This window comes from Dendrobates tinctorius, unplaced genomic scaffold, assembly GCF_039654945.1.
Source record: "Dendrobates tinctorius isolate UK_male_01 unplaced genomic scaffold, ASM3965494v1 ptg000046l, whole genome shotgun sequence".
Classification (NCBI taxonomy): Eukaryota; Metazoa; Chordata; class Amphibia; order Anura; family Dendrobatidae; genus Dendrobates; species Dendrobates tinctorius.
Window position 1 is genome coordinate 63807840 of NW_027361714.1, and position 144179 is coordinate 63952018.

The 144179-nt window shown below is 44.8% G+C and overlaps 1 protein-coding gene across 2 annotated transcripts; it reads left to right on the top strand.

Annotated features, from left to right (window-relative positions):
- Nucleotides 1-2038: 2038 nt before the first annotated feature.
- LOC141089500 (amine sulfotransferase-like) lies at nt 2039-110829 on the top strand. 2 transcript variants are annotated; one of them, XM_073575956.1, is made up of 8 exons: nt 2052-2181; nt 5029-5130; nt 44778-44946; nt 50644-50852; nt 70986-71112; nt 88840-88934; nt 108695-108875; nt 110676-110829. In XM_073575956.1, exons 3-8 carry the CDS (start codon nt 44778-44780, stop codon nt 110804-110806), a joined length of 912 nt encoding a protein of 303 aa, XP_073432057.1. In that variant the 5' UTR covers nt 2052-2181; nt 5029-5130; the 3' UTR covers nt 110807-110829. The 2 variants fall into 2 exon arrangements, with proteins under 2 accessions (XP_073432056.1, XP_073432057.1); XM_073575955.1 differs by lacking the exon at nt 5029-5130 and having other exon boundaries at nt 2039-2181.
- The last annotated feature ends 33350 nt before the right edge of the window (nt 110830-144179 follow it).

Sequence of the window (144179 nt, forward strand, 5' to 3'; positions counted from 1 at the left end):
TACAAACAATTTTTTGAAATGTGAAGACTCCACGATGGGTCTTCATCTGGTGGTTTGCTTGTGGTGGAAGGTGTGTCAGATGCCTTTTATACTGTTTTTGCTGTGAAAATTGATGCCACTTTAGTGGTGTTAGCTTTATGAAATGTGGAAAATCAAAGTTGCGTCTCCATCTGTTGAATTGCTTGTAGTAGATGATGTGTCAGAGGCATAAAATACTGTTTCTACTCTGTGCAAAATGATGCCACTTTAGTAGTGTGTGACAATCATTTTTTGAAATGTGGAGACTCCAAGTTGGCTGTAGTAGAAGATGTGTCAGAGGCCTATTATACTGATTCTACTCTGTGCAAATTAATACCACTTTAGTGGTGCGTGACAATTATTTTTTTGAAATGTGGAATAAAAGAAAATTGAGGTGTTGAGTGAGGTATCAGGTCTCCCAGCTAAAAAGGCTTACACTGCTCCCTTAACCACCAGGTCTTCATTGAAACTTCAGTTCCAAGCTGTAAATGCTTGGTCAGACCCTGATACCTCATGCATGGGCCGTGGCTGACTGCTTCTATGCCATTATAAAAGGTTCTACTGAGAGTCAATTGATCAGTCAACAACCTGTGTTATTTTCTACCAATAGTACTGTATGAAAATGATATTTGTGGCTGGAATAATAAAAAAAAAAAAATTAGAGTTGTTGCATGAGGTATCAGGACTACCAGCTATGAAGACTTATACTGCTCCCTCAACTACCAGGTCCTCTTTGAAATTTAAATTCCAAGTTGTAAATGCTGGCTCAGACCCTGTCTTATGCATGGCCCATGCCTGACTGCTGCGCCATTATAAAATTTCTACTGTGAATCAATTGATGCCACTTTTTATAGTGTCTGCCCCTAATTTGAGCTTTTGGAGCAGCTTTTTCCCCCCTGAAATTGTTATCTAAGCATTTGATTTAGCCTCCCATTGAATTCAATGAGGTTTGGATACGTTCAACTAACTGTTCGGCGACCTGTTCCTTGAACATCAGTCCGTTCGCCGAATCCGAATTGAACCGTTGAAAGGTTCGCTCATCTCTAAGCTGCAGTGGCTCTGACATTTCAGGGTAATTTTTCAGGAAGTTCTGCACCACCAAATTCAACACATGCATCTAACGAGAGATGTGCGCCAAACCAGCCAGGCCTAGAGCTGATACAAGATTTCAGCTGTTATCGCACACCACCAAGCAGAGCTTGAGGTTCAGCAGTAGTAACCACTCTTCGATCTGTTGTTTGATCCCCATCCACAGCTCCTGCTTGGTGTGGGATTTTTCTCACAAACAGATGAGTTTCAAAACAAACTGGTGTCTTTTCCCCCTGGCTGTGCTGAAGGTGGTCTTACAGGTATTACGCTGTACGAATGAGGAGGTGGTGGAGGAAGCAGAGCAGAAGGAGGAGGTAACATAGGCAGAAAACATCCAGCAATCCTCTGTGGTAGTAGGACATGCGCCAAAAAGCTTTCTGCCTCAAGCCCGGCCGCCAGTACATTTGCCCAGTGGGCAGTTGAGGAGCTATAATGCCCCTGCCCATGCTTACTGGTCCACATATCAGTGGACCTTGCCACTGATGGCATTGAGCAGTGCACACCTGATTTTGTCTGCAAAATGTTCGTGCATTGCAAGAATTGGAAAAGGAGCGGTGACTGGGAACCACGTACGGAGGAACAGCCACTGCCATAAGTTTTTTTAAAAATGTAAGTCTCTACCAGCTGGAACAGCAACATTTCAAATTGCTGTCACTGAGGACCCGGCCTTGTGGGTGAGTAGGAGAGTACTTCCTCTTTCTCTCCAGTGTGTGGGGGATGGACAGCTGAACACTTCCATGGGACGGTGCGATTATGCTCAGTGACACTCCTCTTGGTGGTGCTGTTACATCCTCTCCTTGCAGGGAGCCAGGTCTCCCTGTTGCTAGAGAGTGGGAGGAAGCAGTGATGCGTCATTCGTGAACGATCTGGCTCTTTGATGTGAATGAGGGAGCCAGCTCACCACTGGGAGCAGAGCCAATTGGTTTTTTTCCACTGCTGTTTGCTTAGCTTCTTCCTGCCTGACGCGGGCTGGGAGGAGTCGAGGAGTGAGTGCACACATGATCTGTGATTTGACAATTTGCAGTCACAGAGACTGGACAGTGGTGGATGTCCGGCAGGAGCAGAGGCACTGAGGTGAGGCACTGGAAATGATCTTAGGTTAATAAAAGGATGAAGATTTCTACTTCTCATTAATTTCTGTAGTTACTGCTGCTCTACAGTGGGAAAGTAATAATATAAATCTGAGGCAGAGTAATACTGTGGACAGATCCAGGTATATATAAAATAGTATAATAAGTCAGCCTCAAACACATGTCCTCTAACTGACATGACCAAGCTTTTAACCCCTTAAGAGTGCAATCATGGAATGCTACCTTTTTTTTTTTTTATTTCTTTAAATTTCTGGTCTTTTATTTTTCTCTTCGCCTTCTTCTAAGAGCTGTAAGTTTGACTTTGTCAGCGGGGAAAAAAAATGCATGGCCTTGCGTTTTTCTTATTTTATTAGGGTGAAAAAATTGAGAAATTCATAACAAAAAAAATTTACTTGAGTTTCAATTTTCCAAAACATCTGGGACATATCTAAATATTGTTGGGGTACATATGATGCTTTGATTGCTTCTTAATGCATTTTTTTGTGGCATTGTGACCAATACCCCACAATTCTGGCAAATAATTTTTTTCTTTTATAGTTTTTACAGATCATGTTAATTTTAGATTTAAATAGATTGTACTTTTGTGGACATGTTTATAATTAAAAAAAAAAATTGCACTTCTTTATTAGGGCTCTTTCACATGTCGGTATCTCCGCTACATGTGGTGACAGTTTCCACACGTACCAGAGACACTGACACACACAGACCCATTGAAATGAATGAGTCTGCGCACGTCGGTGTGTTTCCATGGACCGTGTGTTTTGGATGACAGCACGGATCACACGGACCCATTCAATTCAATGAGTCAGTGTGACACGTACCTTAAACGGATGCCATCCGTGCAACATGTATCAGAGCCTGGGAATCAGTGTACAGTTTGCTCTGTTCCCAAGTGCTGAATGCTGCCCTCATGGTTCCCAGCACCAGCAGGGGATAATGGTGAGTAGTAGTCTGCTCCCACTCTCTCCACCTGTGAAAAGAAGGATAAAATAAAAAAATCCTTATACTCACCTGTCCTAAATGTCCCCCACTGTAATCCTTGCCACCGATCATGCATAGGAGTCGGAGAGAATGACGCCTGCAGCGAGCGGGCCTGGGATCTCTGCTGTGCTTATCGAGTGGTGTCCTATCACTTATTGAGGTACAGGGCCCACTCGCTGCAGGCGTCATTCTCCTCCGCTCCTCTTCATGAACGGTCAAGAGCATTACAGGGAGGGGAGGATTAGGACAGGTGAGTACATGGATTTTTTTTTTATTCTTAATATACAGTTGGGCACTGCAGGAGCTGACACTACTCTCATCATGGTGCTGATCTCAGCAACCCCCAGCCTCTGCGGCAAGGTTGGGATACTACCAGGCCAAAAAATAGGTTCAGTATCCCAGGTGTCCTTGTTCCAAGTCAATATATATCCAGTTAAAGGATGATGACACTAAAGAACATCAGAACAACTTGAAAGTCTTATATAGAAATTTCTTTGCAAACCACAGCTAGTCACTAAATCAAAATAGTAAGTCCTAAATAGCATGAATATAGAGACAATTGCATGAAGGCTAAAAGATGCACATAATTACCTTCTCCTACTGTATCCTCACCCATCCCTGTTGACTGTGAGCCCTCGCGGGCAGGGTCCCCTCTCCTTATGTACTTGTGTGTTCCTTATCTTACACATGTTTATTATACTTGTCTATATTTCCCCTTTTCACATGTAAAGCGCCATGGAATAAATGGCGCTATATAAATGCATAATAATAATCATTACCCAGAGTCCGAACCGCTACAATGTACCCCTTGACGCGTGTTTCGGTGTCTTCTTCAGGAGCTTACAGTCTGAGCAAATGGCAGTGCTAAAAAGCCTTCTCTAGACACCTGTACAGGTGTATAATATGGCCCAGGCTTTATAGTTAAGGGACTAGAGTGATAAAAGTGGGAAAAGTAGCACTATGTGCAAGAAGAGCCTTTTTTAGCCAAAAAGAGCCGGCTCTTTTTGGTGAGCGAAGCCAAGTGAGCCGAATTTTAAGGGGATAAGATTTGTTGGATGCAGTGACGAGCCGGAGACAGAAAAGGGGTTAACAGGATTTACTAGAACAGGTTATTATCATACAAGGAATACTCCACGCAGGGAAAGGAGATCAGAACGGCAACAACAGGATTTGCACACAAACACAATATTTGATAAAAAGATGTACAAAAAAGATAACTTATCACTTGCAGTTCTTGTTGGGGAAAGGCTGGAATATCTCCCGCCGATGTCGTAGATTGTGGACAATGTCTCTGGCTCTGTTACGGAGGAACGAAAAGCACTGTCTCCCGACTATGCCGATGGATTCAGTCCCACTTGAATTGAGTGCGCTGGAACATAGAAAGAGTCCTTTATGTGGATTATCTGGAATGGCGCTGAACATGAACCATGTGCACGCTCGCAGGCCGCGGCAGCGAATGATCCTCTGGAATAGTCTCTAGTAACCGAGCAAGTCAGATTGTCTGCCACTGAGGGCGGGAAGGAGCCGTCCAGCAAGGTAGAGTCCGAAGATAGCTCAGTAGGGATACAGTCAGTTTGCAAGTCAGAACGTTGGGGGATGGATGATGTGGAGTTGGCAGTCGGAGCAGAGGGGAGGGAGTCAACCTTCTCCTTGTTCTTCTGTCCCCTTTCCGCCAAATCTCTCGTTCCTCGCTCAGTACCTTCTATCTCCCCCACATCCCCTGCTGTCCTGTGCAAAGTTCCTCCCCTCCCAGAAGAACCTTCAGCCGGCAACAGTGGTGACAGTCCCGATAGTTCCGGCCCCGAAGTGCACCGGAAACCGCTGACTCTCTCGGCTCATGTTCTTACAGGATCACCAAAAGGAGCTGGACTGCCCATCACTAGGAGGAAGAGGCTGAGACTGCAGCAGAAAAGTGAGCAGGAGGAGCCTCAGATCTTTCCTGGTTTTTCAGGTGTGTACTACACTGCAGCTCGTGCTTTGCATTCAGATGCCTCATCATGCAGGTGATGCTCAGGTTAAAGTGAATCTGTTAGCAGATTTTGTTATGTAAGCTGCAGACAGCATGCTGCAGGGGATAAAACACAGATTTCAGCAATCACTGCCCCATTCAGCACTGCCTCCTTGTGCAAACTCCAGGGTATTGTTTCCCTTCAATGATTGTTTTAGCACCAGGAGCTTATCATTGCTGTGACTCCTTCTGGTCTGGCAACTCTCCTGTGCCAGGCAGCTCAGGGTCTATGGACATTGTACTGTATATACATAGCCTGGTGTGGGCAGGGTCAGTTTTTCAGCTCTGCTTTATTGCAAAATCTAAAAGCTCTAATTGTGTCAGAATGGCAGTAATCTAATCGGTAATCCATGAGATAACACTTTGGATTCAGCTTCTCTTTTATGCCTAGCTTCATTCTCTGACAGTACAGCTTGCAAACAACCCATGTCTTGTTGTCAGCACAGTTTGCACCCTTTTCCTTCTTTTTCTGTGCAGCTCTGTTATTGTGACAACCTCCTCTGAATTGTGCATGTCGCTCAGATGGCCTTGTAGAGGTGTTATAGTGTGCACTCTGTCAGATGCAAGGTGCTGGTCAAGTTGCCCCAGTACAAGGTAGTAAAACTTCACTGCACACTCTTGTGTTTAGGTGATCCACAAATTTATTGGAATCAAGTCTGTTTAACAAGGGAGGAAATATTATAATGCAAAGCAACTATATAAACTTAGTAGACATTTCAACCCATCCTTGGTCTCAATCATTATGTTGTTGCAAAAGAAAAAACAGTGCATGAGATTTAGTGATGAGCGAGCATACTCGGTAATGCTTGTTACTCGCCCGAGCATCCCTGTACCCGTGTTACTCGGCGAGCGCCGAGTATTTCCGGGTCTCCGCCCTGCATGTTTGGTGCTCTTTAGATCGCCAATCAACATGCAGGGATTGTCTGCCATGCACTGTGATGTTGCAACCATCTTGGTTGTGGTATTACAGTGATTGGCTGGCCGCATAGCTGGGTACTCGGCGGGAACTCAGGTCTCCACCCAGCATTTTTGTCAGTCTTTAGAGGCCCAATCACCATGCAGGTATTGTCTGACAGGCACTTTTTGTGGTCTTGCAGTGATAGGCTGGCCGCACAGCATCATCAGGGGTATAAGAGACCAGACACTATCCTGCACGTCGCATTCAGCTCCAGATTCAGACAGTGTAGAGATAGTTGCTGCCAAGATAGGGTCAGATTTGTGGGTTTATAAGTTAGTGTGGGTATACCATCATAGAATACACAAATCCAGCTGAACCAACAGTCCTTCTAAGGACTAATTACGGGGTATATAGAATGCAATGCTAGGTAAGCAGGGGAGTGTATGTAGCTATATACATATCAGTGCAAGGCATGCATGCACTGTATGTGGGTATATACAGGGTGGGCCATGTATATGGATACACCTAAATAAAATGGGAATGGTTGGTGATATCAACTTCCTGTTTGTGGCACATTAGTATATGGGAGGGGGAAAACTTTTCAGGATGGGTGGTGACCATGGCGGACATTTTGAAGTTGGCCATTTGTGATCCAACTTTTTTTTTTTTTTTTTCCAGTCGGAAGAGGGTCATGTGACATCAAACTTATTGATAATTTCACAAGAAAAACAATGGTGTGCTTGGTTTCAACGTAACTATTCTTTCATGAGTTATTTATAAGTTGCAAAATTGATGATATTAGCGGCGCTTGTATATAGATGCTGAGTCAGCTGCAAGTACCAAAATACCCCTACCACAGTGGAGTTATAATCAGATGAATAAATAAATAAGATAGTACTTGCGCTATGAGACAAACACCAAAAACATTATTGATTAATTATAATAACTGCAATGATTCAGTAGAAGCCTTGTTTAATCTGAACGAGATGAGGCATAATCTTCCAAAAGGGTCAATATACTAAAGAATAAAAGATAAAAGGTATAAATTCTGCCAGGTACGTATGTGCAAAAAAAAGAAAAAGGGGAGTAAATCAGTGACCTTTTGTGCAAGTATGCAATAGTATTAATACTCTGGATTGTGCAAGCAAGCAAAATAATTAACAAATAAAAACGCTGATATGCAGAGAGAGGACCTGCAGCACAGAAGACATATGATTACTAACAATAGCGTCAGAAAAGAGCAGGGTGCTCAGTGATGTCAAGACTCTGCCCTTAAAGGTAATTAACACTGTCCACTAAGAGTGCTAGAGGTGCTTTGAGCAAACAAAAAATTACTGATGCTATGCCGTTCACAAATAGTAGTAGTGGCCCATCAAATAAGTGCTGGGGGTGTTCAGGACAATGTCCGGTACCTGCACAAAAGCAAAAGGTCACTGATTTACTCCCTTTTTTTTTGCATACGTACCTGGCAGAATTTATACCTTTTATCTTTTATTCTTTAGTTTTTATATTGACCCTTTAGGAAGATTTATGCCTCATCTTGTTCAGCTTAAACAAGGCTTCTACTGAATCATTGCAGGTATTTATTATAATTAATCAGTAATGTTTTTGGTGTTTGTCTCATAGCGCCAGTACTATCTTATTTATTTAGTTATTTATAAGTTTCTCTTTGTTTACAGCCATTGACATGTCGCAGAGGTTAACATGTGAGGAGCGGATAGAAATTGTGTTGATGTCTGGGGAACGCAGTACCCGGGTCATTGCAGCAGATTTCAGTGCAAGACACCCTATGCAAGAAAACTGTCACCATTCCCATTTTATTTAGGTGTATCCATATAAATGGCCCACCCAAAAAAGTTTGCCTCATCACTGAACATAATGTTCTGTGTAAACTGAGGATCCTGTTCCAATTTTTGTTTTGCCGATTCTGCAAATTCAGCTCGCCGATCTGGCATCAGTCGAACATCCCTTCACCAGATATTAGCTACTCACAAATGGCAACCTTACAAAATCCAGCTGCTGTAGCATCTCAACGAGGATGACCCAGATCGGCGCACTGAATTTGCAGAATGGGCAAAACAAAAATTGGAGCAGGGATTCAAATGCTGTCTGCTGCTGCTGCTGCCAATTACATATATTGACCATATATACCTAGCCCCAGGTATCAGTGGCCAGGAATAATTTTTTTTGCATCTTAATCCTGATTATTTTATTCCAAAGCAATCCAGAGCTCCCTTTTTTCTCCATTTGCTTGTTGACACTGCAGAATACAGCCAGATCATTTTCAAAGTACATCGTTAAAATCCAGCTATATTAAATGGGTTTGACCGTCCCAGCCATCACATCTGAGTGACGGAGATCAGGAAAAAAAAACCTTTTACATAAAGGCCCTGTGTGCGCCATCCATGCTGAGTGTCGTGCCGTCGCGGCCACTGTGCACGCGTCACGACAAGTGCCGCCACAGCTGCCATGCGCGCATCATCAACAGGGGCCGCTGCGGCCTCTGTGCACGCTTTAGGGAGGGTCGGCGCGCGGCCTTGTCAGCGCGTGCACACGAGACAGGGCACACTGACCAGCTTCTTCAAAGGTTTTAACCCCTTTCTGCCATATGACGTACTATCCCATACTTGTGTCCTGGGACTTAATTCCCAAGGATGGGATAGTACGTCATAGCGATCAATGGCGCTCCCTGGGAGGAGCGCAGCTGATCGCGGCTGCGTGTCAGCTGATTATCACAGCTGACACCCGGCACTATGTGTCAGGGGCAGTCACGGACCGCCCCCGGCACATTAACCCCTGGCACACTGCGATTAAACATGATCGCAGTGTATTGGGGGCATAGGAGAGAAGCTCGCAGGGAGGGGGCTCCCTCTGTGCTTCCCTGCGACCCTCGGAGCGACGTGATGTCCTGCGGAAAGGCTGCTTCCACAGTGCTGAGGGCAGGCACGAGGAAGCCTGCAGCAGCGCCTGTCAGATCGCTGATAAAAAATCGCATTGCATTCGTCCCAATGTTATTCTATGAGGCAGCTCACATCATGCGATTTTTGATCGGATCCGATCCTTGGACCGAGACAATCACAGCATGCTGCGATTGTCGCAGATTTTCGGATCGGATTCGACAATGCAAGTCTATGGGGGCGTGAAAAAATTGGATTGAAAATGGACCAGATATGTGAGTTGCGATAAAATCGCACCAAAAGCCGGCATTTTTTTTCCAAAATACAGTAATATCACAGTGTCCGGTTAAATAAAGTAACGAATTAATAGATCTTGACACATTAAATAAATAAATATATATATATATATATATATATATATATATATATTTTATACATGTCATAGAGACACATTTATATATATATTTCAAATTCATACAGTTCTTAATTGCAGAATAGCCGCTGAAACATTAGCCGGCTTTTGTATAACATTCTCCTGCCCGACATGAAATGACACATGGTTTACATATAGTTAACCATTTCATTTCATGGTTTTTTTTATGTCTATCACTATTAATTATATGAGGGCTTGTGGGTAAAATTTTGGAGTTGTAGGGGTTCATTTAAGGGGTTAATTCATTGTATTAAATTACGGGGACTCCCTGCAGCCTCAGTGACGTCAGCACTGTACTGCAAAAAATGAGCTGCCATACAGCATCATCAGCGAAAAAATAAAAAAGTTATAGCTCGCAGAATAAAGCGATGCAAAAATAATTTTTTATATAAAATTGTTTTCATTGCATAAAAGTGCCAAAACTTAAAAAAATTATATAAATGAGGTATCGCTGTGATCGTACTGACCCGAAGACTAAAACCACTTCAATTTTACCACACGCAGAACGGTAAAAACGCCCTACCCCCCCAAAAGAAATTCATGAAATGCTGCTTTTTCTTCATTCTGAGTCTCAAAAATCAGAATAAAAAGCGATCAAAAAATGTCATGTGCCCGAAAATGGCACCAATAAAAACGTCAACTCGTCCCACAAAAAATAAGACCTCACATGACTCACTGGGTCAAAATACAGAAAAATTATAGCTCTCAAAATGTGAGGATGCAAAAACTATTTTTACAAACCTAAAAACCCGCTTAAAATAGTAACTCAAACCCCCCTTTATCAACCCCTTAGTTAGGGAAAAATAATAAAATGTATTTATTTCCATTTTCCCATTAGGGTTAGGGCTAGGGATTGAGCTAGGGTTAGGGCTAGAGTAAGGCTGTGTGCACACGATGCGGATTCTGCTGCGGATTTCTCCGCGCAGATTTGGCTAAATCCGTAGGTAAATCCGCAGGTCAAATGACCTTTGTTTTACATGCATATTTAGTGCGGATTAGCCTGTGGTCTTCGCCTGCGTTTTGACACTTGGTAATGGAGCAGGTGTCAAACCGCTGCGGATTCCGCACAAAGAAGTGACATGCTGCGGATTTAAAACCGCAGCAAATCCGCACGGAAAAATCTGCAGCATGTGCACTGCATTTTTCATTTGCCATTGAATATAAAGATACTGTACAATGCAGTAGAAACTGCTGTGGATCCGCAGGGCCAAATCCGCTGCGGATCCGCAACAGAAACCGCAACGTGTGCACACACTCTTAGGGTTAGGGCTAGGGTTAAGGGTGTGTTGGGGTTAGGGTTGAAGTTAGAATTGGGGGTTTCCATTGTTTGGGCACATCAGGGGCTCTCCAAACGCACCATGGTGTCTGATCTCAATTCCAGCCAATTCTGCGTTGAAAAGTCAAACGATGCTCCTTCCCTTCCAAGCTCTGCCATGCGCCCAAACAATGGTTTACCCCCACATATGGGGTATCAACCTACTCAGCACAAATTGCGCAACAAATTTTGTTGTCAAATTTCTCCTGTTACCTTTAGGAAAATAAGAAATTGGGGGCAAAAATATCATTTTTGTGGAAAAAAATTATTTTTTTTTTATTTTTATGGCTCTACGTTATAAACTTCTGTGAAGCACTTGGGGGTTCAAAGTGCTCACCACACATCTAGATAAGTTCCTTGGGGTGTATAGTTTCCAAAATGTGGTCACTTGTGGGGGGTTTCCACAGTTTAGGCACATCAGGGGCTCTCCAAAGGCAACATGACACCGACAGACCATTCCATCAAAGTCTGCATTCCAAAAAGTCACTACTTCCCTTCCGAGCCCCTACGTGTGCCCATACAGTAGCTTTCTCCCACATATGGGGTATCAGCTTACTCAGGAAAAATTGGACAACAACTTTTGGGGTCCAATTTCTCCTCTTACCCTAGGTAAAATGAAAAAATTGGGGACTAAAAGATCATGTTTGTGGATTTTTTTATTTTCACGCCTGGGCGTTATAAACTTCTATGAAGCACTTGGGGGTTCAGAGTTCTCACCACACATCTAGATAAGTTCATTGGGGGTCTAGTTTCCAAAATGGTGTCATTTGTGGGGGTCTCCACTGTTTTGGCACATCAGGGGCTTTCCAAACGTGACATGGCGTCCGATCTCAATTCCAGCCAAAAAAGTCAAATGGCGCTGCTTCCCTTTAGAGCTCTGCTATGTGCCCAAATAGTTGTTTACCCCCACATATGGGGTATCAATCAGCATGCTCAGGACAAAGTGCACAATTACTTTTGGTGTCCTGTTACCCTTGGGAAAATAAAAATTTTGGGTGAAAAGATCATGTTTGTGGAAAAAATATGATTTTTTTATTTTCATGCCCGGGCGCTATAAACTTCTGTGAAGCCCTTGGGGGTTTAAAGTGCTCACCACACATCTAGATAAGTTCCTTGGGTGATCTAGTTTCCAAAATGGGGTCAGTTGTGGGGGGTTTCCACTGTTTAGGCACATCAGGGACTCTCCAAACGTGACATGGTGTTCGATCTGAATTCCAGCAAATTTTGCGTTGAAAAAGTCAAACGGCGCTCCTTCCCTTCTGAGCTCTGCCATACGCCGAAACAGTGGTTCCCCCCACATATCAGGTATCAGCATACTCAGGACAAATTACACAATAACTTTTGATGTCCAATTTCTTCTGTTACCCTTGGTAAAATAAAAAAAATTGGACCTGAAGTAATTTTTTTGTGAAAAAAAGTTAAATGTTCATTTTTTTTAAAACATTCAAAAAATTCTTGTGAAGCACCTCAAGGGTTGATAAACTTCTTGAACGTGGTTTTGAGCACCTTGAGGGGTGGAGTTTTTAGAATGGTGTCACTTTTGAGTATTTTCTATCATATAACAACAAAAAAAAATGTTGGTTCCCAAATTATGCTGATGTAAAGTAAACATGTGGGAAATGTTACTTATTAAATTTTTTGTGTGCCATATCTCTGTGATTTAAAGGCATAAAAATTCAAAGTTGGAAAATTGTGAAATTTTATGTGAATGAAATTTTACCACTATCATGAAGTACAATATGTCACGAGAAAACAAAGTCAGAATCACTGAGATCCATGGAATCATTCCAGAGTTATTACCTTATAAAGGGACAGTGGTCAGAATTGTAAAAATTGGCCTGGTCATTAACGTGCAAACCACCGTTGGGGGGTTAAGGGGTTAAAGGACCCGTGGCGAATTTGCAATTGAGAGCCGCCGGCCCACCGGGCGAATACCCTCCTGGGCAGATTATCAATCCGGGCCTGAACATACTTCTTCCATTTTCACAGAGAGTACTTTCTCTCTGCAATGCCATTTTGTTCTGGGTTGTATGGAATGGTAGTCTGGAACATGATTTCATCCTTTTTCAAAATGGTTTGCACCTTACCACTTGTATATTCAGTTCCATTATCTGCACACAGGGATTTGGCATTTTTCCAAATTTGTTAAACACAACAGAAAGATATTCTTCAAGTTTCTGTGGATCTTCATCCTTACTGTGAAGCAGGTAGGTGGCTGTATATTTGGGGTATTCATCAATAAATGTGAGAAAAATATCTCTACTTGCTAGGAGTTGGAACACTCATTGAACCGTATACATTTGTATGTATCAGATCCAGTGGCTGTGCAGATCTAGTGATGCTTATTTTAGGAAAGGATTTTCTGCACATTTTCCCTTTAAGACAGCTGGTGCACTTCATCATTTGACTACACTGGTTGATTTCAATACCATTTGCAAGTTGAGCTAGCTTTCTTACTGCTTCTGGGTCTCTGTGCCCAAAACGTCTGTGCCATACATGGATGCAGTACTTATGTAGATCTTATCTAGCACAGTACATTCTTTCTTTGCATTTTAGTTGATAAAGTTCATCTTGGATTCTTCCTTCTGCAAGAGTCTGACCCTTCTTTGAGATGATGCAGCTGTTATCTTTAAAAGTAACTACATTCCCCTTTTGCGTGAGCTCTTTTACTATCAAAAGTTTGCTTTCAAGGCTGGGAACATAGAGAGCATCTTTTACTGGGCTCCTTCTGCTTTGTGCTGAGGAAACTGGACAGTGGAGGTAGCAGACTCCTACTCCTTCTGGTTATATAGTGACCATTAGCTAAGATGACCTTTTCTGACTTGCTTTCATTATGGTCAGTGAAGAAATCGCTATTTGTCATATGGCTGCTTGCACCAGAATCTATACACTATACATGCTTTGCAGATGGGCCTGTACTGGCATTAACTGCAGCTTCAGCACATGCAGAAACTTCCTTTACAGCTGTTTTAACCCTTTGATGACTGTTCTGCTTTTTAAACTGACTCATTCTTGCTTTCCAAATTCTGCAGTCTGCTTTAAGGTGGCCGGGCTTTTTACAAACAAAACATTCATGAGTTTCTCTTAGATTGCTCTTATATTTAGGGAAATCCTGTGTCTTTTAATGCTGTTTCTGCTCTGGATTCATTACCGCTGCATACATGCTGTGCTTTTCTCTTGAATTCATTCACAAGTTTGCCTTTAACATACTCTAGTGTCAGGTCATCATCTGGGCGTGCATCTACTGTAGAGCAGTCATGAGTCTGTCATAACTATCTGGAAGACCACTTAATAGAAGTGCAGCAACATGAAAATCTTTAATTTCTTCTCCAATACCCCTGAGACGCTCCACAATCACTATGGTGTTTCTTATATAGTCCTGCATATTCTGTCCATCACTTAGCTTAGACTGATACAGAATTCTCATGAGATAAAGCTTATTGCTGAGATTTGATCTTTCATGCACTTTCTGTAACTCATCTCACATCTCCTTTGCAGTTGCACACTTGCATATATGCACAATCTGATTATCATCTACATTGAGCGAGATTGTGCTTTCTGATCCTTCTCTAGCCAATCATTTGGTAGTTGATGAGGCACTTGTTCCTGAGTTTATTTCCACATACCTTCTCTTATGAGCAGCATCTTCACCTTGAATTTCCAGGACTGGTAGTTCTATTTAGTGAGGCTTGGCACTTAGAACTTGACAGGATTGCTGCTAGTAGACATCTTCTCTGTTACTCTGTGCTGCTTTTGTTTTGGGCTTCTGTTGCTGTGCTACTCTGGGGTTCTGTGTCACTCTGGGCCCATAACCTTTTGGCAGCGGATTATTCAGGATACTCTCCAAGCGTGTGACAACAAAGCTTCTTTATTCAGAAACTAACAGGAACAATATATGATAAGCTTAATAGATTGGGAATAAATAATTTGTGTCTATCTGTGCAGCATCTACAGAAGGCTGCTTCTCTCATGCACAGACACAGGAAAAACAGGAAAGAGTCACATGCTATGCCTGTGTGAGCCTCTGGGAGTTTTTTTTTTACTTTATAAACAGCATACAAATCTAGCATCTAAGTACTCAGACAGGAATGGAGTTGTTGCACCAAACATATTCCAACACTCAGTGGGAGCTCGGGTCCCCACCCTGCATGTTTAGCACTATTTAGAGCGCCAATCAACATGCAGGAATTGCCTGCCACACACTGTAATGCCACAGCCATGTTGGTTGTGGCAGTACAGTGATTGGCTGGCTCACAGCATCATCAAGTATATATCGGACCTGGCGCCGCCCTACTCGTCACAGTCAGCTCTGGACTTATGCAGTGTAGGGAGAGTTGCTGCAGAGATGGGGACAGATTTGGTGGTGTATAATTGTTAGTGTGGGTATGCCATATTGAATGCACAAATCCATCTAAACCAACAGTCCTTCTAAGAACTAATTACGGTGTATAAAGATATCAGTGGTAGGTAGGCTAGGCAGGCATTGTATGTGGCATACTTCACTGCATACAGCAAGAGGGTCCATTCCATTACTGTCTGCTACTGCTTATTACAGATGCCTGCCATGTATACATAACCCCAGGTATCAATAGCCAGCCTGGGCTACTGTCAAATTTTGTTGAAGTATCTTATACAAATTATTGACACCAGTTTCCTGGGAAAAAATTAGTTACCTAAAGGACAGCTATTTTAAACAGGAATTTGGCAATCACAGGGATCACATCTGAGTGTGCAGAAAATTCTGCCCTTTCTGGGCTACTGTTAAATTTTGTTGGAGTCTCTTATGCACATTATTAAAAAGTAAAAACTTGGCACTCAACTTATGTCTTAGTGTGGTAATTTTATTTTTGCAGTCTGTAAAGAAACGTTTCGGTCCAACATGTGGAAGATATAGGTTTAGGGTATAAAGTAGTTGCCAGTACTATGGGAGAAAGGCAAAAAAGGAGACTTTTGAGTTTGCTTCATAGTATATGGCTCGTCTATATAGGGTAAAATATAGGAAAAAAAGAGAAAAAAAGGAAAAAAAAAACATGGGTAAATTACCTGTGTTGGATAGTATTGGGCAATAAATAAATTGTGCCGCTTATATGTGTGTTGGAGCTGTGTTAGAAATAAATGGTTAATAATTAATGCAGGCAACCAATTGAATGTGTGTATAAAAGGGTATAGGTGAACATACCATCAAAACCCCTTCAAAAGCTGAGGTGTAGTTGTGGCTGGGGAGAAGAAATTTAGATAAAGATTTAACTACAGAAGCGTATATGTGAGACCTAAAAAATTATAGGCAGTGAAAATTAGGGCTTACCAGTAGTGGTCAGTGGGTTCCCCCAATGTGTAACGCGGTATTCACCACTTGTTAGCGTTAGTCTGAAGCGCTACATGTGAGTTTTAAATAAGGGAAAGGCGGGTTCTGTTGACCGGATGTGACTTAACCGGAAGTCTCATCACCATAAGTTCCACTTCAAGGAGATAGTGTTTTATAGTGTTCCACATACCGGAAGTAACATTGTTTGCGTTCACTGATTGTGGGTTAAGGAAATTAAATGTTAAGATAATATTCTGAGATATGGGATCAAAAAAAGGTAGTAAGCACTATGTGAAGTGTCATAAATCCTTTCTTTAACAATTCAGACACATTAATTCCTGCATTGAAGCATGGATTTATGTATTTTTACATCAATTAAAGAATTTGCTCCTAAGACCTTGTGGGGGCATCAAAACACATTACTAGACCCCAATTAGAGGACAATAAAACTTTCACTCCTTATCTATGAACTGGTCCAATATTTATGTTTATCCCTCTCCCATAATGATAGTTCTGCTTCACGTCACTTGTCTTATCTATTGCATTTTTTCTGTGCTGTGTTGTGCATAAATATGTGATTCTTCAGATTTTGTATTAGTCAATGCCTGATGAAGAGACCTGAGTAGTCTCGAAAGCTTGCAATTTGTTACCATCTTTTCAGTTAGGCCGGTTTCACATTAGCGCATTTTCAGCGCGCGCACGGCCGGGGGTAGCTCCGCCCCCGAGCCGGCTCTCTGCCCGGCGTGCCCGCCCCTTGCTTGTAGCGCCGCCTACTAGCAGACAGCGGCGCCTGCGATCGGCGCACCCTATCTTTAGCATAGGGTGCGCAGATCGTGCGCAGGCCGTGCGCTAGTTGCGCTTTGACCTGTGCTGCGCACTTTTGACGGTGCGCCGTGCGCGCCAAAATCAAACTTTTCGGATTTTGGCGCGCACGGCGCACCGTCAAAAGTGCGCAGCGCAGGTCAAAGCGCAACTAGCGCACGGCCTGCGCACGATCTGCGCACCCTATGCTAAAGATAGGGTGCGCCGATCGCAGGCGCCGCTGTCCGCTAGTAGGCGGCGCTACAAGCAAGGGGCGGGCACGCCGGGCAGAGAGCCGGCTCGGGGGCGGAGCTACCCCCGGCCGTGCGCACGCTGAAAATGCGCTAATGTGAAACCAGCCTTAGCCATTAAAAGGTATCATCTACTTAGGACTCTTAATTCTGAATATTCTTCTATCTACTGGCTAAGAGGAAGGAAGAAGCTGAGATAGAGTAAAGACCAAGGAAAGAACAGTCAAATAGGTTGGTGGTGGATAGGTCCAGGATTATGGATCAAAGGGAGGGTTTGCCAGAAGGAATCAATATAATCAACTCTGTAATAAACAAACTATATTAATATCCATGAATACATCACAACCTTGCAATACTATACATTAGTGAATCGTAATATTAATAAGAGAATGCAGGATATATCTTAAAAGTCCAGACCATGTATATCTTACAAGGTGTACAATGAAACACTATACAAATTATTGGCACGAGTTTGCTGAAAAGAAAAAGTTACCTACAAGGCATTTATTTTAAATAGGGGTTTGGCCGTCACAGCGATCACATCTGAGTGCACAAAAAATTCTGCCATTTCTGGGCTACTGTCAAATTTTGTTTAATTGTCTTATACAAGTTATTGACACCAGTTTGCTGAAAAAGAATAGTTACCTACAGGCCAGCTATTTTAAACTGGGTTAGGCCATCACAGTGATCATATCTGAGTGTGCAGAAAATTCTGTCATTTCTGAGCTACTGTCAAATTTTCTTGGAGTGTCTTATAGAAGTTATTGACTCCAGTTTGCTGAAAAAAAAATAGTTACCTACAGGGCATTTATTTGACTCATGGGTTTGGCCATCACAGGGTTCACATCTGAGTGCGCTGAAAATTCTTCTATTTCTGGACTACTGTCAAATTTTGTTGGAGTGTGTCTTATACAAGTTATTAATACCAGTTTTCTGAAAAAAATAGTTGTGGACAGCTCTGAAAGAGCAGGCAGATCTGTGGCTGACACCACTGAACCTACAGCCAGGCATGGTCGTGTGTGACAATGGCCGGAACCTGGTGGCGGCTTTGAGGCGAGGCGAGCTCACACAACAGCTCCTCATGGTTCAGCTGTTCCTCAAAACCTACCCGGAGCTGCTGGATCTGCTTGTCAAAGTACGCCGCCTGTGTCCCCATTTTAGAAAGTCATCTACAGCTTCAGCCGCCCTTACTGTGCTTCAGCAGCATTTGCAGCTTCCAGCTCACCGACTGGTGTGTGATGTCCCCACGCATTGGAACTCTACACTGCATATGTTGGAAAGGATTTGTGAGCAGAAGAGGGCAATTATTGACTATGAGCATCAACAAGGCAGTTGGTATTAAGTTCCGATTCCACACATGAAAATAATAATCTTTATTTTTATATAGAGCTAACATATTCCGCAGCGCTTTACAGTTTGCACACATTATCATCACTGTCCCCGATGGGGCTCACAATCGAAATTCCCTATCAGTATGTCTTTGTGTCTTTGGAAACCCACGCAAGCACGTGGAGAACATACAAACTCCTTGCAGATGTTGTCCTTGGTGGGATTCGAACCCAGGACTCCAGTGCTGCAAGGCACATATGTACCATCCTACAAAACTTTGAGTACTCCACCAAGAAGGTGAGCATCGATGAAGCCATAATTAGGTTACCATCCCACTTCTCTGCATTCTAAAAAACTCTGCTCACAATGAAAGAGGATTCATTGCAGCCGGAGCATGATGAGATGGAGCAAGGAACCATACTGGGTGATTACACACAGCCCAGCCTCATGTTATCCCAACATGGATTGGTTGACAATGAGGAAGAGGAGGAGAAAGTGCAGGAGCTACTTTCATGCTCTATAGACGGTACTACAATCACAACTGTCATACCGTCTGTTCAGCATGGATGGCCTGAGCACAGGGAGGAGGAGGACAGAGTGGTCAGTTGTCCTGTTGGTGAGGATAGGGAAGTCTTGCCTGTTGGCAATCTGGCATGCATGGCAGACTTTATGTTGCAATGTCTTCCCTGTGACCCTCACATTATCAAAATTTTCAGTGACTCTCATTACTGGTTGGGTGACACTTCTAGATCCACGCTACAAGGAGAACTTTCAATCTCTTCTTCCAGAGGCAGATAGGTGTACTAAAATTTTGCAGTACCGGAGGGCCATTGTTGCGGAATGATTAAAAAAATTCCCATCTGAAAACGCTGGCGGCAGATGTAAAAATTCTTTGGACAACCAAGTAGTAGAGGGGAGAGAGATACAACTACAATCCAGCAAAGGCAGAGGTAAACTGGCAAAGTTCTGGGAGAGTTTTCTCTGACCTTCCCATCACCCTGGCCCAGAGGCGTGGGTACTCTCACGAGTGCAAAGTTTGGGAAGATGCTGAGGGAGTACCTTGTTGACCATACCAACTTCCTCCATGATTCCTCTGTGCCTTTTAATTACTGGGTATCCAAGCTGGACATGTGGCATGAACTGGCTCTCTACGCCATGGAGTTCCTGGCATGCCCTTAATAAATAAATAATCTTTATTTTTATATAGCGCTAACATATTCCGCAGCGCTTTACAGTTTGCACACATTTTCATCACTGTCCCCGATGGGGCTCACAATCTGAATTCCATATCAGTATGTCTTTGGAGTGTGGGAGGAAACCCACGCAAACACGGGGAGAACATACAAACTCCTTGCAGATGTGGTCCTTGGTGGGATTCGAACCCAGGACCCCAGCGCTGCAAGGCTGCAGTGCTAACCACTGAGCCACCGTGCTGCCCTTCTACTAGCATTTTGTCAGAGCGGGTTTTTAGTGCCACTGGTGGAATTATAACTGATAAGCGCATCCGCCTGTCAACTGAAAATGCTGACAGGCTAACTCTTATAAAAATGAACAAGGGCTGGATTGGCCCAGACTTCTCTACATCACCAAATGATAACAGTGAAACATAACCTTCAATATGTCTTTTTTGGGAGGTGTATTCCCATGTAAATCTTCACATCCACACAAAGGTATACACTGTATATGCCATGATGCAACAGCCAACTTATTTTTTAAAAGGGTTGTTTTTATGCCCTTTAAAAAAATAAAGGTTAGCATGGTATGTTGATGTGTACCCCCTAGGGAAAAATATTTTTCAACCCGTACACTAATGTATGGGCATTATAAGTATAGGAGACCCACTCCTTTAAACTGGGAAAACATTTTTCAAAGGCTATCCTCCATGTCTCGTCCGACACCAGCAATAGATCACCCTGGTGAACGTGTTCGGTGATGCAACAGCCAATAAACTTTTTTGCAAGGGTCTTTATGATGGGAATTACAAGTATAAGAGACCCGCTTCTTTAAACTGGGGATAACATTTTTCAGAGGCCATCCTCTACATTTCTTCCTTGGGGGATTGGAGTGAGTGCAAATTTTGGGCTGACCTTGTATTCACTTCATGGGCAAACTTTAGGTGACTTTAAAAAATCAGAATAATGGGTTCAAAGGCTTATTGGGGTGCATGTAACTTTGGTGCAGGGCAGGCCATGCATTCAATGCATAAACAAACAGTATGGGAGTGCCAAATTAATAATGTGAACTTGGTTTTCATGTGGCCATTCAGTACATGGTTTCAAAGGCTTATTGGGGTGCGTGTAACTTTGGTGCAGGGCAGGCCTTGCATTCAAAGCAAAGCAAACAGCATGGGAGTACTGCCAAATGAATACTTGGAACTTTGGTTGTATGTGGTCGTCCATGACGTCTGTTTAATGGGTTGTTGGAGTGCGTCCAAATTTTGGGCAGCCCTGCCATTCACTGCATATGCAATAACAGTATAAGGGAACCACTGTTTAATAATGGGAACAGCAATGCATAACCGGCTTATGGATCTCTAAGAAAAATGAGGGCCAACTGCTGGCCCTATAAAAATAGACTTTGTGACTTTGTGTCCCTCCTTCATAAATGAAACAGGATGTGTCTTATGATGTGTCACACACCACATGGCCAAATAAGGTTGTAAAATGTTAAAATGTGATTTCCCAGTGAATGCATTTGCATTGGTTGAAAGCAATGGTATAGTTGAAAAACGCATCAAAAACGCTACGTGTGAACATAACCCAAGTGGTGGAGGAACATTTTTGTTTTGGGTTATTTGTTTTGTCATTACCCTGTAAAGGATGTTCCTTAACATATTTCCCAGGAAAATCCATTTTGGTTTTGTTTTTGAATGTTTTAGTGTGCGCCTGTAAAAGTGGCATAATACTCTGGCAACATTGTTCACAGCTGTGACCTGGGAGTCAAAAATGCTTCCAGGGGTATTCCTCATGATGATCCCATGTCATTTGAGCACTGTTCCCATTGATTTCAGACATTTTTTACCCGAAAAGGACCCCCGGGGGGAGATCGCTGCAAAAATGCTTGGTTTTCCCATAGACTTACATTGGGCTCGTTTCTCGGGTCCAGCACCCGAGCTTTCCAATTTGCATTTTAGTGCTCGCCCATCACTAATGCTGATATTCGTTGGCAACTCTAAGTACTCCATCTTTTTGCTCGAGTGGGGTCTCTCCAGTGCCTATGTCAAGTTCATGCAAGTTAGTACACCTGTCTGCCTCTGGAACAAGAGATTGAAAGTTCTCCTTGTAGCGTGGGTCTAAAAGTGTCACTGCCCAGTAATGACTGTTACTCAATATTTTTACAATGCGAGGGTCATGGGAAAGACTGCGCAACATAAAGTCAGCCATGCATGCCAGACTGATAACAGGCAAGCCTTCCATGTCCTCATCAACAGGACAACTGACCAAGGTGTCCTCCTCCCCCTCTTCCTTGCTGTCCTCAGGCTATCCATGCTGAACAGATGGTATGACAGTTGTGCTTGTAGTACAGTGTATAGCTCATAAAAGTAGCTCCTGTTCTTCCTCCTCCTCCTCTTCCTCATTGTCAACCAATCCACATTGGGATGACATGAGACTGGGTTGTGTGTAATCACCCTGTATGGTTCCTTGATCCATGTCCTCGTGCTCTGCCTTCAATGCATTCTCTTTCATTGTGAGCAGAGAGCTGTTCAGAATGCACATGAGCGGGATGGTGATGCTAATTATAGCGTCATCGCCGCTCCCCATCTTGGTAGATTCCTCAAAGTTTTGGAGGATGTTACATAGGTCTGACATCCATATCCACTCCTGAGGTCTTACGTGTGGAATCAAACCGGAGTGACGACAGCCTTGTTGGTTCTGGTATTCAACAACTGCCCTCTTCTACTCACAAATCCTTTCCAACATATTCAGTTCCAGGGCATGGGTACATCACACACCAGTCGGTGAGCCGGAATCTGCAATTGCTGCTGAAGCATGGCAAGGGTGGCTGTAGCTGACTATCTAAAATGGGCACACAGGGAGCGTACTTTCACCAGCACCTCCGGTTAGCTTTTTAGAAAACGTTGAACAACGAGATTAAGCACATGGGCCAGGCATGGTACATGTTATGAATGGGTCACCAAGGAGAAAAAAGCAAAACAAGCTAAGTCACAGAAAACCAGAGAGGTTGGTAACTATGCAGATTGATCTCTGATCGTAACAACACATCTAGCAGCAGCCGTGGAGCGTACCTACGATGTTCCTAGACGCTTCGTCACAGCCGGAGGACTAAATAAGCCTGAAGCATGAAAAGGGGAAAACTAACTGCCCCAGAGCAGACCCCAAAGGAAAGACAGCCCCCACACATGTATTGATGGTGAAACAAGATGAAAGCACAAACACAGGCAGGAAAATAGGCTGAACAAACGATGGGGCCCAAACTAACTAGAAAGGAAAGGAAAGACACTGTCTGCAATCTGCAAAAAAACCTACAAAAATAATGTCCAACACTTCTGATAGCAAAATTAACCCTGAAGTCACTAGACTTCTCCCAGTATATCAGCACTCTGAAATATTCTGAGACAGAGCAAAAAGAGGCCAATCTAGTAAGGGACAAAAAGTAAATTGGCAAATACAGATAAATAAGAGTGGAAATTCAGCGCAGCCCCAGCCGGGGCTGGCTGACCACACAAAAAACTGAATAGACCAACAAAATCAAGTGTGAACATTAGCAGAAAAACTTAGCTTTAGATGACTGGAACAAAGCTGAAAACCAACACCTGACAAGCCAGAAGGAATCACCAGCACCTGAATAGGGCGTCGGCTGTCTTAAATCCAGTCTGAGATTCCTGAGGTCCAATCATCATCCTCATTATCAGGTGGCAGATCTCTACTGATTAAATCAGCCTCACTACCTCCTGTTACCACCAGAGGGAGTGTGGAAGGAGAACTCACAACTGGTGGACCAGAGAATGAACTCACAACAGGTACATGTGTCAGTTTGCCTTGCCTCAGAGCCTCCACCAGGTTCCTGCCAATGTCACACACAACCATGCCTGGCTGGACATTCAGCGGTGTCAGCCAAACATCGGCCTGCTCTTTCAGAGCTGTCAACAACTTTTCAGCATTGTGTGGTTTGTCACCTAAGTAAATTAGCTTCAGCACAGCCTGGTGCCTCTTGGCTTTGGCAGTGCTGCAGTGCTTCCAGCTTGCAACTTATGTGCTCATTTCGGAGATGGAGGCTGAAGAGGATGAGGGGGTGCAGGAGCTATACACTGTGGGGGCAACCCTGATTAACATAAGGCCTGCAATCCTTGGTGTCGGGAGGATGTATTCCATCCCAAGGTCTGACTGGGTCCCGGCTTCCACTATGTTAACCCAGTGTGCCATCAGAGAGATGTACCGTCCCTGGCCACAAGCACTTGTCCACATGTCCGTGGTTAGGTGTACTTTCCCAGTAACTGCATTGTTGAGGGCACGGGTAATGTTGTGGGACACATGCTTGTGTAATGCCGGGACGGCACAGCTGGAGAAATAGTGGCGGCTGGGGACCGAGTACCTTGGGACGTCCGCCGCCATCAGGTTGTGGACAGCTTCCATCTCCACGAGCCTAAAAGGCAGGATTCTGAGAGCAAGCAGACAAGAAATGTCAATTTAGTACTGTGGCCTGTGGGGCGTTGGCTGCATATTTCCGCTTACATTCCAATGACTGGGGTATGGACAACTGAAGGCTGCGCTGGGACAAAGACGTGGACGTGCTTGATGATGGTGCTATTTGACTGTGAGCAACGGCAGGTGCAGGGCAGGAGGCATCTTTGCATGCACCGTGGACAGGGGATTGTCTTGCACACACAACAGTGAAAGAAGCAGTGGTGTCCCCTGCAGACACTGTTCCTGGAGCCTGAGGTTGGGCCCACAAAGTCGAGTGCTTTGCTGCCATGTGCCTGATCATGCTGATCGTGGTAAGTCTGGTAGTTTTGCTACCCCGCTGATGCTGGCATGACAGGTGTTGCAAATGGCCTGTTTGGGGTTATCGGCAGAGTCTTTAAAAAATAACCAGACTCAGGAAGACCTAACAGTTGGACTGGCAATTTTCGACATGTTGATGTTGCGGGGAACGGTTGCCCACCTTCTGTCTGCAGCCACCACACTGCTTCTTCCTGCCTGAAGGGGTGCTACGCCTCCCTACCCCTATGTGCTGCTGTCCTCACTCTACATGTCCTCCTGCCAGGTTAGGTCATTTACTATATCATCCACCACCTCATCTTCTACTTCCGCACCCTGGTCCTCCTCCTGACTTTCCGGAAATTGTGTCTCATCATCGTCCACCTCTTGTGACCGTGGCTGCTCAAATATTTGGGCATTGCTACATGGAATATCATCTTGCCCCGCTTTAAGTGGACCATGCGAGAGGCATAAATCTACAAATGGAAAACTGATCAGCTCTTTGGAGTGTCCGAGTGTGTGATCAGTTGTATCAGGGCACTCAGCATGGTGGGAGGAAGGAGGATCAGGGTGAGGAATATGTGGTCTAGATTCACGGCTACTCTGACTTGACCGTGTGGAAGACAGGGTGCTCGTGGTGGTGGATAAGTAACTGGAAGTATTATCCGCTATCCTACCAACAGCCTTTTTACACTGCTCGGGCTTCAATACTGCTGTCATCATGTGGTCCCTTAGGACTTCGGACACTAAGGTCCAGCTAGAAGGTGTGGGTGTTTTTGGTGGCCCAATTTTAGCTTGCTCACGCCCTCAGCATGCACCATCACCATCCCGTCCACTTCACCGTTCCTTGCCACGCGCCTTGCCCATTGTAAATGGACTAGTATATTATACACGTTCACTACAAAATGATTGAATTAGGAGCGAACTTGTATGTGTTACATTTGCGGGAAAACCACGCTTTAACCTATCTGGACTGTAGTTAAAAATGTTTTTTTTGCTTATCAAATTGGTGTACCAGACTGCAAAAACACAAGAATATGTAGGCCTAAAATGGCCAAAATTTTTGCACAGATAAATGAGGCCTGTTACTGAGACACCTCACTGCCAAATATGTGGCCTGTATTTTTTTCTTTTTTATGTTAAATAGTGCTGTATATAACTAGAGTGACACACAGGAAAACACTGGAATACCAGCCTGAAATGGCCAAACTTGGAGCACGCAGATATACTAGCTGCACGGAGATACCACACTGACAAATATGTTGTCTGTATTTTTTTTCTTTTTTATGCTAAAAATAGAGCTGTATATAACTAGAGCGACATACAGGAAAACACTGGAATACCAGCCTGAAATGGCCAAACTTGAAGCACGCAGATATATGAGCCGGCTTGGAGATACCGCATTGACAAATATGTGGCCTGTTTTTTTGAAAAAATGCAAAAAAGTGCTGCATATAACTAGAGTGACAGATAGCAAAAAAAATGGAATACTGGCCTAAAATGCCCAAATTTTTAGCACATGGACGGATGAGGCGTGCCACAGATATACCACACTGTAAAATATGTGGCCTGTATGTATTTTTTTTTTTTTTTTTTGGATCCAGCAAAATGGTGTCAAGAAATTATGTAAGACTCAAAAAAATTCTATTCTACAGCACCAAATAAAAATGAAATATTTCTCTGCGCACTCAAAAGTGATTTTTGGGACCCCTGTAAAATTGCTGGATTTTCACGCTGTGCTAGGAAAAGGATTTGGCTGTATTGGGCAGTGTCAAAAAGCAAATGGAGAAAAAAAAATGTCTCTGGATTACTTTGCAATAAAAAGAGCTCTATTAACCAGGCCAAAAATTTTTCCTAGCCAATTAGACCTGGGGCTAGGTATATACAGTCAATATATGCTATAGGTGGCAGCAGCAGTAGCAGACAGTAAGGGAATGGACCTTCTTGATGTATGCAATGATCTATATATACACACAGTGCCTGCAGACCTTGCACTGATATGTATAGAGCAACGTACAATCCCCTGCCTACCTATCACTGCAACCTATATACTCCGGAATAAGACCTTAGAAGGACTGTGGGTTTAGCTGGATTTGAGTACTTTAGGATGGTAGACCCCACACTGACTAATAAATCCCCAATTCTGACCCTATCTCGGCAGCAGCTCTCCCTACAGTATCTAAATCCAGAGCTGAATGTGCTGAGCAGGGCAGTGTCCGGTTTCTTTTACCCCTGATGATGCTGTGCGGCCTACCAATCACTGCAAGACCACAGCAAAGTTGGCTGCGGCATATCTGTGCCTTGCAGACAATCCCTGTATGGTGATTGGGTCTCTAAAGACCGTCAAAAATACTGGATGGAGACCCAAGCTCCCACCGAGTAATCCCGGAAATGCTCCCATGCTCGCCGAGTACCGTTATACTCAGGCGAGTAACGAGCAGTGGCGAGCACGTTCGCTCATTACTAGTGGTGTAGTACAAGTTCTTAACAGCAGTAAAGACTGACACTTTCTGAGGTAATTTTCTATTTAACTTCCCACAATATCAGCAACATTTATTTACTTAGTCTTCAATAAATATAAGGCACAGAGGATTCATCCAGTTCGTAACTCCAAATTCTTGTTTTGTTCTCATACAGTATGGTGTATGACTGAGGGTTGTTCTGCTGAGAGGGTATGATGTATCCTACTGGGGCCAAGCTTTCTGTCAGGAGAAGAGTCTTTCCTTTTCAAATTACACACACACAGGAAACTCCACAATACAATGTTTGCACAGTAACTACCTCTAGGCAGAAGATGATGATGGTGGTAGTAGTGGGTGCATTTGAGCCTCAGTCATGAAGCAGCCGTAAGAATTTGAAACAGAAGTCTTTTTACTGAAGGTAATGGGGCAAATTATTATTTACAAACAGCAGTAACTGAGGTACGGGATTACACTCACGGTTGATGATTGCTGTGTACCTGCAGAAAGGCAGATCTTAAAACCTCTGGCTTTATTAAGTCTGAATATTTCTTTTTCAGCACTGTGCTCTGATCCTGCCCTGAGGTAATTCTTCCTCCTAGAGGTGCCATGGTAGTCATCCTCATATGAAGACTATTAACTCCCCTTATTGTGTTTAGTCCTCTTTTTAAGCAAAGCAGGCAGGGAGAAGGTAGGTAATTCCTTCACCTACAAAGTGGCTTCCTCTTCTCAAGATGTCTGACCACCAATTGCCACTTCAAAATAAAACGATTCCCCAGGACTTGGCTCCTCCCCCTTTTATGTGACTGTAGAAATTCATTCCTTGGCTGATTGTCCTGAGGCATTTTTCCAAAACCTGCATATTCAAACAAAGCTGGGTCACCTGATCAAGCCTGCGAGGAGATGATTAACCATTTTTGTGCTACCTGTCAGCAAGTCTCACATTGTATTTGAAATGCACAGTCTACATAAAAATTCACAGCATTTATACGAAAACACACTATATATCCGGTATCCTATAGAAAAGGCAACTTGGTGGGATACCACATAAGTAAGCATCTTTTCGTCTTTGCCTCTGTCCCTTAGATCAATATTCACACTGGTACGTCCTACGTAGACCCTTTCTACAAACCCATTTAAATGAAACGTATAATATCTACAATGGGTACGGAAAGTATTCTGACCCCGTTAAATTTTCACTTTTTGCTTCATTGCAGGAATTTGGTAAATTCAAAAAAGTTCATTTTTTTCTCATTAATGTACTCTACAAATCATCTTGACTGAAAAAAAACAAATGTAGAAATTTTTGCAAATTTATTAAAAAAGAAAAACTGAAATATCACATCGTCATAAGTATTCAGACCCTTTGCTCAGTATCGAGTAGAAGCACCCTTTTGAGCTAGTACAGCCATGAGTCTTCTTGGGAATGATGCAACAAGTTTTTCACACCTGGATTTGGGGACCCTCTGCTATTCTTCCTTGCAGATCCTCTCCAGTTCCACAGGTAGGATGGTGAGCTTTGGTGGACAGCCATTTTCAGGTATCTCCAGAGATGCTCAATTGGGTTTAGGTCAGGGCTCTGGCTGGGCAAGTCAAGAATGGTCACAAAGTTGTTCTGAAGCCACTCCTTTGTTATTTTAGCTGTGTGCTTAGGGTCATTGTCTTGTTGGAAGGTGAACTTTTGGCCAAGTCTGAGGTCCAGAGCACTCTGGAAGAGGTTTTCATCCAGGATATCTCTGTGTTTGGCTGCATTCATGTTTCCTTCAATTGCAACCAGTCGCCCTGTCCCTGTAGCTGAAAAACACCCCCATAGCATGATGCTGCCACCACCATGTTTCACAGTTGGGATTGTATTGGGCAGGTGATCAGCAGTACCTGGTTTTCTCGACACATACCGCTTAGAATTATCACCAAAAAGTTCTATCTTCATCTTATCAGACCAGAGAATCTTATTTTCTCATAGTCTGGGAGTCCTTCATGTTTTTTTTTTTTTAAGCAAACTCTATGCGGGCTTTCATATGTCTTGCACGGAGGAGAGGCTTCCGTTGGGTCACTCTACCATAAAGGCTTAACTGGTAGAGAGCTGCAGTGATAGTTGACTTTGTGCAACTTTCTCCTGCATCTGTGGAGCTCAGCCAAAGTGATCTTGGGGTTCTTCTTTAACTCTCTCACCAATGCTCTTCTCCCATGATTGCTCAGTTTGGCTGGAAGGCCAGGTCTAGGAAGACTTCTGGTGATCCCAAACTTCTTCCATTTAAGGATTATGGAGGCCACTGTGCTCTTAGGAACCTTGTTTGCTGCAGAAATTCTTTTGTAATCTTGGCCAGATCTGTGCTTTGCCGTAATTCAGTCTCTGAGCTGATTGGCGAGTTCCTTTGACCTCATAATTCTCATTTGGCCTGACATGCACTGTGAGCTGTGAGGTCTCATATAGACAGGTGTGTGCCTTTCCACATCAAGTCCTATCAGTTTAATTAAGCAAAGCTGGACTCCAATGAAGGAGTAGAACCATCCCAAGAAGGATCACCAGGAAATGGACAGCTTGTGACTTAAAGGTGAGTGTCTGAGCAAAGGGTCTGAATACTTATGACCATGTGATATTTCAGATTTTTTTTTTTATAAATTTGCAAAAATGTCTACATCTGTTTTTTCAGTCAAGATGGGGAGTAGAGTGTACATTAATGAGAAAAAAAATGAACATATTTGAATTTACCAAATGGCTGCAATGAAACAGAGTGAACATTTTAAAGGGGTTGAAATACTTTCCGTACCCGCTTTATATGTCTCTTTACACACATTCTCTACCCATGGTGCTCAGTAGGACCATACATATTTACATGTACATATTTAAATTATTTTTTACATTTTTTTCTATAACTTCATTTTTTTTCTGCATATAACTACCGTATATACTCGAGTATAAGCCGACCCGAGTATAAGCCGACCCCCATAATTTTGCCACAAAAAACTGGGAAAACTTATTGACTCGAGTATAAGCCTAGGGTGGGAAATGCTCCATAGATTATTCCCCCATATGGTGTTCCCAGAAGAAGCTCCAGATTATTCCCCCATATGCTGACCCCATAAGAAGCTCCATAGATTGTTCCCCTATATGCTGACCCCAGAAGAAGCTCCATAGATTGTTCCCCCATATGCTGCCCCCATGCTGCTGCTGCATGTAAAAATTAAAAAAATGACATACTCACCTCTCCGTCGCTGGGTGTCAGATACTCACCTGTCCTGCGTCCATGGCTGCTCACCGCTATCTGCCACGTCATCAGTCAGTGATGTTCAGACTGCAGGGGGCGCGGCGCGCACTAACACATCACCGCTCCCTCTGCTGTCTGAAGTCACTGACCAATGACAGACAGCAGCAAGCACCATGGACGCAGGACAGGTGAGTATCGCTATACGTACCCGTCCTGATGCTGTGTCTTGAGCGCCCAGCTTCTCCCCGTGCTCTCTCTTCCTGCCTTCAGTGGTCACGTGGTGCCGCTCATTAAAACTCATGAATATGCGCATATTCATGAGTTTTAATGAGCAGCACCACGTGACCGCTGAAGGCAGGAAGAGAGAGCACGGGTAGAAGCTGGGGGCTCAAGACACAGCGTCAGGACGGGTAAGTATGACCTGACACCTCCGACCCCCTTTGTATATGACTCGAATATAAGACGAGAGGGGGACTTTCAGCCCAATTTTTTGGGCTGAAAATCTCAGCTTATATTCGAGTATATACGGTAGTTCTACATACACCATCATATCTCTTTTTTCACTCTTGTCAGCATGCACATATCACCTGGTACTTGTTTATTTTGTTTTTTTCACGTTAGCATATTGTGTATTAAGGTTCCATGATTATTACTCTCATGCATTGTTTTTTGTTTTTTGCGGGATGGGTCGAAACATCTACTAATATTATACAGCTCTGGCAAAAAGAGACCACTTTAAATGTTCAGTTTGTCTGATTTTTCTCTTTATAGGTATATTTTTGAGTAAAATGTACATTGTTCTTTTAGTCTATAAACTACTGACAACATGTCTCCAAATTTCCAAGCAATATATTTTGTTTTTTTTTTCTGAAAGGAAAAATGGTCAAAATTTAAAAAAAAAACAAAAAAAACCCAGTGCTTTCAGAACTCAAATAATGCAAAGAAAACAAGTTCATAATCATTTAGAAAGAATATTAATGTTTTCACTCAGGAAGTGTTCAGAAATCAATATTTTGTGGAATAACCATGATTTTTAAAAACAGCTTTCATGCGTCTTGGCATGCTTGCCACCAGTCTTTCACACTGGTCCTGGTGCAAAAATTTAAGCATTTCTTCTTTGTTTGATGGCTTGTGACTATCCATCTTCCTCTTGATTACATCCCCTGGCACAAAATTATGGAATCACCTGCCTTTGAGGATGTTCATTCAGTTGTAATTTTTCCGCTATGCTTGGTTTAAAAAAGTAAACATTACTGACTATCACATTTTTTGTTCTTGATTTCTTTTAGTGTTTCTTAAAGCCAGAAAGTTGCCATTTGAAATAACTTTAGTTTTGTGCCATGTCTATGATTTGCTTTTTTTCTACAAAATTAAACAGCTGAATGAACATCATCCAAGTCCGGTGATTCCATAATTTTTGCCAGGGGTTGTACATTCCAGAGGTTTTCAATGGGGTTCAGGTCTGGAGAATGGGCTGCCCATGACAGGGTTTTGATGTGGTGGTCTCTTATTTTTTGCCAGAGCTGTATAGTCGCTTTGCATTATAATTTTTCATCCCTTCTAACATGGACTTGATTCCATCAAATTTGTACATCACTTAAACCCAAGAGAGTGCAAAATTTTATTCGGATGGCCTGACTCCCAGTGGGGTGTAGTATCTCATGCTCCGATCATCTTCCAATTAATCCTTTCCCCTTCCCTCCTTACTAGTCTGCACAGTGCAAAAGCTACAGCACTTGTCACCTGAGTTTCGTCATTATCGGAGATGTGCTGCAATAGTCTGCTGACCGTGTGCACTAGCCCGCCAACATACTCATCCTCTAGCTAAACAAGTGGTTAAGCATCAATGCACTAAATCTCTTCCATTTGTGTGGCATGGCCAAGTGGATGGCCCTCAGAAGCATAGCCAGCGGAGTCATGAAAAAGCAGAAGTGACAGCTGCATGACTGATTTGCAGGGCTGTGCAATGGAAGACAAATGCCTCAGGTGCAAACTGTGCTCCTTCAGCAGGGGACCAGGTGGGAAACAAAGTGAAGGAACGGGGAGCACTCTCAGACATCCAGTCTAAAATCACCTCTACTTGTTCTGGCCTCGCCATTCGTCCTGGGGTATTCCGGCCAATGAAATTATGCAGAACGTCCTGTCGTCTGCATGCATCAGAGGAAGGTGTTTCATTTGTGTGCGCAGCAGGAACAGATCAAACAAATCCTCTCCCTGCAGCAGCTACACCACCAGCAGCAACAAGGCCATTTCCCTTATTTGATGCTCTACACTTTTTTGGGGTCCAAAGAATGAGGAGAGTATTGCACAGTCTGTATATAATGAGATTAGCCAGCAGGTAATCACACTGTCTGAATTCAGAGTACCCCCAAATTGGATATCTTGCAGAGTACCCCAACAGAGGCTGATTTGCAGATTACCTCAACAGAGACTATTTTGCAGAAGACCCCCACAGAGACTGTTTTGCAGAGGACCCCATAGAGGCTGTTTTGCAGAGTAACCCTACAGAGTCTGTTTTGCTGAGTACCCCCACAGAGGCTGTTTATCAGAGTACCGCAACATAGACTGCTTTGCTGATTACCCCCATGGAGGATATTTTGCGGAGTCCCCAACAGAGGCTGTTTTACAGACCACCCCCATAGAGGCTGCTTTGCAGAGTAACCCCCGCAGAGGCTGTTTTGCTGAATACTCCCTCAGAGGCTGTTTTACAAAGTACTAGTGATGGGCGAGCACTCAATTGCTCGGGTGCTTGTTGCTCGGGTCGAGCAAATTGGAATGCTCAGGTGCTCGACCCGCGCAACAAGCCCAATGTAAGTGTTTGGGAAACTTGAGCATTTTTCCAGCGGCCCCCAAGGCAGTCTGCAGAGGGATTAGAAATTGCGGAAATCGATGGGAACAGTGCTCAAATGACATGGGAATATCATGGTGGGGAGGACCCCTGGAAGCATTTCTGACTACTAGGTCACTGCTGTGAACAATATTGTCAGAGTCTTACGCCACTTTTACAGACTGACAATAAAATATGCAAAAACAAAGCCAAAATGGATTTTCCTGGGAAATATGTTAACTAACATCCTTTCTAGGGTAATGATTTGTATATAAGGCGAAATAAATAACCAAGAACAAAAATGCTTCTCCACACCTTGGGCTATGTTCACATGTAGCGTTTTTTTTTTGCGTTTTTGGACTTTAGCATTGCTTTCAACCAAAACAAATGCATTCACTGGGAAATGTAATTTTAACATTTAGCAACCTTATTTGGACATGTGGTATGTGACACATCAGACACATCCTGTTTCATTTATGAAGGAGGGGCTCTGAAAGTCACAAAGCCTATTTTTATAGGGCCATCAGGCAGCCTTTACTATTCTTAAAGCGCCAGCAGTCAGCCATCACTATTCTTAGAGAGCCATCAGCCGGCTATGCTTTGTTGTTACCATTATTAAACAGTGGGTCTCCTATACTGTTATTGCATATGCAGTGTCAGGGCTACCCAAAATTTGGAAGCTCCCCAATACCCCTTTGAAGAGACGTGCAGGGGGGCCTCCTGAAAACAATGTTCCCATTATTAGGAAGTGGGTCTCCATACTGTTTGCTTATGCAGTCAATGCAAGGGCTGCCAAAAATTTGGAGGCACTCCAATGGCCCTTTTGAAGAGATGTAGTGGAGGGCCTCATGAAAAAATGTTCCCATTATTAGGAAGTGGGTCTCCATACTGTTTGCCTATGCATTGGATGCAAGGGCTGCCAAAAATTTGGAGGCACTCCAATGCCCCTTGGAGAAGACGTGGAGGAGGGCCTCATAAAAAAAAGTTCCTATTAAAAAGGAGCGGGTCTCCTATACTTGTAATGCCCATGCACTAAGTGTATGAGCTGACAAACATTTACCCCTGGGGGGTGTACATGAACATACTGTATACCAATTTTTTTTTATGGGCATCATAAATACCCTTTAAAAAAATATGTGGGTGTTGCTTCACGGACCACGGTCACCCTGGTGATATGGTGGTGGAGGATGAGGAGAAGGAGGTGGACAACAGCAAATAGCCAAAATCAGGAAGCATATACCATGTGTAGATGTGAAGAGGTGCATTTTCATTTGACAGGCGGATGTGCTTATCAGTTATAATTCCACCAGCGGCACAAAATACCCGCTCTGACAAAACGCTAGCGACAGGGCAGGCCATCACTTCCAAGGCGTAGAGAGCCAGTTCATGCCACGTGTCCAGCTTGGATACCCAATAATTATAAGACACAGAGGAATCACGGAGGATGTTGGCACGGTCAACAAGGTACTCCCTCAGCATCTTTCCAACCTTTGCACTCCTTGTGAGAGTACCCCGCGCCTCAGGGCCTGTGCAATGTGAGGGTCTGAGAAAACTCTCCCAGAACTTTGACAGTGTTCCCCTGCCTCTGCTGGATTGGAGTTGTGTCTCTCTTGCCTGTACTTCTTGGTTGTCCAATGAACTGTGATCTCTGCCACCAGCATTTTCAGATGTGAATTTTTTGAATAATTCTGCAACGAGGGCCTTCTGGTACTGTCCCATTGTAGTAGACCTGTCCACCTCAGGAATAACTATATAATTAACAATATAATTAAACCTGAGGCTCATGAGAATATTGTTGATTTTGCAAGTTTATTAGAACAGTCAGTCACACTCAGGAATAAGAGATAGAAAGTTATCCTTGTAGCATTGGTCTAGAAGTGTCACCAACCAGTAATTACTGCCAAAATTTTGAGAATGCGAGGGTCACGGGAAAGGCAGCGTAACAAACTCAGCCAGGCGTGCCAGATTGCTACCAGGCAAGACTTCCGTGTCCTCACCAAGAGGACGATTGACCATGCTCTCCTCTTCCTCCTCCTCCCTGTCCTCAAGTTATCCATGCCGAGCAGAAAATATGACAGTTGTGCAGGTTGTACCGTGTATAGCGCATTAAACTAGCTCATGTTCTTCCTCCTTCTCCTCTTCCTCATTGTCACCCAATCCATGTTGAGATGAGATGAGGCTAGGCTGTGTGTAATCACCCTGTATGGTTCCTTGCTCCATCTCATCGTGCTTCACCTGCAATGCATCCTCTTTGATTGTGAGCAGCGAGCATTTCAGAACACAGAGAAGTGGGATGGTAATGCTAATTATGGCGTCATCGCCGCTCACCATCTTGGTGGACTCTTAAAAAGTTTTGGAGGATATGTCTGAGATCCATGTCCACCCCTGAGGTCTTATGAGTGAAGTCTGAACTGACGGCATTGTTGATGCTGGTAGTCAACAACTGCACTCTTCTGCTCACCAATCTTTTCCAAATCTGCAGTGTAGAGTTCAAATGCGTGGGTCATCACCCAACAGTCATTGAGCCGTAAGATGCAAATGCTGTTGAAGCATGACAAGGGCAGAGGAAGCTGTAGCTGACTTTCTAAAATAGACACAGATTGCTTTCTTTCACAAGCAGATCCACAGAACACCTGAACCACGAAGTTAACCACATGGGCCAGGCATGGTACGTCTGAGCTCGCCTCGCCTCAGAGCTGCCACCAGGTTCTGGCCATTGTCACACCCGACCATGGCTGGCTGTAGGTTCAGCGGTGTCAGCCACAGATCTGCCTCCTCTTTCAGGGCTGTCTACAACTCTTCAGCAATGTGTGGTTTGTCACCTAAGCATATTAGCTTTAGCACAGCCTGTTGACGCTTTCCTGAGGCAGTGCTGCAGTGCTTCCAGCTTGTGACTGATGTGGTCATTTCAGAGATGGAGGTTGAAGAGGAGGAGCAAGAGGAGGATAATGAAGTGCAGGAGCTGTAGACTGTGGGGACAACCCTGATTGATGTAGGTCCCGCAATCCTCGGCCTCAGGAGGATGTGTTCTATCCCAAGGTCCAACTGTGTCCCGGCTTCCACTATGTTAGCCCAGTGTGCCGTCAGCAAGATGTACCGTCCCTGCCTCCAAGCACTTGTCCACGTGTCCGTGGTTAGGTGGACTTTCCCAGTAACTGCATTGTTGAGGGCATGGCTAATGTTGTGGGACACGTGCTTGTGTTATGTGGGGACGGCACAGCTGGAGAAATAGTGGCGGCTGGGGACTGAGTTCCGAGGGACGACCTCTGCCATCAGGTTGCGGAAAGCTTCTGTCTCCATAAGCCTAAAGGCAACATTTCGAGCACAAGCAGTCGCGAAATGTGGGAATTTAGTAGTGTGGCCTGTGGGGCTTTGGCTACGTATTTGCGCTTGCATTTGAAGGACTGGAGTATGGAAAACAACGCTACGCTGGGACAAAGACGTGGACGTGCTTGTTGATGGTGCTAGTTGAGTGTTTGCAATGACAGGTGCAATGCAGGAGGCATCTTTGCATGCACCATGTACATGGGATTGGCTTGCACGCACAACCCGCAGACAATGTTCGTGGACCCTTGGGTTCGGCCCACAAAGTCTGGTGCTTTGCTGCCATGTGCCTGATGTTTCTGGTTGTGGTCAGGCTGGTAGTTTTGCTACCCCTGCTGATGCTGGCCTGGCAGGTGGTGCAAATGGCCTTTTTGGAGTTATCGGCAGAGTCTTTAAAAAACAACCAGACTAGGGAAGACATAACAGTTGTACTTATTACTTCCGTCATTTTGGTGTTATGGGGAACTGTTGCCTGCCTTCTGTCTGCGGCCACCACACTGCTTCTACCTACCTGTTGGAGTGCTACACCTCCCTCCCCCTGTGTGCTGCTGTCCTCGCTCTGCATGTCCTCCTGCCAGGTTGAGTCAGTTACTATATCATCCACCACCTAGTCTTCCACTTCCGCACCCTGGTCCTCCTCCTGACTATGTGGAAATTGTGTCTCATCATCGTCCACATCTTGTGACACTTTCCCACCGTCGCTCAAATATTTGGGTGTCGCTACATGCGATCTCCTCTTGTCCCGCTTCAAGTGGACTGGGCAAGAAGCCCAAATCTATAAATAGAAAAGTGAACAGCTCTTCAGAGTGTTCAAGTGTGGGATTGGTTGTCTCTTGGCACTCGGCATGGTGGGAGGAAGGAGGATCATGGTGCGGAATATGCGGCCCAAACTCACGGCTACTGAGACTTGACCATGTGGAAGACATGGATGGTTGTAGTGGCAAAGTGACTGGAAGAATTATCCACTATCCAACCAACAACCTTTTCACACTGCTCTGCGTTCAATAATGGTGTGCTGCGGTGCCCTAGTAATTCGGACAGGAATATCAGGCGAGAAGATGTGGGTGTTTGTTGTGGCACAATTTCAGCTTGCCCACGGCCTCGGCCTCTGCATGCACCTTCACCATCACGTCCAGTTCCCCGTCCCTTGCCACGCACCTTGCCCATTTTAAATGTAGGATAATATTTTTCACGTTCACTACAAATGGCTGAATTTGGAGCAAACTTATATGTGATCCGTGTGACAAACAAACCACAGTTAGAAATAGCTGGCCTGTAGGTAACTATTTTTGCCAGCAAACTGGTGTCAATAAATTTGATAACACACTGCAACAAAATTTAAAGGGAGGCCAGAAATGGCAGAATTTTGAGCGCACTTTTTATCTCTGATCCGTGTGATGGACAAACCACAGTTTGAAATAGCTGACTGGTTAAAAATTTATTCTTGGCCCCGATACCTGGGGTTATGTCTAGAAATATCTGTAATAGCAAGAGCAGACAGAACTGGAATTGACCCTCTTGCTATATGCACTGCAGTCTGCCACATACACTGCCTGCCTGCCTAGCACTGATATCTATGCAGCTTTATTAGTCCTCAGAAGGACTGTTAGTTGCGATGGATATGTATATTATATATGGTATACCCACACTAAGTAAGAAGCAAATCTCTCCCTAGCTCAGCAGCAACTCTCCCTACACTTCCTTATTCCAGAGCAGACTGTGACAAGCATGGCTGTTCCAGGTCTGATATAGACCTGATGACGATGTGCGGCCAGCCAATCACTGTAATGATGCTTACCTGCCCAGGCCTCCAAACAAATGCACTAACAGGGTGCAGTGGACCTGATTAAAGATGGCAGCAAACCAGGTGCAGCAATACCAATGAAACAATCACTTTCAACCTATCAATCCACGGAGAGGGTGATTGTTTGGTATATTAGTGCAGGGATCTCCAACTCCAGTCCTCAAGGCCCACCAACAGATCATGTTTTCAGGATTTCCTTTGTATTGCACAGGTGATAATTGCTTCACCTGTGCAATACAAAGGAAATCCTGAAAATATGATCTGTTGGTGGGACTTTAGGACTGGAGTTGGGGAACACTATATTAGTGCACAAAAGATAATAATCTGCATGTGGCATTTTTCTGTGATTTTTTTTTTTTTTTTTTTTAAATTTTGGAGGGATTTCTAAGTCCTCTTTTTGTGTCGGTGAGCTCTGTTTTGGATGTTTAGTGATAGGACTCGCAAACGTGGGGACCCTTGATGTGTGTTGTGAGCTTCCATATTTTGACCTTAATTTCAACTAATACCTCACATATATTGATATGGTTTTTTGCACTTTATTTAGCTATTTTTTAGAGTGCAGTTGGGTCTAGATGGCTCTGTAAACTGTTGTCTCTGTTCACACAGGATACATTTTGGTTAGCACTGGGCAGCCCGCTTGATCTAAAAGTATGGGTGTTACTAATAGGCTGTAAGCCAGATGCTCTGCATCACCTGTATGTTAATAATGCAGCATACAGACTCTTATCTTTTGTGCGTTAATATACAAAACAATCACCCCCTCCATGGATTGGTAGGTTGAGAGTGATTGTTTCATCGGTATAGCTGCACCTGTGTTGCTGCCATCTTTAATCGGTTCCACTGCATTTGTTTGGAGGCCTGGGCAGGTAAGCATCTCTTCCTTTTCTCTGTGATTTTTAAATTTTTTTGGGGATCTCTAAGTCCTCTTTTTGTGTTGTGACTGAGTTCAATCACTGTAATGCCACAACCAATATGGCTGCGGCATTACAGTGTGTGGAAGACAATCCCTGCATGTTCATTGGCTTTCTAAAGAGCGGCAAACATGCAGAGCAGGGACCCGAGCTCCCGCTGAGCAACCCCGGAAATACTCGGTGAGCTCCGAGCTCTGTCACCCTTGACTAAAAGAAATTGTTTACCTTAACCTCTTTGTGACCACTCATGGTAGATATATGTCGGAGCTTGCTGGGTTCTGTGCAACGCCGACATTTATGAATGGTGGGTGGTCTTGCTGCGCTTAGGACCCCCACGGTCCTGCAAGCGCTGCGATTCCTGTGCACAGCGGTTGCTCTGACAAGTGACATCATCGGGATCTGATTAGATCAGGTCCCAATGATTTCAAACCTTTGCTATCTTCTAGATGTCGCAATTGCAGGATTTAGAAGATAGCAATAGGAGACCCCTGCTATACTAACCTCTCCGACACCCTCCGTGATGAGATCTGATCACATCACGGGGGCTCCCGCGTTGTCCCGTGAGCCGGAGGTCACGGGATGACTTCTGGGTCTGCTAGCTTTGGTGGCTTGTAAGGCTCAGCCTGCAGCTGAGTCTAACAAGCAATATGACAGTGTAACACTGATAGGTCTCATATAATGCAATCATGTGTATTGCATTGTATGAGACCTGTGATCAGACAAATAGAAATTGAAGTCCCATACAGGGACTAAGTAAAAAAGTAAAAAAAAAAAAAAATGGTGAAAAAAAGTTTAAAAAAAAATCACAAAATAAAAACAAGAAAAAAAAAATAAAACAATGAATAAATATACTGTATATATGTAAAAACAAAAAAGTACACATATTTGGTATCACCGCATCTGGAACGAGACAACCTATAAAGCGGTCACATTTGTTAACTTCTTCAGTGCACACCGTAAAAAAAAAACTAGCAAAAACCTTTTTCATCACGTTGCCAAACAAAAAGTCGAATAAAACACGATGAAAAAGTCAAATCAAAATGGTAGCAATGAAAACGTCATCTTGTCCCGCAAAAAATAAGCTGCCATGCAGCACAAAAATAAAAAAGTTATATCTCTCAGGATAAAGCGATGCAAAAACAATTGTTTTTTCTATAAAATAGCTTTTATTGTGAAAAACCGGCAAAACACAAAAAAAATATTAATGTGGTATCACTGTAATCCTACTAACCCATAGAATAAAGCAGCCTTACCAATTTTACCACACGCTGAACGGTATAAAAAAAAAATTCATGAATTCCTGGTCTTTGATCATTCTGTCTCCCAAAAATCGTAATAGAAAGTAATCAAAAAATGTAATGTGCCCGAAAATGGTACCCATAAAAACGACAGCTCGACCCGCAAAAATCAAGACCTCACAGGACTCTGTCGGCAGAAATATGGAAAAAATTATAGCTCTCAAAATATAGTGATGCAGAAACTCTTTTAGTGTGTGACAGCAGACAAACAAAAACCCGATATAAATCTGGTACCGCATCAAACCAATGAATAAAGTCGCCTAATCACTTATACTGCACGAGGAGCGGCGGAAAAAAATAAATAAAACCAATTCTTCACCTGCTGTGGATTTTTTTTCATTCTGCCTCCCAAAGATCACAGTAAGGCCGGAGTCACACTAGCGAATAAAACGGACGAATGCATTGCGATAAAAAATCGCATTGCATTCGAACCCATGTTATTCTATGGGGCAGCTCCCATCATGCGATTTTTTTATCGCATCCGATCCTCTGACCGAGACAATCGCAGCATGATGCGATTGTCACCGATTTTCGGATCGGATTCGACAATGCAAGTCTATGGGGGCGACAAAAAATGGGACTAAAAACGGACCCGATGTGTGAGTTGCGATTAAATCGCACTCGGTGTCCTTTAGCAAAAGCCGGCAATTCTTTATTCCAATACAGTAAAATCACAGAGACCCGTTAAAAAAAGAAAGAATGAATAGATCTAGACATATATATATATATATATATATATATATATATATATATATATATATATTTTATACATGTCATAGAGACACATTTATACATATATTTCTAAGTCATACAGTTCATCAAAGCATAGCCACAGAAACATTTGCCGGCTTTTGGATATTTATTCTCCTGCCCGACATGAAATGACACATGGTTTACATATAGTTAACCATTTAATTTCATGTTTTTTTTGTTATGTCTATCACTATTAATTAGATGAGTGCTTGTGGGTAACATTATGGAGTTGTAGGGGTTAATTTAAGGGGTTAATTCGTTGTATTAAATTACGGGGACTCCCTGCAGCCTCAGTGACGTCAGCAGGAGTCCCCGTAATTTAATACAACGAATTAAACCATTAAATTAACCCCTACAACTCCATAATTTTACCCACAAACACTCATCTAATTAATGGTGATAAACCTAACAAAAAAACATGAAATGAAATGGTTAACTATATGTAAACCATGTGTCATTTCATGTCGGGCAGGAGAATAAATATCCAAAAGCCGGTAAATGTTTCTGCGGCTATTCTGCTTTGATGAACTGTATGAATTAGAAATATATGTATAAATGTGTCTCTATGACATGTATAAAATATATATATATATATATATATATATATATATATATATATATGTGTGTCTATATCTATTAATTCGTTTGTGTGGGGAAACCTGTCATTGGGCTCCATTAAATGTCCATTTTGCTATCCTGCGAGAAAATCTCGCCAGACGGATGTCAAAAGGATGCTTACATGCGATTAAAATTGCATCAATGAAGAAAAATCGCATCAAAAACGCATCACTGGTTAAGATAACTTTGTGCGATTTCGGACCGTTAAAATGGGACCGATTTTTTTATTCTTTGTGTGTGACTCCAGCCTAAGGCTAGGCTCGGTGCACATTTATCCTGCGCACTGTGCTGAGCGCTTACACAGGGGCTTCAGTGTAAATCTCTGAAATACGTGATTCAGACGAAACCCCAGGCGGAAGATTCCCTATAATGAGGCAGATGGAGGCACTGTGGATGCCATAAGACCTGTGATCCCTTGGTGTCCGTCTTTTTAGTCACATATAAAAGCGCGGTCAGCCTATTTTGTGCACCTCAGTCCAGCGTAACTCTGCTGCCTCATGATAGTGAATGGATCCCTTGGGGGTTTCATGTGAATCACTTCACTCAGAGATTTAGATGGAAGCCCCAAACTAAGTACTTAGCATAGAGCACCAGATAACTGTGACCCCAAACATTATGTAAAATGTTCCCAATAAAAGTTTCAACTCATTCTACAAAAAAACCACGTCCTCACTAAGGTTCATAATATTTTAATGGAAATATAGGGGATTTCCACATTACTGCTAGTACAAAGGCTCTGGAAAAGCATTATGGCCAAAAATTGAATTATTTTTTCTTCACTGCCCAATGGTATAAAATTCTGTGACACACTTGTGGTATCAATATGATCACTGTACCCCTAGATGAACTCACTGAGAGGTGTATTTTGTAAAATGGGGTCACTTATGGTGGTTTCTGCTGTTCTGGCACCTCAGGGGCTCTGCCAATAAGACATGGCACCCTCATGCCAATGCAGCAAAACCTGCACTGTAATATGGTGCCCTATCCCTTTTGAGCTTTGCACTGTGCCTCAAAAGTAGTTTTCAACCACTTATAGGGTATTGATGTGCTCAGGAGAAATTGCACAACAAATTGTATGGAACAATTTCTTCTGTTACCCTTATGAAAATGCAAAATATGGAGCTAAAAAAGATTTGGGAAAAATTAGATTTTTCTATTTCCACGGCTCTACGCTATAAACTTCTGTGAAGCACCTGTGGGTTCAAGGTGCTCAATACACAGCTAGATAAGTTCCATGAGGGGTCTAGTTTCCAAAATGGTGTCACTTGTGGGGGGTTTCCACTGTTTAGGCACATCATGGGCTCTTCAAACGTGACATGGCATCCGCTAATTGTTCTATCAAATTTTGCACTCAAAAAGTCAAATGGCACTTGTTCCCTTCCAAGCCCTACCGTGTGCCCAAACACTAGTATTCCCCCAAATATTGGGCATTGGCGTACTCAGCAGAAATTGCTCAACAAAATGTATGGTCAATTTTCTCCTGTTTCCCTTGAGAAAGTAAAAAAGATTAGGTCTAAATAAAACATTTTGTGAAAAAAAAGTAAATGTTTATTTTTTTTCCTTCCACGTTCCAAAAATTCCTGTGAAGCACCTGAAGGGTCAATAAACTTGAATCTTGAATGTGGTTTTGAGAACCTTGAGGGGTGCAGTTTTTAGAATGGTGTCATTTTTGTTTATTTGTTTATTTTCTGTCATATAGGCCCCTCAAAGTCACTTCAAAAGTGATGTGATCCCTAAAATATGGTTTTGCAAATTTTGATGTTATAATGAGGAATTGCTGGTAAAATTTTAACCCTTATAGCTTCCTAACAAAAAAATATGTTTCCAAAATTGTGCTAATGTAAAGTAGACATGTGGGAAATGTTATTTATTAACTATTTTGTGTGATATGACTCTCTAATTTAAGGGCATAAAAATTAAAAGTTTAAAAATTGCAAAAATTTCAAAAGTTTCGCCAAATTTCCATTTTTCTCACAAATAAACGCAAGTCATATCGAAGAAATTTTACCACTGTCATAAAGTGCAATATGTCTCGAGAAAATATTCTCAGAATCACCAGGATTCGTTGAAGTGTTCCAGAGTTATTATCTCATAAATTGACACTGGTCAGAATTGAAAAAATTGGCCCAGGCACAAAAGCAAAAGCAAGCTCTGGCGCGAAAAGGTTAAAATGTAATTTTAAATTTTAGATGATTAATAATATATCTTCCTGCAATGAGTCTGCGATTTGAGAATTAAGGGGCAGAACACTATCAAATTGTTCCAAAAAGTTTAAGGGTATGTGCACACGGTGCGGATTCTTCTGCAGTTCTGCCGCAGATTTGGCCCTGCAGAACTGCAAGTGATGTACAGTACCATTTAAAGCTTTGTAAAACAAAAAACGCTGTGCACATGCTGCAGATTTTTCCGCACACATTTGATGCGAATTTAAAACTGCAGCATGTCACTTCTTTTGTGCAGTTCTGCTGCAGTTTTACATCTGCTCCATTATAGAAATCCGCAGGTGTAAAACTGCAGGGGAAATCCGCACAAAAACTGCAGTAAATCTGCAGTAAATCCACAGGTAAAACGCAGGTCATTTTACCTGCAGATTTAGCAAAATCTGCGCGGAAAATTCCACAGCAGAATCCGCAACGTGTGCACATAGCCTAAAGGTTAAATCAGTCATTTATAAATAAGCATAACCTACTGAGCTCAAGAATTTAATTGCTTCCATCTGAACAGAGAAAGACATTTGCCTATAAGGTAATATAATTTGGATCGTTATTATAATTATTATTTTAATTACTATTACCTTTAGGGTATGTTTCCATGGGCCGTAATGGCAGCACTTTGGACGCAGCTCCGCCCAAAGCGCTACCGACTTTTGTACGTGTGGTGATTCCGCATGTGTTCTTTGAACACATGCGGAATCACCGCATCCTATACATAGACTGTGTAATTTATCTTGCTGAGACTGAGCGTCTCCACAGGATAAATAGGCATGCTGTAGTCTGTAAAGATGGACCGCATGTCCGGTTACCCAGGGAAGCCACCTGCATCTTTGAACGCATAGTGGAGATGGTATTTCATGAAATCCCCTCCACTATGCTGTAACATATGGACGCTGCAGATTGGATGCTGCGGCTGTACGCAGCGTCCAATCCTCAGCGTTTCCTAGCCATGGAAACATACTCTTACAGAGAAATGCATATTAAAGATATATTTTTTTATCTGTAGATGGCTACAATGGACCAAGATGCACTTCATGAAGCCTTGAATGCTATATCCTTTAAACATAAAGGCATGTACTTTGAGACCAATATTACATCACGTGAAGTCATAGATGATATCGAGCATATGGAAATTAGGGATGGTGATGTGTTTCTAGTCACTTACCCAAAGTCAGGTATGACATTGTTTGATATTTTTTTCCAATGATGGTGTAAGAAAAGTTTAATTTTATTGGCATAGTTTGGTAATGATAATCATTTACAAAGTGTATATTCATAGCAGAAAGCTGAAGATAAATTAACCCCTTAATGCCATAAGACATACTATCCCATCCATGTGCCCTGGGACTTAATTCCCAGGGACGGGATAGTACGTCACAGTGATCAGCGGCGACCACGTGGTGAGCGCCGCTGATCGCGGCCGGGTGTCAGCTGATTATCACAGCTGACACCCGGCACAATGTGTCAGGGGCGGTCACAGACCGCCCCGACACATTAACCCCTTGAACACCGCGATCAAACACGATCGCGGTGTACCCGGGGGTTAAAGGAAAGCATTGGCAGGGAGGGGGCTCCCTCCGTGCTTCCCTAAGCCCCCCACCGCAGCGCAATGTGCAGCGCTGCTGCGGGGGTCTCTTTCCCTGCAGGTCCCCGGATCCAAGATGGCGAATGGGGGCCTGTAGGGAGCTGACTTCCTCAGTGCCTGCAAAGCGCAGGCATGAGGAAGTCTGCGTCTATGCCTGTGACAGATCACTGATCTGTCACAGTGATCTGTGATGTGACAAATCAGCGATCTGTCACAGGACAGTGATGTCCCACCTGGGACAATATAATAACGTTAAAAAAAGTGTAAAAATATTTTTTTAAAAATCGCTAAATAAATTAGAAAAAAAAAAAATACTGTATTCCCCAATAAATTCATTTTTTGGAAATAAAGAAAAAAACAGTAAAAGTACACATATTGGTATCGACACGTCCGTAACGACCTGCCCTATAAAACTGTCCCAATAGTTAACCCCTTTAGCAAACCTCTTAAAAAATAAAAATAAAAAACGAAGCAAAAAATGATTTATTATCATACCGCCGAACAAAAAGTGCAATAACGCGCGATCAAAAAGATGCATATACAGTGGGGAAAAAAAGTATTTAGTCAGTCAGCAATAGTGCAAGTTCCACCACTTAAAAAGATGAGAGGCGTCTGTAATTTACATCATAGGTAGACCTCAACTATGGGAGACAAACTGAGAAAAAAAATCCAGAAAATCACATTGTCTGTTTTTTTTTCATTTTATTTGCATATTATGGTGGAAAATAAGTATTTGGTCAGAAACTAGCAATCAAGATTTCTGGCTCTCACAGACCTGTAACTTCTTCTTTAAGAGTCTCCTCTTTCCTCCACTCATTACCTGTAGTAATGGCACCTGTTTAAACTTGTTATCAGTATAAAAAGACACCTGTGCACACCCTCAAACAGTCTGACTCCAAACTCCGCTATGGTGAAGACCAAAGAGCTGTCAAAGGACACCAGAAACAAAATTGTAGCCCTGCACCAGGCTGGGAAGACTGAATCTGCAATAGCCAACCAGCTTGGAGTGAAGAAATCAACTGTGGGAGCAATAATTAGAAAATGGAAGACATACAAGACCACTGATAATCTCCCTCGATCTGGTGCTCCACGCAAAATCCCACCCCGTGGGGTCAGAATGATCACAAGAACGGTGAGCAAAAATCCCAGAACCACGCGGGGGGACCTAGTGAATGAACTGCAGAGAGCTGGGACCAATGTAACAAGGCCTACCATAAGTAACACACTACGCCACCATGGACTCAGATCCTGCAGTGCCAGACGTGTCCCACTGCTTAAGCCTGTACATGTCCGGGCCCGTCTGAAGTTTGCTAGAGAGCATGTATCGTGAGATTTTGAGTGCAAACCTCCTTCCATCAGCAAGGGCATTGAAGATGAAACGTGGCTGGGTCTTTCAACATGACAATGATCCAAAGCACACCGCCAGGGCAATGAAGGAGTGGCTTCGTAAGAAGCATTTCAAGGTCCTGGAGTGGCCTAACCAGTCTCCAGATCTCAACCCTATAGAAAACCTTTGGAGGGAGTTGAAAGTCCGTGTTGCCAAGCGAAAAGCCAAAAACATCACTGCTCTAGAGGAGATCTGCATGGAGGAATGGGCCAACATACCAACAACAGTGTGTGGCAACCTTGTGAAGACTTACAGAAAACATTTGACCTCTGTCATTGCCAACATAGGATATATCACAAAGTATTGAGATGAAATTTTGTTTCTGACCAAATACTTATTTTCCACCATAATATGCAAATAAAATGAAAAAAAACAGACAATGTGATTTTCTGGATTTTTTTTTCTCAGTTTGTCTCCCATAGTTGAGGTCTACCTATGATGTAAATTACAGACGCCTCTCATCTTTTTAAGTGGTGGAACTTGCACTATTGCTGACTGACTAAATACTTTTTTTCCCCACTGTAAATATCCATGGTACCGCTGAAAACGTCATCTTGTCCTGCAAAAAACGAGCCATCATACAGCGTCATCAGAGAAAAAAAAAGTTATAGCTCGAAGAATAAAGGGATGCAAAAATAATTATTTTTTATATAAAAGTTTTCATTGCATAAAACCGCCAAAACATAAAAAAAGACATAAATGAGGTATCGCTGTAACCGTACTGACCCGAAGAATAAAAGCGCTTTATCAATTTTACCGCATGCGGAACAGTGTAAACGCACTCCCCAAAAGAAATTCATGAAACGCTGGTTTTTGTTCATTCTGTGTCCCAAATATCGGAATAAAAAGCGATCAAAAAATGTCACGTGCCCGAAAATGGTACCAATAAAAATGTCAACTCATCCCGCAAAAAATAAGACCTCACATGACTCGGTGAGTCAAAATATGGAAAAATTATAGCTCTCAATATGTGGTGATGCAAAAACTATTTTTACAATAAAAAGCGTCTTTTAGCGTGTGACAGCTGCCAAATATAAAAACCGTCATAAATAGTAAATCAAACCCCCGTTATCACCCCCTTAGGTTAGGGAAAAATAATAAAATTAAAAGAAAATGTATTTATTTCCATTTTCCCATTAGGGTTAGGGCTAGGGTTAGGGCTGAGATTAGGGTTAGGGCTAGGGTTAGGGCTGAGATTAGGGTTAGGGGTGTGTTGGGGTTAGCGTTGGAGTTAGAATTGGGGGTTTCCACTGTTTGGGCACATCAGGTGCTCTCCAAATGCAACATGACGTCGGATCTCAATTCCAGCCAATTCTGCGTTGAAAAAGTCAAATGGTGCTCCTTCCCTTCCAAGCTCTGCCATGCGCCCAAACAGTGTTTTACCCCCACATATAGGATATCAGCCTACTCAGGACAAATTGCAAAACAACTTTTGGGGTCCAATTTCTCCTGTTACCCTTAGGAAAATAAAAAATTGGGGGCAAAAATATCATTTTTGTGGAAAAAAATGATTTTTTTTATTTTCTCGCCCGGGTGTTATAAACTTCTGTGAATCACTTGGGGGTTCAAAGTGCTCACCACACATCTAGATAAGTTCCGTGGGGGGGTCTAGTTTGCAAAATGGGGTCACTCGTCGGGAGTTTCAATAGTTTAGGTACATCAGGGGCTCTCCAAACGCACATGACACCCGCAGACCATTCCATCAAAGTCTGCATTCCAAAACGTCACTACTTCCCTTCCGAGCCCCGACGTGTGCCCATACAGTAGTTTTCTCCCACATATGAGGTATCAGCGTACTCAGGACAAATTGGACAACAACTTTTGGGGTCCAATTTCTCCTGGTAACCTTGGGAAAATAAAACAATTGGTGACTAAAAGATCATGTTTGTGGAAAAAATACGATTTTTTTATTTTCACGCCCAGGCATTATAAACTTCTGTGAAGCACTGGGGGTTTCAAAGTTCTCACCACACATCTAAATAAGTTCCTTGGGGGGTCTAGTTTCCAAAATGGTGTCATTTGTGGGGGGTTTCCTCTGTTTTGGTACATCAGGGGTTTTCCAATCGTGACATGGTGTCCGATCTCAATTCCAGCCAAAAACGTCAAATGGCGCTGCTTCCCTTCCGAGCTCTGCCATGCGCCCAAATAGTGGTTTACCCCCACATGTGGGGTATCAGCGTACTCAGGACGAATTATACAATAACTTTTAGGGTCCTGTTACCCTTGGGAAAATAAAAATTGAGGGTGAAAAGATCATTTTTTTGGAAAAAATATGATTTTTTAATTGTACGGTCGTACGTTATAAACTTCTGTGAAGCCCTTGTGGGTTCAAAGTTCTCACCACATATCTAGATAAGTTCCTTGGGGGGTCTAGTTTCCAAAATGGGGTCACTTGTGGGGGGCTTCCACTGTTTAGGTACATCAGGGGCTCTCCAAACGCGACATGGCGTCCGATCTGAATTCCAGCCGATTTTGCATTGAAAAAGTCAAACGGCGCTCCTTCCCTTCTGAGCTCTGCCATGCGCCGAAACAGTGGTTCCCCCCCACATATCAGGTATCAGCGTACTCAGGACAAATGGCACAATAACTTTGGCAGTTCAATTTCTCCTGTTACCCTTGGGAAAATAAAAAAAATTGAACCTGAATTATTTTTTTTTTATGAAAAAAAGTTAAATGTTCATTTTTTTTTTAAATATTCAAAAAATTCCTGTGACGCACCTAAAGGGTTAATAAACTTCTTGAATGTGGTTTTGTGCACCTTAAGGGGTGCAGTTTTTAGAATGGTGTCACTTTTGCGTGTTTTCTATCATATAGACCCCGCAAAGTGGCTTCAAATGTGATGTGGTCCGTAAAAATAAAATGGTGTTGCAAAAATGAGAAATCGCTGGTCAATTTTTAACCCTTATAACTTCCTAACAAAAAAAATTTTGGTTCCAAAATTGTGCTGATGTAAACATGTGGGAAATATTACTTATCAAGTTTTTTGTGTGCTGTATCTCTGTGATTTAAGGGCATAAAAATTCAAAGTTGGAAATTTTCACCAAATTTCTGTTTTTTTCACAAATAAACGCAAGTTATTTGTTTTCAAACCAATTTTATTGAGAGTTTTACAATATGTCACGAGAAAACATTGTCAGAATCACCGGGATCCATGGAAGCGTTTCAGAGTTATTACCTCATAAAGGGACAGTGGTCAGAATTGTAAAAATTGGCCTGGTCATGAACGTGCAAACCACCCTTGGGGCTTAAGGGGTTAAAAACACGCGCGGATCGCACACGGAGAGCACACGGACAGCATCCGTGTGCGGTACGTGTTCACACGGACCCATTGACTTGTATGGGTCCGTGTGATCCGTGCTGTTGCACAAAAACGGACATGTCAGCGTGTTTTGCACACGGACACACGGTCTGTGAAAACACACTGACATCTGCATAGACACATTCATTCGAATGTGTCTACGTGTGTCAGTGTCTCCGGTACGTGAGAAAACTGTCACTACACGTACCGGAGACACTGACGTGTGAAATGGCCTGAGTGTCAGGGTTATTTTTTTATAGATAATCTATAATATATCAGGATAACCCACTAGCGTAACTTAGCTAGTTGTAGCATGCCTTCACAGGTCTTGCCACATTCCAGCCTGCATTAATTCATCTGCCATATTGCCTCACATGCTGTAACCTTATGCATGGCTGATCCCTGCTCTGAGCATTACATAACACTGCTGAATGCAGTTCTAACACATGACCTTGTCATATAGCGTAGGCCAAGGATGACCACGGGTCACAGAAGGTGCGTCCAAGTGCACATTATAGCAGTGTATCTTCATAGTAGAAAGCTGAGGAGAAATTAATATATTTTACATGTTAAAATGTTAATTAATACATGTTATTTGGCAGGCACAATTTGGACACAGCAAATTCTAAGCCTAATATTTAATGAAGGCCATCGAAATGGAACAGATCAGATTGAAAACTTAGAAAGAGTTCCATGGATTGAGTATAAGCATCAGAGCATTGACTTCAACAGCCGTCCATCTCCTCGTCTCTTCTCGTCTCACCTGCCTTATTATCTAATGCCAAAAGATCTGAGGTTCAGGATGGGAAAAGTAAATCACATAAGTATTCTTTTATAATATTTATCATATTGAATCTTTTATAGATGATTTTACAATATTGGTGTCTGGAGAAGTTTTAGTGCAAAAAAAGACATTAAAATTATCTCCCAGAATATTCCTTTTATTTTAGTGACACTTACCCACCAGCAAACAGACAGGACATGTCCATAAAATGTGTGCATGGAAAATATACGTCAGGCAGCAAACAAAATGCTGAGCGCAATTATTTTTCCTAGGGCAGCTTATTCTCTTATAAATCAGGAGCAAATACAAAGAAGGGTTTTGGGATTGGGTTTTGCTGTACAGTATTTCTAATTTTTGCTATGGTCACACTATCAGTATTTGGTCAGTATTTCACACCAGTATATGTAAGCCAAAACCAGGAGCGGGTAATAAATACAGAGATGGTGACGTGTTTCTATTATACTTTTCTTCTGTTTGTTCTGGTTTTGACTTCCAGATACTAATAATGATGCAAAATACTGATAGTGTGACCATAGACTTTTGTACAGAGTCTTAGGTAGAACAACAGACACAGTAACCACAGGATAACTTTGTATGGTAGTTCTTCCAACAGATAGTATAAAGGGCCATTTTTCCATGTGTCGATGTGAGTGTTTGTATGGGTAGATATGCATGTGCTTTTTTTTTTGCATAAACTGTACGGAGTAGTTTATGTGTTTGTAAATGTATGTGTCCAGGAGCTTGTTGTGCATGTTCTGGATGTACTGTGTGTGTAATAAATGTAGCAACTGTAATTATATTGTTGTTCGTGTATCTGGTGTGCATATATGTGTGAGTATACTGTATGTGCACTAAGTGCACCCCTTAATATTCAGTATAATTAAAATGGCACTTTTTTTCCTGCAGGTTGATACAGTAATGAGAGTAATGAGAATACCAAATTTATTTATTTATTTTTGTTTTACTGCTTTTGCTAAAAAAAGCCACACAAAAATATTTTGGTCACCATATTTTGATACCTATTAGTGATGAGCGAATACATTCGGCACTATTCATTACTCGCACAAATAGTACGCTATTCGGGCTATTCATTACTCCGACTAGGGCAAAACAAGTCGGAGTTTCGACCGAAACCAGACCACAATGCAAGTCAATGGGGAATAAAAGTCGGCATTGAGCGGATGACATTCATCCACTCAATGCCGACTTTTATTCCCCATTGACTTGCATTGGGGTCGGGTTTCTGACGAAACTCCGCCTTTTTTTTGCCCTAGTCGGACCAGTTCCATCCGACTCAAATTTTGTTTCATGAAGCCCGATCCGACCAAAGTCGCTCAACTCTACTCGGGAGTAGAGATGAGCGACTTTGCTTTTTTTAGGGTCGAGTCGAACGAAATCGGCCGACTATCGTGAAAAGTCAAAGGTCCGACTGAAACACGAAACCCAATGCAAGTCAATGGGGAAGCAAAGTCGGCAGGGAGTGGAGGACAGTAAACACACCTACATGCCGGACCGCTTTTTTATAGTGCGCAAAATCTCTCTCTCCCCGAATGCTGCATATGTCATCTCGTTGCCCACAGTGTACGTCCTTGCTCAGTGGCTGAAAAAAGTCCGACTTTGGCGCTCGGGTCGGCAACCGCATGGCTGACCTCACGATATGGTCGGGTTTTGCTTGGCGAAACCTGACTTTAGTGAAAGTCGTCGACTTTTGAATTTGACCGACCCGTTTCGCTCAACTCTACTCGGGAGTAATTTGGTATTCGCCTTGGTATATTCGAGTGATCTGCCCAGCATGTTTGGCACTTTATTTGCAGCCACTAAACATGCTGGCCTGGCTTGCCAATCACAGTAATGACGGCGCCATCTTTGATGTGGCATTACTGTGGTTGGCTGGCCTTACAGCGTCTTAGGTGATATTTAATGGCTGCCAGCTCCATCTTGTGCACATCACAGCTGGAAACAGCGTAGGGAGAGCTTAGTGTGAGCGTAGGGAGATTGATAGGAAGTTAGGGACAGTGATAGGAGGTTACAGTGAGCGTTATATAAAAGCTTTTTTAAGAGCTGAAGATTGTGAAGATTAGTTCTTTGTTAGGTGGAGATACCGTAGCATAGGGAGAGATTTAATAGGAGGGAGAGTAAAGGGGGTTTTACACTAAGCAATATCGCTAGCAATATCGCTAAAACGTCACTGGTTTTGTGACGTTATAGCGATATTGCTAGCGATATCGCTATGTGTGATACTTACCAACGACCGGCTCCCCCGCTGTCCATCGCTGATCGCGCGAGAATGTCCGGCTCCATTTCTCGTCGGGCGCTTCCTGCTGAGACTTCCTGCTGTGACGTCCAGCGACGCGTGGAGGCGGGCGGGAGGACGTCTGGATCGCTGTGTGTGAATGGTAAGTATCGTGCGCTGCGTCGCTGCTGCATCGCTGTGAGATCTTTCTGTATGAAAGCTCACTAGCGATCATTTAGCGATGCACCAGCGATCCTGACCGGGTCGGATCGCTGGTTGGATCGCTGGTGCATCGCTAAATGTAAAAGGGCCTTAAAAGGCAGGCACCTGAGTGTTATCACATCATCATTGCAAGTATATGCTGCAGTTCTCTGCTATTTTCCATTGTGTTTTATAGTTTAGTATTAGGAACAGACGGTGGGATTAGGGCGAAGTAGGGAGGGTTTCATCCACTACCATAATATAAAAATCAGCTCTTTTTAGAGGCAAATAATATTAGTTAGTACCAGCATATACAAAACCAATTTTTTTTAGCTACATATTATTCCTGTGCAGCAGCTTTTAAAATTACTTTGTTTACAGCTAAATAATATTCCTCAGTGCCAGCATATAGTGACATCCATTTTAAAAGCTAATTGCTAAATAATATTCCTCATCTATTGCTTAATAGCTAATATTTATGTAGCAGTTGTGCAAAAGGTGCAAAACCTGTTGCGCTATGTAACGTCACCATTTACCAGTAATTTCCCCTGAGTCTGCTGTTGGTGTGTCACATAAAGGAGATCTAAACAATCAAAAAAAATTCTATTTGTAAAATAAATATCGTATTTTTATCTAGCAGTTGTGCGACTGGTGCAATCCGTGCCAAGATAAGCAAACGTCACAATTTAGCAGTGGCAATAATTTTTATTAGTAGGCTGTTGCAGTCAGAAAGGCGATATAAAAAAACAACAAATTGCCTTGGTTTAATAAATAGCATAATTTTATCTAGCAGTTGTGTGACTGGCGCAATCTGGGCAGAGATAAATAAAAGTCACAATGTAATAGTGGCAATAATTTTCGTTAGTCTGCTGTTGTAGTATGTCAGCAAGGTGATCTGAAAATAAAAATAGTTTTCCATTGGTTTAATAAATAGCGTAAACTTTATTTAGTCTTTGTGCGACTCTCGCAATCTGGGCAGAGATAAACAAATGTCACAATTTAGCAGTGGAAATAATTTTCATTAGTCCACTGTTGCAGTGTGTCAGCGAGGCAATCTAAAAATAGTTTTCTATTGGTTTAATAAATAGCGTATCTTTATCTAGCAGTTGTGCTGAGATATGCAAACGTGACAATTTACCTCCAATTTTCGTGAGTCTGCTGTTGCCGTGTGTAATAAAGCTGATATCTTAAAATAAAAATGACACACATGGCTAGATACAGTGAATTTGCACATGACACCTATGTGAGGGTTATGATAAATAAAGCCAGGAAACGTTTTTTTTTCATATGCATTACACATTCAATATGAGAAATGGTGAAATTAAGGGATGTGGATGTGGTGGTGTGCACCAAGGCTGTGATCTCATTCTAGCTTCCTGTCAAACCCAGACAAGTGTGAAGATGTTGTGGATTGGATGGCAGACAAAGGCTCCAGTGTGTTGACAAGCAGCACCACGAAGTCTTCAATCCAGTCTCAGTAGCCAAGAAGCTGGGACTCTGAATCCTCAACCTGTTCCTCCTTCCTCCCCCATCAAGAGTCCCAGGAGACATATGACCTCAATGCTGGCTTCTCCGAGTAACTGTTTACGTTCCCTTGTACTTATTCAGGCCTCTCAACATGCACCATTGAAAAGGGTCATGAGGGGGTGGAATTCAGTGATGCCCAAACATTTGAGCACCCTCATGCAGGAGAAAGCCACGTTGGGGAAGGTCAATTCATATCTAAAGAGGTAGAGGATAATCATGATTCACAATTGTTATCAGGTCTACCTAAAATTGCAAATTAGAAGGAGGATCAGATTGATGAATTATAAGACGACGTGGTCAACGATGAGGCCACTGATCCAACCTGACATGGTAGCAGAGAGGGATGGATCCGTAACACGAAAACAGGCAAGAAGACGTAGTGGTTTGACAAGAGGGAGAACTGGGTCAACTGTTCCACAGAGCCCTCCCACTCAGCTAGATAACAGGCCAAGGGTGTGTTGTTCCCCTGTATGGCAGTTTTTTTTTCTGAAAGTCTGGCACACGAAGCTAAAAAGAGGCAAGAACACTGCCAACCTGAGCACCACCAGCATGCAAAAGCACATGACAGCCAAGTACCCCAGTAGGTGGATGGAACGTGTGGGTACAAAATATGTGTCCGATGGTGAAACCACTGCCCCTTCCCCTGTGTTACAGCCTTCCCAGTCTGCTATCCATGAAGTAGGTGCTGATGCCTCCTGCCCACAACCTGCAGTTGCACAGAGACATCAGTCAGCAACCACGTCCAGTTAGAAGTACCAGTGCAGTGTTCATTTGTCCCTTCCCCAGACATTTAACAAAAAGCTGAAATATCCAGCCACCCACCCACAGGCCCAAACGCTAACCACCCACATTGCCAGATTGCTAGCCCTGGAAATGTTGCAAACCACCCTTGGGGCTTAAGGGGTTAAAAACACGCGCGGATCGCACACGGAGAGCACACGGACAGCATCCGTGTGCGGTACGTGTTCACACGGACCCATTGACTTGTATGGGTCCGTGTGATCCGTGCTGTTGCACAAAAACGGACATGTCAGCGTGTTTTGCACACGGACACACGGTCTGTGAAAACACACTGACATCTGCATAGACACATTCATTCGAATGTGTCTACATGTGTCAGTGTCTCCGGTACGTGAGAAAACTGTCACTACACGTACCGGAGACACTGACGTGTGAAACTGCCCTGAGTGTCAGGGTTATTTTTTTTATAGATAATCTATAATATATCAGGATAACCCACTAGCGTAACTTAGCTAGTTGTAGCATGCCTTCACAGGTCTTGCCACATTCCAGCCTGCATTAATTCATCTGCCATATTGCCTCACATGCTGTAACCTTATGCATGGCTGATCCCTGCTCTGCTTGCTTACCCACCAGCAAACAGACAGGACATGACCATAAAATGTGTGCATGGAAAATATACGTCAGGCAGCAAACAAAATGCTGAGCGCAATTATTTTTCCTAGGGCAGCTTATTCTCTTATAAATCAGGAGCAAATACAAAGAAGGGTTTTGGGATTGGGTTTTGCTGTACAGTATTTCTAATTTTTGCTATGGTCACACTATCAGTATTTGGTCAATATTTCACACCAGTATATGTAAGCCAAAACCAGGAGCGGGTAATAAATACAGAGATGGTGACGTGTTTCTATTATACTTTTCTTCTGTTTGTTCTGGTTTTGACTTCCAGATACTAATAATGATGCAAAATACTGATAGTGTGACCATAGACTTTTGTACAGAGTCTTAGGTAGAACAACAGACACAGTAACCACAGGATAACTTTGTATGGTAGTTCTTCCAACAGATAGTATAAAGGGCCATTTTTCCATGTGTCGATGTGAGTGTTTGTATGGGTAGATATGCATGTGCTTTTTTTTTTGCATAAACTGTACGGAGTAGTTTATGTGTTTGTAAATGTATGTGTCCAGGAGCTTGTTGTGCATGTTCTGGATGTACTGTGTGTAATAAATGTAGCAACTGTAATTATATTGTTGTTCGTGTATCTGGTGTGCATATATGTGTGAGTATACTGTATGTGCACTAAGTGCACCCCTTAATATTCAGTATAATTAAAATGGCACTTTTTTTCCTGCAGGTTGATACAGTAATGAGAGTAATGAGAATACCAAATTTATTTATTTATTTTTGTTTTACTGCTTTTGCTAAAAAAAGCCACACAAAAATATTTTGGTCACCATATTTTGATACCTATTAGTGATGAGCGAATACATTCGGCACTATTCATTACTCGCACAAATAGTACGCTATTCGGGCTATTCATTACTCCGACTAGGGCAAAACAAGTCGGAGTTTCGACCGAAACCAGACCACAATGCAAGTCAATGGGGAATAAAAGTCGGCATTGAGCGGATGACATTCATCCACTCAATGCCGACTTTTATTCCCCATTGACTTGCATTGGGGTCGGGTTTCTGACGAAACTCCGCCTTTTTTTTGCCCTAGTCGGACCAGTTCCATCCGACTCAAATTTTGTTTCATGAAGCCCGATCCGACCAAAGTCGCTCAACTCTACTCGGGAGTAGAGATGAGCGACTTTGCTTTTTTTAGGGTCGAGTCGAACGAAATCGGCCGACTATCGTGAAAAGTCAAAGGTCCGACTGAAACACGAAACCCAATGCAAGTCAATGGGGAAGCAAAGTCGGCAGGGAGTGGAGGACAGTAAACACACCTACATGCCGGACCGCTTTTTTATAGTGCGCAAAATCTCTCTCTCCCCGAATGCTGCATATGTCATCTCGTTGCCCACAGTGTACGTCCTTGCTCAGTGGCTGAAAAAAGTCCGACTTTGGCGCTCGGGTCGGCAACCGCATGGCTGACCTCACGATATGGTCGGGTTTTGCTTGGCGAAACCTGACTTTAGTGAAAGTCGTCGACTTTTGAATTTGACCGACCCGTTTCGCTCAACTCTACTCGGGAGTAATTTGGTATTCGCCTTGGTATATTCGAGTGATCTGCCCAGCATGTTTGGCACTTTATTTGCAGCCACTAAACATGCTGGCCTGGCTTGCCAATCACAGTAATGACGGCGCCATCTTTGATGTGGCATTACTGTGGTTGGCTGGCCTTACAGCGTCTTAGGTGATATTTAATGGCTGCCAGCTCCATCTTGTGCACATCACAGCTGGAAACAGCGTAGGGAGAGCTTAGTGTGAGCGTAGGGAGATTGATAGGAAGTTAGGGACAGTGATAGGAGGTTACAGTGAGCGTTATATAAAAGCTTTTTTAAGAGCTGAAGATTGTGAAGATTAGTTCTTTGTTAGGTGGAGATACCGTAGCATAGGGAGAGATTTAATAGGAGGGAGAGTAAAGGGGGTTTTACACTAAGCAATATCGCTAGCAATATCGCTAAAACGTCACTGGTTTTGTGACGTTATAGCGATATTGCTAGCGATATCGCTATGTGTGATACTTACCAACGACCGGCTCCCCCGCTGTCCATCGCTGATCGCGCGAGAATGTCCGGCTCCATTTCTCGTCGGGCGCTTCCTGCTGAGACTTCCTGCTGTGACGTCCAGCGACGCGTGGAGGCGGGCGGGAGGACGTCTGGATCGCTGTGTGTGAATGGTAAGTATCGTGCGCTGCGTCGCTGCTGCATCGCTGTGAGATCTTTCTGTATGAAAGCTCACTAGCGATCATTTAGCGATGCACCAGCGATCCTGACCGGGTCGGATCGCTGGTTGGATCGCTGGTGCATTCCTAAATGTAAAAGGGCCTTAAAAGGCAGGCACCTGAGTGTTATCACATCATCATTGCAAGTATATGCTGCAGTTCTCTGCTATTTTCCATTGTGTTGTATAGTTTAGTATTAGGAACAGACGGTGGGATTAGGGGGAAGTAGGGAGGGTTTCATCCACTACCATAATATAAAAATCAGCTCTTTTTAGAGGCAAATAATATTAGTTAGTACCAGCATATACAAAACCAATTTTTTTTAGCTACATATTATTCCTGTGCAGCAGCTTTTAAAATTACTTTGTTTACAGCTAAATAATATTCCTCAGTGCCAGCATATAGTGACATCCATTTTAAAAGCTAATTGCTAAATAATATTCCTCATCTATTGCTTAATAGCTAATATTTATGTAGCAGTTGTGCAAAAGGTGCAAAACCTGTTGCGCTATGTAACGTCACCATTTACCAGTAATTTCCCCTGAGTCTGCTGTTGGTGTGTCACATAAAGGAGATCTAAACAATCAAAAAAAATTCTATTTGTAAAATAAATATCGTATTTTTATCTAGCAGTTGTGCGACTGGTGCAATCCGTGCCAAGATAAGCAAACGTCACAATTTAGCAGTGGCAATAATTTTTATTAGTAGGCTGTTGCAGTCAGAAAGGCGATATAAAAAAACAACAAATTGCCTTGGTTTAATAAATAGCATAATTTTATCTAGCAGTTGTGTGACTGGCGCAATCTGGGCAGAGATAAATAAAAGTCACAATGTAATAGTGGCAATAATTTTCGTTAGTCTGCTGTTGTAGTATGTCAGCAAGGTGATCTGAAAATAAAAATAGTTTTCCATTGGTTTAATAAATAGCGTAAACTTTATTTAGTCTTTGTGCGACTCTCGCAATCTGGGCAGAGATAAACAAATGTCACAATTTAGCAGTGGAAATAATTTTCATTAGTCCACTGTTGCAGTGTGTCAGCGAGGCAATCTAAAAATAGTTTTCTATTGGTTTAATAAATAGCGTATCTTTATCTAGCAGTTGTGCTGAGATATGCAAACGTGACAATTTACCTCCAATTTTCGTGAGTCTGCTGTTGCCGTGTGTAATAAAGCTGATATCTTAAAATAAAAATGACACACATGGCTAGATACAGTGAATTTGCACATGACACCTATGTGAGGGTTATGATAAATAAAGCCAGGAAACGTTTTTTTTTCATATGCATTACACATTCAATATGAGAAATGGTGAAATTAAGGGATGTGGATGTGGTGGTGTGCACCAAGGCTGTGATCTCATTCTAGCTTCCTGTCAAACCCAGACAAGTGTGAAGATGTTGTGGATTGGATGGCAGACAAAGGCTCCAGTGTGTTGACAAGCAGCACCACGAAGTCTTCAATCCAGTCTCAGTAGCCAAGAAGCTGGGACTCTGAATCCTCAACCTGTTCCTCCTTCCTCCTCCCATCAAGAGTCCCAGGAGACATATGACCTCAATGCTGGCTTCTCCGAGTAACTGTTTACGTTCCCTTGTACTTATTCAGGCCTCTCAACATGCACCATTGAAAAGGGTCATGAGGGGGTGGAATTCAGTGATGCCCAAACATTTGAGCACCCTCATGCAGGAGAAAGCCACGTTGGGGAAGGTCAATTCATATCTAAAGAGGTAGAGGATAATCATGATTCACAATTGTTATCAGGTCTACCTAAAATTGCAAATTAGAAGGAGGATCAGATTGATGAATTATAAGACGACGTGGTCAACGATGAGGCCACTGATCCAACCTGACATGGTAGCAGAGAGGGATGGATCCGTAACACGAAAACAGGCAAGAAGACGTAGTGGTTTGACAAGAGGGAGAACTGGGTCAACTGTTCCACAGAGCCCTCCCACTCAGCTAGATAACAGGCCAAGGGTGTGTTGTTCCCCTGTATGGCAGTTTTTTTTTCTGAAAGTCTGGCACACGAAGCTAAAAAGAGGCAAGAACACTGCCAACCTGAGCACCACCAGCATGCAAAAGCACATGACAGCCAAGTACCCCAGTAGGTGGATGGAACGTGTGAGTACAAAATATGTGTCCGATGGTGAAACCATTGCCCCTTCCCCTGTGTTACAGCCTTCCCAGTCTGCTATCCATGAAGTAGGTGCTGATGCCTCCTGCCCACAACCTGCAGTTGCACAGAGACATCAGTCAGCAACCACGTCCAGTTAGAAGTACCAGTGCAGTGTTCATTTGTCCCTTCCCCAGACATTTAACAAAAAGCTGAAATATCCAGCCACCCACCCACAGGCCCAAACGCTAACCACCCACATTGCCAGATTGCTAGCCCTGGAAATGTTGCCATTTCGACTTGTGGAAGCTGAGTCTTTCCGTGACCTCTTGGCGGTGTCAGCAGCACGGTGCCCGATTCCCAGTCAACACTATTTTTCCTGGTGTGCCATCCCCATATTCAATAAGCACATGCTACACAATATCAGCTGTGCTCTGGCCAACACAGTAACAGGGAAGGTCCACCTAACCGCAGACTCGTGGACAAGTTCTTATGGACAGGGACAGGGATAAAAAATCAAATTGCACTCTGACCAATGTTATTCAGTGAGTTACATCTCATCTGCAATTTGTTTTCTCAGCTGAGAAAAATCGCAGCATTCTGTGATCTGCAACGTATCTCGGATGAGGCAAGTCAATGAATGCAAGAAAAAAAAAATCGCACAGCACTCGGACCATTCGATTGCGGTCCTAATTTTACACACCGGTGTCCTTTGCGGTGTAAAGTAAAACCACACTGTGTCCTTTGCGGTGTACAGTAAAATCACACTGACAAGCTAGAATAGAATATATATATATATATATATATATATGCGTGTGTGTGTTTTTATATTGCATAGAGAGATAGATATAAGAAAAGCCAGTAATACATCTACCTGGTGTGTGTGTGTGTGTGTGTGTGTATATATATATATATATATTTATATTTATTGTAGGGTTGTGACTCACTCAGGTGCAGCAGGAGACAATCAGGAGACAGGTTCTTCCAAAGTTCATGAGGTTTATTTCTGTCATAAACCATAAAACAGCGTGTCACCAAAAATAGCCTCTAGCTTAGGCAAACAAAACATAAACGTTCGTGGTTGCAGACTCAGACCGCGAGTTTCAGCACATGCTGGGAGGTGTAGTCCTCCCCACATACAGCTCCCTGGTTCAGGAGCAGGTCACATTATAAGGCTGTAGCCACACCCACGTTCCCAGCAGCTGACTGGTCACATGACACTGACCTCACCACAGGTCCTTCAAACAAAAACAATAACAATATCTAGTATGCTTTACTTATGCCTTACATTATGGAGATAAGCCATTTATGAGACACATCTCCCATCAATTACACGACCCTTAGCCCTGCCACATACCTCCCCCCTCTCCCTAAAGCCGTGGGGCTTGGCACTTTCACCTACCAGGCATGGGATTCTGGAGAGGGCATCGGCATTCCCATGTAGCTTCCCTGCCCTATGCTCTACATGGAAGCTGAAGTCTTGTAAGGCTAAGAACCAGTGGGTGACCCTAGCATTCTTGCCCTTGGTTTCCCTCATCCACCTGAGTGGGGCATGGTTGGATATTAACCTAAACTTCTGTCCCACCAGGTAGTACCGTAATGTGTCCACTGCCCATTTTATGGCCAAACACTCCTTCTCTACAACTGACTAATTTCTCTCACAAGAAGTCAACTTCCTGCTCAAGTAGAGAACAGGATGCTCCTCCCCACGTATCTCTTGGGAAAGGACAGCTCCTACCCTGACATCTGAGGTATCTGTCTGGAGGACAAATTCACGTTTAAAGTCTGGGGACACCAAAACGGGTTGCTTACAAAGAGCTCCCTTCATTTCTTGGAAGGCTGACTCTGCTTCTTCGGACCAGCTGACCATCACTGACTTTGTCCCTTTAAGCAGATCAGTTAGAGGTGCAGCCATTGTGGCGAAGTTTGGGATGAACCTCCTGTAATATCCCACAATCCCCAGGAAGGCTTTACCTTGCTTCTTTGACAGAGGTCTCGGCCATGTTTGAATTGCCTCCACTTTATTGACTTGGGGTTTGATCTTGCCACGCCCCACTACATATCCGAGGTACTTGGCTTCTTCTCTCCCCAAGGCACACTTCTTCGGGTTTATTGTAAACCCCGCCTCTTAGAGCGTCAAACACTGCTTGGACCTTTTCCAGGTGAGTCTCCCAGTCAGGGGTAAAGATGACGATATCATCCAGGTATGTGGCAGCGTATAGCTTATGAGGTGCAAGGATTCTATCCATCGCCCTCTGGAAGGTTGCTGGAGCTCCCTTTAGGCCAAACGGCATCCGGACATACTGGAAGCACCCGCCTGGTGTGAAGAATGCCGTCTTCTCCTTGGCTTCCTGTGCCATGGGGATCTGCCAATATCCCTTGGTCAGATCCAAAGTGGTTATGTACCTGGCAGGTCCAAGTCTCTCGATGAGCTCATCAACGTGTGGCATGGGATAAGCGTCGAACTTGGAGACGTCATTCAGCTTCCGCTAATCATTGCAGAACCTCCATTCACCATCAGGTTTTGGGACCAGGACAATCGGGCTCGACCAGCCGCTCTTGGATTCCTCAATGACCCCGAGCTTCAACATACGCTACACCTCCTTGGAGATTACCTCTCGCCGGGCCTCAGGAATACGATATGGTTTCACGTTCACCCGCATATGTGGCTCGGTCAGAATTTCATGCTCGACCACCTTCGTGCACCCTGGCAACTCTGAGAACAGGTCGCTGTTTTTCTGGAGTAACTCCCGGCACTGCTGCTTCTGGGCCTTTGATAGAGTCTCCGCTATGGTAACGGCTCCAACCTCCCCTTCTAGGTTGCCCAGCAAGCACGGAGTTACCGCTGGCTCTCTATCTTGCCACGGCTTGATAAGGTTAACATGGTAAACCTGGTATGGCTTCCGTCTTCCGGGTTGATGGATCTTGTAGTTTACGTCTGCCCGCATTCTCCACCAATTGTAGGGTTGTGACTCACTCAGGTGCAGCGGGAGACAATCAGGAGACAGGTTCTTCCAAAGTTCATGAGGTTTATTTCTGTCATAAACCATAAAACAGCGTGTCACCAAAAATAGCCTCTAGCTTAGGCAAACAAAACATAAACGTTCGTGGTTGCAGACTCAGACCACGAGTCTCGGCACATGCTGGGAGGTGTAGTCCTCCCCACATACAGCTCCCTGGTTCAGGAGCAGGTCACATTATAAGGCTGTAGCCACACCCACGTTCCCAGCAGCTGACTGGTCACATGACTGTGACCTCACCACAGGTCCTTCAACCAAATACAATAACAATATCTAGTATGCTTTACTTATGCCTTACATTATGGAGATAAGCCATTTATGAGACACATATCTCCCATCAATTACACGACCCTTAGCCCTGCCACAGTATATATATATATATATATATATATATATATATATATTAGATAGACAGAAGAAAAGCTGGCAATTTGTGTGCGCGTACAGTAAAATCGCACAGGTTAGAATAGAATAGATAGAATTTTTTAAGATTTTTTTTTTCAACATGAAGTCCACTTTGGCTCATACAATGACGAATGGTGTGATCTGACACTGATGCTCCTTGAGCTTGAAATTCACCTTCAATCTGCTTAGAAGTTATCATTCATATTATCTGTCTCTTTGATTTGTCATTCCTCCTTAACTACGGCCAGCATCCGCACGTTCTTGTCCCGATGCCAGTGTCGTCCACTGATTCCAGGGTGGCAGACTGGGCAGTGGAGGCTCGGGACATTTGGGACTGCACTCAGGATGCCATTCGGGCCTCTAAGGAGAGAATGAGGGCGTCCGCCGACACGCACCGGCGTCCCGCTCCGACTTTTGCCCCTGGCGACTTAGTGTAGCTCTCTGCCCGTAATTTCAGGCTGCTGGTCGAATCCACTAAGTTTGGGCCGCGCTACATTGGTCTCTTTAATGTCCTCGAGCAGATCAGTTCTGTGGTCTATCGGCTGGCCCTTCCCCCACACTTTGCTATCTCTGACACCTTCCATGTGGCCCTTCTTAAGCCGGTCCACATGTCTCAGGTCTCCGAGTCATCTGCCGGAACATCATACCTGTCCTCAGACGAGTTTGCGGTTAATGCCATTGTGGGATGCAGGGTGGTATGTGGAAAAAAGTTTTATTTGGTGGACTGGAAGGGTCATGGTCCAGAAGCTCAGACCAGAGAGCCAGTGGAGAACATCCACGCTCCGTTCCTCATTGCGGCATTTGAGCATGGCCAGGCTCAGAGGGGAGGGGGCCCTAGGAGGTGGGGTAATGTTAGGCGTCGGGTTCCTGTCGCTGCACAGCAGGAATCCCGAGCCTTGCATTCGGCAGTCTCCCATTCCTCTCCTGCCGCAGAGGAGAGTGCTCAGCAGACTCATCGATCCAGGCACTCTGCTCAGACCAGCTCAGTAGGTGTGGTTGCTGCTGCTAAATCTGGTCCAGTTATAGCAACGCATGCTGGTCAGCAATGAGTTACTCCAGGGACTAAGTCCTCCATTCGGTCCACTGAGCATGCCTGTGGGACGATTTCTCATTGGAGATCGGAGGTCACATGCTCAGGTCCCTCTCCAGCTCGGATTGGACCATCAGGAAGGTCCCGGAAGGACGCGGCTATAAAAGATTTGCATGGCCGCTCAGTCATGCGCTAATATAGAGAAATATTTAGACCATGTGGAGTGAGAGTTGTATGCACGTATGAATGTCTCTGGTGAATGACTCATTGGAAACCCCTACCCTTGGTACACATGTGTTGTGTAGCCTAGCCTGTTAGCGTCCAGGCTGAGGAGCAAGTAGGAGGCAAAGTCAGAGACTGGCATCTATGCCAAGTTGTGGCTTCGTCTGTATGCCACAGTTCTCTTGGTCGACACTCCACGGTCGCCAGCGTCACGTAGTGGCGTCCACACTTGCGACGCCGCATGCTTAGTAAGTCTAAAGGTATTCTGACCCTGTGTCCTTGGGGCTGAGTCCTGTGACCTGATACTGAGCGTTTACCTTGCCGAGTTCTGTGAGCTTTAACTGGCTCCGGCATTTATGTTCAGCGGTAGTGCGGCTCTGTGAAGCAACAGAGTCCGCCCCTGTACACACCGGGTGACGTTAACCTGCATGTGCCCCTCTATTATACCGCCATGTAGTGTCCGCTATTACTAGCAGCAGTTTACCACCCCTGCATGGTGGACCCCGGGCTGCGAACGCACCTTATTACCATCTTTATTGTTTGGTGCGTTCCGCCAGCCCTAACACAAGGGCTGACTATTACTAGCCATGATGGCAAGGTGTTCATCTGGGCTGCGTGTAATGTCCGAATCAGTCCATTACCACTTAAAGAGGACATAAGGCATCGTTGTCACCTGGGAGCCGGTGTCCAATAAGGCTTCATTGGGAAGCCATTGATCACGACGGGCAGGACCAGCCGTCCTCTCATGTACTTGTCTCGCCAACTTTGTAGGCCTGGTCGTCTTATTCCTGGGGGTTGGCCCTCTGCCCGAGGGGTTGCTCGTTTAAATTACAGAATCTTGTGATGTGTCCCACCTTGTTGCAGCAGCAACTGATGAATTGTCCGTCCTAGTCGTAGTGGTCATTGTCTCTCCCTCTGGTAGGAGGGATTCTCCTCTGTCGCCGCCATGGGACGTCACCTGGACTGAAGGCCAGCTGAATCTTTTTCTTTGAGGCCTTTTGCATGGACTGCACAGTTTTAGTTAGTGCAGCCTCACTTTTGGTCAGCTCCTGGACCTGGAAACGTAGGTATGCAGAAGAGTCATTATGTTTGGTTGGCGTGTCAGCCTCAACAGGGGCCCGGGAAAAGGATGCTCCCTCCTGCTGCTAGGAATTGGTTCACGCAGCACCCGGATGGCCCTATCCTTAAATTGTGCAAAGTCCAGGTCAGAATTTTGTAGGGCCATTATGCGCAGCTGTGTCCTTTGATTGTTAGACAGGAATCCCTCTATAAACTGCTCCGTTAGCAACTTATCCTCATCTTGCACGCTGTCTGGGTCAACCTGCTTTACAGCCCGTAGTGCCTCCTGTAGGTTAAGGGCATAGTTCCGTATACCGTTTACACCCAAAGAATCTAATATTTATTTCTGCTGCAGGGCGGGTGTCAAAGGTGTCCTTCAGCCTGGCCAAGATTTTCTTGACAGTTCTTTTATCAATTTCCAGCCAGGACTTTACTTCTCTCTGGGCCGCACCAGTTAACTGGCAAATGAGGATGCTGACTTTTTGACTCTCAGACAGGGGGTACACTTCAAACAAACTATATAGTCTCTCCTTGAAATCACTCAGAGTATGTGACTCCCCTGAGTACTGCAGTAACCATGCCACTCCCGGTATATATGGCATTGATAGTGGCATTATAGAGGCTGCAGCTGTGACCGCCTCTGGATCCGGCTGGAGCATGGGGCTGCGGCCGCCGCTGAACCTGGCGGCATCACGGGGGCTGCAGCTGCCGCAGAATCTCCACACACATTAGACTTTTTCTCTTCCCCCCTCCCTTATGAACCTCAGCCAGGCCCTGCGCTTCATTACCGGAGTGAGCGGCTGCTTCGCCGGCGGTCTGGATGGTGCTCCTTCCGGTTTTCATGTCTGGGCTTCCTGCTTCTTGCCGCTGATCATAGAGCACAGCCCGCGCTTTACTTCGCGCCTCTTCTTTTGGGTCCACCCATGATGACACACCCCTTTCTTACCCGGCGCCATGCGACACAGCAATGGCGGCAATTTCACAGTTCACTTAAGTCTCTAGCACACAGAACCCAGCTATGCCGGGCTCGCAAATCATGTTTGTGTTGCCAAAATGGAGTGCCCACCAGATCTGCGGGGATATTCAGTACCGGGCTGGTTCTTAAGTGGATGTGTCACAGCAGCAGTGACCCAGTCCGTGGCCCTGGGCGTCCAATGAAAATGATAAGGGGATGATAAAGTTTATGAAAGATAGTCTGTGACGCCACGTGTGGTATTCGGCAATTAGATGTTAGCCAACGCTGCTTGAAGAGACCGCTGGGGCTGATGATAATGTAGCAGAGTTGTCACAGCTCTCCACGGGTAGAGCTAAGCCCCAGGGCAGTAATAGTGTAAAATGATGGTGAGGGTGTTAGGAATGAGTCACCGTAGGAGGCAAAAACAGAAATACTAGCTAAGACCAGAGAAGTTGGCAGCTATCGGATTGCAGACCCCTGAACCTATTAACAACAACTATCAGTAACCGTGGGGGGTTCCTACGGTCCCCTAGACCCCTCGATCACAGCCGGAGAACTAAATAGCCTAAAGACAGAAAGGGAAATCTAAACTGCCCCAGAGCAGACCCCAATGCAATAGGCAGCCCCCAACATATAATGACGGTGAAGCAAGATGAAAAACACTCACACAGATAGAAAGATAGGCTGAGCAAATGATGGGGCCCAAGCTAACTAAATAGGACAGGATAGGAAAGCTGCGGTCTGCAATCCGCCAAAACCCTATCAAAACAAGAGCCAACAAACTGATAGGGGAAAAAAGCCCTGAAGACGCTAGGCTTCAAAAAGACTATATCAGTACTCAGGTATTTTCTGAAGACAGAGCAAAAAGGAATTCAGCTCACCCCAGCAGGGGATGGCAGAAATCCAGAAAAACAAGGCAAAACAAAACCAAAACACAAATGCAAAAAGCAGAGCAGAAAACTTAGCTTTTGAGGAGCAGGAATCAGACTGGTTTCCTAGAATCCCTCTGAGATATCACCAGCAAGGCAGAAGGGCGTCGGCTGCCTTATATCCAGTCAGCAATTCCAGTCACCCAGTCATCATCATCCTGCTCAGGTGCTTGGTAATTAGCTTCACTACCTTCCTTCACCAGAAGAGGGAGTTCATCAGACCTCAATGGTGAAGGGGAAAATTAACTCACAGCAGCAGGGCTGAGATGACACAGCAAATAAACAGGAGGACACAGCGGGATGCAGTCTTTACACTTTAACTCACAGTTTGAGGTGCAGACCAGGGCACTGAGTACAAATGGTAATGGAGATCCAGGCAGCCTGGAAGCAACTTAGGATCCCCTAATCCAGATGGGTTGGAGGCCTCCTTTCTGTGCTGTCCTATGAGGTCCTTGCTGCCTAAAGCTATGCTTAGTCCTCTGTTCCTTACTGTTCTTTAGTCCTTGCCTGTATGGAAGGCAGCTTGAGCCTTTTACGGGTGTCACTCCTTCGTAGTGGCTCCAACTCTGGTATGCTGCTGTGCCTTCAGGTGTGTGATGGGGCCATGAGGCCTACAGTCTCCTCCCCTCCAGATTTGGCTGCTGGGACTGTTGTACCCGTGCAGCCATGGACTCTGGCATCCGGTATCAAGCGCTCTTTCCTGGGGTGAGCTTGCTCATAGCTCCAATCCCCAGGCTTTCCTAAACTTCCACTTTCCTCTCTCTTCACTCTGCTCTTTGGACAAGCTCCTCACAGTTCCTGTCCCCTGTACAGACTCTCACAGACTGACCAACCCCGCCTCCAGGCCAAAGCTAATAAGTAAGCTTTCCTGAAACCAGGTTTTGAGCTCCCCCTTCTGGTCTGGAGTCAGGAAAGGTGTTGTATGCTTGTGTTATCTGGCTAGGGAAACCCTCCTTGCTTCCAGGCATGACATCACCTCCTGTGTAGGAGGCAATGTGGCAACCGGACTCCTGGGGTGCCACACTTGCAAAACCAACAGTGTATCAAATAATTATTTTCTCCACTGAATATCTGTATGTTTGTGCTCTGTTTTGTACGTATATAGCTGTATATTTGTGCTCTTTGCATACATGTCTGTGCTCTTTATACATGCATGTATGAATTCCATGTATATACAGTTGCATCTCACAAAATTAAAATATCTTTAAAAAGTTATTTTATTTCAGTTCTTCAATACAAAAAGTGAAACTCATAAACTAGATAAAGTCATTACAAACAGTGTGATCTATTTCAAGTATTTTTGTTAATGTTGATGATTATGGCTTACAGCCAATGAAAACCCAAAATCATTATCTCAGTAAATCAGAATACTTTATACCACCAGCTTGAAAAAATAATTTTAATATCTGAAATGTTGGCCTACTGAAATGTATATTCAGTAAATGCACTCAATACTTGGTCGGGGCTGCTTTTGCATCAACTACTGCATCAATCCAGGAATTGGTACTTTTGGCAGTGTGGATAGGTGCCAAGACCTGCTGGAGAATGAAATGTCCATCTTCAAAAAACTTGTCGGCAGAGGGAAGCCATGAAGTGCTCTAAAATTTCCTGGTAGACATCTGTGCTGACTTTGGTCTTAAAAATACACAGTGGACCTGTACCAGCAGATAGCATGGCTCCCAAAACCAACATTAATTGTGGATACTTCACATACATTTACTGAACATACATTTCAGTAGATGAATATCAAATGTCCATTGAAGGTATATTACCATCCTCATATCAATATTATACATACGTCAACCCCAACCAATCGAACAGGAGATAGAGAGGCATAGGCAAACAACAGAGATAAAATTACGGTAAATATTTATTTGTAACAGTAAAAATCCATTATTCAAAGGGAATTTCTCAAACAAAAAAAAAATTGGAAGTCAGCTCACCTTTCTGCTGTGTGCAGCTTATCTCACCATCAGCCAACCCCCTGCAGGGATCCAAGTGAGCTTAAGGATACATCAGTACAAAAAATGGAAGGATCCAGCGATGTCGGGTGATGGTTAGAAAACAATATTTATTGTCAAAATGGCATTAAAATAAATCTTGTGTTTCCATGCAGTGTTGACAGACATTATGTTTCTGAGAATATTTTAATGCCATTTTGACAAAATATATTGGTTTTTAACCGTCACCCGACCTCGCTGGATCCTTCCATTTTTTGTACTGAAATTTCTCAAACAGGTAAAAAAAAAAGGGGACAATGAGCAAAAGGAGAACCAGTGTTGGTAAAATCAGTAGCAGAGGTTAAATATAATAATAGCTAAGGCTATCCCCTGATGTCAACCAACAGCAAAATAATTTAAACATGTATAGTGCTCATCTATTGCAGCAAGGTATCAATCACAACCGTGAATAGTCATATACTGGCATATAAAGTTGTAAAGGGCTTCAGTGCATCCGCAAAAAACAAATGCTACTTCATTAATATGTCATTACCTACATAGACGTGTGTCTCGGTCTCCTGGTGCCCGCTCTCCCACCCCAATAGTGCCATTTCGCCTTAATGGCTTTTTCACAATGAGGACAATGGAATGGATACGTTTTTAACAGGAGTTACATTTTTCTGTTCCTGTATCAGAACATTAAACCTTAACACCTAATGCTGGTGTGAACCTAACTAACTGTTCAATGTATGCACATAAAAGTCTTCTATATGCTGTTTTAATTAGTTATTGACTGATAATTTAATATTTGCATAACTTATTGAACATTTATTAACTTAATAATAACTAAGCCCATTAAATCAAAAGTTCACATTTATGTCTTTTTTTTTTTTCAGATTATATATGTGAGCCGAAACCCAAAAGATGTCCTTGTGTCATACTACCACTTTTTACAAATGAAGTCACAAATAAAATGCGCAATAAATTGGGAAACATTTATAGACCTCTTCATATCAGGGAAAGGTAATTTAGAAGCAAGCAAGGAATAAGCAATGCAATAATAATATATATGCAAAATGAGCACAAACACTAAAGGTGTTTTGAAAGTAAACTTTAGGTTTCTTTTACTGTATTTTTCAGATTATAAGACACACTTTTTTTGGCCCAAATTTGGGGAAAAAATGGGGGTGCGTCTTATAATACATATATACCTTATCGGTACCCTTGCTACAGGCCGCAGCTTGGAAAGAGGGGGTGTCCGGCCATGCTACGGGGGTGTCTGGCGCTGTGGGGGTGTCTGGCGGTGCTGTCCGGTGCTGCTGTGGGTGTATCCGGTGCCGCAGGGGGCTCTGCCGACATTTTGTGAAAGGCCAGAACCCCCCGCAGTTCCATGGTTTCCTGTGCGGTGAACTCTGGCAAAATGGCCTCCGGGGGCAGCGCATGTGCAGATGGAGATCATCAAGATGTCGGGAGATGAGATCTCAGCACTGAGTATAATGAAGAATGATATCTCTTTCACTACCACCAACCCAGCATATGGACAGACACAATCGAGACTCTCCATATTTTTTAAAAATATTGACAGACACCACCAAAGTGGCATCAATTTCTCCACAGTATAACTAGCATAATAGGGACCGACAGGTCTTGAACTACACCCAACCCAGCAGATGGACATACAACCAAGAGTATTCAAATTTCCAAAACTTATTGGCAGACACCACCAAAGTGGCATCAATTTCATAAGAATAGAAACAGTATAATAGGGATCGACTTCTCCACTACAGCTAACCCAATACATGGGCACCCAGCCAGGAGTGTTCACATTTCCAAAAATTAGGGCCTAACACAAGTGGCAACAATTTCACCACAGTGTAAATAGGATAATGGGGACCGACTCGTCTTCCACTACACCTAACCCAGCAGATGTAGACCAACCAAGACTGTTCACATTTCTAAAAATTTGAGTTAACATCTGCAGCATCAGCAACAGCAGGCACAGAAGCCACACTATAGATATCACAGAGTGCAGTTATGTGAGATTAATGCAGCACACTAAAAATGCAATATGACAGATTACTGGGAGGGGCTGGTGAGGATCCAGCAGTCATGGTGCACACTGGCACAAATGACAAAGTTAGAGGTAGATGGAAGGTCCTTAAAGATGATTTCAGGGAAGTAGGCTGTAAGCTTAAAGCAAGGACCTCCAAAGTGGTATTTTCGGAAATACTTCCTGTACCACGTGCCATGCCAGAGAGGCAACGGGAGATTAGGGAGGTTAATAAGTGGCTCAGGAATTGGTGTAGGAAGGAGGGGTTTGGGTTCCTGCAGAAGTGGGCCAACTTCTCAGTTGGCTATAGGTTCTACGCTAGAAAAAAACAACTGATTTTTTACCCCCTGATGAAGGATAAAATCCGAAACGTGCGTCGGGGAGCACGCTAATGGGACGTGGTGACCCTTAAAAGGTATATGATTTATTTCCCTGCAATCCTCTTTTCTGGCACGGCACTTTATATGCAATTCACTATGGCTTTTTTTGCACAGCAATGAGTTTATGGTTTTTGTCTGGCACAAGCACACTGCACTTTGAACGCAGTAGTAGCTGTTTATAATAATTGCTTGCTTACATTGCACATGGCACTTTATATTATAGTTGAATAAGTGATTTATTATTTGATACATATATATAATTTTTTATAAAAAAGTTTTTTTGAACATTTCACCTTATATATTTGGTCACAATAAGTTATTCATTGCTCATACACAAAATATAGTCCCCTTCTATTATGAATATATTTTTTAAAAAATTTTTTTGAGGATTGTATATATAAATATAAAATATAATTGGGTCTTTAATATTACTTTAAAATTGTCCCATTTGTGCACACTGTTTTAAATTGTTTTTTATTGTATTACCACTTATGACATTAATAAAAAAATTTAAGGTTGGTTTTTTCGTAATCAGTGGGCAAACCACTTTTTTCACTGAACACTGGTGGAAGTATGAATTTAATAATCTATTATTATTGAAACATTTTCAGATAGATATAGTGATATTACATATTATATTTTATATCCGGTGTTCGTGTATCTCTTTCAGGTTCTACGCTAGGGACGGGCTGCACCTCAATGGGGAGGGTGCAGCTGTGCTGGGGGAGAAAATGGCTAGAAGGTTGGAGGAGTGTTTTAACTAGGGATGAGGGGGAGGGTATTCCTTTTATAGGAGGGGAAGACAGTGCAGATAGAGACCAGGGCACAACTAATGAAATCGGGGGTGGCATGGGGGTGGGGTTAGAACAGTTAATAATTTAAGAAAGAATAGAGGTATAGAGAGATACATAAAGTGCATGTATACTAATGCCAGAAGCCTCACCAACAAGATGGAGGAATTGGAGATAATGTTGTTGGAACATAATTATGACATGGTGGGGATATCTGAGACATGGCTGGACGAGAGCCACGACTGGGCGGTTAATTTACAGGGCTATAGTCTGTTCAGAAATGACCGTACAAATAAAGGAGGGGGGGGGTCTTTATATGTAAAATCATCCTTAAAACCCATCCTTCGTGATAATATATATGAATCTAATGAAAATGTAGAGTCCCTGTGGGTAGAGATAAGAGGAGGGGGGGAAAATAATAAATTACTGATAGGGGTTTGTTATAAGTCACCAAAAATAATGGAAGCAACAGAGAATATCCTCATAAAGCAAATAGATGAAGCGGCGACTCAAGGAGAAGTCATTATTATGGGGGACTTCAACTACCCTGAAATACATTGGGGAACCGAAACCTGCAGTTCCAGCAAAGGTAATAGGCTTTTGACAACTATGAGAGACAATTACCTTTCACAACTGGTTCAGGACCCAACAAGAGGGGGGGCACTGCTAGACCTAATATTATCCAACAGGCCAGACCGCATATCAAATGTAAGGGTTGGGGGTCACTTGGGTAACAGTGATCACAAATTAATAAGTTTTCATATATCCTTTAATAAGATGTGTAGTAGAGGAGTTACAAGGACACTAAACTTCAGGAAGGCAAATTTCCAACGGATGAGAGATGATCTTGGTGTAATTAATTGGGACGATATCCTGAGACATAAAAATACACAAAGAAAATGGGAGACGTTTATTAGCATCCTGAATAGGACCTGTGCACAATATATACCATATGGGAATAAACATGCTAGAAATAGGAGGAAACCACTATGGCTAAATAGAGCTGTAAGGGGTGCAATAAGAGATAAAAATAAAGCATTTGGAGAATTAAAGCAAGTAGGTAGTGATGAGTCATTAAATAATTACAGAAGATTAAATAAATTCTGTAAAAAGCAAATCAAGACAGCAAAGATTGAGACAGAGAGACTCATTGCCAGAGAAAGTAAAAATAATCCCAAAATATTTTTTAACTACATAAATAGTAAGAAGCTAAAAAATGATAGTGTTGGTCCCCTTAAAAATAGTCTGGGTGAAATGGTGGATGAGGATGAGGAAAAAGCCAATATGCTAAATGGCTTTTTTTCAACAGTATTTACACAAGAAAATCCCATGACGGATAACATGATCAGGGATGAAAATTCTCCATTAAATGTCACCTGCTTAACCCAGCAGGAAGTACGGCGGCGTCTAAAAATCACTAAAATTGACAAATTCCCGGGCCCGGATGGGATACACCCCTGAGTACTGCAGGAATTAAGCACAGTCGTAGATAGACCATTATTTTTAATCTTTAAAGATTCCATAATAACAGGGTCTGTACCACAGGACTGGCGTATAGCAAATGTGGTGCCAATATTCAAAAAGGGGACAAAAACTGAACTTGGAAATTATAGGCCAGTAAGTTTAACCTCAACTGTGGGTAAAATCCTGGAGGGTTTTCTAAGAGATACTATACTGGAGCATCTGGAGACGAATAACCTCATGACCCAATATCAACATGGGTTTACGAGGAACCGTTCATGTCAGACTAATCTGATAAGCTTTTACGAAGAGGTAAGTTCAGGACTGGACCAAAGAAATGCAGTGGACGTGGTGTACATGGACTTTTCAAAAGCTTTTGATATGGTGCCACACAAAAGGTTGATACATAAAATGAGAACAATGGGGATAGGGGAAAATATGTGTAAGCGGGTTAAGAGCTGGCTCAGGGATAGGAAACAAAGGGTGGTTATTAATGGAGCACACTCGGACTGGGTCACGGTTGGCAGTGGGGTACCACAGGGGTCAGTTTTGGGCCCGCTTCTTTTTAACATATTTATTAATGACCTTGTAGGTCATTAAAAAATGAGAGAGTAGAATTTCAATATTTGCAGATGACACTAAACTCTGCAGGGTAATCAATACAGAGGAGGACAATTTTATATTACAGGAGGATTTATGTAAACTAGAAGCTTGGGCTGAAAAATGGCAAATGAGCTTTAATGGGGATAAATGTAAGGTCATTCACTTGGGTAGAATGAACAAGATGTATAATTATGTGCTTAATTGTAAAACACTGGGCAAAACTGTCACTGAAAAAGACCTGGGTGTATGGGTGGATGACAAACTCACATTTAGTGGCCAGTGTCAGGCAGCTGCTGAAAAGGCAAATAAAATAATGGGATGCATTTAATGAGGCATAGATGCTCATGAGGAGAACATAATTTTACCTCTATATAAGTCACTAGTGCGACCACACTTAGAATACTGTGCAGGGCTGCCACTAGGAATTTCGGGGCCCCATACTGGCAAAATTTTTGGGGCCCCCTTGAGACTCCACCCAGGCTCCACCCCAGCCCTGCCCTCCACCCCTCAAACTGTCCACAGTCCCACTGCTCTCTCTTGGAAAAACTCCACTTCTCACCTATCACACATTAACAGTTCCCATCACCAGATCACACATATAGCCGGCAGCTTTTGTTTTGGCCAAAAGATTTTTTAAGCCACCACCATAACAGGGTAGACACTTTTGGCTGAGCTCTACTCTACTGTATTAAATATTTGCTAAAATATGCAATACAATTTAGATATATTTTTATTTATTTTTCAATATTTAAAATGACCAATAATATCACATACAAGGAACAAATACCGCTACACCATGTCCTGACCACATATTACCACCACAAAGTGACCAAATAATAGCACATACAAGGGACAAATACCACCGCACCATGTCCAGACCACATATTACCACCACAGTGACAAAATAATATCACATACAAGGAAAAAATACCACCACACCATGACCAGACCACATTTTACCACCACAGTGACTGAATAATGCCACATACAAGGAACAAATACTGCTACACCATGTCCAGACCACATATTACCACCACATGGTGACTGAATACTACAATACTGATCAGTAATAAAATAACACAATACTTTCACCATAAGTGCCATTATACACAGGAGACCTGTACTTAGTATGCAGTGTCTGTGTACAGGTAATACAGGTATAAGGGGTAAAGTTTCTCCTTGTGGAGAGTGACATGCCAGCTCTGGCTTGTCAAGGTAAGGAGGCTTATTCGCCGTGCAGTGCTCCTCTGGGAAAATAATATGCAAATTGCCTCCTCAGCAAAAAAGTGGACTTGAACTCTATAGCGCCAACTCTTAGTAGTAGCGATCCTACAAGTCACAATCAACCTTTTAACGAGTCTTGTAATATGACTTAGGATAAGTCATATGACTTATCCTAAGTCATATTACAAGACTCGTTAAAGGGTTGATTGTGACTTGTAGGATCGCTACTACCAACAGGTGGCGCTATAGAGTTCAAGTCCTCTTTTTCTCTGAAGAGGCAATTTGCATACAGGTAATGCAGTGATCCATGACATTATACACAGGAGCTCTGTATATAGTATACAGTATCTAGGTTACACACTAACTCACCAGTGACGTCTCTAGGTGAAGTCCTTCATCTTCGCTTTTCATCTTTAATCCAGCACAGATCGCCATCACGTCTTCCAGCCAGGGCTCGTCTCTGCAGGAAATAACACAGTTATCTAGAGCTCCGCTTGCAGAACACATTACTTATTTTTTCCCAACTTCTACATTACACCACATGAAGGAAAAAAGGTGACATAGTATCACTCTGCACAGTAACAGGAAAGCCCCCCCATTTAAAACAGTATACTCAAAAAATAAAATAAATACATCACTGCAGTAATATTATTCTTTAATTAGCCCCTATGGTAATAATATCCCCCATCCTGACCCCCGTGTGTCTCATTCCTGGCTTCAGCCATATGTTCTCTCATCCTGCCCTCATGAGTATCCATTCTGCCCCATATGATCTCCCCATCTTGCTCCATCTGTCTCCATTGTATCCATCTTGCCCCATGATCCTGCCCCATCTGTCGCCAACCCTGCCCCATCTGTCTCCAGTCCTGCCCCATCTGTCTCCAATCCTGCCCCCAGTGTATTCAATCCTGCCCCGTATCTCCATTCTTCTGCCCCGTGTCTCCAATCATGCCCCGTGTCTCCAATCATGCCCCGTATCTCCATTCTGCCCCGTGTGTCCAATCATGCCCCGTATCTCCATTCTGCCCTGTGTCTCCATTTTGCCCCGTGTCTCCAATCATGCCCCGTATCTCCATTTTGCCCCGTGTCTCCAATCATGCCCCGTGTCTCCATTCTGCCCCGTGTCTCCATTCTGCCCCGTGTCTCCATTCTGCCCCGTGTCTCCATTCTGCCCCGTGACTCCAATCATGCCCCGCATCTCCATTCAGCCCCGTGTCTCCAATCATGCCCCGCATCTCCATTCTGCCCTATGTCTCCATTTTGCCCCGTGTCTCCAATCATGCCCCGCATCTCCATTCTGCTCCGTGTCTCCAATCATGCCCCGCATCTCCATTCTGCCCTGTGTCTCCAATCATGCCCCCATCTCTATTCTGCCCCGTGTCTCCATTCAAGCCCCGCATCTCCATTCTGCCCCATGTCTCTAATCATGCCCCGTATCTCCGTTCTGCCTCGTGTGTCCAATCATGCCCCGTATCTCCATTCTGCCCTGCATTTCCTCTTTGCCCCATGTCTCCAATCATGCCCCGTGTCTCCACTTTGCCCCGTGTTTCCAATCATGCCCTGTATCTCCATTCTGCCCTGTGTCTCCAATCATGCCCCGTATCTCCATTCTGCCCCGTGTGTCCAATCATGCCCCGTATATCCATTCTGCCCTGTGTCTCCATTTTGCCCCGTGTCTCCAATCATGCCCCGTATCTCCATTTTGCCCCGTGTCTCCAATCATGCCCCGCATCTCCATTCTGCCCCGTGTCTCCATTCTGCCCCGTGTCTCCATTCTGCCCCGTGTCTCCATTCTGCCCCGTGTCTCCATTCTGCCCCGTGTCTCCAATCATGCCCCACATCTCCATTCTGCCCCGTATCTCCATTATGCCCCGTGTCTCCATTCTGCCCCGTGACTCCAATCATGCCCCGCATCTCCATTCAGCCCCGTGTCTCCAATCATGCCCCATCTCCATTCTGCCCCGTGTCTCCATTCATGCCCCGCATCTCCATTCTGTCCCGTGTCTCTAATCATGCCCCGCATCTCCATTCTGCCCCGAGTCTCCAATCATGCCCCTCATCTCCATTCTGCCCGTGTCTCCAATTATGCCCCGCATATCCATTCTGCCCCACGTCTCCAATCATGCCCCGCATATCCATTCTGCCCCGTGTCTCCAATCATGCCCCGCGTCTCCAATCATGCCCCGCGTATCCATTCTGCCCCGTATCTCCATTCTGCCCCATGTCTCCAATTATGCCCCACATCTCCATTCTGCCCCGTATCTCCATTCTGCCCCGTGTCTCCATTCTGCCCCATGTCTCCAATCATGCCCCGCATCTCCATTCTGCCCCATGTCTCCAATTATGCCCCGTATCTCCATTCTGCCCTGCATCTCCAATCATGACCTGCATCTCCATTCTGCCCCGCGTCTCCAATCATGCCTCGCATCTCCATTCTGCCCCCTGTATCTCCAATCCTGCCCCGTCTCCATCCTGCCCCCTGTGTCACACTCCAATCTGCCCTGGCAGGATGGAGACGCATGGTCCATGTGTCTCCGTCCTGCCAGGGAAACATATTGGACGCTTTCAGTATTTAAATTAAAAAAAAAAAAACTTTCTACTTACCTGACCGCGCTCCTGCAGTGAAGATGCAGCTGCTGCTGTGAGCTGAAGGACCTGTGGTGACGTCATCGTCATGTGATCAGGGGGCGGAGCTGAAGACGTCACCACAGGTCCTTCACCTCTTTCATTTCTGCGCAGCTCTCATCTGACGTCGGCCGCTGTTGCTGCTCTTCTGATGTGTGCGCGCCGCACCCCAGGCACGGCCACAGCGCACAGCACTTAGGGCCCGGCCGCAGCACACATTACTTGGGGCCCAATGACTAGAAGCACAGGAGTGGGGCCCCTGACATACGGGCCCCCCTTCTCTACAGCAGTAAGGGCTGTCATGCCCTGATGGCGGCCCTGATACTGTGTACAGTTCTGGTCTCCGGAGTATAAGAAAGACATAGCTGAACTGGAACGGGTGTAGAGAAGAGCGACCAAGGTTATTTGGGAACTAGGGGGTCTGCAATACCAAGACAGGTTATTACACTTGGGGTTATTTAGTTTGGAAAATCGAAGGCTTAGGGGTGATCTTACTACAATGTATAAATATATGCGGGGACAATACAAAGACCTTTCTAATGATCTTTTTACTCTTAGACCTGTCACGGGGACAAGGGGGCATCCTCTACGTCTGGAGGAAAGAAGGTTTAAGCATACTCACAGATGCGGATTCTTTACTGTAAGAGCAGTGAGACTATGGAACTCTCTGCCACATGATGTTGTAATGAGTGATTCGCTAATAAAATTTAAGAAGGGACTGGATGCCGTTCTTGAAAAGTATAATATTACAGGGTATATACACTAGTTTCCTTAATATTGCGTTGATCCAGGGAGCTAGTCTGATTGCCGTATGTGGAGACAGGAAGGAATTTTTTTCCCCAATGTGAAGCTTACTGTTTGCCACATGGGGTTTTTTGCCTTCCTCTGGATCAACATGTTAGAGCAAGTTAGGATAGGATATGGGTTGAACTAGATGGACTTAGTCTTCCTTCAACCTTAATAACTATGTTACTATGTTACCTAGTCTGTACAGTCTGCAATTGGGGTGCAAAAGTCCTTGGAGATCAATAACTTGTTCATCTTGATGACAGGCAGTCTACACGTTCATGGGACAGTTGGCTGCGCTTATCCATCAGAACACCACCAGAAGCATTAAAGACTCCTTTTGAGAGAAAGCTGACTGCCGGGCATGATAAAACTACCAAGGCGTGAGAGGCAAGCTCCAGCCACTCATCCATTTTTGAAGACCAAAATATGAAAGTGTCCAAACCAGTAAAGTAGCTACAGAGGGGGCAGGTTCAATTGTATCTGCTGGATGCCAAAACATCTGACCCCATTGATGAGAGAAGGAGCGTTACGCTCCCTCTAACATCATCCCCCTGTCAGAGTCAGACATCCCTGATGCAGATGCTGATAGCAGGCGCGATGACCGTCACTACTAGGCGCCTGCTGTCTGGAGATGTGCGGACACTCTGAGCAGCGGATATACCAGGAGGAAGAGAGGTGAGTATTGTATTATTTCTTTTTTTATGGCGGTGCATTATACTATAGAGGCCTAAGGGGTGCGGTCACGCCGCCTGTCACGCCGCGCTCACCTGGGGGCGGGACCTCGGTCCCGACATCTCTTCCAGAGCCGCGTCCGCTCCGGGGGTCCCTCTGGGTGCGCACGCGCACCTCTCGTACTTAGGTTCATGTTTGCACCATGTTCTGTGTGCGCACGCGCACTCCTCTCAGCTCTGTCTCCAGGTCCATCCTCTCTATGTTATTGGAGCACTTGACCCGGAAGTCCTAGTGATCATGTGCTATATCAGGCTACCCCTTCCTATGGGAGGTGCCTGATTATTGTTGTGCTTCCTGGCTTGGCCTGCCGTGTCCCTGCCTGGCTGTGCGCTGTATTCCGGTCCTCTGCCTTGTGCTCTGTTGTGCCTCTTGGCACACACTCTGAAACTACACTCTGCCCTGTACTCTGTTGTGCCTCCTGGCACACGCTCTGAACCTGCAATCTGCCTTGTACCCTGTTGTGCCTCCTGGCACACGCTCTGAACCTGCACTCTGCCTAGTACTCTGTTATGCCTCCTGGCACACACTCTGATCTTGTGCTCTGTCTCATGCTCAGTTGTGCCTCTGGCACACACTCTGTTCCTGTACTCTGTTGCACCTTCTGGCACTCCTGCTGCCTAATTCAGTACTCTGACGTGCTCCTTTGCACGCGTCCTGCTTTGCTCACACCCAAACGTACTAGTTGCTGCACGCCATATGTGCTCTCGTGTGCCTGTCTGGTACTATTCTGTATCTAGTGCACTCCCGCGCCCACGTTTTACACGTTCCTGCAGATACACTCACCCTGTACCATCCTGTACTCCACGTGTCCCTGTGTCCACACTTTACGCGTTCCTGCAGACACACTCACTCATGTCTCCTGCGAGCCAGCCACCTGGTGCCAGCAGTCATGGTACCTTACCCCCTTGGGCTTGCCCCTGACACTCCCTGTATAGGGGGTGGTCCTCACTAGGTCAGCTCGCCCTGGGAGGGTTGGTGCCACGACCCAGAGGGTCCACTCCAGGAGTCGTCACAGTATAATCAGGCCATGGACCTCGCTGGTACCGTGGCTCCCGTCCAAAAGGAGCTCGTGTTCCTCCGGGAAAACCAGACTAGGATTATGTCATTTCTTAAGTCCATGGAGTCCCGTTTATCTGCCTTACAGTCCTTTGACCCTGGGAATGCTTCCCAGTTGGCCAGCCTCCAGCAAGAACTCATGCAGCAACGAAACACCCAGGCCAATATCCTCAACTATATGGCGTCGGTAGATAATCGGCTCCTTTCCATTCAATCCGTTTCTGACCAATCCTCTGTCCCGCACCCGCTGCCACGCTTATGAAAGCCACCCCAATATAGTGGTGACCCTAAGTTTTGTCGAGGATTTTTGAACCAGTGCCAGTTACTTTTTGAGCTTTTGCCGCAGCACTACCCCACCGAGCGTGCCAAAATTGCCTTTATTCTTTCCCACTTAGAGGGGGAGGCATTAGCATGGGTGAATCTCCTCTGGGAGCGCAATGATCCACTCGTCTCTCAGCTTTCCCCCTTTTTGGACACCTTCTGCAAGGTGTTTGACGAGCCGGGTCGTCTGGCTTCTGCCACCGAGTCTCCCTTTAACCTCCATCAGGGTACCCTATCGGTGGGGCAGTATGCCATCCGTTTTCTTACCTTGTCCTCCGAATTCGGTTGGAACAGCGAGGCCATCGTAGAGGTCTTTTGGCATGGTGTGTCCGGTCGGATCAAAGATGAACTGGCGGGCCGGGATACTCCCACCTCTTTAGAGGATCTGATCTCTCTGGCGACATGCATAGACCTGCGGTTCCAGTAGTGTGCCCGTGAATCAGCCACAGAAAGAAGGCCTTCTCGTCTCCCGTCGACTACCCGCAGACCTCTCCACTCGCGCCCTGTGCCTTTTGCGACCTCCGTTTCAGAGCCTATGGAGGTGGACCGTTGCAAGTAGGCCGAACAGCATCGCGAGGTGAGGCTTACTCTTGGTCTCTGCCTTTACTGTGGGAGTCCCTCTCATCTCCTTTGTTCCTGTCCTAAGAAGCCAGGAAACTTCTCCACCTAGGATTGTTAGGAGAGGCCTCCCTAGGTGTACGTGACTCCTCTCCCTCCCTGGCCGTGTCCATGTTACTGAATCTTGGTGCCAAGTGTTATTCAGAGGAGGCTTTTTTAGATTCTGGTGCGGCTGGGAATTTTATCACACTCAAGGCGGTTAAAAAATACCGGATTCCTGTCAGATCCCTGGAGACTCCTCAGTCGATAGTTTCGGTCAATGGTACATCCTTGCAGGAGATCGTTACCCAGGCCACTGTAGAGATCGAGCTGCAGATCGGAGCCCTGCACCGGGAGAAGATCTTCCGCGTCTTGTCTACAATGTCTCACACGCTTCTTCTAGGTCTCCCTTGGCTACGGACTCATGAGCCAACCCTGGACTGGCAGTCGGGCGATATACTCCGCTGGGGACCATTCTGTCAGGAGAAGTGCCTGTTGCCCGTCCATCCGATGAAATTTGCCTGTCCGTCCTCGGCACCTACAGGTCTACCGTCGACTTACTGGTCCTTTGCAGACATCTTCGACAAGGAGGCTGAGACTCTGCCCCCCCATCGGCCATACGACTGTCCAATTGACCTCGTTCCTGGTTCTTTGCCACCCAGGGGTAGAATGTACCCGCTATCCCCTGCTGAAACCCAAGCGATGTCTGAGTATATCCAGGAGAACCTTGCTAGAGGTTTTATCCATAAGTCCTCCTCACCCGTAGGAGCGGGATTTTTCTTTGTCAAAAAGGACGGCTCCCTCCGTCCCTGCATAGACTACCGAGGGCTGAACGATATCACGGTCAAGAACAAGTGCCCATTGCCACTGATCCCAGAGCTCTTTGACCGGCTTAGAGGAGCTCGAATTTTCACCAAACTGGATCTTCGTGGGGACTACAACTTGATCCGCATTTGGTCCGGTGATGAGTGGAAGACCGCCTTTAACACCCAAGACGGTCACTACGAGTACTTGGTCATGCCCTTCAGCCTCCACAATGTCCCAGTGGTGTTCCAGGAGTTCGTGAATGACGTCTTCCGGGATATGCTGTACTCCTGCGTGGTAGTCTATTTGGATGACATCCTCTTTTTTTTCTCCAGATCTCTCAGCCCACAGAAATAATGTGCGTCAAGTCCTCCAGCGCCTGAGGGAGAACCGCCTTTATGCCAAGCTCGAGAAATGTGCCTTCGAGCAAACGTTCTTGCCATTCTTGGGGTACATTATCTCGGACTCTGGTTTATGCATGGATCCGGCAAAGGTGTCTGCCGTTCTCGATTGGCCACGGCCCCATGGGGTGAAGACAATCCAACGCTTCCTGTTATGAATGAGTCACCGTAGGAGGCAAAAACAGGAATGCTAGCTAAGTCCAGAAAACCAGAGAAGTTGGCAGCTATCGGATTGCAGACCCCTGAACCTAGCAACACAACTAGCAGTAGCCGTGGGGGGTTCCTACGATGCCCTAGACCCCTCGATCACAGCCGGAGGACTATATAGCCTAAAGACAGAAAGGAAAATCTGAACTGCCCCAGAGCAGACCCCAAAGCAAAAGGCAGCCCCCAACATATAATGACGGTGAAGCAAGAAGAAAGAACACTAACACAGACAGAAAGATAGAATGAACAAAGACGGGGCCCAAGCTAACTAGATAGGAGAGGACAGGAAGGCTGCTGTCTGCAATCCGTGAGAAACCCTATGAAAATAAGAGCCAACAGACTGACAGTGAAAAAGGCCCTGAAGACGCTAGGCTTCAAAAAAGCTATGTCAGTACTCAGGAATATTCTGAAGACGGAGCAACAGGCAAAAGGAGATTCAGCTCACCCCAGCAGTGAATGGCAGAATCCAGAAAAGCAAGGCAAACAAAACACAAATGCTAAAAGGCAAAGCAGAAAACTTAGCTTTAGAGGAGCAGGAATCAGACTGGTATCCTAGAAGTCCACAGAGAAATCACCCGCAGGGCAGAAGGGCGTCAGCAGCCTTATATCCAGTCCGTGACTCCACTCAGCCAGTCATCCTCATTAGACTCAGGTGCCTGATAATCAGGCTCATTCCCTTCCTTTACCAGAATAGGGAGTTCACTAGACCTCAGTGACGAAGGGGAAAATGAACTCACAACAGCTTCCTGGGTTTTGCGAACTACCGACAGTTCGTTCCCCATTTCTCCTCGTTGGTTCGCCCCATCTCGTCCCTTATCCGCAAAGGAGCTAACCCAAAGGCTTGGCCCCCTCAGGCTGAAGACGCCTTCCAGTTGTTTTACTCTTAGACCTGTGATGGGGACAAGGGGGCATCCTCTACGTGTGGAGGAAAGAAGGTTTAAGCATAATCACTGACGCAGATTCTTTACTGTAAGAGCAGTGAGACTATGGAACTCTCTGCCATATGATGTTGTAATGACTGATTCACTACTAAAATTTAAGAAGGGACTGGATGCCTTTCTTGTAAAGTATAATATTACAGGGTATATACACTAGTTTCCTTAATATTGCGTTGATCCAGGGAGCTAGTCTGATTGCCGTATGTGGAGTCGGGAAGGGATTTTATTCCCCGATGTGAAGCTTACTGTTTGCCACATGGGATTTTTTTGCCTTGCTCTGGATCAACATGTTAGGGCAAGTTAGGTTAGGATATGGGTTGAACTAGATGGACTTAAAGTCTTCCTTCAACCTTAATAACTATGTTACTATGCATGTTCCCTATAGGCTTAGAACAATGAGGGTAATGTACTAATTAAAAATAATAATAAAAAAAAAAAAAAAAAAATGAAAATCCACAACCCCTCTAGAAATATGGATGGCAGACCATCCGGTAAAAGAACCCAATACCAATGAGTATGGTGGAAGATGATACTGACAGAGTGCCAAGAAGAAATAATATACTGTATACAGCAACACGTGAGGATAGATAAAAACACCTTTATTAATATATAAATGGGTGTACACTTAAATAAAATAAAAAATAATAAAAAGGCATCCCAAATAAATGCGTAATATTGGATTATGATATCCTACAACATAGGGTAAAATGTATACCCATAAGGCAAGGCTCGAAAGGAATATGAAAAAAGAATTAAAATAAATATTAATGGAACCTTAATAAATCCCCCAAAAGGAATTGTGTATACAGTGCACCATATAATAATGAATATCCAAAAATTGTGTAAACACAGTATACAAAAAATAATAAATAAAGAATAATAATAATAACAACAACAGCTGTGCAAATAATGTGTAAAATGAACCGTGCAATAAAAAAAAAAAAATAGTGCAGTGAACAAAAAAAGACACTACGAGAGTGTCACACAATGTGAGAGGGGAAAGAAGTAATGGGAGCGGAAAATAAAATAATACCTAATGAGCCGGAGAATGATGCCTGGGGATGCCTGTGAACGCGCCCCGACGCGCGTTTCGGAATAAAACTTCCTTCGTCAGGGGGTGACGAAGGAAGTTTTATTCCGAAACGCGCGTCGGGGCGCGTTCACAGGCATCCCCAGGCATCATTCTCCGGCTCATTAGGTATTATTTTATTTTCCGCTCCCACTACTTCTTTCCCCTCTCACATTGTGTGACACTCTCGTAGTGTCTTTTTTTGTTCACTGCACTATTTTTTTTTTTTTTATTGCACGGTTCATTTTACACATTATTTGCACAGCTGTTGTTGTTATTATTATTCTTTATTTATTATTTTTTGTATACTGTGTTTACACAATTTTTGGATATTCATTATTATATGGTGCACTGTATACACAATTCCTTTTGGGGGATTTATTAAGGTTCCATTAATATTTATTTTAATTTTCTTTTTTTATATTCCTTTCGAGCCTTGCCTTATGGGTATACATTTTACCCTATGTTGTAGGATATCATAATCCAATATTACGCATTTATTTGGGATGCCTTTTTATTATTTTTTATTTTATTTAAGTGTACACCCATTTATATATTAATAAAGGTGTTTTTATCTATCCTCACGTGTTGCTGTATACAGTATATTATTTCTTCTTGGCACTCTGTCAGTATCATCTTCCACCATACTCATTGGTATTGGGTTATGTTCCCTATAGGGTAGTATCATCAGCATATATAATACAATAAGTAGACAAATTTATTAAACGACATAACCAAAATGTAATAATAGAGGTAACAGTGCTAACCTGAAGGAAAAGAGTAGATTGAGCATCCCTCCTCACCTCGACATACGTTTTTCCTTTAGCTTCTTACTGGGACATGCGGTTGCTTGTTTCTGGATCTTTCTGTCTTAAGGTTTCATCTTAGACATGTAAAATTTCCTTGACAGAAATAACCTTGCGTGCCTCAGCTAAATTAGTGATGAAATGTACAATTGGTGGAGAAAGGTTGAACTTGATGGACCTAGCTCTTTTTTCAACCTACGTAACTATGGAAAATATATGCTCAATGGGGATGAAATCTGGTGACTGACTCTGTCATTGCAGACTATTCCACTTTCTTGCTTTAAAAAAACCTCTTGTATTGCTTTCACAGCATGTTTTGGTTCATTTTTAATCTGTCCTGTGAAGCGCCGTCCAATCAATCTTCCTGCATTTTGTTGAATCTGAGCAAAAAGTATAGCCCTGTACACTTCAGAATTCATCTGGCAGTTTTTGTCTTCATTCATATAATCAATAAACACTAGTGACCCAATGCTATTGGAAGCCATGCACACCCATGCCATGACACTGTCTCCACCATGTTTTACAGAGGATGTGGTGTGCTTTGGATAAAAACCCATTATAAGCCTTCTCCATACTTTACTCTTCCCATCATTCTGGCATAGGTTAATCTTAGTTTCATATGTCCAAAGAATGCTTTTCCAGTACTGGACTGGCTACTTTAAATGTTTTTGGCCCATCTTTATTTGCTCTCATGAAGACTTCTCTTTATTGTAGACTTAGATAATGAAAGATCTACTTCCTGGAGTATGTTCTTCACTTGGGTAAATGTTGTAAATGGGCTTTTTTGTTCCATGGAAAGGATTTTGTGAATATCAACAACTGTTGTCTTCTGTGGACTTCCAGGCCTTTTTGAGTTCCCAGGCTCACCAGTCATCTCTTTTTAATGTAAATGTACCAAACTATTGATTTGGCCACTCCGATTATTTCTGCTATCTCTCTGATGGATTTATTCTATTTTTGAGCTTAATGATATGCTGTTTCTCTTCTATTGAGAGCTCATTTGACGGCATGTTGTGGGTTCACAGCAACAACGCAAATACCACACCATGAATCAGCTACAGACATTTTACATGTTTAATTGATGATGGATTATTGAGAGAGTAGCTGATGCAGCACATTTAAAAGCTTTTGGGATAATTGTTTAATTACCTTTGAAAAAAAGGCAGTGACATATTTAACAGCTGTAATTCCAAAGACCCTAGTTCAATTAGGATATGAATACCCTCAAATTAAAGCTGAGAGTATGCACTTTAAGCTCATATTGCTTAAATAATTTTATGATGAATATGTTTTGGTAAACATCTAAAGTGCCAAAACAGCATTATGAAAAGACAGAGACCCTGATTCAAGCTATGTTTCACTTTGTGGGCTACTTGCTGTAGTTTTGAAATCAGCACGAAATTACAATTAGAGGACTATTGTTAAACCTTCTTCCATGTAATTCTCCATATTCATGAGCTCTTTATAGCTATGCATCCACCACTGTTTCAGCTTTCTGCCTATGCAAAGTGTTTACAGAAAGCTTTTAATCATTGGGTGAGGTTATAAGCAGCTCAACATTCAGAGAACTGGTAAAATTGCAGTAGACAAAACAGTGACTTAATCAAAACTGCAGCCAGAAGCCGAGTAAATTACACATTGTTGTAACCAGGGTCTTTGCCCCCTACATTATGCTGATCTGAGATGGGTCGCATAAAGCTGGTGACAGATTGCCTTTAAGTCTTTCTTCGGCAAAAAACTGAAGACTGAAACTGTTTCTGCCATAGTGCTTCCAGACAAAGTGGTAGTTTGCAACGTGTAGATTAGCTCTCAAATTTAATGCAAGTGATCATCAAAATTGTAAACTGTTAATGTATTTACAAATTCTTTATTGATAAAGTTTATCTTATTTTACAGTCATGTGTAGCTCGTGGTTTGATCATGTAAGGGGCTGGTATCAGCACAAGGAGGATTTTGACATACTTTTCTTGACATATGAGGAAATGATAAAGGTAATTAAGATAATTTACATTATACAAAAATATGTCCATTCCTAGGGCATCCAATAGAATTTGTACCTATACAAAAATGTGATTGCCAAAGACATAAGTCCTGATGATTTGTGAAGCTGCCTAGTTTCTTATTCTTTTGCATGGTAAAATTTATGTTCATCTTTTACTTTAAGCTAACATGCACATATATTCTGCATTACAGCATATTTTAATATTTTTTAATTTAAAGGGGCTTCTCAGGAATAGAAAACATGAATAACAAAAAGAAATGTTAATAGAAATAAATTTCTAAATGATAGAGATGAACCAAGCTTTTCAAATTTTCATACAAAGTTATTTTTTCAGAGAACTGTTTTTCAGCAAATCGCAAGTACTTAAATGCCTTCTATTTCCCTGAAAACAACATGCATAACACTGCTATGGTCTCCTAGGACAGTATTGAACCCCTATCAATCTCCTTAACGAAGCACTCCTCCCATCAAAGTTTTTAGGCTGGTTTCACATTCGCGCTTTTTAAGCGCACGCACGGCCGGGGGTAGCTCCGCCCCCGAGCCGGCTCTCTGCCCGGCGTGCCCGCCCCTTCCTTGTAGCACCGCCTCCTAGCGCACAGCGGCGCCTGCGATCGGCGCACCCTATCTTTAGCATAGGGTGCGCAGATCGTGCGCAGGCCGTGCGCTAGTTGCGCTTTGACCTGCGCTGCGCACTTTTGACGGTGCGCCGTGCGCGCCAAAATCAAACTTTTCGGATTTTGGCGCGCACGGCGCACCGTCAAAAGTGCGCAGCGCAGGTCAAAGCGCAACTAGCGCACGACCTGCGCACGATCTGCGCACCCTATGCTAAAGATAGGGTGCGCCGATCGCAGGCGCCGCTGTGCGCTAGGAGGCGGCGCTACAAGGAAGGGGCGGGCACGCCGGGCAGAGAGCCGGCTCGGGGGCGGAGCTACCCCCGGCCGTGCGTGCGCTTAAAAAGCGCGAATGTGAAACCAGCCTAATCCTTTTAATATATTGCAATTGCTCATTTTGACTTTCTCCCCAGTAATAATAATCTTTATATAGCGCTAACCTATTCTGCACCGCTTTACAGTCTGCACATATCGCTGTCCCCGATGGGGCTCACAATCTACATTCCCTATCAGTATTTCTTTGGAATGTGGGAGGAAACCAGAGCACCCGGAGAAAACCCACGCAAGCTCAGAACATACAAACTCCTTGTAGATGTTATCCTTGGTGGGAGCTAAGCACTGAGCCACCGTGCTTCCCAGTAAATTCTTCTCTTTTCTCTTCAGTATAGAAACAGGAAGTCTCTTTTCCCCACATGAATCATACCCCTCTTCATCTCCTGACCCAGCCGCTGAATGACCTGCCAGGAGCTGTTGCAGTGACTCATGACTCATACAGGGAAAATAGACTTCCTGTCTCTACATACAGCTTAGAAGGATTCAGTTAGTCAGTTTTTAATCATGTGATGTCATAGAACTAATGTAAAACTAAAGAGTTAACTGGGTAGAAAGATAAAATGAGCAATTGCAAATGTACAGTGATATTAAATATGATAATTGTAATTTAATAAGAGGATAAAAACTTTGATGTGAGTGTTTCTATAACATCAACACAACCTTAGTAATGTCAAAATGAGCTCAACATATATGGCTATGGTTAAATAACAACTGGTGGTAACACAAAACTGACACACTTTTTATACTTTTTAAAAGTAAATATGATCTCTTTTGTGGGGCAGATTCCTGCCATGCCAATATTTATACAATACTGATGTACACATAAGACGCCATGGATTTTTGACAAACAGTGGTCCAAAAAGTATCCATTTTTGGAAGGCAGCAACAGCTTTGTTGTTTGGAAAAGGAAAAAGCAATCGCTTTTTCAAAAGCCTTATATAAAAATATTCTTTTTTTTTGTAAGCAGCACTAGCTTTGAGGTTTGGAAAATGAGGAAACTACAATTTTTTAATAGTCAGGTTTTTTGTTCAAAGAATGTCTTTTTAGTAATCCTACCAAATACTATCCTCTTTTTAGAAGTATCAAAAGGTTAGCTACCGTTTATACTCGTGTATAAGCCGACCCGTGTATAAGCCGAGTCCCCTAATTTTGCCACAAAAAACTGGGAAAACTTATTGACTCGTGTATAAGCCAAGGGAATCCATAGACTATGCCCCCATATGCTGCTCCGTAGTTTATGCCCCCATATGCTACTCCATAGAATATGCCCCCATATGCTGCTCCATAGATTATGCCCCCATATGCTGCTCCATAGATTATGCCACCATATGCTTCTCCATAGTTTATGCCCCCCATATGCTGCCCCATAGACTATGCCCCCATATACTGCTCCATAGACTATGCACCCTATGCTGCCCCATAGAATACTCCCCATATGCTGCTCCATAGAATATGCCCCCCATATGCTGCCCCATAGACTATGCCCCCATATACTGCTCCATAGACTATGCCCCCATATGCTGCCACATAGAATATGCCCCATATGCTGCTCCATAGAATATGCCCCCCATATGCTGCCCCATAGACTATGCCCCCATATGCTGCCCCATAGAATATGCCCCATACACTGCTCCATAGACTATGCCCCCATATGCTGCTCCATAGAATATGCCCCCATATGCTGCTGCTGCAAAAAAAGCCATACTCACCTCTCCTGGGTCCATCGCCGCGCTCTAACCACGCCACCGCGCCCCCTGCTGCCTAAACGTCACTGACACAGGATGCAGCAGAGACAGTGGTGAGCAGCGATGGATCGGGGGACAGGTGAATATCGCTATACTCACCCATCCTGCCACGGTCTTTGCAGCCTCGCTTCTCCACTCTCTCTTTTCCTGTCTTCAGCGGTCACGTGATACCGCTCATTACCACTCATGAATATGCGCATATTCATGAGTGTAATGAACGGCACCATGTGACCGCTGAAGACAGGAAGGGATACAGTGGAGAAGCGAGCGAGGCTGCAGAGACCGCGGCAGGACAGGTAAGTATGATCTCTGACACCCCCGCTCCCCCTCCCCCGCCGACCCCCAGGTATATGACCCGTGTATACGCCGAGAGGAGGACTTTCAGCCCAAAAAAATGGGCTGAAAATCTCAGCTTAAACACGAGTATATACGGTACTTTAAAACTGAAGATGCAAAGCTTTTTAAATATCCATCCAAAAACTACCTCTTTTTTGAGCAGTTTCAAACTTACTTGAAGAAGTTGTCCACTACTTGGACAAGTTCCTCGCATACCCCTTGCTTGCTCCCCATAAAATAATAAAGCTTATAGTCATTTCCTTTGCTGGAGCCATTTGCAAGTTGGCACTTGTTCTCTCGGGCTCCCATGCTGTTGTTGTGAAATGCAATGCCAGCTCCCAATCAGCACTGGCGTCACTGTCTCTGCCTGCTGTCGAATTGAGCAGAAAGAGGAAGTCAGGGCTTAGCTGCAGCCCAGACTTCCTCTTCATGTTCGTTTAGTCCCAGCCTGGGACAATGACGCCAGTGCTCATTGTGCCCCGGCTTCACTTGTCACAACAACTGCACAGGAGACCCAGGAGAGTGAGTGATGACACCGCAGGAACTGCGCCAGCACGGGAGGCAAGTATAGACTTTATTGTTTTATGGGGGTCAAACATTTTGATCAAGAAAGGGGTGTCCTAGTAGTGGACAACCCCTTTAACCTTGTGCAGGGAAGGGCGCCTAGTGGAAGAACAGTATGGCTACAGATCACAATGGACAGGCTGGAGATGTTTGGCTGTCTATTGGTAGTGGTAGCAACTAGTGATAATCGAATAGTGAAATATTCGGATTCGGGAAAATCAGCATAAATAATTTCTAATATCCGTGTATTCATACCAAATAACGAATCAAATGCAAGTCAATGGGAAAGCGGAATATTTTTCTGCTTGACCCAACAAACGTGTGGGGGCATGAGAAAATAGTTGAAATGGATGGTAAAGAGATAATACTAAATGGCAACAGCATGGAGAAGATGTCTGCGTGCCGTTCTGACTCACATATGGTATCTGGGAATAATGTCAGACTATATTGCACTGGTTTTACAGATTTTTACTAAACTAAAATTTGGTTTCAGACCAGACCACTGTGCAGGGGAGTATAATAAAAGTTATATGGCCATTGTACAAGGAGGTGGAATAAGATTCTGCAGGTGAACAACTGGCTATGTTGATGGTGCTGTCAGCATGGATTTGGATTTCTGGATCACGGAGTGAATTATCTATATGATGGACTACTTGCTAGAGATGGGGTGCACCTTCCGAAGACTGGAAAACATGTAATTGGAAGTCGCCTTGCTACACTCATAAGGAGAGCTTTAAACTAGAACAATGTGGGAAGGGAAGCAAAAGGCATTAGAAGTGGAAGGGAAGAACAAAGACAAAAAAATCTAAATAATACAAATATTGGAGAAAGAGAAACCAGTCACAAAAATAAAATGTTTCTATGCGAATGCACAAAGCATGGGCAACAAACAAGGAGAATTGGAACTACTAAAGCATGAAAAGAAATATGATGTCATTGGAATCACTGAAACTTGGTTGGATGATACACATGATTGGAATACAAGGCTAGATGGATACAACTTATTTGCCAGAAACAGATTGATAAACGAGGAGGAGGTGTCACATTGTATGTTAGAAAAGTGTATATCTGCACAGAGATTGACACGTCAGAGACTGGGAGTTCTGTGGAAACTGTTTGGGTAAGAATTGCAAGGATAGAACAATGGAAAGAACACCATTGTAGGCATGTCATGGACTGACTGGCCCAGTGTGACACAACCCACCGATCGGTCGGTCACTAAACGGCAAAACAAAAACATATCAGGGAAACTAACAATAGCATTCAGCTGAAGCACCACTGCACCAGCAACCTCTTGTCTTCAGCACAGTTGGTATCTAAAAGGACCTGTATCACCAACAGTCAGCTGATGCATCAAGTGTCCATTTGAAGGAAGGTGGGAGTGGTCACCACCTACATCAGCAAACTAAGCAGCAATGTAACTACACCAGTGGCCACCGGGGAGTGAAACCTGACATTAACTCCAGATGGCCAGAAAAGAAAAAAGTTTTAATATGAAATGCCAAATCTGCCACAGATCCAAAAATGGATTGTGACAAAGCATTTACTACTGACCGCCTGTGCAAGCTGAAGATATGGATGAATTCTTTATGCATCAAATGGCCAAGATATCCAAAAAATATGACATAGTGGTCATGGGAGATTTCATCTATCCAGACATTTGTTGGGAATCTCTCTCAAGCAAAACTAACAGGTCAAGGAAATTCTTATCCTCTCTTGCTGACAAATTTATCTTCCAAAAGGTAGGGGAGAAAACAAGGGGATCTGCTACCTTCGATTTAATCCTTATAAACAGGGAGGAAATGGTTGGGGAGGTAAGAATGGCTGGGACCCTAGGAGGTAGCGACCATGCCATTTTAGAATTTTGGATAACTAGAGGAGGAAGACCTGTGAAGACTCAGGCATCAAGGTTAGATTTCAGAAAGGCAGATTTTAAGGGACTCAGAAAGAGAATTGGAGGGATCCAATGGCTGGATATCCTTGACAAAAATGTCCAGGAAGGATGGGAAATCTTGAAAAATGATTCTCAAAGCACAATCGTTAACAATTCAAAAAAGAAGGAAGAATAGGAAGCATTTAAGGAAACCAGGATGGATGAACACAGTGCTTAAACACATGCTAAAAAGGAAGAAAGAAATGTTTATCAAATGGAAATAGGGAGGCATATCTAAAGAAAAATATAATGTTGTCTGCAGAACCTACAGGGCATGAATCAGATTACTAAAGCTGTCAATGAATTAAGGCTTGCAAGAGATGTCAAAAGCAATAAAAAAGGAATTTGGGGATATGTCAAAAGTAAAACAAAAGTCAAAGATGCTATAGGATCTTTACAGGATGAAAATGATGAAATGGTAAGACAGGATGTTTTAAATTCCTATTTTGCATCTGTTTTCTCTCAGAAAGGAAATGTACCATCAACTGATCTTCACTGTCCTATTAAGGGAATAGAAGAATCCAGGATATCTATAAACAGAAAGATAGTGAGGAAACACTTAGCTAGCCTTAATGAATTCAAGTCTCCAGGTCCAGATGAATTACATCCCAGAGTACTGAAGGAGATAGCAGAAGAAATTTGTGAACCACTCTCCATAATCTTTGAAAAGTCTTGGAGAACAGGAGAAGTCCCAGAAGACTGGAGAAGAGAAAATGTTGTTCCTATCTTCAAAACGGGCAAGAAGGTGGACCCAGAGAACTATTGGCCAGTGAGTCTGACTTCTATACCAGGAAAGATCTTTGAGCAAATTATTAAACAACATGTATGTAAGTACATAAGAATGAAGTGATTAAACAGAGTCTGCATGGGTTTGTAACTAATAAGTCATGTCAGACTAACTTAATTTCCTTCTATGACAGAATCACTGACTGGATGGATCAAGGAAATGCTGTAGATATAGTATATCTTGACTTCAGCAAAGCATTTGACAAATTATCTCACACAATCCTTATTAAAAAATGACTAAGTATGGAATGGACAAGGCAACTGTTAGGTAGATTCATAACTGACTTAGTGATCGGACCCAAAGAGTGGTTGTAAATGGCTGCACATCCAGTTGGAAGAATGTCTCAAGTGGGGTACCACTGGGCTCTGTCCTTGGCCCTGTATTGTTCACCATCTTTATCAATGATTTAGATGAAGGAATTGAGGGTAAATTCGTTAAATTTGCTGACAACACAAAGCTAGGAGGGAAAGCTAATACTAGAGAAGAGAGGATTCATAAATATATAAATAAACTGGAGCAGTGGGCACCAACTAACAGAATGGTTTTTAACAGGAAAAAATGCAAAGTACTACATCTTGGCAATAAAAATGAAAAAAGCATATATAGATTGGGAGGAATAGGGCTAAGCAACAGCACATGTGAAAAAGACTTGGGTATACTAATAGATCACAGACTGGACATGAATCAACAGTGTGATGCAGCAGAAAAAAAGGCAAATACAATTCTAGGATGTATTAACAGAAGCATACAGCCTCGATCAAGTGAAGTCATTATTGCCCTCTATTCCTCTTTGTTCAGACCTCATCTGGAATCCTGTGTCCAGTTTTCGGTGCCACATTTTAAAAAAGACATCAACAAATTGGAACAAATTCAGAGAAGAGCGACCAGAGTGGTGACTGGTCTGCAAACCATGTCCTATGAGGAACCGTTGCAGGATTTGGGAATGTTTAGCTTGCAAAAGAGAAGACTGAGAGGAGACTTAATAGCTGTCTACAAATATCTGAAGGGTTTTCACATTGTAGAAGAATCATCTTTATTCTCATTTGCACAAGGAAATACTAGAAGCAATGGGATGAAACAGAATGGGAGGAGACACAGATTAGATATTAGAAAAAACTTTTTGACAGGGTGATCAATGAGTGGAACAGGCTGCCACGAGAGGTAGTGAGTTCTCCTTCAATAGAAGTCTTCAATCAGATTGTAACAGATGGCCCATGAGGTCCCTTGCAACCCTACCATTCTATGATTCTTATTTTCTTATTTTTCAGGTCGGATTGAGCGCTTATCTACAGCATTATAGAATGTTGTAGATAAGCGCTGAAAGGCGGTGGCCGTATCTTATATCGGCCAAAACTGCCGACAGGTTCCCTTTAATAATAATAATAAATAATATTTTATTTCTATAGCACCAACATATTCTGCAGCACTTTACATTTTAGAGAGGACTTGTACACACAATAGAAGACATTACAATAAAATAAAAGCATGATAAATAGTACAATAAAAGACATTACAAAATAGCAATAATCACATAAACAACAGATACCAAGAGGAATAAGGACCCTGCTTGCAAGCTTACAATCTATGAGGAAATAGGGGAGACATGAAAGGTGGATGGTAACAACTGCTTTCATTGTTCTGACCAGTCATAATGTAAGAAATTGGGTGTTGTAATGTAGTGTAATGCTGCATGAATTGGTTACCTTCCAGTATGTGTAAAAGTACAGACACAGAGGGCTATTAAATGCATAAAGCATGCAATATCAAGATACATGGATCCTGGTTATGTAGAAAATGTTGAATGGGCAACACAGGGATAGTTAGATAAATGTGTTGAGGCGGTAGGCGGTTCATATGTTGGCAAGGCTTAGTGAGCAGCAAAGAGCAGTGTCTGAATTGCAGCTTCTCAATGCCCGTCAGAGTAACACTCAGTCGCCACACATAACAGCTGCCGAGTGGGTGCGGATCATTGACATTTCTGAGGTTCTTCAAAACTTTGAGTACTGCACCAACATGGTGAGTGCTGATGATGCTATTGTCAGCATAACCACCCCACTGCTCTGTCTATGAAAACGTTGGCTGCAGAATCTCAAAAAGGCTGATTCCCCACACCCCAGCCTCACACAATATTTTCAAGCCACATTGGGTGATGACAAGGAACAAGAGGATGAGGTGGAACAGGAGTTTTTGGTCTGCGCTACAGAGGGGACTCCCAATCCCAACTTCTTGCCTGTCCAGAAAGGATAGCTTTAAGAGGAGAAGGAGGAGGAGACTATGTGTCGTGAGGAGGAGAGGATGGTTAGTGTTCTTCCAGGTGAGGACACTGAACGTTTGATTATTTGTAGTCTGCCACACATGGCAGAGTTCATGTCCAGATGCCTTTCCCAAGACCCTTGTGGGAAACACATTTTGTCCAACATGAAATACTGGCTGTGCACCTTTCTTGACCCACTGTACAAGGAGAAATTTACTTCTCTTTTTTGTTGGAGCAATGCCTAGTAAAAGACTGTGAAAAATGAGGATGAATGAACTCATGGAGATCAACATCCAACATGAGGCATTGCTCCTACTAGCCAGTTTCCTACTCCACACTGATGAGGGGCAATACCCCGAAACAGCTGTCTGTGGATGGATACCATGTTTTGGCATAGGTGGTTTCCTTCATTGGAGACTGCCCTTCCCGTGGTTGTTCCTTCCCGGGGAAAGACCTGGCTAGTCATTGCTTGCGTTGAGAAACATATGATGGTGTCTCCGCGGCTTGTGTTTTGCAAGTTTTTGCTTATTTCCCATAAGGAATAGGGGCATTGCTCTAGAATCACTGCTTTGAGAAACATGTGATGGTGTCTCCGCAGTGTTGGATGTTGATCTCCATGAGTTCATTCATCCTCATTTTTCCAGTAAAACAGTGACACCATCCCCAAACACACCCATAATTTCATTCTAATAGTTTGTGTATCCTCAGAATGCAGATACAATTGAACACGATAGTGGAACAGGGAGCCGTCAACCTTGTTTTTCATTTGGACCTAATTCTCTTAAATTTTGCTTGTTTTGAAGTCTATTTACATGTTTTTCTATTTTTTAGTTTGCCACTGTTGGTGGAAGATAGGGTTTCCAGATGTTTTCAACTGATTCATCAATTATGACTAGTGTTGAGCGATACCGTTCGATACCCAAAAATATCGTATCGGATGGTATCGCCCGATACGAAAAAAATATCGGGTATCGCCGATTCCGATACCGGAAGTCCCATTCATGTCAATGGGACTTCCGGTATCGGAATTAAAAAAAGCCCTTTATTTCCTTGTTGGCTAATTCTACATAATTGAAAACAAATAAGAATCATGTAGAATGTATTGTGGGAGGTGGAGGAGACATTAAAAGCATAGTGGTTTATTCAAATCACATGGCATAGCATTAATTCCAATTTTTTTTCAATACGTTCGGAGTTAAAAAGATATTGACTATGTTAACCTTTTTTATATTTTGTCAGATATGTATGTTTCACAACTTCCTTGCTCTTCACCTTCTTTTGTACTTCTCCCACACTTTCTCCTTCATGATCCGCAGCAGTAGCATTTTTTTCATCAACTTTTTCTTCACCTTATTCATCTTCTTCTTCTTCATCTTCTTCCCATTAATTTTTTTTTCCATTCTTCATATTCTTCTTATTCAGCTATTATTAATTTTAATATGCTATTTCTTCATCTTCTTCCTATTCTTCTTTGTCTTCATTTTCTTATGGTGACAGGCATTCCTGTAGTACTTATCTATAAAAGTTATAAGATTACACCTTACGTTCTGCCTGTCACTAAAGATTTACAACAGGATTTGTCCACGTTCAGTTTGGCCTGCAGCAGCAGGCATTTTCCAGGGGCACCACGAGGAGGAACGACTCACCCCCATTTACTGCTTAGTCTTCTTCTGCTTATAATTTTGATTTCTTCTATGCTGATTTTTAGTCTTATGCTTAATGTTCTTCTGCTTTCTGTTCTTCTGCTTTTGCTTCTTCTGCTTCTTGTTCTTCTGTCTTTTGTTCTGTATCTTGGTGGTTGTCTTCATGTTCTTTGTCCTCTTGGTCTTATTATTTAGGGTCATATTTCTGGTCTTCTTTGGTGTGGTCTTCAGGGTCGTCGTCATCAGGGTCGTCGTCATGGAGATCAATAAGGATTACCAAAGTCAATTTCAAAAAGCTTGATCTTGGAAATGTAGCAGAAGGTACAAGAAGGCTGAGAAACTGGCGAGAACCAGCAGACAGTGCTGGCACCCGGATGGGTAGCAGAAGGAACAAGAGCCAATGGCACTACCGAGGACCAACTGACGGTGCTGGACCACGGTTACTAAGCAGAAGGTACCTGTGCTAAAAAGCACTACCAAGGACCAGCTGACGGTGCTGGACCTCGGATACCGAGATGGAGGAACCTAGGCCAAAGGCTGTGGCGAGAACCAGCAGACAGTGCTGGCACCCGGATGGGTAGCAGAAGGAACAAGAGCCAATGGCACTACCGAGGACCAACTGACGGTGCTGGACCACGGTTACTAAGTAGAAGGTACCTGTGCTAAAAAGCACTACCAAGGACCAGCTGACGGTGCTGGACCTCGGATACCGAGATGGAGGCACCTAGGCCAAAGGCTGTGGCGAGAACCAGCAGACAGTGCTGGCACCCGGATGGGTAGCAGAAGGAACAAGAGCCAATGGCACTACCGAGGACCAACTGACGGTGCTGGACCACGGTTACTAAGCAGAAGGTACCTGTGCTAAAAAGCACTACCAAGGACCAGCTGACGGTGCTGGACCTCGGATACCGAGATGGAGGCACCTAGGCCAAAGGCTGTGGCGAGAACCAGCAGACAGTGCTGGCACCCGGATGGGTAGCAGAAGGAACAAGAGCCAATGGCACTACCGAGGACCAACTGACGGTGCTGGACCACGGTTACTAAGCAGAAGGTACCTGTGCTAAAAAGCACTACCAAGGACCAGCTGACGGTGCTGGACCTCGGATACCGAGATGGAGGCACCTAGGCCAAAGGCTGTGGCGAGAACCAGCAGACAGTGCTGGCACCCGGATGGGTAGCAGAAGGAACAAGAGCCAATGGCACTACCGAGGACCAACTGACGGTGCTGGACCACGGTTACTAAGCAGAAGGTACCTGTGCTAAAAAGCACTATCAAGGACCAGCTGACGGTGCTGGACCTCGGATACCGAGATGGAGGCACCTAGGCCAAAGGCTCTGGCGAGAACCAGCAGACAGTGCTGGCACCCGGATGGGTAGCAGAAGGTACCCATTCAAAGCAAAGTAGCCAGGCCGCAAGCCGGCCGCAGTTAGCGAAACCCACAGTCCTACAGGGGGTCCATGTCCCATTGGCACTACGGACCCAGCCTTCAGTGCCAGTTCCCGCAGCCCACATAGGAGTCACCTAAACTGCAGGCACCGTAGAGTCGGCTAACCCGGCCGCAAGACGACAGGACAACGGATTGGTGGCATAGTGACCTTGACACTACCCGGAAACAGCAGGCGTGCTGAAAACAGGCTGGGCAACAGGGAGTACCCGTGCCAAAGACACTGCCGAGAACCAGCTGACGGTGCTGGAACCCAGATGGGTAGCAAAAGCTACAAGAGCCAATGGCACTACCGAGGAACAGCTGACGGTGCTGGACCACGGTTACTAGGTACCTGTGCTAGAAAGCACTACCAAGGACCAGCTGACTGTGCTGGACTTCGGATACCGAGATGGAGGCACCTAGGCCAAAGGCTCTGACGAGAACCAGCAGACAGTGCTGGAACCCGGGTGGGTAGCAGAAGGTACCCATTCAAAGCAAAGTAGCCAGGCCGCAAGCCGGCCGCAGTTAGTGAAACCCACAGTCCTACAGGGGGTCCATGTCCCATTGGCACTATGGATCCAGCCTTCACTGCCAGTTCCCGCAGCCCACATAGGAGTCACCTAAACTGCAGGCACCGTAGAGTCGGCTAACCCGGCCGCAAGACGACAGGACAACGGATTGGTGGCATAGTGACCTTGACACTACCCGAAAACAGCAGGCGTGCTGAAAACAGGCTGGGCAACAGGGAGTACCCGTGCCAAAGACACTGCCGAGAACCAGCTGACGGTGCTGGAACCCAGATGGGTAGCAAAAGCTACAAGAGCCAATGGCACTACCGAGGAACAGCTGATGGTGCTGGACCACGGTTACTAGGTACCTGTGCTAGAAAGCACTACCAAGGACCAGCTGACGGTGCTGGACCTCGGATACCGAGATGGAGGCACCTAGGCCAAAGGCTCTGGCGAGAACCAGCAGACAGTGCTGGCACCCGGATGGGTAGCAGAAGGTACCCATTCAAATCAAAGTAGCCAGGCCGCAAGCCGGCCGCAGTTAGTGAAACCCACAGTCCTACAGGGGGTCCATGTCCCATTGGCACTACGGATCCAGCCTTCAGTGCCAGTTCCCGCAGCCCACATAGGAGTCACCTAAACTGCAGGCACCGTAGAGTCGGCTAACCCGGCCGCAAGACGACAGGACAACGGATTGGTGGCATAGTGACCTTGACACTACCCGGAAACAGCAGGCATGCTGGAACCAGGCTGGGCAACAGGGAGTCCCCGTGCCAAAGACACTGCCGAGCACCAACTGGCGTTGTTGGAGCCCAGGGACAATCATGGTGTAGGCCGAAGCCTACTTGGTGGTAGTTTTAGATTGTTTGTAGGCTACAACAGACTGTCAACGTGCTCCAATTAGGCATCTGTCTCCACTCTGTTTCCAGGATTTCACGTGACCACCAACACCGCCAGTTTATGCGTACAGCAGCCGTCTACCCAATCCACACGTGTTCCTGAGTTACTGGGGTTCTGTAATGTCAGCATATCCCCTGATGAGTGTCTGCCACTGTCTCCTGCTCTGTCCACATTCCCACCGCTTGCAGTGGGAAGTTGGACAGCGCAGGAGACAGTGGCGGACACATATTGGGGGATCTGCTGACGTTACAGAACCCCAGTAACACAGGAACACGTGTGGAATGCGTGGACGGCAACTGTGAGCAGGAACTGGCGGTGTTGGAGGTCAGGGGAAATAATAGAGACAGAGTGGAGACAGAGGCCAAATCAGAGAATGTTTAAATCTGAAGTAGTTACAATTTGGAGGCAGCAGCACTTTGCCCTCCACACAGCAGGGGATCAGCTGACGTTACCGACCCCCACTTTCACATGAACAAGTGTTTTTTCTGTGTGGACAGCACTTCCGAGCAACAACTGACGATGTTGGAGCCCAGGGATAGTCATTTTGTAGGCTGAGGCCTACTTGGAGGCAGTTTAAGATAAGACGTTGTTTGAATTTGGAGGCAGCAGCAGTTTGCCTTCCACACAGCAGGGGATCAGCTGACGTTACTGACCCCCACTTTCACATGAACAAGTGTGTTTTTCTGTGTGGACAGCACTTCCGAGCACCAACTAGCGTTGTTGGAACCCAGGGACAATCAGGGTGCAGGCCGAAGCCTACTAGGAGCCAGGTGTAAAGCTGAGGTATTTTGACTTTGGAGGGAGCAGGACACTTTGCCCTCCACACAGCAGGGGATCAGCCGACATTACCGACCCCCACTTACACATGAGCGAGTGTTTTGTCTGTGCGGACAGCACTTCTGAGCACCAACTGGCGCTGTCGGAGCCCAGGGAAAATCGGGTAGTAGGCCTAGGCCTACTTGGAGCCAGGTGTAAATCTGAGTTTGTTTGACTGTGGAGGGAGCAGGACACTTTGCCATACACACAGCAGGGGATCAGCTGACGTTACCGAACCCCACTTAGACATGAGCGAGTGTTTTGTCTGTGCGGACAGCACTTCTGAGCACCAACTGGCGCTGTCGGAGCCCAGGGAAAATCGGGTAGTAGGCCTAGGCCTACTTGGAGCCAGGTGTAAATCTGAGTTTGTTTGACTGTGGAGGGAGCAGGACACTTTGCCATACACACAGCAGGGGATCAGCTGACGTTACCGAACCCCACTTAGACATGAGCGAGTGTTTTGTCTGTGCGGACAGCACTTCTGAGCACCAACTGGCGGTGTCAGAGCCCAGGGAAAATCGGGTAGTAGGCCTAGGCCTACTTGGAGCCAGGTGTAAATCTGAGTTTGTTTGACTGTGGAGGGAGCAGGACACTTTGCCATACACACAGCAGGGGATCAGCTGACGTTACCGAACCCCACTTACACATGAGCGAGTGTTTTGTCTGTGCGGACAGCACTTCTGAGCAACAACGGGCGTTGCTGTAGCCCAGGAAATAAAGTTCAGGTCATAGAAACATGAACACAACAGGAGACCTGGATCCTGTTGCCAGCCAATTATTTATTCTGGAAGATGACTGGCAAATTCAGGTGAGATCCAGGCCTTGTTCATTTTCAGAAAAGTAAGCCGGTCAACATTATCGGCGGATAGTCGCGTGCGACGGTCTGTTACCACACCACCTGCAGCACTAAAGACACGTTCAGATAATACACTAGCAGCAGGGCAAGCCAGCACCTCCAATGCATACTGGCTAAGCTCTGGCCATGTATCCAGCTTAGAGACCCAATACTTGAACGGGGAAGAGCTGTCTGGGAGAACACTAACAGGGCACGACAAGTAGTCTGTCACCATCTGACGGGAACGTTGCCTCCTGCTGACTGGAGCCGTCTGTGATGGTGTAGCCGTTTGTGGCGGTCCCACAAAACTTTTCCATATTTGGGCCATACTGGCCTTGCCTTGTCCTGCGGCACTGCCTCTGCTACCTCTTTGTGCAGAGCTTCCTCCACTGCCTCTACACACATGGCTGCTTTGAAAAGCACTACCAGCAACACTTGCGGGGGGAATGGAGAACATGATGGCCTGCACAAGTGTTTCTTGGTACTCCCGCATTTTTCGCACCCGGTTCAACTGTGGTATGAGGCTTTGTAAGTTGTCCCGGTAGCGAGGATCTAGGAGGGTGTACACCCAATAATCAGCCGTGTGGAGAATGTTGGCGATGCGGCGGTCATTTAACAAGCACTGCAGCATGAAATCAACCATGTGCTGCAGACTGCCAACTGGACCGGAAACGCTGTCCCCAGCTTGAGGCAGCATCTCTGCCTGCTCAGCATCACCCCACCCTCGCTGTACACACTGACTACTAGAGCCTTGTGTACCTCCCTCCTCTGGAGAGATGTGTTCCTCCTCCTCCATTGACTCCTCGTCATCCTCCTCACTAAGTGTCCCCTGCCTGGGCCTTTGTGTGGAAGCACGTTGCGCAGACTTGCCAGAAGCAGATGGCATTTCTGACTGCTCATCCTTGACCTCTTCAAAAACCTCCTCACTTAGTGCTTGTAAGGTTTTTTGAAGCAGACAGATGAGGGGGACAGTCATGCTGATTAGTGCATCATCTGCACTGGCCATCCGCGTGGAGTCATCGAAGGCACGCAAAACTTGGCAGATGTCCCTCACAGTGGCCCACTCAGTGGTGGTGAAGTGTGTCCGGCGCACAGTGCGACTTGTTTGTGCCTGATGCAGCTGGTACTCCATTACTGCTGCCTGCTGCTCACACAACCGCTCCAACATATGTAACGTTGAATTCCACCTGGTGGGGAGGTCACATATGATGCGATGTTCTGGCAGGCGGAATCGGCGTTGCAGAGATGCAATGCGCGATCTTGCCATGCTGGAACGCCGCAAGTGAGCACACTCTAGGCGAACCTTGTGCAGCAGTGCATCAAGATCCGGATAGTCCCTCAGAAAGCTCTGCACGACCAAATTGAGCACGTGTGCCAGACATGGTATGTGAGTGAGGTTGCCTAGGCCCAGATCTGCCACTAGATTTCGGCCATTGTCACTCACTATCAAACCTGGCTGGAGATTCGCTGGCACAAACCACACATCGCTCTCCTGCTTGATGGCATTCCAGAGCTCCTGTGCTGTGTGGCTCCGATTCCCCAAATAAATTAATTTAAGGACGGCCTGTTAACATTTGGCCACACCTGTGCTCATATTTGGCCTAACAGGCTCACGCAGTGCTGATTCCGAGGAACTAGAGTAGGAGGAGGACTCAATATGTACAGACTGCATTCCTGCAATCCTTGGAGTTGGCAGAATACGTACAGAGCCACTCTCCAGATCTGTACCCGGCTCCACAACATTGACCCAATGGGCAGTGAGGGAAAGGTATCGTCCCTGTCCATGGCTACTGGTCCACGCATCGGTGGTCAGGTGGACCTTGCTACTGACGGCATTTAGTAGCGCATTTTTAATTTTTGCCTCCACATGCTTTTGCAGGGCAGGGACGGCTTGCCTGCTGAAATAAAAGCGGCTGGGCACATTGTATTGTGGAACTGCCAATGACATAAAGTTCCGGAAGGTGTCAGTCTCCACCAGCCTGAATGACAGCATCTCAAGGGCCAGTAGTTTGGCAATGCCGGCATTCAGAGCCAGTGCTCGGGGATGGTTTGCCGAGTATGGCCGCTTTTTCTCCCATGCCTGTGCTACCGATTGCTGGTGAGTGGCCTGGGAGTGTGCTGATGACTGTGAACGTGGTTCAGTGGGTTGAATTTCACTGGGTCTCTGGACAACAGTGGCAGTGGTTCTTCCATGGCGTTCCAGTGAGGAAGCCGAAGCAGCTGTGTGTGAGCTGGAGGAAGAGGCCCCAACACGAGCTGAAGAGGTGGTAGGTGCTGCTGAAGGTTGGCCTACATCTTCAGTGTGTCTGTGTAACTCCACCTCGTGCTTGGTACGCACATGTTTCCACATATTTGTGGTATTGAGGTTGCTCACATTTTTCCCTCGTTTCACTTTCTGATGACACAGCTTGCATTTGACAAAGCAAATGTCATCTGCAACTGTGTCAAAAAAAGACCACGCACTGCAAGTCCTGGGAGCGCCCGTTTTGTGTTTTGGAAGAGGATTGCTCCTCACGGGTGCCAAAGTGGAGGCTACAGGCAACCAAGTCTACCCCCGCCCTCTCCCTCCTCTTTTGGCCGTTCGGGGAATCTCTTCCTCAGAGCTGCTCCCACCACCTTCCTGTGGCTGATGCCATGATGGGTCAAGGACCTCATCATCTCCACTCCCCTTTTCAAGCACCGGCTGGTCCTGGGTTGTCTCGCCAGCACTGAACGCACCAGAAATTGGCAACTGAGTCTCATCATCATCAGATGAGCACTGAGGTGTGCTGACAATAGGCACTGGCCCACCCGCCTCTTCAGATTCAGAGGGACAAAGCAGTTGCGCATCACTGCATACTCCCTCTTCTTCACGCTCTAGAGTGCTGCTTGGCTGGCCACCTCTTTCCAAGCCAACAGATTCTGAGAACAGAAGTAAAGATTGAGATGGCTCCTGTCCAGGGCTCTCAGACTGCCTGGGCAATTTGGCAGGTGGTGAAGAGACAGATGGCTGCTCTTCAGTGCTCTGGCCTTGGGAGGATGTGGAAGTCATTGAAGTGGATGCGTTAGCTGCCATCCATCCGACAACGGCTTCAATTTGTTCGTCACGCAGCAGTGGGGTACGGCGAGGTCCTACAAAGCTGCGCATGAAGGACTGTTGCCTGGTAAAAGTGGGAGATGCCGGGTCACTGGTGGCCGCAGCAGACACCGAATCCCCACGTCCTCTCCCTGCTGAATCCCCCCGTCCTCTCCCTGCTGAAACTCCACGACCACGACCACGTGCCTTACTCCCTGCCTTCTTCATCTTGGTAGACTGATAAAGATAGACCGAAAAGTAAAAAAGGGGTGGCTTAGTGTTCTTATTCCTGAACACCTGCTAATCAGTATAAGAAACACTAATTTGGCTAAGAGTGTGTGTACTACACTTTAATATGATCTAATGTGGCCTAGACAACTGTAAAGTGGAGTGTTTGGTGAACTTTATTTCCTTTTTTTTGGGGGGGGGGAAGAAAAGGATGTGACCAAAGTTTGAAAGCTATAGTATCACAAACTTTTTGGAGCGATTACAATGCAGGAAGCTAACCTACAATGCAATTGATGAGGCTCCAAAAAATAGGGTGATACTAGTCTGGCTGGCCCTGAAGGGCACAAGCCAGCAAAAAGGCTCCTCTATCTAATCCTATATAGTGTTTGCAACCAACCAATGACAATGGATGCGGTTGGAAGCACACTAATATAGGAGCAAAAATCTGGCTAAATTAGCTGCAAAAAAAGGACTATGTATGAGGCAGTGACGCACGCTGAGTGGACTACAGCTAGCGGTGGCTGTAGAACACACTGCAACGTGAGCTGCACTCACACACAGAGAGACCTATCAGACAGCCAAAAACAGTGCAGAGAAATGGGCTATAGCACTGAAAGGCTGCTGAAAGGCTCCGCTGTCCACTCCTTTAGTGTTTGCAACCAACGTATATGGATACGTATGGAAGCACACTATACAGGAGAAAAAAAAAGCAATAAAAGAAAAATGTGTATGAGGCAGAGACACGCTGGGTGGCCTACAAGCAGACGTGCCTGCAGGACACACTACACAGCGTGGGTCTGCACTCACACAGCCCTTGCAGACAGCTGTGAAAACAGCGCTGCTAGGGAAAAGCAAGCTACAGTGGTGGTTTATGTAGCCTGGGTTAAGCACTATATGTGTTTTGAGAATCGCTATTTCTAACTGTCCCTCACAGTCTTCAACAGCAGCCTGTCCCTAACTGAATTCACAGCAGAGTGACCAGAAATGGCGGCTGCAGCGGTTTTTATAGTGCATCATGACATCATTTCAGCAGCCAATCACAGCCATGCCAGTAGTTAACATGCCTACATGCCTAACAGGATGTGCCCACACTTCTGAGGATCCCCATTGGCTGAATCAAATCGAGCGGGCTCCTAGCATTATGGGAACTTCCGATTCCGGTATTCGATATGAAAAAAGTATCGGAACTAAGTATCGGAATTCCGATACAGTTAATATCGGCCGATACCCGATACTTGCAGTATCGGAATGCTCAACACTAATTATGACTTTTCGAAAAGTGACCAAGATTTGTAACAAATGTACTGCAGTATCCAGCAGGAATGATTTCATATACGTCAGTTATTTTGCAAAATATTTTACTTTTTTTGCTAAAAAGTTGCAAAAAAGGTTAAAGACAAAAATAACGATTGTTTTTTACTTAAGGTGGCAGAGTGAGCACCTGAGATGCATTATGTCTGCTGGTTGTCAGTTATGTATCATTCATCTGTAAACGAAGGGTGCAAAATAGTAGGGAAATTGGAGGTTCTGTTTTAATTTTATTGATTATGTCTAAATATAATAAATTACTTTCCTCCGCATAAACAATGCAAATCAGAATCACTAGTTAATAACATTGGATCATGGCCACTTAAAGCCATTATTCTTGCACCTTATTGCTGTAAAATTGGCAAAATCTTCTTGAAATGTTATAGTCGACATAGATATAAAACCAAACTACTTGATGGCTTAATATTTATGTAACGATATGGGGGGTTTGTTTGTCTGTTTTAGGACCTTCGATCTGCTGTGCTGAAAATCTGCAAATTTGTGGATATAAAGCTTGATGATAAAGCAATAGACAACGTGGTGGAAAAAGCAACTTTTAAGAACATGAAACATGATCCGCTTGCTAATTATACATTTATTTCAAATGAATTTTTAGACAAAAATAAAGGAAGTTTTCTAAGGAAAGGTAGAGTACAAGTAAAGAGGTTGTTGGAGTTGATAAAAAAAAAAGCAACAAATGTAAATAAAATATGAAAAGTTTGTATCTAGCATTTAAACTCTGGTCATTATCAGTGTTGTATAAAAAAGCCAAGAAGCCAGCGCTGCCTATGGTTAGAACGCAATACATAAAGTGCATATGCACATATTGGTTTCTAACTACTTTAAACTGAGACATTTGGCAAACAATTGATCAATTCTTTGAGCCACCCCGCCACGTCACGGCATTCTAATATGGGGCAGTCCTACTCTACGTTTTTTATATTCGCTGTGCCATTACGGCCTCCTAAATGTATTAAAAGCAAGACTATATTAAATGCAAATGTACCTGAAGCATTTCTGAATCACTTCCATGGTGCCAGAAGGGCGAGCGCAGATGAAGGCTGACCAGGTCCAGACCAGACAACATCCAGACATTTCAGATCTGACCGCCACACTGCCAAACCAGCAACCATGGTTGAAGGGTGAAACAGGCCAAGACACAGATGAATAATCAAGTAGAGCTTATGGGGGAGGGGAGGGCTGCTGTAAGTGTGTACAACAGCCTAGATCAATCACGATAAAGACAGATAAAATGGCGTACATAGCCAAGCACGCACGGCAAAAAGTGGGGGTCAGCCACAAACCAATATCAAATTAAAAAGCCAAGACGCCAGCGCTGCCTATTTTTAGTATGCAATACTTAAAGTGCATATGCACATATTGGTTTCTAACTGTACTTTAAAGTGAGACATTTGGCAAACAATTGATCATTTAGGAGGCCGTAATGGCACTGCATATATCAAAAACGTAGAGTAGGACTGCCCCATCTGAGAATGCCGTGACGTGGCGGGGTGGCGCAAAGAATTGATCAATTGTTTACTAAATGTCTCAGTTTAAAGTACAGTTAGAAACCAATATGTGCATATGCACTTTATGTATTGCGTGCTGACCACAGGCAGCGCCAGCTTCTTGGCTTTTTTATTTGAAATTGGTTTGTGGCTGACCCCCACGTGCCATCCGCGCTTGGTTATGCATGCCATTTTATCTGTCTTTATTGTGATTGATCTAGGCTGTTGTACACACTTACAGCAGCCCTCCCCTCCTCCATATGCTCTACTTGATTATTCATCTGTGTCTTGGCCTGTTTCACCCTTCATCCATGATGGCTGGTTTGGCAGTGTGGAGGTCAGATCTGAAATGTCCTGTCCAGACATGGTCGGCCTTTATCTGCGCTTGCCCTTCTGTCGCCATGGGAGTATTTCAGAAATGCTTCAGGTACATTTGCATTTAATATAGTCTTGATATTAATACATTTAGGAGGCCGTAATGGCACAGCGAATATAAAAAACGTAGAGTAGGACTGCCCCATCTGAGAATGTTGTGATGTGGCGGGGTGGCTCAAAGAATTGATTATTTGTTTGCTAAATGTCTCAGTTTAAAGTAAAGTTAGAAACCAATTTGTGCATATGCACCTTATGTATTGCATGCTGACCACAAGCAGTTCTGGCCTCTTGGCTTTTTTATTATCAGTGGTGTACGTAAGCTACAAGCAATTTTTTGTCATGTAGGCGCATGACTGTGCCATACTTACTGGTATCACTGCTGGCTGACCATATATATTTTACATATTTATGGGGAGCAGTGGATAAAATGTTGCCAGACAAATTTTGCCACTGCAAACCATTCCATAAAATGTTAGCAAGGGGAAGGCATTCTTTAAACTTATGAATTATACAGTGAATTGTCTATAAAGATAGTGGCTCAGCGTGTTCTCTTCTTTTTCCAGGGATTGTTGGTGACTGGAAAACTATAATGACGGTGGCACAGAGTGAGATGTTTGATGAAGTGTACAAAGAGAAGATGGGAGATCTGCCAATTAAGATTATGTGGGAGATTAATGAAGAAACTGCATCTTAGAGAATGTCCAACTTTAAAGGGAACCTGTCACCCCCCCCCCCCCCCCCCCCAGGGCGTTTTTCAGTTAAAGAGACACCTTCAGCAGCACTAAGGCTGCATTCTGTGAAGGTGGCTCTTCTTTTTCTGACCCCCAGTAATGCTGAAATATCGACTTTTATAATTACCTCCTCATACCTGTAATGTGTCCCACAGGTATGATGTGTCCCCCTCTATCGGCCGCCTACCATCCGAGAACCGACATTAGGCTATTGCGCCTGCGTGTTGCGGAGGCCCCAGCCCCGCAGTGTGAATACATCATAACACACTGCGGGGCGGGATCTGGGGCCTCCACAACGCGCAGGAGCAATAGCCTTATGTCGGTTCTCGGGCAGCGCGCACTGTGCATGCCCGAGAACACGTCATAGTGCAGGCGCCAGGATTCAAATCAAGAGGAGGCAGCTATGCACGGGGCATCATGATGGACAGATCGTGGGTGGCGCCGAGGCACCGGACAGACATGATTGATGGATGGTAGGCGGCTGATAGAGGGGACACATCATACCTGTGGGACACATTACAGGTATGAGGAGCTAATGATAAAAGTCGATATTTCAGCGTTACTGGGGGTCAGAAAAAGAAGAGCCACCTTCACAGAATGCAGCCTTAGTGCTGCTGAAGGTGGCTCTTTAAAGGGAATCTGTCACCCTATTTTTGGCCTTTCACCTGCCGGCATAGACATCGGGGTCTTATCTACAGCATTCTGTAATGCTGTAGATAAGCCTCCGATGTAACCTGAAAGAGAAGAAAAACAAGTTATATTATACTCACCGAGGTGGGCGGTCCGGTCCAATGGGTGTCGCCATCCCGTCCGGCGCCTCCCTTCTTCATGCGATGACTTCCTCTTCTCCTGTCCTATAATGGCTCCAGCACAATTGCACTGCTCTGCCCTGTTGAGGGCAAAGCAGAGTCCTGCAGTGCGCAGGCGTGTCGGGAGAGGTTTGGCGCCTGCGCCGGAGCCATTACAGGACGGGAGAAAAGGACATCAAGGCATGAAGAAGGGAGGAGTCAGACCAGACTGCAACACCCATCGGACCGGACCGCCCACCTCGGTGAGTATAATATAACGTGTTTTTCTTCTCTTTCAGGTTACATGGGGGGCTTATCTATAGCATTACAGAATGCTGTAGATAAGCCCCCGATGTCTATGCCGGCAGCTAATAGGGCAAAAAAAGGGTGACAGATTCCCTTTAACTGAAAAACGCCCTGGGGGGTGACAGGTTCCCTTTAAACAGTGTCTTGTTATTTAGTCTGAAGTCAAAACATGTCTGCTAAATAATTTATAAAGAGAACCTTTCATGACTTAAGCTGGAGACATCCTGAGATAAAGGCTGAAATGCTGTGTGACAGTTTTGTTTTCTGTTTTGTATAGTCCACTTGTTCCTGAGATATGAGCCATGGAAGTTTATATATAAATTTTCCCTTCAATCACATGGGCGGTAACAGATTCTTCTTAGCGGAAGTATACTTTATCCACCTAAGTGCTGGCCAATCATAAGTATGAGGCATCAAGAAGGTAGAAATTGCAGAATACGCCACCCAGATAACTGTCACGGGTTTACCACAACACAGAGGGGCCAGAAGACCACAGCATCTGATTTCATGTACTCCTGCACTGATTAGAAGCATTTCTCCATCATATTAAACAGTGCAGGTGTCACGGGTTTACTGCGACAGAGAGTAGCCAGAAGACGGCAGCGTCTGATTTCTCATACTCCTGCACTGGTTAGAAGCACTTCACCTTCGTATTAAACTATGTCAATTTCTTTGGGCAGTGCAGGGGTTAATCTACAAAGTTGAGAACTCCTGGAGCTAAGGCTCTCAGCTGTGCACTGTTAGCCACTCCCATCTCCTATATAACCTGGGTCCTGGCTAACACTCATTGTCAGAGCAGCTTTAGCTTTGGAAGTTGTTAGTTGTTATTGGAGTAGGCGGTTGGTGGATTTGTCTGTGCTAGGTTCTGAGTGTGTGATAATTCCTTTCTTCTCTTACTTTGGTTTAATCCCATCCTCCATTCCTCGGTGCATATCTATGTTGTCGTAGGATCTGTACTCACTCAGCCGCCGCTGAGGTAGGCACAGGAAGCAGTATCACTGGAATGTCCAAGCAAGTTTATTTAAATGGCATAAACTGCTCTGGTTATAAAAAGAAATGAACAGCCTTTTCTGGCACAAAGTAACAAAGAAAAAAATACACTGTGCATGTAGTACAGCGGGACAGCCCGCACAGGTCAATGTCTTTAGCACACACGCAATGGAGGCTTCCACACCTCCATCCACAGACACTGAATGAGGTAATTGGCCTCCATTTTATTCATAGTAACATAGTAACATAGTTATTAAGGTTGAAGGGAAACTTTAAGTCCATCTAGTTCAACCCATATCCTATCCTAACCTGCCCTAACATGTTGATCAAGAGGAAGGCGAAAAAACCCCATGTGGCAAACAATAAGCTTCACATTGGGAAAAAAAAATTTCTTCCCGACTCCACATACGGCAATCAGACTGGCTCCCTGAATCAACGCAATATTAAGGAAACTGGTGTATGGTGTATATACCCTGTAATATTATACTTTTCAAGAAAGGCATCCAGTCCCTTCTTAAATTTTATTAGCGAATCACTCATTACAACATCATATGGCAGAGAGTTCCATAGTCTCACTGCTCTTACAGTAAAGAATCCGCGTCTGTGAGTATGCTTAAACCTTCTTTCCTCCAGACATAGAGGATGTCCCCTTGTCCCCGTCACAGGTCTAAGAGTAAAAAGATCATTAGAAAGGTCTTTGTACTGTCCCCGCATATATTTAAACATTGTAATAAGATCACCCCTAAGCCTTCGATTCTCCAAACTAAATAACCCCAAGTGTAATAGCCTGTCTTGGTATTGCAGACCCCCTAGTTCCCTAATAACCTTGGTCGCGCTTCCCTGCACCCGCTCCAGTTCAGCTATGTCTTTCTTATACACCGGAGACCAGAACTGTACACAGTATTCTAAGTGTGGTTGCACTAGTGACTTATATAGAGGTAAAATTATGTTCTCCTCATGAGCATCTATGCCTCTTTTAATGCATCCCATTATTTTATTTGCCTTTGCAGCAGCTGCCTGACACTGGCCACTAAATGTGAGTTTGTCATCCACCCATACACCCAGGTCTTTTTCAGTGACGGCTTTGCCCAGTGTTTTACAATTAAGCACATAATTATACATCTTGTTCGTTCTACCCAAGTGCATGACCTTACATTTATCCCCATTAAAGCTCATTTGCCATTTATCAGCCCAAGCTTCTAGTTTACATAAATCCTCCTGTAATATAAAATTGTCCTCCTCTGTATTGATTACCCTGCAGAGTTTAGTGTCATCTGCAAATATTGAAATTCTACTCTCTATGCCCCCTACAAGGTCATTAATAAATATGTTAAAAAGAAGAGGACCCAAAACTGACCCCTGTGGTACCCCACTGCTAACCGTGACCTAGTCCGAGTGTGCTCCATTAATAACCACCCTTTGTTTCCTATCCCTGAGCCAGCTCTTAACCCACCTACACATATTTTCCCCTATTCCCATCGTTCTCATTTTATGTACCAACCTTTTGTGTGGCACCGTATCAAAAGCTTTTGAAAAGTCCATGTACACCACGTCCACTGCATTCCCTTGGTCCAGTCCGGAACTTACCTCTTCATAAAAGCTTATCAGATTAGTCTTACAGGAACGGTCCCTTGTAAACCCATGTTGATATTGGGTCATGAGGTTATTCTTCTCCAGATACTCCAGTATAGTATCTCTTAGAAAACCCTCCATGATTTTACCACAGTTGAGGTTAAACTTACTGGCCTATAATTTCCAAGTTCAGTTTTTGTCCCCTTTTTGAATATTGGCACCACATTTGCTATACGCCAGTCCTGTGGTACAGACCCTGTTATTATGGAATCTTTAAAGATTAAAAATAATGGTCTATCTATAACTGTGCTTAATTCCTGCAGTACTCGGGGGTGTATCAGATCCGGGCCCGGGGATTTGTCAATTTTAGTGATTTTTAGACGCCGCCGTACTTCCTGCTGGGTTAAGCAGGTGACATTCAATGAAGAATTTTCATCCCTGATCATGTTATCCATCATGGGATTTTCTTGTGTAAATACTGTTGAAAAAAAGTCATTTAGCATATTGGCTTTTTCATCATCCACCATTTCACCCAGACTATTTTTAAGGGGACCAACACTATCATTTTTTAGTTTCTTACTATTTATGTAGTTAAAGAATATTTTGGGATTATTTTTACTTTCTCTGGCAATGAGTCTCTCTGTCTCAATCTTTGCTGTCTTGATTTGCTTTTTACAGAATTTATTTAATCTTCTGTATTTAGTTAATGCCTCATCACTACCTACTTGCTTTAATTCTCTAAATGCTTTATTTTTATCTCTTATTGCACCCCTTACAGCTCTATTTAGCCATAATGGTTTCCTCCTATTTCTAGCATGTTTATTCCCATACGGTATATATTGTGCACAGGTCCTATTCAGGATGCTAATAAACATCTCCCATTTATTCAGCAAAACATGCCACTTGGATGGGGATATATGAGCAGTCATTCCCACCCACCTCTTATGACCACTCATAAAACCTGGCCCTGGAGCGGCCCAAACAATTCTCTCAGCGCTATATGTTCTGGAGCATACTTCTGAGCTCACATCACCATAGCTAACAGCCGCAATGACACATATCTCCCCTCAAGGACTTGTCCGGCAGTCATCTTACATACCCTTTCCCTCTGGCCAAAGCCAGGGTTGCTTGGCAACTTCTGTCAACAAACATTGGATCCTTAACAGAGCATCAGCATTGCCAAGCTGTTTCCCTGACCTATGGCCCACATGAAAGTTGAAATCCTGAAGCGCTAGGAACCACCCTGTTAATCGGGCATTGTTCCGTTATTTCTCCCTCATTTCAGTTGGGCATGGTCTGACACCAGTCTGAACTTCCTGCCCAAGATGTAGTACGCTAGATAGTCCAACGCCCATTGATGGCTAAACACTCCTCCTCCACTAAGGAGTAGTTTTTTTCACAGGAAGACAACTTTCGTCTGAGATACATTATGGGGTGCTCTTCCCCATTCACCTCTTGGGACAAGACAGCTCCCAGCTGGACATTCGATGTGTCCATCTGAACCACAAATTCCTTGGAGAAATTGGGTGCTGCCAGCACAGGCTGTTTACACAGGACAAACTTCAATTCCTGGAAGGCCATTGCAGCTTCTGGAGACTACTTCACCATAGCCTTATAACACAAAACCATTTAGCACAGCTATAAAGTGGTGGTGCAACAAGTAGGATCCTAGTCCGTAATCATATGAATATAGAAACTTGGCACACACAGTATGTATGATTTCCAGAGAAAAAATGATTTTTAATATACAGTACATACAGTATAGACGTTTTGGTCACATTGACCTTCATCACAGTAATATGTATTGTACTCTTTGGAATGGTTCCCTGGCCACACTCAATACGTTCTACCAGTATCTTAAAACATCCTGGCCTGGTCTAGATTTCACAATGTCACATAGTATGGACAAAATGAACTTTTTGGTCTGCACTGAGATCAAAACATTAACCCCAGAAGTGCCGGTCAGCCAGCACTGGTATCATGACAGTACCCCCCTCTCAACGGGGGGCCTCTGGACCCCCAGGCTTGCCCGGGTACCAAGCATGGAAATCCCGAACCAGGCGATCCGCAAGCATCAACCGGGCCGGCACCCAGGACCTGTCTTCCGGCCCATACCCCTTCCAATGGACCAGGTACTGTACTGACCGCCGTATCAACCTAGAATCTACGATGTAACCAATCTCATATTCCACATATCCCTCAACCAAAATCGGAGGAGCTGCGGACTCGGATTCTCCCCGGACTGCTTCAAAAGGCTTCAGTAGAGATCTATGGAAGACGTTAGGGATCTTGAAAGAGGGTGGAAGGCACAGCCTCAACACTACTGGGTTGATTTTTTCCACAATCTTGTACGGGCCAATGAATTTGGGGCCCAACTTGGCTGACGGAATCTTCAACTTAATGTTTCACGTGGAGAGCCAAACTTTCTCTCCAACCTGAAACATGGGACCAGGTGTTCATTTCTTGTCCGCGAAAAACTTATACCTGCCTTGAGACCTAGATATACGCCGCTGGACTTCTACCCATGTATCTTTTAACCGCTGAACAGAGTCCTCAGCCCCGGGACACCCCGAATCCAGATGAGAAAACTCACCAAAATGTGACTGAACCCATAGTTGATCAAGAAGGGGGACATACCAGCGGATTGACTCACCCGACTATTGAAGGCAAATTCAGCCAATGGCGGTATATCACACCAGTCATTCTGTCTAGCAGAAGTCAGACTTCTGAGGATCTGTTCCAGAGACTGATTAGTGCGTTCTGTCTGACCATTACTCTCAGGATGGTATGCAGACGAAAAGGACAGAGATATCCCTAATTTTTTGCAGAAAGCACGCCAAAACTTAGCCACAAACTGCACACCATGATCAGACACCACATTCAGGGGTACCCCATGCAAGCGGACCACATGCTGCACAAACAATCTGGATAAGGTCTCAGCAGAAGGTAATGCGGACAGGGGTACAAATTGAGCCTGCTTTGAAAATCTGTCCACCACTACCCATACCACCGTATTACCCCTGGAAGAGGGAAGATTGGTAATAAAATCCATGGACAGATGGGTCCATGGTCTTTCGGGAACTTCCAAGGGCATCAGCTCCCCCGCCGGCCGGCTATTGGAGCTTTTAGAATGAGCGCAGACGCCACAACCAGAAATGAATTTCTTTATATCAGAGCCAAGGGTAGGCCACCAGAAGATCCTAGCCACCGCCAGTCGTGTGGCTGATATACCAGGGTGAGAACACAACTTGGATTCGTGGAACTCTTGCAAGAGTTTAAGGCAAAGTTGCTCTGGGACAAACAACTTGCCCCCTGGCTTGGCCGCAGGAGCCAGCGACTGGGCCCCCTCAATTTTCCGTTCCAATTCAGACGAGATCCCTGCTAACACCACCCCAGGGTGCAGAATGGAGGACGGTGGCTCAGGAGCAGACACAGGGTGAAAACTACGAGATAAGGTGTCAGCCTTGACATTCTTTGACCCTGGACGGAATGTAATACTAAACTGGAAACAAGAAAAAAAAAGTGACCAACGGGCCTGTCTGGGCGTTAATCTTTTAGCAGACACAATGTATGACAAATTTTTGTGATCACAGTAATCGGGTGACTGGCCCCCTCCAAAAAGTGCCTCCACTCCTCAAACGCCAACTTGACCGCAAGAAGCTCTCTATTGCCTACATCATAATTTCTTTCAGCAGCAGAGAACTTCCTGGAAAAGAAAGCACATTGCCTGAGGTTGGTTAGAGTGGTAGGCTTTTGGGACAACACTGCCCCCACCCCCACCTCGGAGGCATCCACCTCCACCACAAATGGTTTGGAAGGATCTGGCTGTACCAACACAGGAGCAGACATAAAACATTTTTTCAGCGTCGCAAAGGCCTCTTTTGCGAGCGAGGACCAATTTCTCACATCCGCACCTTTGCATGTTGGATCCGTGAGAGGTTTGACCACCTGCGAAAACCCCTGAATAAATTTGCAGTAATAATTGGCGAACCCCAAGAAGCGCTGAAGAACCTTAAGATCTCGGGGTTGCACGCAATCCGTAATGGCCTGCACCTTCTTGGGGTCCATGCGAAAACCCTCAACGGATACAATTAATCCCAAAAAAGACAATTCTTGCACGCGAAATACACATTTCTCCAATTCGGCATACAGATGATTTTCTCTCAGTCTTTGGAGAACAGTTCGTACATGATCCAGATGAGAATGCCTGTCAGAGGAGAATATCAAAATATCATCTAAGTAGATAACGACAAAACGACCAATGAGATCCGAGAATACCACGTTGATGAAATTCTGAAATATGGCAGGGGCATTGGTAAGACCAAACGGCATGACTAAATTTTCAAACAGTCCCTCGGACGTGAGGAATGCAGTTTTCCATTCATTCCCCTCTCTGACCCTTATCAAATTATATGCCCCTGAAGATCTACTTTAGAAAACCACTTTGCCCCTGATAGTTGGTTACACAAATCGGGAATCAACGGAAGGGGGTACGTATTCTGTACAGTAATCTGATTAAGCTCCTGAAAATCAAGACAGGGACGTAACCTGCCATCTTTTTTCTTTACAAAAAAGAAACCTGCCGCCACAGGTGAGACTGAAGGGCGTATGTGTCCCTTGCGCAGACTTTCAGCAATGTACTCCTTCATAGCCAAGCGCTCAGGGCTGGATAAATTAAACAGACGGGCTTTAGGTAATTTAGCCCCCGGGACCAGCTCAATAGCGCAGTCAAAGGGTCTATGTGGCGGTATCATCTCGGCCTCGCTTTCAGAGAATACATCTTCAAAGTCCTTCAGGCATTCCGGAATACCTTCTAGCTCGACAGATGATACAGACACAGATTTAACAGGTTCAACCAGCAGTACAGATTTATCAGATAATTTAAAATCATTAAACCCCCATTGAACAATCTCCCCCGTTTTCCAGTTAATAACTGGGTTATGGCGTTGTAACCAGGGCATGCCCAACACCAACCCTGCAGGTAGATTGTCCAGAACAAAACTTAGGTTTTCCACATGAGTAGCGCCCACTCTGAGCGAAAACAAGTCAGACATAAAGAGAATTCCCTCCTTAGTGAAGGGAGAGGAGTCAATGGCCATCACCTTGATCGGAACCTTGAGCCTAACTGTTATGAGCTCATTTTCTGCTCCACCAGTTAAGAGTTCCCCTTCCGTTCTCCCTCTGGTGGTGATGGGAGGTGGTGAGGTTGGTTTGAGTGGTAGTGATCTGCCACCTGGTGAGGAAGATAGTGATTGGATCTCTGGAGTATCAGACTGGATATAAGACAGCCGACGCCCTATCCTGTTGCTGGTGATTCAGTCTGCTTTTCGGGTCTAGGACTCAGCTCAGTTCCAGTCTTCTCAGATAAGTTTGTTTTTTGTTAATGTTCACACTTGCTCTTGTTGGTCTTTTCAGTTTTATTCTATTATGAACGGGTAGCCGAGGAGGAAATAAAAACAACAAAGCTAAGTCTCAGAAAACCAAAGAAGTTGGTAACTATGCAGACTGCAGACCCCTGATCCTTACACGCAACTAGCAGCAGTCGTGGAGCGTTCCTACGGTGGTCCTAGACGCCTCGTCACAACTGGAGAAACTAAATAAGCCTAAAGCAGGAAAAGAGGAAAACTAACTGCCCTAGAGCAGACCCCAAAGGAGAGACAGCCCCCCACATGTATTGACTGTGAAAAAATATGAAAACACAAACAATGGCAGGAAAATAGGCTGAGCAAACGATGGGGCCAACCTAACTAGAAAGGACAGGAAAGAATAGACACTGTCTGCAGTCTGCCAAAAAACCCTACAAAATGTCCAACACAACTGATAACAAAATTAACCCTGAAGTCACTAGACTTCTCCCACTATATCAGCACTCTGAAATATCCTGAGACAGAGCAAAAAGAGGCCAATCTAATAAGGGACAAAAAAAAGGCAGTTTGGCAAATAAGAGTGGAAATTCAGCACAGCCCAGCCAGGCTTGCTGACCACACAAAAAAAACTGAAAAAGACCAACAAGAGCAAGTGTGAACATTAGTAAAAAACAAACTTATCTGAGAAGACTGGAACAGAGCTGAGTCCTAGACCTGAGAAGCAGACTGAATCACCAGCAACAGGATAGGGCGTCGGCTGTCTTATATCCAGTCTGATACTCCAGAGATCCAATCACTATCTTCCTCACCAGGTGGCAGATCACTACCACTCAAACCAACCTCACCACCTCCCATCACCACCAGAGGGAGAATGGAAGGGGAACTCTCAACTGGTGGAGCAGAAAATGAGCTCATAACACCTAACTGTCCCTATCTTGCAGTGTGTGACCAATTGGGAGTCAATGAGATTAATCGATGATCCGCAGTCCACAAAGGCTGTAGAGGGAAAAGAACTACCGTCCACAAACAGTTCCACATTAAGTAACACTTTAGAAAATGAGGAAAAAGGTACCTGAGGGTCTGCGTAGTCTCTCCGTTGACTACCCAGACCTAGTCGTTTCCCGCTGACGTGGTTGAAGACGGGCAATCAGGACACTCCCTTTTCCAATGTCCCGTTTTACCGCAGTAAAAGCATAACTGCTTGTTCTTCCCGCGTTTCCTCTCCGTATCCTTCAGGGAGAGGGAGCCTACATTCATGAGCTCAGGGGCGGTCTCTTTTCCACTGGGGAACAATGGCGTCTCCACCTGCATCACCCGTCTGGCCCGCAGCCTGCGGTCCATCCAGACGGCCTGGGCCATGGCGTCCTCGAGAGAGTTAGGTGGGGGATGTAATGCCAAGGCATCCTGCAGCCGCTCGGACAAGCCTCTGCGAAAGAGTCCTTGGAGTGCAGTGTCTGTTATGATTGAGTCACCGAGGAGGAAAAAACAAAACACAAGCTCAGCCCAGAAAATCAGAGAGGTTGGAAACTAGTGGATTGCAGACCCCTAATCCTATCACACATCTAGCAGTAGCCGTGGAGTGTTTCTACGGTGATCCTAGACACCTCATCACAGCCAGAGATCTAAATAAGCCTAAAGAGAGAAAAGGGAAAAACTGACTGTCCCAGAGCAGACCCCAAAGCAATAGGCAGCCCCCAATATATAATGACGGTGAAGCAAGATGAAAACACTAACACAGATAGAAAGATAGGTTGAGCAAATGATGGGGCCCAAGCTAACTAAAAAGGACAGGACAGAAAAGCTGCTATCTGCAATCCGAGAAAACCCTGCTAAAATATTACCAACACAACTGATAAGCAAAAAGGACCCTGAAGTCACTAGAATTCAAACCCTATATCAGCACTCAGAATATTCTGAAGGCAGAACAAAAGAGAACACTGATCAAGGAATAAGAATCCAGCACACCCCCAGCCAGGGATGGCTGAACTCCAAAAAACAAGGTAAACAAAACCAAAACTAATAAGTTTTTGCTCTGCTATAGAACTTATCTTTGGGAAGCAGGAATCAGACTGGTCTCCAAGAATCCAGCAGAGAAATCACCAGCCATTCAGAAGGGTGTCGGCTGCCTTATATCCAGTCTGAAGTTCCTGTTACCCAGTCACAATCCACCAGATCAGGTGTTTGGTTTCTTTCATACAAATCAGCCTCACTACCTTCCTTCACCAGAAGAGGGAGATCCTCGGACACAAAAGGTGAACGAACAGATGAGCTCACAACAGGCGTCGTTCCAAGAGACCTCTGCGGCCCAGCGACGGAATTCAGTACAAAACCACTCAGCCGAGTGTTTCCCCTTACAGAAGCTCATCACCATGTCCTCTGCCAATCGCACTCGGTCAGGCTCATCATAAATGTGCCCGAGGGCCTCAAAGAATGCATTCACAGACACTCTCTCAGGGGCAGTGGAAGGAAGGGAGAAAGCCTAAGCTTGTGGGGACCCTCTTAATAACGACAAAATGACCCCTACCTTCTGGTTTTCGTCCCCAAAGGAACGTGGCCTCAAACTAAAGAAGAGTTTGCACCCCTCCATGAAGACCCTGAACTCCTTGTTCCCAGAAAAAAAGTCAGGCAGTTTAACAGGTGGTTCCGGGGACACCAGAACAACATCCCTTGCCCCAGCCCCCGGAGACCCAGCAGATAAAGCCCCTCGCACTGTCTAAGAAACCTGCTGCTGACAACGAGCCAGAGCTTGCTGCTCCAGAGATAAACCCTGAAACATCTGACTCAGACTTTTAATCTGGTCAGCCAGAGACTGTAATGGGATCCATAACTCTCTGCACAAAAACCCTCCAAAAACTTAATGGTCAGTTATAATGTCAAGATCCTGTCAGCGCCGGCGTGCAGCCTCCGCTGAGCAGGGACTCACCCGCACTATAGGGGTACCGGGGTCAGGTACAGCCAGAAAGTACCGATACACAGGACCTGTAGACGCTGAATTTTAGCAAGCAGACACAGGACCTACGGTCATGTGACTGCAAGGGGGCGGGGCTTAGCGTCCTGCTTAGTGAGATGGCAAGACACTATACAGAATTACTCAGAGTCAGGCAGAACGGGGTTCATACACAGAGATAGCAGTAATGTACCAGGGATGAGACAGAACAGATAGTCAGGGCCAAGCAGAAGTCAAAACCAAACACATAGAAGGTACCAAGCAGAATCCAAAGCAATATCCAGAGAACAGACCGAGTCGTACACAGAGAATCAAGCAACCAGAACACAGCACAAACACGCTCAGGGGTCACCACATTATGTCAGGATACAAATCCAGCTCACCAGACATGGCATTCCAACATCGGAGCACGAGACCGCTGTGTCAAAGCGCACAATCCAAGGCAATGAGAAAAAACTTTGTCCAGCTCCACGATGTAGTGAAAAATATTCTTTATTCACTCAGTAGAAATGAGGTTTAAAAGCCAGCATGAGTTACAAGGCATGCGATCGATCTACGCGTTTCGAGTGGCTAGGCACTCTTAATCATGATACCACATTATGCCAAGGGCGAAAGTATAATTGACGGGGGATGGGAGCTTCCTGAGGCTATAAGGAACCAATGACAGGCCACCATAATAGGTCCCAGGTGTGCAGGTAAGAGTCTGCACTGAGATCAAAATATTAACCCCAGAAGTGCCGGTCAGCCAGCACTGGTATCATGACACTTGTGAGGTCAAGAGTAGTAATGTACCGAGCTGGCCCTAGCCTCTCAATTAGTACATTGACTCCAGGCACTAGGTAAGCATCTCACTTGAAGACTTCGTTCAGCTTCCTATAGTCGTTGCAAAACCGCCATTCCCCATCGGGTTTCGGCACCAAGACTATTGGACTGGACCAGCTACTCTTGAACTCCTCGATACCTCCCAGGCTCAGCATCCGCTTTACTTCCTTCAAGATTACCTCCCAACGAGATTCCAGAATCCAATATAGCTTCCAGTTGACCCAGACCTGAGTCTCCGTTAGGACCTCATGCTCTATAATCTTCGTATACCCCTGGAAGTTCTGAGAACAGGTCTTTGTTCCTTTGCAGCAACTCATGGCACTGCTTCTTCTGCGAGGGGGCAAAGGTGTTTGCCACCTTGACATCCTCTGCACTGACATTGGACTTGGTCAGCAGGCAATTGGCTTCATCAGGTACTCTGTCCTGCCACGGTTTGATTAGGTTCATGTGGTAAACCTGGTAGGGCTTCCGCCTCCCCGGTTGGTGGATTTTGTAGTTGACCTCCCCAACTTTCTCCACTACCTTAAAGGCACCCTGCCACTTGGCCAGGAATTTGGTCTTTACCGTGGGGGTACCAGCACCAGTACTCGATCGCTAGGGTTGAGGTGTCTTACCCTTGACGACCTATTGTAGACCATCAACTGCGCCTCCTGTGCTTTGAGGATGTGTTCTCTCATGAGGGGCATCACCTTGACAATCCTCTCGCATCTGAGCCACATGCTCGATTACACTCCCACGTCTCATTTACTATGTCGAAGAGACCACGAGGGTGTCGGCCGTACAATGGTTCAAAAGGGGAAAACCCAGTAGAGGCCTGCGGTACTTCTCAAATGCAGAATAGGAGGTACGGAAGTAGACAGTCCCAGTCCCTTCTCTATGACCTTCTTCATCATGGCCTTTAAGGTTTTATTTAACCTTTCTACCAAACCATCCATCTGTGGATGTTAGACTGAGGTCCGGAGTTGTGTAATTTGCTGGGTTTTGCACAACTCCTTCATCACCTTTGACATAAACGGGGTCCCTTGGTCAGTCAGGGTCTCTTTAGGCAACCTCACTCTAGAGAAGACATAGACCAACTCTTGGGCGATACACTTGGCGAAGGAGTTATGTAGTGGAATGGCCTCCTGGTTTTGTGTAGCATAGTCCAGTATCACCAGGATATACTGATGTCCTCTGGGGGACTTGACCAGGGGTCCTACTAGATCCATGGCTATGTGATCAAATGATACCTCAATAATGGGCAACGGCACCAAGGAGCTACAATAATGGGCCACTGGGGATTTCAGCTGGCAGGTGGGACAGGACCTACAGAAATTCACAATATCGCGGTGACAACCGGGCCAGTAGAACCTCTGGAGGATCTGTTCCTGTGTTTTCTTTATGCCCAGGTGACCACTTAACACATGTGTATGGTCCATGTCTAATACTCTGTGTCTGTATGGCCCTGACACCAGTAATTGCTCAGTTATCTCCTCTCTCAGCTTGGTGACATGATATAACATCTCCCCATTCATGGCAAAATGTGGGTATTGATTGTCAGCCCCCGACTCTTGAGCAACATTATTAAGTACCGTTACATTTGCAAAGGCCCCTTTTAGAGTTAAGTCCCTAAGTTTGGCAGTTCCAAAGTTTCCCCTGTACACCTCCAGCTCAGGAACATTGGCCTCAGTGGATGTTGCCTCATCCTCATCGCCAGCAAGCACACACAACAGAAACTAGTCAACTGCCGCTTGCGATGATGTTTCTTTTGGAGCTATCTGGCTGTTGTCTGGGCAACAAGGCGTCCTCCCTTTTCCCCACAAGTCCCAAACCAACAAAGTCCCGCCCTATTATAACAGGATGCAATAGGTTCTTGACTGCGCCGACCTCATGGGATTCTGTGCCACAGCTTCAGTTTATGACCACCTGGGCCACAGAGTAGTCCTTCGCGTCACCATGGATACAACAGACGCCCATCCTCTTTCCAGGAATCAGCCGATGTGGCACTGTGGACCTCACTAGGGTTACCAAACTTCCTGAGTCCAGAAAACCTGTCACTTGTACCCCACTTATTGTCACGGGGCATGCCTGCGACCCTTCTCCTGTTTGGGGAATAGCGCTGCAGGCCAGATAGGCAAAATAAGAGCAGCGCCATCATGTGCTGCAGTCCATTGGCTCAGTGTTCATGGGACAATGGACTGCTATATTTACTGGCCCATGGCTCCTCCAGCAAATAACATCACCCATAGAGACCTTGGGCACCACATCCCCGGCCCCTTTTGACCTTGGACACCCCTCCCCCTTTGGTTCTCCACCTCCTGTTGAGACCCCCAGAATGGAGTGGGCTGCCTTCTCAAGGAACCTTCAATCCCCTGGTATCTCTCGACCAGTCCGACCAGTTCATTGGCATTCTGAAGATCACCCTGGGAAACCCAAGTCTGTATGGGCCTCAGCAGGGAGTGTACAAACCGGTCCATTACCACCCATTCTACCATATGCGCAGGCGTAGAGGACTCTGGTTGCAGCTACTTCTGGACCAGGTGAAAGAGGTTGAATATTTGGGAGCGAGGCGGTTTGTCCTGGTGATATGGCCAGTGGTGAACCCGCTGTGCCTTGATAGACCCTCTCACACACCGTCAGGAAGGCCTTAACATCATCCCCGGGATCATTTTCTGTAACGTACATCTTACAGCTTTCTGGACGTGAGCGTCATCAGCTGGACTTGATCCAGTAGATGGCAAGCACTGCATCATGTGGCCTCTGCTCCTCTTCCTCCCCCTGAACATCACACTAGTGATGGGCGAGCACTAAAATGAATCTCGAGCATTTCTGCTGCATAGGTGTAACGAATGGAAGCGGAGATGGTGAAGTTCACATTCATTTTTTATTTTAAAGTGGAACCTTGGGACCACAGTCCAGGGGGGTCCGAAGGGGGCGTATCTAGTGAGTCCCGGGTACCCATAGTAAAGTCCCTCAGACAGAACCAGAATGGAATACTCGGAGGACCCAGGTGCTAACTCCAGTTAGACTCCAGACACATGGCAGCTGTCCCAGCGGGACCAAAATGGATAACATACAATAGCAGAGTCCGTAGTGAGGTGGGTCCTGGATCCGGGTAGTTGGTAGATAGCAGGCTCCAGTAACCTTGTCACAGTCCACGGACTCGGATGTCTGTTGGCAGAACGGGATGGCTTTTGTACAGATGATTGCAGAGATAGCCAGGGTTATCTGTGGAGACAGCATGAGAGAATGCACAGAGACTGCAAACGCAGTGCAGACAGGTTAGGAACAGAACCGGATGTAGCAATGGTAGATACTCATTACTCTGGCGCTCTCCCTGTGGAGGAGAGAGCAGAAATAGCATCCAGTGCGCTGCCATTGGATAATTCCCAAATTTGAAAACTGCACGCTGTCCGTTTAAGAAGCTAGGGGAGCGTGCACGCTAGATCTAAAAGCTTTGCCTGAGGACCTGCTGACAGGATGCCAGGAGATGGGGGAAGGGGAGAGAGCAGGACGCTGGGGAGCAGCACGAGACACACAGGGAGCCAGCTGCTGCACAGGGACAGCGTGCAATGTACGAGGTGAGTGACCTGAATGGAGTGCAGCATCAGACCCTGGCGCAGAGCCAGCACGGGGACCAGGTGTAACAGTATCCCCCTCTTTACGCCCCCTCTTTTTCAAGCCTGCGTGAAATCTTTTAAGAAGGAGAGGGGCCTGGATGTTCTCTCTAGGCTCCCAAGATCTCTCCTCAGGACCAAAGCCCTTCCAGTCCACCAGGTAACAGGTCTTACCCCTTACTTTCTTAATGGCCAGGATATGTTTTACCTCAAAAAATCATCCTTCGAGACAGGATCAGGAGTGGTACTCGGGTCCTTAAATAAGGGGCTCAAAACTACTGGTTTGAGGAGAGAAACATGAAAGGAGTTAGGCACACGAAAAGAAGAAGGCAACTTCAGCTTATAAGAGACTGGATTGATTTGTCCCAAGACATCAAATGGTCCAATGAATCGGGGGCCCAATTTTTAGGATGTCAACTTCAGATGGATATACTTGGAGGAGAGCCATACCTTGTCTCCGGGGCAAAAGGTAGGCGCATCCAAACGTCTCTTGTCCACCTGCCTTTTCATACGCTGGGAGGCTTTCTCCAGAGCAGTTTTGGTGTCCCTCCAAACCCTTGAAAAATCTTCAGAGAAAGTATCGGCAGCCGGAATGCCAGATGATCCGAAGATAGGAAGAGGTATTCTGGGTTGCAGTCCAAAGGCAATCTGAAAGGGAGACTTTCCAGAAGATTCACTTACTTGGTTGTTGTAGGAAAATTCAGCCCAGGACAGTAAGTCTACCCAGTCATCATGATGTGCGTTGACAAAGTGACGCAGGAATCCAGCCAGGATTTGATTAGTCCTCTCCACTTGTCCATTGGATTGAGGATGGCATGCTGAGGAAAAATCCAGTTCTATTCTTACCAGTTTACAAACTGCTCTCCCGAATTTTGAGGTGAACTGGTCCCCTCTGTCGGACACGATGTGGAGAGGGAAACCATGGAGACGGAAGATGTGCTGAATGAATAGATCCGCCAGTTCTGGAGCAGCCGGAAGACCCGGTAGTGGAATGAAGTGAGCCATCTTAGAGAAGTGGTCCACCACTACCCACACCACAGAACAGCCAGACGAGATTGGAAGATCTGTGATGAAGTCCATCGTGATGTGCTGTCAGGGAGTGGACGGAATTGGAAGAGGCTGAAGCCTACCTGCAGGTAGACGTTTGACAGTCTTGTTACGGGCACAGGAAGTACAGGCTGTGACATACTCCTGGATATCCTTAGCCATAGCAGGCTACCAGTAGTAATGGGTGATGAATTGCAGAGTCTTCCTCTGACCGGCGTGACCAGCCAACTTGGAAGAGTGACCCCACCGAAGGACACGACTACGTTCAGGAGCAGACACAAGAGTTTTCCCAGGGGGAAGCCAGGTAAGATCAGTAGAAGCAACAGCGACTAACCTTGAGGGTTCTATGATGTGCTGAGGTTCTTCCTCTTGATCAGGAGGCAAAAAGGCTCTGGAAAGTGCATCTGCCTTGACATTTTTGTCAGCTGGATGAAAATGAAGAACAAAATTAAATCGAGCAAAAAACAAAGCCCAGCGGGCTTAACAGGGATTCAGCCTCTGCGCGGTTTAGAGGTAAGCAAGGCTTTTGTGGTCGGTGTATATGACTACCTGGTGAAGAGCTCCTTCAAGAAGATGCCTCCACTCCTGCAGAGCCAATTTGATAGCCAACAATTCCCAATCTCCAATGGAATAATTCCTCTCTGCGGAAGAAAAAACCTTGGAAAAATAACCACATGAGTTCATTCGGCCAGTGGACGATTTCTGGGTAAGTACTGCTCTCACACCTATGGAGGATGCCACGACCTGAAGGAAAAATTGTTCATTAGAGTTAAGATGATGGAGGACAGGTGTGACAGCAAAGGCCTTTTTGAGAGAAACAAAAGCCTCCTCTGCCTCAGGAGACCAATCCTTGGGATTTGTGCCTTTCTGGGTCAGAGCTGAGATGGGCACCACTCGGGTGGAAAAGTTAGGAATGAAATGTCTGTAGTAGTTGGCGAAGCCCAGGAATCATTGTATGGCCTTCAGCCCAGATGGACGAGGCCACCTAAGTACGGCTGACAACTTCTCTGGAACCATTTTCAATCCTGCGGAGGAAACAATGTAACCGAGGAAAGGCAAAGAGGATTGTTTAAAGAGGCATTTCTCAAACTTGGCATACAGTCTGTTTTCTCTGAGCCTCTGTAAGACTAGGTGTACTTGCCCATGGTGTGAGGCCAAGTTATTTGAAAAAATCAGAATGTCGTCCAGGTAGACAACAACACTGGTGTATAGCAGATCCCTGAAAATGTCATTGACGAACTCCTGAAAAACAACGGGTGCATTGCTTAGGCCAAACGGCATTACCAGGTACTCAGAGTGACCATCACGGGTGTTGAAGGCTGTTTTCCATTCATCTCCTTCCTGGATTCGGATCAAATTGTAGGCCCCTCTGAGATCCAACTTGGTGAAGATTTTGGCCCCTTAGAGGTGGTCTATCAGTTCTGAAATGAGAGGCAAAGGGTACCTGTTTTTTACCGTGATCTGGTTAAGTCCCCGGTAATCAATACAGGGTCGCAAGGATCCGTCCTTTTTCTTCACAAAGAAGAATCCTGCTCCTGCCGGTGACGATGATTTTTGGATAAATTCTCTGGCCAAATTCTCCTGGATGTAGTCCGACATAGCTTGAGTCTTTGCTTGGGAAAGAGGGTAAACTCTCCCACGGGGAGGAGATGTTCCATGAAGAAGATCTATTGGACAGTCATACGACCTGTGGGGAAGAAGTCTCAGCCTCCTTTTTCCCGAAGACATCTGAGAAGGACCAGTATGAGGATGGTAATCCAGGCAGGGTAGCAGGTTGGACAGGGGGTGAAACTGGTTCAATCCGGGTTAAGCATCGGTCCATGCAGGAATCTCCCCAACGCAGAATCTCACCTGTTCTCCAATTAAGGAGTGGTTTGTGTTTCTGGAACCATGGCAAACCTAAAAGCAAGGGGTGAGACAAACCAGGGTACACATAAAAACGGATTATTTCATAATGCATTAGACCTACCCGGAGTTCCACTGGCTCAGTCTGGAACTGGATGGGTTTGATCAGTGGCTTGCCATTGACAGCAGTCACCTGCAATGGATTGGGAAGCGACTGGACTGGTAAGCGGTAATGATCCACAAGTGTCTGCTGCATAAAATTCCCGGCGGCTCCAGAATCCAACAGACAGAGTCCAGAAAATTCTATTGCTCCGCAGGACACAGAGACCAAGATCTGCAACGAAAGGAGAGGAATATTCTCTACCTAGGGTGGCCTCTCCTACCGAACCTAGGCACTGCAGTTTCCCGACTTCTTTAGACAGGAGCAGATCAGGTGTTTGGAACTACCACAAGAGGGACAACTTCCTTCTTTGCGACGCACCTCCTGGCGGGGGCTGGCCAAGCTTTCTCGGTCAACCTCCATAGCCTCGGGAGAAGGAGGAGAGGTAGCCATTTTGGAAGAGCTAGACTCCGGGTGGTAGGACCTCTTGTCTCGCTTGATCTCCATGGAACGCTCCTGAAAATGCAGGTCAATCTGGGTTGCCAAAGATATCAGATCATCCAAGGTGGTAGGCTGTCCCATCCCGCCAGCTCATCCTTGATTTTTCCAGATAGGCCCTCCCAGAAGGTAGCCACCAAGGTCTCATTGTTCCAGGATTACTCAGACGAGAGAGTGCGGAACTTAACAGCATACTGAGCCACCGTGAGAGTTCGTTGGCGTAAGCGAGGCAACGCAGAAGCGGTCGACGTGACTCGGCCAGGTTCATCGAAAGTTCTGCAAAAAGTCTCTAGGAAAGATTGAAGATTATTAACCAGCGGGTCTCCTCTCCCATAACGGGTTTAACTAGGTGAGAGCTTCTCCTGCTAGATGTGACATAATGAAGCCCACTTTGGCTCGGTCAGAAACAAACATATGCCCCGAGATTTCGAAGTGTATGGTGCACTGATTGAGAATACCCCGACACTGAGTGGGATCACCATGGAAGCAGGTAAGAGCTGCCAGGTAAGGACCCTTGCTTGCCATGACGGAAGGTACCTGGGTGCTGGTAGATGAATCAGGAGCAGCCGAGGTCAGCAGGGAATCCATGCGGGTGGACAGGTTACGTAGGTAAGTCGTGATCTTGTCCTGTTGATTTCTTAAACGACCTCTTGGCACAGTTCCATAGTCGGAGGCCTCTGGGGTCCAGCGGATTCCATGGCTGGAGCAATCTGTAACGAATGGAAGCGGAGGCAGAGATGGTGAAGTTCACATTCGTTTTTTATTTTTAAAGTGGAACCTCGGGACCACGGGCCAGGGGGCTCCAAAGGGGGCGTAACTAGTGAGCTCCGTGTACCCGTAGTAAAGTCCAGGACCAGAGTGGAATATCCGGAGGACACAGGTGCTACCCTCAGTTAGACCCCAGACACGTGGTGTCACGGAGTGACTTGTCCTCTGTGCCACAACCCGCAGGACGGCACTAACACCGGGCCCCAAAGGGGAACACTGGGGAAACAGTTACAATGGTGGGCCCTGCAATAGGGAATGGGGACATGGAGACCTCCTGCACTCCCCTGGGGCAGTGTCCATAAACACTCCTAACGATCCCTATACAGGCTCCTCACCTGACGCCGAGCTGGATACCTTAATCCCTAGCTCGCCCTGCACCTATCCCTTACTAGTGAACTGGATGGTGCAGACACTAATCCCACCACTGTACTAATACACACAAGGAAAATACAACAAACAGGGAAAACACACAACTTAGCTTTGCTCTGCTGCTATGGCTCCAAGCAACAGAGTATGGCACCCGGATACAGCTTCCACCTGAATAGCTGCTACTCCAAAACTCTGGTTGAGCTGCAAGGAACTCCTCTCAATAGCTCTTTTCACCACCATGGTTGGTTGGGAATGAACAATATCACCAACAGTGTTTGAGAACACCTGACACTCCTTTATAGGTAGGAGCCAGGGTAATCACACCTGCTTGGTAATTTATGTGTAATAACCCCAGCAGCCACCGGGGGCAAAACCAGAACTAAACCAACTACAGTGTAATAACCCCAGCGGCCACCGGGGTCAAAACTAACCTTAAGCCAAAAGCTTAAAGGAAAAAAAAGGTTACATGTGCTAAATCTGTCACAATCCAACCTGGATCGTGACACATGGCAGCTGTCCCAGCGGGACCAAAAGGGATAACAGATACAATAGCAGAGTCCATAGTGAGGTGGGTTCTGGATCTGGGTAGTAGGTAGATAGCAGGCTCCAGTAACCTTGTCACAGTCCACAGACTCGGATGGCTGTTGGCGGAACGGGATGTCTTTTGCACAGATGATTTCAGAGATAGCCAGGGTTATCAGGATACAGATAATCTGTGGAGACAGATAGCATGAGAGAATGCACAGAGACTGCAAAAGCAGCGCAGACAGGTTAGCAACAGAACCGGATGTAGCAATGGTAGATACTCATTGCTCCGGCGCTCTGCCTATGGAGGAGAGACCAGAAATAGCAGCCAGTGTGCTGCCATTGGATAATTGCCAAATTTCAAAAATGCACGCTGTCCCTTTAAGATGCTAGGGGAGCATGCGCGCGTGCTCTAATATGTTTGCCTGAAAACCTGCAGATGGGATGCCAGGAGATGGGGGAAGGGGAGAGAGCAGGATGCCGGGGAGCAGCATGAGACACACAGGGAGCCAGCTGCTGCACAGGGACAGCGTGCAAGGCACGAGGTGAGTGGCCTGAATGGGGTGCAGCGTCAGACCGGGGTGCAGAGCCAGCATGGGGACCGGGTGTAACAATAAGCTAATTGCAGTGTTGAGGCTGAAGAACCTGCATTGGAGAATTGCAGTGTTGAGCCTGAAGAACCTGCATGGGAGAATTGCATTGTTGAGGCTGAAGAACCTGCATTGGTAAATTGCAGTGGTGAGCCTGAAGAACTTGCAATGAACAATTGCAGTGGTGAGGCTGAAGACACGGCAGTGGAGAATTGCATTGTTGGTGCTGATGAACCTGCATTGGTTAAATGGCAGTGGTGAGTCTGAAGAACCTGCAGTAGACAATTGCAGTGTTGAGGCTGAAGACACGGCAGTTGAGCTTTGCAGTGTTGAGGCTGAACACCCGGCAGTGGAGCATTGCAGTGTTGAGCCTGAAGAACCTGCATTGGAGAAAGTAAGTGATAAGGCTAAAGACCTGGCAGTGGAGAATTGCATTGTTGAAACTGAGAAACTCCTACAGTTCCCATTATTAGGTATTCGGTCTCCCATACTGTCTGCCTATGGCACACCCCAATACCCTATAGAAGAGACATGGAGGAGGGCCTCCTAAAAATCTGTTCCCATTTCAAAGGAGCGGGTCTCCTATACTTGTAATGCCCATACAGTTAGTGTATGGGCTGACAAAACATTTCCCCTTGGGGGGTATACATCAACATGTTGTATAAAAAAATTGTTTACGGCCATCATAAACACCCTTTACAAAACTAATGTGGGTGTTGCATCATGGACAATGGTCACTCTGGTGATCTAGTGGTGGTGGATGATGAGGATGAAAAGAAGGAGGAGGACAACAGCAAATAGCCAAAATCAGGAAGCGTATAACCATATGTGGGTGTGAAGAGATGCATGGGAATAGACCTCTCAAAAAAAGACACTGGATTTGAGTTTATGTTACACTGCTATCATTCAGTAGTGTAGAGAAGTCTGGCCCAATCCAGCCTGTCAACATTTTCAGTTGACAGGTGGATGCGCTTATCAGTTATAATTCCACCAGCGTCACTAAAAATCAGCTCTGACAAAACGCTAGCGGCAGGGCAGGCCAGGACCTCCAAGGCGTAGAGAGTCGGTTCATGCCACGTATCCAGCTTGGATACCCAATAATTATAAGGCACGGAGGACGTTGGTAAGGTCAGCAATGTACTCTCTCGGCATATTCCAAAACTTTGCACTCCTTGTGAGAGTACCCTGTGCCTCAGAACCAGTGTGATGAGAGGGTCTCAGAAAATGCTCCCACAACTTTGCCAGTGCTCCTCTGCCTCTGCTGGATTGGAGTTGTGTCTCTTTTGCCTGTACTCCTTGGTGTTTCAACAAAGTGTGATCTGTGCCGCCAGAACACAGGGAAGTGGGATGATGACGCTAATTATGGCGTCATCGCAGCTCACCATCTTGGTGGAGTCCTCAAAGTTTTTTAGGATTGTACATATGTCTGACATCCATGTCCACTCCTGAGGTCTTATGTGTGGAGTCGGAACTGACTACCAACGGCCTTGTTGATGCTGGTAGTAAACAACTGCCCTGTTCTGCTCACAAAACCTTTCCAACATATGCAGTGTAGAGTTCCAACACTTGGGGACATCACACAAGAGTTGGTGAACTGGAAGCTGCAAGCACTGCTGAAGCATGGCAGGGGTGGCGAAAGCTGTAGCTGACTTTCTAAATTGGGCACACAGAAGGCGCACTTTCACAAGCAGATCCAGCAGCTCATGGTAGCTTTTGAGAAAACATTGAACAGCGAAGTTAGGCTCATGGGCCAGGCATGGTATGTGTGTGAGCTCACCTCGCTTCAAAGCTGCCACCAGGTTCCAGCCATTGTCACACTTGACCATGCCTGTCTGTATGTTTCAGCCTTGTCAGCCACAGATCTGCCTGCTCTTTCAGAGCTGTACACAACTCTTCAGCATTGTGCGGTTTGTCACCTAAGCTTGGCTGAGGCAGTGCTTCGAGCTTGTGACTGATGTGGTCATTTTGAAGATGGAGGCTGAAGAGGAGGAGGAGAAGGAAGAGGTGCAGGAGCTGTAGTCTGTGGGGGCAACCCTGATTGATGTAGGGGCCGCAATTCTTGGCGTTGGGAGGATGTGTTCCATCCTAAGTTCCGACTGGGTCCCGGCTTCCACTACATTAACCCAGTGTGCCGTCAGCAAGATGTACTGTCCCTGCCCACAAGCACTTGTCCACGTGTCTGTGGCAAGGTGAACTTTTCCAGTAACTGCATTGTTAAAGGCACGGCTAAGGTTGTGGGACATGTGCTTGTGTAATGCGGTGATGGAACACAGGGAGAAATAGTGTCGGTTGGGGACTGAGTACCTAGGGACGGCCGCCGTCATCAGGTTGCGGAAAGCTTCTGCATCCATGAGCCTGAAAGGCAACATTTCGAGGGCAAGCACACAAGTAATGTGTGAATTTAGTAGTGTGGTCTGTGGGGCTTTGACTGGGTATTTGCGCTTGCGTTCCAAGGACTGGGGTACGGACAACTAAACACTGCGCTGGGACAAGGACGTGGACGTGCTTGATGAGTGTGTACAATGACAGGTGCAGGACAGGAGGCATTTTCACATGCACTATGGACAGGGGATTGACCCTGGGGTTTGGTTCACAAAGTTGGGTGCTTTGCTGACATGTGCCTGATCATGCTGGTGGTGGTAAGGCTGGTAGTCTTGTTACCCTTGCTGATGCTGATATGGCAGGTGGTGCAAATGTCCTTTTTTGGGTTATCGGCAGTCTTTAAAAAACAACCAGACTTGGGAAAACTTAACAGTTGGACTGGCAACTTCCGTCGTGTTGGTGTTGTTGGGAACAGTTGCCCGCCTTCTGTCTGTGGTCACCACACTGCTTCTTCCTGCCTGTTGGGATGCTACACCTCCCTCCCCATGTGTGCTGCTGTCCTTGCTCTGCATGTCCTCCTGCCAGCTTGGGTCAGTTACTATATCATCCACCACCTTGTCCTCCACTTCCACACCCTGGTCCTCCTCCGGACTTTCTAGCAATTGTGTCTCCTCATCGCCTACCTCTTCTGACAATTTCCCACTGTTGCCTTCATGCGACCGTGGCTGCTCAAACATTTGGACATCGCTACATGCGATCTCTTCTTGCCCCACTTCAAGTGGACCGTGCGAGTGGCCAGAATCTATAAATGGAAAAGTGAACAGCTCTTCGGAGTGTCCAAGTGGGGGGTCAGTTTTCTCCGGGCGCTCGGCATGGTGGGAGGAAGGAGGATCAGGGTGAGGAATATGTGGTCCAGACTCATAGCTACTCAGACTTGACCGTGTGGAAGACAAGGTGGTGATGGCTGCGCCAACGTGACTGGAAGCATTATCTGCTATGCAAGCAACAACCTTTTGACACTGCTCTAGTTCAGTAGTGGTGTGCTGCTGCGGTCCCCTAGTAATTGGGACAGGAAGGTTGGACGAGAAGATGTGGGTGTTTGTTGTGACACAATTTCAGCTTGCCCATGGCCTCGGCCTCTGCATGCACCATCACCATCACATCCACTTCCCCGTCCCTTGCTATGCACCTTGCCCATTTTAAATGGAGTACAATATTTTCCATGTTCTGTACAAATGGCTGAATTTGGAGCAAACTTATATGTGGTTAGAAATATCTGGCCTGTAAGTAACATTTTTTAGCAGCAAATGGGTGTCAATAACTAGGCTAATACACAGCAAAAAAAAATGCAATGGAGACCTGAAATGGCACTATTTTGAGCGCACTGATATGTGAAACCTGTGACAGAGATACCCCACTTTCATTTATTTGACCTGTATTTTTGACCTGTATTTTTTTTGGGCAGCAAACGCATGTCAATAACTAGGCTAAGACACAGCAAAAAAATGTAATGGAGGTTTGAAATGGCACAATTTTGAGCACACTGATATGTGAGGCCTGTGCTGAAGATACCCCACATTCAAATATCTTTCCTGTATTTTTTGTTGGAAGCAAAAAGGTGGCAATAACTAGGCTAAGACGCAGCAAAAAAATGCAATGGAGGCCTGAAATGGCACAATTTTGAGCGCACTGATATGTTAGGTCTGTGATGGAGATACCCCACTTTCAAATATCTGGCCTGTATTTTTTTTTGGAAGCAAATGGGTGTCAATAACTAGACTAAGACACAGCAAAAAAATGCAATGGAAGCCTGAGATGGCACAATTTTGAGCGCACTGATTTGCGACCAGTGTGGCAGACAAAACCCAGTGTAAAATATCTGTCCTGTAGGTAACTATTTTTTTTTCAGCAAACTGGTGTCAATAAATTGTATCACGCACTCCAAGAAAAGTTTAGAGTAGCACAGAAATGGCAGAACTTTCTGCGCACTCAGATGTGATCACTGTGATGGCCAAACCCCTGTTTAAAATAGCTGGATTTTCATGCTGTATTGTGGAAAGGATCTGGCTGTATTCTGCAGTGCCAACAAGCAAATGAAGAAAATCTCATCATCGTCATCCTCTCTGTTCTCCCACTCCTCACCCTGAGATTCAGCCTCCTCCTCTTCGTGCCTTGACAGCACAGTACAGTCTGTGGTGCCTCAAGTATCTGAATCTTGTCACGAATGGGTCACCTTCACCCAATGAGGTTAATATCTGTTGACGAGGGTTTAGTTTATGCTCGGACCAAACTTAGTCTGGCCATGGATCAAGGTGACAAAAATTTTGGCCATCGGTGCAGATGATTTTCTCCTCTTGACCCTGTGAATATTTAGAGCACACTTCCTATGCCCATGGCATACAATGTGTGAAGAGATCTGCAGACTCAGCCATCTGTGGTTCCCAATAGTCATTTGGGTGTTTGGAGATTTATGATGTGGTCGAAAAAAAGGGTAATTGGGGTGCCACCACTGAGGACTGTACTGTGTGTGATATGTTTAGGTGGAGGAAGAGGAGCAGAGGCCACTTGATTCAGCGCTTGCCATCTACAGGAGCACATGTTCTTTCTGGCCCTCAACTACAAAGTGTACCACTGCATGGCTGCCAAAGAAATGGAGCAGAGTTGCCCATCCAGTAACGCAAGTTGTAAAAATGCTGCGCAGTTGCTCACTGCAGCAAAACATACTACCTGTCTCACAACCCTCAACAGCTATTCAGTACTTTCAATTCTTTCCTGCGTCCAACTGGTCACCTTCCCTCTCCTCTCATCTCAGCTGAATACTTTGCCTCACCACCTGTGAACCTGACAAAATAATGTCCCACCTCATTACAAACTTTACCACAGTATTCATCACAAGCCTAACCCACATCTTCAACCGGTCACTAACAACTGATGCCTTCCATCCTTATTGAAACATACCTCGATCACACCCATCCTCAAAAAGCCCACCCTTGACCCATCCTCTTCGTCTACCTGTCTCCCCATATCATTCCTCCTCTATACCTCCAAACTACTGGAACAACAGGTTCATTTTGAACTGTCCTCCCACCTCTCCTCTTGCTCCTTCTTTGACAGCTTACAATATGGCTTCAGACTGCACCATTCCACTGAAACTTCTCTTGACGAAAGTCACCAATGACCTACTAATCACCAAATGAAAGCGACTTGAGTTTGTCCTCCTCGTTCTCCTGGACCTGGCATCTGTCTTTGATACAATAGACCATTCCCTCTTACAACAGACTTTTTGTTCTGTTGACATTATAGACTTGGCCCTTTGTTGGATCTCCTTGTACCTAACAGTTAGGACATTCAGTGTTTCCAACTCACACACCATCTCCTTATCTTGCCCCTATTTGTCGGTGTGCACCAAGGTTCAGTTGTAGGGCTGGGAACTATTCTTAGAGGAAGCACTCGCATGCTTCCTACCTTTTAAATGGACCGCCCACATCAACCTAAGGTATTCCCAGCCTATAACTGGGCAACACCTTCTTTGTAAGGCTTCTCCTCCAATATGGAGATGCCTGAGCTACGTTGTTAGTTTGCTTTGCATGCTTGCTAGTTGTCAGGTTCCCCTGGTCCGCCTGTCTGCTTATCTACCATGTACCCATCTTCTCTTCACAGATATAAAGATATGGGCTGAAAAGCCCTAGCCAGCTCACCAACCAAACAGCCAGAGCAAGGAACCTCGTCTGGACTTCAGCGAAGCATTGATTGAAGAAAAAAAAAAGGGATCGTTCCAGCTACTAAAAAACTTGCGTTATTGAAGAAAATTTAAAATAACAGGCTGTGAAAAAGATCTATAGTGGATCAAAATGCGTAGCTGTTTCTAGTGCCCCCCAGCGCATCCTTTTTCTGGAGAGGAGAAAGCCGACATGCTGTTATTTTAAATTTTCTTCAATAAAGCAAGTTTTTTAGTAGCTGGAACGATCCCTTTTTTTTTTCTTCAACCCATCTTCTCTTACCTGTCTGTGCTCTTCTGTCTATCAGCCTGTCCAGATCACACCTCCCAGTGCCCATCTGTCTAACACCTGGTCCAGCCCGCACCTACCAGTGCTTTTCTGTTCCTCAGCCGGTCCCATCTGCACCCGTGGCTTCAATGTCCTTACAGTGCCTGCCTGCATTTTTCATCCCTCCTTCGGGGCATAGCAGCTTATCTGCTGTAACAATTCAGTTCCCACCTTCTGTAGGTCAGCCATGGTGTAGCACCTGGTGCCACCTCTTTGTCCCTCCTTGTGTCGCAGTTTTCATCTGCTGCTACTTGTCCGAGTAGGGATTTGGTAGGCCTTGCCCGTTAAAGTCTCCATCTGCTTGGTTGGCTGTAGTGGAAGAGGTGGTATAGCTGTCTCTGCTATACTAGTTCTACTCTATTGCAATTGATGCCACTTTGTTGGTGTCTGCCACTAATTTTTGTAAATGTGTAGACTCCTTCATGCGTGTTGCCTGTAGCTGTAGGCCTCGAAGACCATCAGGCCTCCACTTCCTTGCAGTCAACTACCCGTGTTACTATCCTTAGATTTTTCTGACAATAGTTGTCTGCAAAATTTATATGATATTTGTGTCACCTGAATGTTGCTGAGTATGAAAGCAGGTTGAGCTGTTGCATGTAGTATCAGGGCTCCTGGAACAGGAGGCCTACACCGATGCCTCACCCATCTCGTCTTACTATGACATTCAATTAGAAGCTGTAAATGCTGTGCCAGACCCCGATACCTCATGCCTGGCTGAATGCTTCACTGCCATGCTACAATTAGTACTGTGGGTAAATTGAGGCCACTTTCCTGGTGTCTACCTCTAATTTGATGTGTTTTAGCAGCATTTGGGGCCATTATAACTGTTGTGCATGCGTTTGTTTTTGCTTCCCGTTGACCTGAATGGCGTTCGGCTATGGTTGGCAAATATTCGACAAATTAATTGGCGAATATTGCAAATTCAGCGACTGTAATCCGAACCGAACACTGAAATGTCTGCTCATCTCTAGTCCTGAAACAAGGCCACATTTCAGTATACAAAAATTTAGTGCTACTAGTTTTTCACCAGCCAGGAGTTCACATTTCTGAATCTAAATTGTTTTTAGCAATAGCGTGCTCCAGAAAGCAGGCTACAATTCAGTATATAAATCCTTTTCTGCTAATTGTGTGGTCCAGCCAGAAGGCTACATTTTAGCTTGAGACAAGGCCTGGGACAGGGCTTGGGCCAGTATTTCAAGCTTAAACATTGAACAGAGACAGGTGGATGAGTAACATGTGTAGACATGTTGGTCTGAGAGCCCTGCCAAATTTAGGCAGCAGACATGATTAAGACCCAACTTGGAATCAAAATATTTAAAAAAAAAATAGAGACAGATACCATTAAAGTGGCATCAATTTATTTAATTTATTTTTTTTACTCACTTATATAGCGTCATTAATTTCACAGCACTTAACAGACATGATGAATTTCCCCAGTGTAGACATACTATAATGGGGCTCTGACACACATTCCACTACAGGTAGCTCACCAGATGGAGACCCAATTTGGAGTCTCCACATTTCATAGAATTGTAAGTAAACACAGCAGTAGCAACAGTATCCACAGAAGCCATGAAAAAGGTGTGACAGACTTAAATAACTTGAGATCAATGAAGTGCACTAAAAACAACACCATTTCCTTGTTTGCCCAGTCTGCGACTGGAGTGCAAAAGGCATTCGAGATCCATGACTTGTTCTTCTTGATGACAGTTAGGCGGTTTGCACTTTCAAGGGACAGTATGATGCACTTATCCATCAGGACACTACCAGCAGCGCTGAAGACAAGTTCTGAGAGAAAGCCAGCTGCCAGGCATGACAAAGCCTCCAAGGCGGGACAGGCGAGCTCAGGCCACTCTAACATTTTTGAAGAGCAAAATGCAAAAAAGTTCAAATCCCCCTGATGGCATAGGTATTGAGCTCGCAATATTCCTGCACCATCTTCTCCAGTCGTTCACTACGTGTCAACATATGTACTCTATTCTGCTGGTGCATAGCCTAGTCAAAAAAATGTGTGAAACAACTCACAGAAATTGCTTTTTTTTTTTTTAATTTACTCACTTATATAGTCCCAATAATTACACAGCACTTCACACACATTTTTTGGCACTGACCGCATTGAGGCTCAAAATCTAAATTTCCCATCAGTATGTCTTTGGAGTGTGGGAGAAAATGCAAACTCCTCGGTGGGGTTTGAACCAAGGACCCCAGTGCTGCAAGGCTACAGTGCTAATAATTATTCCACTGTGCTGTCACTTACAATGTTAATAATGTTTTTGCATTGATGACTTGACCTTCCTGGGGTTAGAAGTCCATAACTGCGATGTACACTGTCTGCCTCACTGTCTTGGGAAATACCACTCTTAAGATTGTCTAGAGGCATGTTTCAATACTCCGGCATGCCCATGTCCCTTTCCAGCATCTAGCAGAATTTATTCAACCCAGTAGACCACACTATTTCTAATACTAACAATACGGCCAATAATCATGTTTCAGATTCCATGAGGTCCAAGTACATGGTGTGCTGGTGGCAAGGTAACACTAAAGGTTGCTTCCTCTGTCCCCCTCCTGCCAACCCTGGATAACAGACAGGGGATCATTATCCTCTTTATCTGCTGACTGTTGCACTCCCTCTTCTTCCTCATTTTCCATCATTTGTTTCACAGCTCCTGCACCTTTACTAACAGTTTTTCTGGTACCATGAGCGCCCTCTATTGCTGTAATCCACCCTCTAATGGCACCCAATGGTGCGAAGACAGTCCGAAACTTAGAGATATTATTATCAGTTTCGCATCCTCCACTGCTTCCTCCATTCCTTCTGGGACCACCACCTTCTCCTGCAGATTATTCAAAGTGTGTTCCAGTATGTAGATGACCAGAATAGTGATTGTGATGATGGCAACGTCAGTACTAACCATATTAGTAGCCATTTCAAAAATGTGCAGAAGGGTGCAGAAGTCCTTCTGTGCCCACTCCGCAAGCGTGGTTTGCTACATGTTCGTTCTGCGTTGGGACAGACTATGTAAAATGTCATACTTAACCAGAGGTCATTGCTGCTGCCACAGTCGCTGCAACTAGGGTCGGACACAGACAGCTTGGGGCCCCTGTGCAAGAAATGTATCTGGGGCCACCTCCTTTTATGGCGACCAAGCTACAAATATACATATTTTTTACAATCTCTTCTCATTATATATTGCTGCCCTTTATTACACAGTGCCCTCTCTTTATGTACAGCACTGCCCCTCACATAGTTCCCTCTTGTTATGTACAGCACCGTCCCTAACATATCAGATTCTCATTATTTTTGTTGTTTATACCTCCCTGTTCTTTATTACATATCATCCACACTTGTTAGATATAAACTGAAATGATGGCTGATGGAGCATTGGAAAACTTCTTTTGTGATGATGCGGCTGATGGACTAGTCTTCTGGTCAGATGCTTCTCCATCAGCAGTCATTTTACAGGAGAGGACACTATGCAATAAAGATAGGGCGCTGTGAATAACAAAAATGATGAGAACACTCAATGTAAGGGACGGTCCGGTAGGTGAATAGAGATGATACTGTGTAATAATGGACGGTGCTCCACATAACAGGACGCTATATAATAAAGGACGGCACCATACATAAATAGAAAGGATGTTACATAAAAAGGGACGGGAGGGTTCCGATACCACAGACGCGATATTAGGATACAGACACCACCAAAGCAGTCACAGGAAGTGAGCACCAATAACAGTACACAGGGTATGAGATATGGGATACTATATCAAACTAGGGATGGGGGACCTGGAAACATACAGTTGCATACACACCAAACACCTAACATACAGTGGGGAGAATAAGTATTTGATCCATTGCTGATTTTGTAAGTTTGCCCACTGACAAAGACATGAACAGTCTATAATTTTAAGGGTAGGTGAATTTTATCATTGAGAGATAGAAAATCAAAAATAAAATCCAGAAAATCACATTTTATGAAATATATACATTTATTTGCATTTTGCAGTGAGAAATAAGTATTTGATCTCTCTGGCAAACAAGACTTAATACTTGGTGGCAAAACCCTTGTTGGCAAGCACAGCAGTCAGACTTTTTTGCAGCTGATGATGAGGATTGCGCACATGTCAGGAAGAATTTTGGTCCACTACTCTTTGCAGATCATCTCTAAATCATTACGATTTTGAGGCTGTCATTTTTCAACTCGGAGTTTCAACTCCCTCCATAAGTTTTCTATGGGATTAAGGTCTGGAGACTGGCTAGGCCACTCCATGATCTTAATGTGCTTCTTTTTGAGCCATTCCTTTGTTGCCTTGGCTGCATGTTTTTGGTCACTGTCTTGCTGGAAGACCCAGCCACGACCCATTTTTAATGTCCTGGTGGAGGGAAGAGGTTGTCACTCAGGATTTTATGGTACATGGCTCCATTCATTCTCCCATTGATGCGGTGAAGTAGTCTTGTGCCCTTAGCAGAGAAACACCCCCAAAACATAATGTTTCCACCTCCATGCTTGACAGTGGGGACGGTGTTCTTTGGGTCATAGGCAGCATTTCTCTTCCTCCAAACATGGCGAGTTGAGTTAATGCCAAAGACCTCAATTTTTGTCTCATCTGACCACAGCACCTTCTCCCATTCACTCACAGAATCATCCAGGTGTTTATTGGAAAACTAAAGATGGGCCTGCACATGTGCCTTCTTGAACAGGGGCTTTTATAGACTAACTTGGCACACACAAATTGAATCCAATGAAAGTGATATTTAATAAAGTACAGTACATACAGTAAAGATGTTTCGGTCTCAGCGACCTTCATCAATGTAATCAAGAAACAAAAATAGATATA

Bases quoted from the DNA above. Each gene is read 5' to 3' on its own strand.
- LOC141089500 (XM_073575955.1), top strand. From the start codon at position 2,155: ATGTCCGGCAGGAGCAGAGGCACTGAG. The intron at 2,182-44,777 runs GTGAGGCACTGG...TTTTATCTGTAG, and splicing joins GCAGGAGCAGAGGCACTGAG to ATGGCTACAATGGACCAAGA. The intron at 71,113-88,839 runs GTAATTTAGAAG...CTTATTTTACAG, and splicing joins CCTCTTCATATCAGGGAAAG to TCATGTGTAGCTCGTGGTTT.